Source organism: Neomonachus schauinslandi, chromosome 8, assembly GCF_002201575.2.
Source record: "Neomonachus schauinslandi chromosome 8, ASM220157v2, whole genome shotgun sequence".
NCBI classification, from domain to species: Eukaryota; Metazoa; Chordata; class Mammalia; order Carnivora; family Phocidae; genus Neomonachus; species Neomonachus schauinslandi.
In genome coordinates, this window is record NC_058410.1 from 7589572 (window position 1) to 7733750 (window position 144179).

The 144179-nt window shown below is 41.2% G+C and overlaps 1 protein-coding gene across 1 annotated transcript; it reads right to left on the reverse strand.

Moving 5' to 3' along the window:
* Positions 1-3794: 3794 nt before the first annotated feature.
* MAP3K4 (mitogen-activated protein kinase kinase kinase 4) lies at positions 3795-118592 on the reverse strand. The gene is made up of 26 exons (XM_044917517.1): positions 118447-118592; positions 77862-78052; positions 63347-64710; positions 46692-46934; positions 44263-44409; positions 38515-38672; positions 35223-35339; positions 33671-33770; positions 33487-33570; positions 32051-32317; positions 30513-30662; positions 28379-28540; positions 27657-27790; positions 26946-27024; positions 26109-26175; positions 22346-22442; positions 18040-18140; positions 17310-17390; positions 14453-14644; positions 13329-13399; positions 11412-11528; positions 10367-10526; positions 8377-8499; positions 7371-7477; positions 5786-5965; positions 3795-4326 (listed from the first exon to the last, which is right to left on the reverse strand). The coding sequence occupies exons 1-26, from the start codon at positions 118590-118592 to the stop codon at positions 4306-4308; spliced, it is 4659 nt and encodes a 1552-aa protein (XP_044773452.1). The 3' UTR covers positions 3795-4305.
* Between the last annotated feature and the right edge of the window lie 25587 nt (positions 118593-144179).

Genomic DNA, 144179 nt, shown 5'->3' on the forward strand with positions numbered 1-144179 from the left:
AAAGTCTCCTGTTGGAATGAGACACGGGGACTGCCTCGGCTGGGAAAGGACTTCCAGGTTTGGGGGCGAAAGCTGGCTCCCCCTGGGGGCTCAGCGCCGTGCCACAAGGGTGTCCTTCCTCTCGGCCCCCTAGGAGACAGGCTGTAGCTGCTGCGTTTGTGAAATGGGAAGGCTCTTAAGACAAATGACTTCGGGTCGACACATTGGCCTGTGCAGCAGCCACACACACCCCCCCCCCCCCACCCAGGGTCAAGACTCAAGGTCGTCTGCTGCCTTTGCCAAGCAATCACTCAGGGCTGCCAGGCCGGCCGCCGAAGCCCCTCCTGTTGGGTTCTTCCCCACCCACAGAAAGACACGGCAGCTGTGCACGTACACGACTGGCTGCATTTCCTAAAAGCATCTTCAGAGATTTAATCAAAAAACATTTTAAAACAATTTTTTTTTTTAATTTCTTTTTGCCAGGATGAATGAGGCTCAACTTACTTCCTTGATCAACATGCTAGACAAGAGGGCAAGTCCCTTTTCAGGGCCAGCCCCTCCGCCCTCCGAAAGGAGCCCAGGGGAAGGCTCGGTCAGCACCGAGCGCCCCAAGCAGCACAGCGCCTGACCCATCAACCAGGAATGAACGAGCATCCCAATCCCTAACGCACTCCTGCCACCCTGCCTTGGGGTTTGAGTATTTCCAGAGTTTCCACAAATGTGAACGAAAACCAACCACTTCAGATGTTTCAAGGCTGTCTGTCCTAACACAACGGTCCTGCAGACTTGAGGGGACAGTAGAGGACCAAGCACATATTCCTGCTTCTCTTGACCCATGACATTCTATCCCCCTCGCAGCCTTTGTCACGGACAGGTAATGTGTCCGAAACAGAGTATGAGAAGCTTCTAAATAGTTAGCGTAGGTCTCCTTCTCAGAGCGGCACCTCGGAGGGGCAGGGCTGGGCTCCGGGCCCCTCCGGGTACCGAGTCCCCAGGCGCTCAGGGGAGGCCGACGAAGTAAACGGAGCACCGACTTAGGCGCTTCAGTAACTAAAATGGCCCTGTCTTCTCTTGATGCCCTTTCCTAAAGTAAAAATAAGAACCTTTCTTAAGTGCAATTAGGCCAAAATAAAATCCAGAATGTTCTACACAGTCAGTATGTTGAAGTTTCAGAGTTAGCAATAAAAAAAGCAAAGCTTTTCTCCAGGAAAGGATAAGTAGTTCCAAACGAGTCAGTCCTCAGCCCCTGCAGCCTTGTCCTGTTTTAATATTAAGGTTCTGAATTGTCTGAAAAGCAGTTATTAAGCACCTTTAGATCTTTTCAGTATCTAGAAAAGTTTCCTAGGGCTGTGTGAGTAAAGCGTTCCACTGAGTAAGACTCATATGATTTTTACCTTTACCACTTTTTTTTTCAAACAAAAGCACAGTCTTGATTTACATGTTCAAGGAACTAGATATTTTTGAAATTTCTGGCATTTCTGTTCTGTTGAATTTTAAGGGAAGCAGTATAAATACAAAGTTAGGATTGCTAAATAATCATCCCCTTGAATTTGAAAAATGAATTAAATGACACAAATTGCACTCTTTCTTAAAGTTTGTAGTCTTTAGCCAGATGGTTCCCAGAGGTTTCAGGGAATTAGCAGAAGTCACCGATGGAGTTTCAGGATGCCATTCCATCTGTATGTTTGCAAATGAGGAGGAAGGAAAGCAGTGGAGAATATTGACAAAGTTGACGAACTAGTACAGGATGGCTCGGACTTTTAAAGTTTATACAAAATAAGATCACAAAACTACAGAACCCCACACCCTGCCAGGATAGGCCAGGTCTAAAATGAGCTAGCTAAGCACATCTGAGGCAAAAGGCCAAGGCTCCCTGAGCTGCCTGCGGACAGCAGGGACAGTGAGGGATGGAGTAGAGACTCACACGCTTTTGTCCTGTCCACAGTTGGAGTTGGGGAATGAATTCCTTCAAGTGCACAGTGAACCCTATCGATCTCATACACAAAAATTAACTAAAAATAGATGAATAGATGAATCTAAATTTAAGAGCTGAAACTATAAAACTCTTCGAAGAAAACGTAAATGCGAATCCTCATGACCTTGGGTCAGGTAATGTTTTCTTAGATACGATCTAAAGAGCATATGCAATAAAGAACAAGTTAATAAGCAAGACTTCAAAATTAAAAACTTTTGTACTTCAAAAGACACTCTTAAGAAAGTGAAAAAAGACAAGACACAGACTGAGAGAAAAAAACTAGATCATATCCCTGGTAAAGGACTTGTATCCAAAACGTATAAAAATCTCTTATAATTCAGTAAGAAGACAAACAACCCAATTAAAAGATGGGCAACAGACTTGAACAGACATCTCACCAAAGAAATAAATAAATGGCCAACACACACAAGAAACAATGCTCACCATCATGAGCGAAATGCAGATCAAAACCACAGTGAGCTACCATCTCACGTAGAGTGGCCATCATCAAAAAGACAGGGACAAGTCCCAGGGGAGACTGTAGACAGGCGAGAACCCTCACATGGCGCTGCTGGGAATGCAGGACAGTGCAGCCACTGGAAACCATTTGGCAGGTTCTTAAAATATTGAACATGGATTTGCCACATGACCCAGAAGTCCCACTCCCAAGAGAGACGAAAACACCTGGCCACACAAAGACTTGCTTATGAATGTTCAGAGCAGCATGATGCATCATAAACAAAAAATGGAACCAGGAGATGAAGAAATAAAATGTGTGGCATCTCTGCACACTGGAGCGTTCAGCAATACAAAGGAATAAAGTACGTAGCAAGGAACACATATGTACAAAGGAATAAAGTCCCAATGTGTGCTACAACGTGGACAGACCTCAGAAATACCATGCCAAGTGAAAGATGCCAGATAGCGAAGACCACATACAGTGAAATTCTACTTAAATGAAATGTGCAGAATAGGCGAATCTAGAGAGACAGAGGTGGTCAGGGGTCGCCCAAGGCCAGGGGCAGGGGTGGGGACTGACTGCAGATGGACACGGGGCTTCCTTCCAGCAGGATGTTCTCAGGCGGACCGGGAAGGACAGCCGCACAACTACTGTGACGATCACTGAACGGACACGTCCGAGACTGTGTGAATCGCACCCCGAAAAGCTGTTTGAAAGGACTGAGAGCTTAACAAAATTCTCAGTGTCTACACATCCCTTAACTTCTTGGAGAGGATCTAGTGCCCTGGAGGGAAGGTGAGTGCGTCGTGCCTGAGAGATTCCTCACCTGGAGGCAGCTGCTAGGGGTCAGGAGGGAGTCTGTAAGCTTCTCAAAAGAGTTCAGGAAGCTCTAAGGTCAATCTTTTAAAAATTTAATAGCGAAAAGAAGCTAAAGAACACCATCAATGACATATACCTTGGGCTATTTTAGAAAACTGCTGAAACGCTGACATGCTGAAAAAGATGCTTCCTTGTCAAGACGTCATTCAGCCGCACTTAACACTGACCTCGCACTGGCGCGTCCTGGTTTAAAGGTCAACGGCCTCCAGCACGTAGTAACAAGGCTTCTCTACTGTCCCCCGGCCTCCTCTGCCAGCGGACCATAGGAGACTCTAAAGGGGCCTCCAGCATCTGCGGTGGCCCTTCCGTTAGCCCCTCGGGCTTCTCAGCAAGGAGATCCTCCATCCTGCAGGGCCCCCAACCCAGGGCTCACCTCTAGCGCATGTGGTTGCGCCCCCTTCTGTACAGGAACCCGTGAATGGAGTGGCGGACCTCGGTCTCAGATAATGTGTTGGCTCTGAAGCTGATAGCCAGTAGAAGACAATATAACTGGGCTTTCCTAAAATAAACCATTTATTGAAAAAAGAACCTTTTTCTTAAATTTCATTAATCAGCCTTTGCATAACAAACCTGTGGCTTGCCAACGACAACAAAAAGGTAAGGTTTCACAGTCAGTGCACTCGACAAACAAGAGTTTCACAACAAGGCCCAGGACACCTGATAACACTACAACTGCTTTTGAACCCAGGAAGGTCAAAACACTACGCTGACGTCACGGTTCTCAGTCCCACGAGAAGCAGGTGACAGAGCGACGGTCCGTGGACAGTAGTAATGGCACTTAACATGCAGCGTCTTTACCTCGTGGACCCGTCACTCGGAAGGGCCCCGGGCCACGTCAAACAAACAGGAGCAGCAGGAGAAGTGACGCCTGTCACCTGTGCAGCCTTCAGTCTTGGAAGGTTAAAAAGGCTTATACTGCTTCTCAGCACAGTCTTTATGTAAATATTACATACAGTAGTGATTACGAGAACTCTCCGAGCACACACACTACCAGGCCGCAGACCGACGAGCTTCATTCTTCATCCGTGCAGACCTGCGAGAGAGGCAGGAGAGAGCTGAAGCTGGTTTAAAGGTCAACGGCCTTAAACCATCCTGGCACACGACTTACAGGTTAAGTCACCGCCGCCTCGAGGACCCTGGCTCGGAGCCGGCCCGACGGCAGGCTCAGCTCGTGCAGCCGGTGACATTGGCCAACTGGCCACTGAGGGCACCTTGCAGTACGCATCTGTACAGTATCGAGTTGACACAAACTGTCTCAACAAAGAAACGACTGTGTTTTTAATTACAAATCCCTGGTATCTACATAGCAAATCCAGCTACTGGTTCCTTAATTCCGCTCAGCCCGCTCTCCTCACCTTCCCTCTCCCCGTCAGGGGCTCCCCTGCAGGGCCCTTTCAGCGAAGCTTTCCCAGGGTTCCCTTCTCACCACATTTCTCCTCGGAGTACTCTCCCAACAATGTGCTGTCTTCTGGATCTGCATCTGTGCCCTGTTCAATCCCAGGTGTGAGCCCTCGTTACCTACATGCCCGTCTGAAATCCCGAAGCAGACGTTCCAAGCACGCCTCAACCATAATATACCGAAGAGGAAGCCACGGCCTCCCTGCCCCGACCATCAGCCAGCTGCCTCTGCACCCCTCCTGGCCGACGGGGTCTCTAACCTGGGGACCCAAGCTGGGGCCTGGAAGCAGTGCTAAACCCCTCCCCTTATTCGCCTTTCTCATCCCATCAGCTATTCAGTCGTGGCCATTTTAACCCCCTAAATATCACTTATAACTCACCCCTAACCTCCCATGCCCAGCCCACTAGCTGTAGCAGCAACTTCCTAACCACTATGCCTCCAGAAGGATCATTCTAAAACATCATTTAATCATGTCATGCTTATCATAAAACTGAAACTCCTTCATGGGGCTCCTGTTCACTTTTGCAGCCTTACCTTTGACCATTTTCCACATCCTGTGATCCATCTACACACAGTTCCTCAACCGTCTCACCCTCGTTAGCCTGCCGTACCCACACCTCCCTGCCCGGCCTACCCACACCCTCCCAAACAGCTCAGGCATCTCATTCCAGAGAAAGCAACAACGGCTGAGATCGCCTGGCTGGATGAAATCGCTCTTCGCAGTGACCCGACAGCATGGCGCACATGCCCTCATCCCAGCTCGGAACACAATGCTTCGTCACTACTGAGCCCTACATCTCAGGAGTAGAAACTATGTCTTCCACCCAGTCCCATTTGAAATTCCATGTAACAGTCCCAAGTGTACCATAAGCACACCAGGATGGATCAAGCAGAGAACCTCAATGAACATTTACTGGGAAAAAAAAAAAAAAAAAAGATACAAAATTCCCTGGCATAATACATTTAGCTCCTTTCCATTTCAGATATAGATACAGATATTTTATATCTAAGTTTCCAAATTTCCTTCAGTGCCAGATACAAACAGAACTCAAACATTCAAACATGAAAAAGACTACACAGCTATCTGCCCAACCTTGACGAAGGAATGGTCGAGGAGCTGGCTGGCCGTCCACCTCATCCTGGGCTCACTTTCAAGGCAGTGAGAAAGGAAGTCCTTTCCTTCCGGGCTTAATCTTTCAGGGATCGGTGGCTTGTGCCCCATTCCCACTTTATACATAATCTGAAAGTTGTGTTCATATTCATGCCAAGGTCTCTAAAAAAAAAAGGGGGGGGGGGAAGCAGGTTTAATGGCCATAAAAAAATGAAACTGCCCAATCTTTTCAGGCATCTCAATGTTAATAAATACCCAGAGACCAGCAAGCTTTTACTCCCAGGGCCAATTAGTATTTTAGGCTTGCGGGCCACATAATCTCTGCCACAGCACCTCAATTCCCCTCCTGTGGGCCTGACTGCAGCCACAGAAGATACATAAATGGATGGGTGTGACTGAATGCCAGTAAAACCTTATTTACAAAACCAGCTGGTCAGCACAGTCTGCCTATCCCATCTGGATATTCTATTAGTCCAGCATTATCTAGAAGCCACCACATCATGCAAATAAAAAATGTAATATATAAAATGATACTAAAATGTCAACAAAACATATAAAACTCAACAGTTCTCTCAGAGGGACATCACTACGCCACCTTGTTGAATAATGAACATCAACTCCTAAAAGCGCAAAGCTCTGGTTATATTACACATCATAAAACATAAGAATAAAATGCTATTTCGTTCAGCAGTCACAAGGTATAATACATTTTATACCTTACACAAGGTATAATACATATATTACTAATAACACTTGAGAGGTTTCTTACATTTTCTGCTTTATAAGTGATACCACTATACACACATACAACAGTCCCTTTATACATCTGTATAGCTGTTCATTAGCAGTATTTTCATCAAAAGATACACTTTTGGAATCTGCAGATAGGCAATCATACAGAACATTCTTGTGCTCTATCTAGCCATCCTTCCCTCCCTCTCCTGGAGCCGCTGCCAACAGCTGACCCTCCTCCTGCCTCCTTTTGCCTCGCCCGGAACGCCATGTGGTTGGAATCACACTGCATTCATGTGGCACTTCCAGATTAGCTTCTTTCCCGTCGGCAGTATGCTATTACAGTTCCTCCACGTCGTCCTCTGGGCTGGATGGCTCATTTCTTGTCACTGCTGCAGAATACCCCGTTGTCTGGATTAGCAGTTTGCTCATCCGTTCACCTACGGAAGGACACCTTGTTGCCTCCAAGGCTGGCAATCATGAGTCACGTTGCAGTCGCGTGCTAGTGTTTGAGTGGACAGAAGTTTCTAGTTTCCCGTCTCTTTCTGTAGCGTCTTGCTTCTCCATGTTTTCACTTGAGCTTCCTACATTTTTTATTCACTCGCCTAAGAGTTCTCTAAGTCATAAATCTTACAAGTATTTGGTTCCTAGTTTGTCACTTGTCTTCACATTACTGTATCTTTTGATAGGTCGCATCTTTTATATTTAGTCACGTTTTCTAGTTAGCAGGAAATGTGTCCAGGGTATTTATAATAGCTAATAAAACCATAATTACAGCTCTGTTCCTGTGAAGTGCCCTCCGGGAGTTTCTCCTCCAGGTGTGGGCTCTGCTTACCTTGCCTGTCACCATCTCTATGACGACACACCCCAGACTCCAGATGTCCGCGGCACGCCCATGGCCTTCTCCTTTTGCGCGAGTGATGACCTCAGGAGCCATGTATGCTTTAAAAGTCACAGATATGGTGATAGAAATGGGTTATAAACACAGCACCCCACAGTAATAGAGCCAAGCAAGAAATTAATATTGTGTAGTACTCCACATAAATGAAACAACTAATTTGTTGGGGCGGGGGGGGCAGAGGACGTTCTCCAAGTTACATAATAGGAAACATTGAAACTAACAGACATTTCAAATAAATTTTCTGAATGGACATTTTAGGGGCTGAATTATTACCTAAAGGACAATTTTTGAATGGCAAATCTTCAGATAAACTGTATTCACAGTAAAATATGAAATTTAATGTGCAAAAAAAGATGTAAAATTCCATGACACTGAACAATCAAAACAAATAATCAACACGTAGACAAGTCCCTTTTTAAAGGCACAATAAAGCAGACTGGTGGGGAGCCTGCCAGGCGTGGGCTTGGCTGTGCGGGCAGCACATTCCCGTGTGGTAAGATATTCATTGACTTCTGGGTGTGCCTACCCACTCCTTTTCCTTTAAAAGGGCCAATAATGCTCCAAACTTCCTGCCTCCTTTAGAGAGGCATGAATTGTCACAGGTGTTGGACAATAAAAGCGTTATATTCTTAAAAAAAAAACAACCCATACTGCTGTATTTAACATACTGCTGTGTTTTTACCAGAATAGTTTTAATAAGCCCCACGTGAACAACAAAGTTAGGTTTTCTGGGAAGAAAGAGAGGCCTTTCCTCCCTCGTCCACTTCAGGGGCAGAGGCGAATTTGTGCGTCTGAGATGTGCTGGCAGGTGGAAGCATGTACTCGAAAGCCCTCCTCCCTCCTCCCTGGTCCGTGCTGACAACAGAGGAGCCAGGAAGCCCAGTCAGCAAGCGCGCTGCAGTGAGTCACCTCGGCAAAGACAAATCAAGCCAGTCCCCACCTGCTGTCCCCAGCGTGCTATTCACTTCGCCCGGCATGGTCTGCGCGTTGTTCTTAAGCTTTACTGAGCATCCGAAATCGCCCAGCTTGATGAGTCCGGAGGAGGTGAGGAAGATGTTGGCACCTAACAACAAACAAGCGCTCGTCGGGCTCAGGAACACGCGGACAGCATTTTCAGCTACACGGCAGCCCCAATTCCCAGGAGTGTGAGTCACAAACCAAATAATGTCAAGGTTGATAAAACCTGACTTACGAAGCACAATCATAGAAAGATTTTCAGCCTTGTTCACAAATGTGAATACAAGGCAAAGACATTTTCGTATCAGTACAGACAGCTTTGAACAGAAATACCAGCACAGATTCTAATGTGGAAGACACAGGGAGAGCCTTCCACAGGAGTTACTCGTAAGCTACAACGGCTTGTGGTGGCCTCGTCTGAAGACCAGAGTCACGAACAGGGACAGGAAGCAACGTGGAGTGAGAACGCGTGCACACACTGCTGTTCTCTGCAGGCCTGGCTGAGGCTGCCCTGGGCTGACTTCGCGCTGAGATGGCAGAGATGCTTCCGGAGCCTCCTTACGTCTCTCAAAGCAACACACACGCTTCCCTCGGACTCTAGCTGGAATCTGGGGTCACTGCTCACGGCTCCAGGCAGCTCTAGGCTACAAGATATTGTTGCCCCAATGGGGCCACACATCGCCGGCAATGTGCGTCCAACGGCACCTTTCTCAGAAAGCATTACAGAGCCACTCAAGTTAGACAGCCAACCACACAGTGAGCTGACGTCTAGCAGATAGTCCTCAGCGCCTGAGTGCTCCCAGTACAGACGGTCCCCACAGTGGACTCTACGGTGTGAACTTCACGACTCTGGAGCTAGTCCACATCTGCACACTTGCCATACTGAATCGTAAAAAATATCACAAGCACACAAGTGAACAGACTTGATTCAAGGACCCTGAGGAATTCTCTTCATGGCCATGGCTGATGACACAGGAAGGTCCCATTTCGTGACAGGGGTCAGAGACTGAGTACAGGTGTCTGCGGCAGAACACCTGGAAACAGGCCATGCCAGGGCCTGACAAAGAGCCAATTAAACAAATGCTCAGAACGATCCCAGGCAGCAGAGCAATGTGGAAGATGGACAGGTGGGGAGGCAACAAGGCTGGTGGGTGCTGGGGACTCAGGGGGAGCCACTGGAGGGAGAATGGACGATCCTTACACTCAGACCAAAGCAGGTTCTGGAGTGATCCAGCCCCGCCCTGGGTCAAGCGCCTGGTTGGGAGCCAGCCAATTCTAGAGTGAACGTGTCTAGGCCGGCCTCGGACTATGTGACAGAGTGGAATCCTTCAGTCTGGGGCCCATCAGAGACAAATAATTTGTCACTTTCATTATCCCCAGTTTCCCCAAATACAAAGGTCATGCGCAAATGCCAGAGGGATAGTTGTGAGACGAGCATGACTATTCCCCTCAAGCCAGAAGAGAAAAGCACTTCGAATCAATCAACATGACCAAGTTGGTTGTTAGCAGAATCCTACACAGGAGGACGTTGGTGTCAATAAACCTTGTCTCCCAAAACAGAGCTTACACTAGCATTTCAGATTCACTGTCGCTTTACATATTCACGACATTCATATGGAAACACCTCAGAGTCTCGACACGGAGGAAAGGATGCTCTGACCGTGAATGTCTAGTAAATCTACAAGCCTGGCTAAATCAGCCTACAAAAAACAAATTTCATTCTTGGGGGAAACAGATCTCAATGAAAACAGCGTTATGCAGAGAGACAGAGCAGACATCTCTGTTCATGGATGGGGACGTGTGTTCCACACAGTCTCTCGATCCTGGGTTCTTTCTGGAAGTGTATCGACAGCAAAGGCACTTCCTTCTAGAGAAACGATGTGTGGGAGTGGGACTGAGTGTCTTGGTGGCACCTACTATGCGGAGGGCACGTAGTCTGGTCTCCACGGCAGCCAGGAGGGGGTGAGGATTACCTTTGATGTCACGGTGAACTATGCCGTGCTCATGGAGGACATTGATTGCGATCGTGATCTGCTTTGAATACAGCCTGATGACGTGCTCCTGAAGCCCCAGCCTCGACACCTCTTCTAATGTCCCCTCATCACAGTACTCCATGAAGATGTACATTTCTTCCTGTGGGAGGAAGAAGATGCAGCTGTGTTTACATGTACACCAAGGGAAGAATCTGGACAACGTCACAGGTTGTGCCCCAAAGGAATCTTCTTTCTAATGGTAAGCTACACTCATCATCCTCAACACTGAACTTGTCTGAGAACAGTCATTCCTTACTCCTACACAGAGGTGTCTGCCTGCCTCCTGTCTGGAATTATACAGCTAGTCGGGGTAAGAGTGTCTTCTCCAAATCACAGGTGATAAATTATCTATATTCCTCCGAAATTAAAGTCTGCTATATAATCTCAGACAGGGACCAACAGGGCTGTCCCTATCAATGTATTATTAAGTACTGAAACACATCCTTTTCAGATATGAATTTATTTGTGAAAACATTAAAAATCACCACTATTCAACTTCCCCTGGAAGTTCAGACTCCACCAAGATGCTCCAAGTTATCCTCTTTCCCTCCAAGGGTTTACTTCTAAACACAAGGGGGGAAACGAATTTGAAGTTTTAACTTTCTCATTTCGCTACGGTTCCTTAAATACACGTAAAAGAAAAATCAGCATTACTGGACAGTGCACTCAACAGTGGTTCAGTCAAAAATGGGGTGAAAAAAGTAATGCGCTGTGTAAGGGGCATTTTAGAAGAATCTTCTGATCGGCAGGATGGGTTTCAGTGCTTTATAATGTCGGGTTAACGACTACAGTCTACAACTTACATTTTAGGAAGAACTCCTCTAGTTTCAGAGAGAAGGCAGAAATGATGTAACTCATGGAGATTTCCTGATAATTAGGCAAAGTTACTGTGCTCTGAAATGAGAAGACCTGCGATGTAGAACAGGACTCCGACTGTGCCCTTACTGATTCCTCACACAAAACCGCGTGATCAAAGTTGGCTTACTCTATGAAGCTCCACACCAAAATACCGAACCAGATTGGGGTGTTTGATGCCCTCAAAGATTTTCAATTCGTCTGCAGTTTCCTTGATAGTTTTATGGTCATTAGGCTGAAATCGAATCTGTAAAGAGAAAACCGTTGATCAGCGCTGGTCCCGTCACAAACCAGAAACAAGACACCTTTACCCACGAGGGCCTCCTGACATCTGCATCATCCAGACGCACGGGACTGTGGTCAGTGTGTCTATGACTTGACTTGGAGTCTTTCTTTGCTTTGTCATTCCAAGTGAATTAAACATGCCTGCTTTGGAATATTTGGTGAGAGAACAGCTAATAGGATCATTTTCATAACTGCAAACTGAATTCACAAAAACATTAAACATTCTGAGATCACAAGTGTATAGGTTCTGGGAAGATAAAAAGATGTGAGATGATTGTGCCCTTAACAAGTTTACAAAGGGCCACATGCACCCCAGTGTTGACAGCAGCAATGTCCACAAGAGCCAAGCTATGGAAAGAGCCCAGGTGTCCATCGACAGATAAATGGATAAAGAAGACGTGGTCCATATATACAATGGAATATTACTCAGCCATCAGCAAAATGAAAGCTTGCCATTTGCAACGATGTGGATGGAAACAGAAGGTATTATGCTAAGCGAAATAAGTCAGTCAGAGAAACAATGATCATATGCTCTCACTCATATGTGGAATTTAAGAAACAAAACAGAGAATCACAGGGGAAAAGAGGAAAAAATAAAACAAGACGAAATCAGAGAGGGAGACAAACGATAAGAGACTCTTAATCATAGGAAACAAACTGAAGGTTGCTAGAGGGGAGGGGGTAGGGGGATGGGGTAACTGGGTGATGGGCATTAAGGAGGGCATGTGATGGAATGAGCACTGGGTGTTCTATGCAACTGATGAATCACTGACCTCTGAAACTAATAATACATTATATGTTAACTAACTGAATTTAAGTTTCAAAAAAAAAGTTTACGACTGGGGCGCCTGGGTGGCTCAGTCAGTTAAGCGGCTGCATTCGGCTCAGGTCATGATCCCAGGGTCGTGGGACAGAGGCCTGCATCGGGCTCCCTACTCAGCAGACTCAGAAGTCTGCTTCTCCCTTTCTCTCTCCTCACTCGTGCTCTCCCTCTCAAATAAATAAATAAAACACAGGAGCGGGGGCAGAGGTGGGGAGGAAAGGCAGAGGGAAAGGGAAAAGCAGGCTCCCCGCTGAGCAGGGAGCCTTCGATCTCCGCACCCCGACATCATGACCTGAGCTGAAAGCAGACGCTTAACTGACTGTGCCACCCAGACGTCCTAAATAAAATCTTTTTTAAAAAAAAAAAAAGAAGTTCGTGACCCAGCGGGAACAAGGTGGTAGAGGCGGTGCAGGTGAGTGTCTTCCCAGGCAGGAGCTGCGAGAGGGAGGGCCACGGCAGCTCCGGCCTCTTCCCCCATAGGCTCCTCTGCCCCTCGAGTCCCAAAGGGTCTCCTCCTGAGCGATTACAGTGTTTGCTTCCCTGATGGGCCTCCTCAGGTTTTCCCTGCTCTCCCCCATCGTACCTCCAGCTATTGAAATGCTGCTCATTTCTGAAACTGACCACAAATGGTAACTTTTCCGCCAGCTCCCTAAGACTGTTACCACCGCCCTCTCAGCCTTCAGCTAACTTTCTGGCCTCCCTCTGTATGGCACTAAGCACACCTGGGTGGAGGCAGAATTATCTGTGCACCGGGTTTGGGCGTCCTCACTGGAATCGGACACTCCGTCATCCCAGGGCATCTGCCTAGATGACTCAACATGGAGGCAGCCAAGCTAGCTCTAGGTGCTAAGAACAGCCTCGAAAATGAGCTTCTTCACCAAACCTCTATCACACAGAGGCTTCAAACCAAAAGGCCCCCCACAAGGCCACACCACTCACCTCCTTCATAGCCATCAACTCGCCTGTGTCAACACTGATACAGGTGTAGACCTTCCCATACTGCCCCTCCCCTGTGAACAGAACAAACACACTGCTCTCAGTCACCAAAGCGAGGCCATTTTAAGTCACTCAGATGTATAATAATCTTCCCCAAGTCTGGTTCTATATTTATATAATCTACAATTATCTACTATTGCAAGACCCAAAATGTTTCTGAACGTTCCCCAATGACTGAAGGCAATCTCTTGGCTGTGCCTTCCCTGTAAAAATCTACAGTAGAAGTGACTTTGGCAAACCCGAGGAGGGGCATGAAGGTGCACACTTCTGAGCCCTTACGGCCCTCAGGGAGGTCAGGGCCGGGGGTCAGGAGTAAGCCCGGCCACCGGCTAACTACGCCTCATTGCTGCACGGCCCGGGCTGTGTGGGAGTGGATATTCGACCAACACATCTTTGGGGACATTAAGCGAAGGGGATATATGACTAAGCCTGATAACAAGAATTGATAAAATTTATAAAGCACTTGATTTTTTCAGTGTTTTCTGCCCTAACTGATAGCTCTACGGAACGCTGAGGGTTTCCTGGGGGCTCACAGAGTCCTATTACTACAACTGTATTGGCCTCTTCAGACCTAAACACTCCCTGGAGAGATGCATTTAAAAGACGGAAGGGTCTGAAACATGGTCAGGCTCCTTCTGTCACACGAGCCACCAGCAGTTATTTTACAAGAGGCGCTTCACCTGGAAATTAATTAAGAGGCAATGTTTTAGGGAAGACTGTCTCTATCTGTACCCGGTCTCTCTTCAGTAATGTGCTGGAAGGAATAAGGTCATAAGAACATCAACTGGAACTAATGGGTAAAGTTTATGTAGTTCGTCCACTGGCAACTTCTGGAGTTATCAAGCAAAACGATTCAATTTAATGAACCATTTTAAAAAATCTTTCTAAAATCTTCTCTTGTGCTGCTCTTAGAACACATTTTACAGACACATTATTTATACAAAGTAAAAAACAGAACCCTCTGCAAAAGATATGCCATGTTATAAGAGAAAAGGACCAATTACATGATTTGGCCTAAAGACATGTAACTCTTGCCATTTCCAACAGAGGTTCCTCAATTTCCTTACCAATTTTGTTTCCTCTTTGCCACTTGAAGGTCACCTTCCTCAAGCCTACGTGCATAACGTTATCGTAAGATTTAGGGGTATCACACACTTGACCAATGATATTCTTTCTCCTCATTTCTCGATACCTCTTTTCTTCAAACAAGCGGACTGACTTCTGGATAGCTTCTATGGGTCCTTGTTTGGAAGCACTGTCTGCAGGGAGAATCACAAAGTCAGCAGTCCCAGTCACCACAGCGAGTCAATGTCCAGCAAACAGTAATAGAAACAGAGCAATACACATGAGCACTCCAGCACAGCACGGCTTATTGTCCTCTAGTCAGATACCCAGCAGGTGCATTCAAGTCCATTGCAATCCAACAGCTCCAGAGGACACCACCCACTGCACAGACACACACAAAATACGGGCCAGTGAGGCAGAGCCGATGACTTCCTCCCTGCAGACTGCTGCTCAGACAAACATTGCAGTGACTTCCCATTTGCCTCCAGTCTCTCTGGTCTCCGAGCCACTCTTGTTGGCCAGAACTGTCTTACTAACAGGTAAAACCTGATCATGTCCCTTTCCTACTTAAATTTATTTCATGGTTCTCAACCTGTTTACCAAAAATCCAAGCCCTTCCTATGGCATTCACGACCCTGCAGAATTTGGACCTGGTTTATCTTTCCCAGTTCACTTTTGTCAGTATTCTCCTTTTCTTCTCCTACCACAGGCCCCAGACGAACCAAACTGAACAGACTCATATAGAACACTCCAAGCCGTTTCTCACTTCAAGCTTATGTCACACTCTCCTGCCTGTCCAAAATGCTGTCTTCCCACCACCGTGCCTGGGGAGTAGATCTCACGCATCACAGCTCCGCTGAAATACCACACCTTTTCTCGGGAGCCATCTCTGCAGAGAAGCGAATTAAGTTGTCCCTTCTCTGGAAAGACTCCAGAGCAAAGGCTCTGGAACCAGAATGCCCGGGTAAAATCCTGGCCTCGCCATTTTCCAGGTGTTTGAAAATGGGCAAGTTACCTGACTTCTTCACATATCAAATTCCTAATCTGTGCAATGAGGGTAATAATACCTCACGGACAAGCACTACTGTGAGTATTTAGTGAAATCATATGCGTAAAGCGCTAAGCCCTGTGCCCGGGACACGGCAACACTCAGTAAGATTTAGCTACTGTTACTACTGTTCCTTACCTTCTCCTCAGGCTCCACATCTCTAGTTTTTCCACTTATTTTATCATGACCTACAGTGGAAAATAACTTCTACACATACAGAGATCTAAACAACAGTTTCATAAAACAACATTACTCTTACCACATGTGATTCAGACTCCATCCTATTTTTTTTTTTTAATGTGGACTGTACAACCCATCGATGGGTCACACCCGTCATGTGAAAAGCACTGCCTCAGACGTGTCCCCTTACATACTCCTCATTCTGTATCCTCGCTATCTAAGAGCCTGAATTTTCTGGCCAACGAAGAGATCAAGGAGGACAAGGATGGCTGTGAGGTTAATTTGAGAAGAGAAATTCCCCAAGGTTTATAATGTTCTAATTATAGATTCTTACTACAACCATTTCTTAAAAACATGAATCGCTGTTTTACCTCAATATATGACACATCAGGTCTCCTGGGCACAACAAGATTTCACAGCTATGAGCCCATGGACTCCACTGTCAAATATTTCTGGGAAAGGCTTTTTTTTTTTTTTTTTTAAACAGTAAAAATTTCTCAAGATTTCTCCATCTTTGTTAATGCAAACTGTAACTGTCCCGAGAGTTCCCAAGTCCTCTTGACCACAAAGCATTTGTTTTGAAAATTATCACAAAGACCTGGCATGCGTGCGAAACTACTCGTGACGTGGGAGCCACTGGAGAGACTCTCTACCCCGTCACCCAGGCTCCAGCCCATGGATCTCCCTGCCCTAAACCCGCCGCACACATCTCGCCTGCCCCAGGCCTGGCAGTCATTTCTCGACTTCATTCCTTTTTTGAAAATCCCACCTTAGTCTGGTATCTGACACTGCATGACTGTAATGATATGCTAACCCATCTCCCCATTTCTTCCCCACTCCGGGCTAGCAGCTTCCTCCACCCCGGGGTCTTCCTAGCTCCTCCTCCCCACTCCCCGAACACACCAGGTGCCCAAGAGGCTGCAGGGCTGCCTGCCATCTCTGGGAAAGGCCTTAATCACTTAGCTGTCACTGAAAGACTGGCCATGGTCTGACTTCCCGCAGTCCCTTCAAGTTCACCTCCATTTACTGCTACACAATCACTGGGCCTCCCTCCAAATGTGTTTTTATCCTGTACTTTTCCTCCAGGCTTGATGCAGACCAGTTTTTCCTTCAAGAGTCAGCTCAAGCCTCACCCCTCCATGACATCCCCCGACTATTCCCGGCTTTGGTGGACAACATACTTCCAAGGGGCGATTGTCGGGTAAGAGCACCGGACTTGGAGACAGAAGCAGTGTGCGCTGATCCCAGCTCTGTCAGTTATCACCTTGGCCGAAATATTTGGCTTCTCAAAAACATTATCATACAGCATAAGACGTGAATAGTTCTTCATTTCACAAAGATTATTATATTCCTATGCCCACCCAAGGTGACTTACATAATCAACCACCGTGACTGCTTGAAGAATACAAAGATGAATAAAACATGTTCCAGATCCAAAGGAACTTATAATTTATTATAAGAAATAGGAAACGCATACAAACACAGTATACATAGGAAGTAATGGCACAGGTATAAAAGAGATCACAAAATATTAATGTAGATGGACTAATAATTCAAAAGCTAAAGCATATTTTAGCTGAAACTTTTCACTTTATGCTTAAACATCTTAAGTTCAACATTCTCTCTCTTACCCTTCGTCTGGCTGATAAGTGTCCGAAGTTCCCAGCTTCTTCGAGCTGACCCACCTGAATCACCTTTTGGATATGCTGGTTCTGGAAGAAGTATGTTTTTCACACAAATTAAGATTTATGGAACAAATATGCTTATGTAATCGAAAGCAAGACTGAAATGGTGCGTGGCAATGATTAGTTACCATCAACCTGTCCTTTCTGGTCATTAATTTCTATTTGACGTGAGTGTGAGAAGCTATCTTGACAATCAATTCTAGAAAACTATACCAAACTAAGAAGTTGTCATGATTACATGTTACATGATTACATTATGTTACATGATTTTAGCTATATAAACCTTCCACAAATAACAAGACATCAGACTACTGAGCGGAAATTAGATTCTCTGGGGACCCCCCTCAAGAGGCCTGGCATTATAATAAAGCCTCAGTGTATCATTAACAAACCTACTGCAGGTTTGTATTTTTAAAGAAAATAAGAGTGCTTGGCAATTAAAGTATCAGGAATAATTTTCTTTGAAAAGCAACAAAAGTAGACCTAGAAAATGCAAGTACAGCTAAAAAGGCATCTATAGTAAAAAGCCAACATGTTAAATATCAAATGTTCTCCGGGAGCTCTGTCACCTCTTTCTCACTCTTCATTTCTTTCTGAGGCATAACCCATGGAAACTGGTAAACTGAGGCAGAAGATTCAGCCGGTTGAGACCAGAGTCTGCGCCTCACACACTCACCGTCGCGCTCCTCTGTGGGGCTTGAGTGGCGGCTCAGGGACCGAAACTGTAACTCGGCGGCTATGGAAGCCAACCGGTCGTTCTCAGGGACGCTGGAACCCCTGTTTCAAGATTTTTTAAAAAAATTGAGCTGTCAATTCAATGGAACTCAAAATGAAAGATCTGGGAGATTCTTCTAGAGCGGTAATTCTCAACTAGGGGTAATTTTGCCCGCTGGGGAAACCTGGTATCAAGTGAGCACAGGATAATGCGAAGGACAGCCCCCAGATACAGAATTAGGCACCCAAAGTGAACAGTGCTGCTACTGGGAAACCCTTCTCTGGAGCTGGGAAGGACAGTCGGATTTTTATCCTCCGCTGCTGGCACATGAGAACCTGACTGCGTAACGCTCTGTTTTAAGTTAAAAACAACAAAAGTACAAACAAAACAGGATTTATTCAAGGGTTACTGACATGTGTGGAAAGCTCCACCATTTAAGCCCAGGATGGATAAAAATTATTAGCCAAACAGAGCTAATATTTAAAATTCTGATCATAGTATGTATTTATGTACTTAATTCTATTTAAAGTGTTAAAATTATTACATGATTCAAAAGATTTCAAATCTCTTACTAAGAAAATGCAAGGGCACACTTAATGATTTTTCAAGCAGTCGCCAAGCAAAGGGGCAGAAGAGCAGGAAGCTTAGCATGTAAAGAACAAAGTTAATTTGCTGCTTTTCCAGAATAAAGTTAAGTGTGTTTAGAAATCCAGAATGAATCCATACAGAGTAAAACCCAGAATTAAATAAGGGAAGTCTTAAAATTATAATTCGAATAATCCAAGATAAGTATGGCCTGAGTTTATTAACAAGTTTCGTGTGTATGAGCGATACCACGCTCCTTTCCATCAGATGCTGAATAGATTTAAGGCGACAGGGTTCTACTGAACAGATGTTCACAAATTATGAAGTATGCACTGCTTTTTTATTTCCCTAAACTCTCAAATCTAGCATAATTGTTAAGTCTGAAGAGAGGGGGACATCCTCTATCACCATGGGATTCATCAAAAAGTCTTGACGCCATTTCATGGAAAAATCACGGATACTGAAGTGAAGAGACCCACGACTCCTAAAGCCACACCCAAGACTGTGCTGCCAAGCAGAGGTCACACGACCCTCTATTTTCCTGATCTCCCAGAGATAAAATTAGCCAATTCCACATCCTCAGAGATTTTTGCTGGGCAAAAAATATACTTAAAAGAAATAGTGTGCTGGTGAATGTTTAACTACTAGCTGTGGAGTTCTACAATTTCAGTGGTGTAACAACTGGCTTGCAAAATTCCTGAAAAATTAACAATCAAGCTCACAAAGCAGTAAGAGCCCAGCCCCAACAAACAGAACACTGTAAAAAAGTTTTATAAACATGGTAAGATCACTAAAGCCCAGACTATTTCCTAAGTCAAACCAAATCAAATCAAAACATTCAAAGGCTGCTGTGGGCCACAGTAAGACTTCACTCACAAGGCTGATGGGTCTCTAGGACAGGAAGGGCCGCACACCGTGAGGTGGGGGCCTTCCTGCTGACGCTGGAAGTCCTGGCCATCATTCGGCTTCCCCCCCGCAGCACGTTCACAAGCGCTGGGCTATACCAGGACGTCGGCGGGGCACGTGCCTCCACCTCGGGGTCTGCTGCACAGGCCCACCACAAAGGGGCTGTTAAGGCCCAAAGTTAAACTGAACAGGAGCCGGGCTCAAACGCAGGAGTGCGGCAAACCACCAGCGGCTAAGCGCATCTCCACCTGGCCTTGCTGTCCTCTGCCCACCGTCACCTACACACCACCAGAGTCCAGAGATCGTGATTCCTTTGTAAAAAATGGCCTTCGAGATGGCACACTGTGATGGTGGTAAAATTTCTATGTGTCAAGAATCATCCAAAAGATGAAGAATACTTATGAAAACAACCTCCACAAAGCCGAAGACTAAATGCACATGAAGGCCGACCACACGTACTTCACTTTTACACTAAAATACACTTAACGTACCACACCTCCAGCTCACAAATGCCTTAAGCCACAGTTCAGGAACCTCTACAAAAGTGGGGGGCGTTCCTCCCTTTTCTAGTTTTGCAGGAATGGTGTGCAAACGTGGATGCAGCAGGTCATGGTGAAGTGCTCTCCGCCCCCGTGTCTGCACCTGAGGGCAAGTGGCTTCCCTTCACCCTGAGTTACACTTACAAAAAAGTAGTTTCAGTGCCTCCTTCAGGGACAGGAGGGCATATGTGGAAACATTTGCCATGAAATGCTCTCAACATAAAAATGAAGAAGGTAAATGGGAATCTATTTAATGGTAAACTGTTAATTGTCTTGGTTGACAGCTTAAGCTGTAAAATACGTTGACTTTTCTTAGATTATAGATGTTTATCACTACAAATTACGAGCAGTTATTATTTTAATGAATGAGAAGAATGGAAATGTTTGTAGAAATTTTAGACTGTTACAAAGTAAGTCTAAAGACATTTTAGTGTTTCTTCAATTCTAAAGCTATACGTCATCTTTCTGCCAACAACATACTAATATTTTTTCTTTGGAGCAAGATACAGGGCACTGAGTTCCTTCACAGTTTCATCCTTTTTGCTCAGATTACCCTCAACCCATAGAGTTTTATTTGACTCTATCACCATCTTTATCGGAAGATGAGAAGAGTACCAGTGTACCCCCTCTGCCAGACGTAAGGGGAGAGTTAAGAGTGACCGAATGTCCTTTCTCCATTAAGTCTATGAGACCTTGATGAAATCTTCTGTCAAAACTAACAACTAGAATGGGAAGAAGCGCAACACACTCCTTACCTATATGGAAGACTCAAGCAAGAGGCTTTCTGGAGCTTGCCAAGTGTCTGATAGCTCTCTCTAGTAATGATACGCTCTCCATATAAGATACAAACCCCGTGAACACATTTTTCCAACTTTCATAAACTATTTCTAATCAATAATTCTATAAATTAGAAAACTTGCTAGAAAAGTGATCCTCCGAAAAAACAAATCCCCACCTAATGGTGTTAACTAGAGCCATCTCTGAGCTACATTGGGACCGACCCCTCAAGAAAGGCACTACTTGCCAAAATTCTCACGTCCCCTTCGGTGGGGACCAGGCTCTTCGGTCTGATACTCTCCCCGAAGAGCTGTTATTGGCAGGGAGTCTGGTCATTGTGGTTAACATTAGCTCCGAGGAAATATTAATCAGGCAAATTATGTACTTGTGCTTCTGGGTGCTAGAGCCTTGGGGGGGGTGACACGTCCCCGGGCCACGTCCCAAAGCTGAGGCCGCTGCAGAAGTGCCCAGGAGGGGGCCGAGGAGGCATGCCACTGGTGGAGGGTGACTACCTGGTATCATGGGCACTGCTGACAGGTTTGGCTGGCACAGAGTCGCTGCCCGAGGGGCCGGGGCGACCGGCGGCGGCCGCAGCAGTGACAGAAGCAGCAGCGGGGCTGCCGTGGCTCCGCGCGTCCGAAGGCACGCTCCGAGTGCTGAGACGAGAAGAAAAGCTTCAGGAACACAGCTGAGAAAAGGGACTGGACTCTCCAGTGGTTTTCAATTAAGAATAAAATAGGGTGAGGAAGTGAAAAATATTTAAAAATATAAAATGCAAATTTTTCTTTGAGATTCAGGTCTAGGCGTATAAAAGAAAAAAAAACTAATTATTTTGAAAAATAATTGTGGTCTTTTCCTAGCAAATACTGTCAAATAAAATTAACTTTTAAAAAGTGATTCTACAGGGGAGAGAAAATGCTCACTCCCTCAAGATGCAGAAATGCCACCACATTCAAGAGAAATACTTTGTACTAGAGTTTCAGAACTCACTCTAGTATTTAAGTTGCTTCAAGATTACAGACACACATGAAAGTCAAGACTGGAAAGATCATTCCAATTTTTCTTCACCTCTACACTGACGTGTAGGATTGTTTTTCAAATGTTTACTATGCTATGCACACTCAAATTTGTTTTTGTAAGGTCATTTTCAAAGAAAGAGAAAGAAAGAATTATTCCAAAGCCAGCAAGCATTTAGTAGCTTGAGGTTATAAATAAGCTGAGAAACTAAGTTATCTGGAAAGGTACAAGTCCGTTTTAAAGTTGCACGTTTTCTTCTCTTGCAACTAAGGCACACTGTGGTGTATCTTCGAGATAATGCAACTAAGAGCTTTTAAAACAGTGTGCACGAGAACACAGAAAAAACACTCAGTGATCAGAGCAAGCTCCAGCAGCCGTCGGAGCAGAAGCATGAAGCTCAGAGAAGAACCCAGACAGCAAACGGCTACATAAGCTCCAAATACCTGAATCCCTCTGGAGTCGGGATGATTAGATGTGGGTTAGGAGGGTCACTGTGGCATCGCGGCACCTTCACAGGACGGGGGCTGTTCCGATGAATAGCTGCCAGTGACAATGGTGATAAATGCAACTTGTTAAAGGAGTCAACAGAAAAAGCCAAAGCAGGTCCCTACACAGAAACGGGATGGGACCTGACTTTGCTGGTGGCCAAAATAAACCCATTATGTAAGTAAGAAAATTGTATCACATAGACCAACGTTGCTGAAAACGCACTTTTTAAAAATTATAAAAGGTATATTATACATTAAAACTTTGAGCCATCAAAAACATTTCTGAAATCCTGGAGAGAAAGTACACAATGGACAGGAAACAAACAATGTGACCCAGCTAGAGACGGAGATAACAAAGAGTTCTTGATGCTGGCTACATTTTTAGAAAGATTCTGGCCTGTGCTGACACTTCAACAGGTTCTGAGTCAGGGATGGTCACTGTCATTTTCCTGATAATACGGAGTTTTATTTAATTCCTTTAAACCAAACGAGGAGGATCAGACACAGTTTAAGTGGGTTATTTGTCTTTTCAGAACATGTTTTCTTCTCTTCTTTGTTTAAATATTCTGGTAAAAACTAGATAAAATTTAAAATAAAAATTTAAAGGGCCCTTGCCTAGTGATTACAGAAACGCTGATAATTCTCCTTTCCCCAAACCAGACACCACTGGGGTACCACACGTGTTACATTTTGTCTATTTCGCCCTGACTGACACATGTCCTCTTACTTTTCACTTGGTTTTAACCCTCCTTAGTTTTTTAAATGTTGTCTTTTCTCTTCAGGTGAATAATTTCACGCCATATGTTTTATTTCATCTACATATGCTTTATCCTAAATGGAATAAAGAACCTTCTTCACGGTTCTGATTTGTCTGTTGTCAATAACATTACACAAGAAACACCGAAATCCCCAAAATGGAGAGATCTGAAGGGAAAACTTGCAAAGCAAAAATCAAGCAATTACTAAGAAAAAATTCAGGCAATTTGTGTCTCTGGCTCATTATCTCAACCATTACGATAGTAAATGAAAGAACTCCAACAGTAACAAAGGTAAAAGAGAAAAAAAAAAAGGCAATAAAAATGCTTCGGGAAGGAAGGTGATGTCTTTAATTCAGCAAACATACTGGGAACTTTGGAGCCAAGTATCACTACAAAATTTCATCTTCAAAGTATAAAAGAAAGATGCTGCTAAAACACACGCATAGGAGTTCCACATTCTTCATATATGAGAGAGAACATTTAAGAGTATATATAAGTAAGGGGCGCCTGGGTGGCTCAGTTGGTTGGGCGACTGCCTTCGGCTCAGGTCATGATCCTGGGGTCCCTGGATCGAGTCCCACATCGGGCTCCCTGCTCGGCAGGGAGTCTGCTTCTCCCTCTGACCCTAACCCCTCTCATGTGCTTTCTCATTCTCTCTCTCTCAAATAAATAAATAAAATCATAAAAAAAAAAAGTTACAACTTTCTAAGGCATAAAAATTTAAAAAAAGAGTATATATAAGTAACTGCTGCAAAACTGTGATTATTTCATTGAAAAGAAAATCCAAACAGTCAATAAACATAAAATAGACGCTCTAATTTCACTAGTGATATTTACTATAGAGATGCTTCTCAGGGCAAAAACTAACAAAACATGGGGCGCCTGGGCGGCTCAGCCGGTGAAGCGTCTGCCTTCGGCTCAGGTCATGATCCCGGGGTCCTGGGATCGAGCCCCGCGTCATGCTCCCTGCTCAGCAGAGAGCCTGCTTTTCCCTCTGCCTACTTGTGGCTCTCTCTGTCAAATAAATAAAATTAAAAAACCAATGTCCACAAGGAAAGGGTGCAAAGAACTGTATTACACCCACTAACGGACACAATGCAGCCACTAAGGAGAACGACTTGGATCTCTACCCGTTGACAGGGAGGAATTTCTACAGCTGTCGGGTCAGAAGAGCAAGAGATGAGTATCCAATGTGGCCCAACCTTTACGCCGTAGAACAAGCAGCCTGCCTGTGCTTGTGTGGTGCCAGGAGCATAAAGGAGGCAGAATGCATCTGTACAATTACGTGAGCGTGCAGAACCGAGGGAAGGCTATCCACCAGGCTGCTGTTGGTGGTTCCGAGTGCGGAGCAGCAGGGAGGAAGACAGGCAGCGGGAACGACAGCTGGTGTGCTCTCCCTTTCCCTAACTGCCCTTGTAAGGACAGAGCACAAAGCCAGATGCAGACTGCTGCCGTGCTCAGAGCACTACAGCTTACAAAATGTAAATGCAGAGCCCTCATGAGCATCCGATGTTGAGCCTGTGCAGAGGAGGCTCAGTGATGTTACCCGGGCAGCCCCGGGTCACCGGGCTGTCTGGCAATCTGACTCTCAGCCAGTGCTACTTCCACCAAGCCACGTGGCCCCAAAGACAAAGAGCACCTCCCGCCTACAGACAGCACTGCTAACCAACCACCCACCGGCAGCTGGGGGAGAGGCACATGGATAATTAGGGACCCCACGGCAGCAGTGATTACCCATCAACCGTGGGAGTACAACTGTTTTCTTTCTTTCCTCTGTAGCGTTTTTCTACCTTGACATTTTTTTCTACGTGTATATTTTCTACATTTCTCTCCATACTCTATGTTATAATTTTGCTACCATGAAAATGATTCCGTATGTAGTTAAGTTATTTTAAAGAAGTGATTTTTACTGAATTATTGATCATGTATTCTTAGTGAAATATTTTAGGAGATCAGAAAATCCAAGTTTTTAGGATAATATGATTAATCAAAAGTTCCATAAGAATATAGAATGCTATAAAATTGTAACATTATATACAATGTTCAAAGAGTTTTGCAAATGATAACTTCCATTTCATAACAGCCTTGGGAGAAAAAAAGGTATAAAATGAGTAACTGAGTGAATTTTAAAGATAGAGAAACCAAGCATTAAGACCTGGTCTACTAAATTTTCTGTGGCTAGCAAGCACCCTTTAAGATACAGTTCCTGCTAAATAAGTTTACCATTTATGAATTATTTTATTTTGTGTAATTTAAACTGCTTCAAAATTTCTAAGTTTTCATTTTTTGGATGTTTATTAAATATAAATACAGTTTTGCTTTTATTTACTATCTCAAGAATGGGGGGAAGGCACAGTCTTTTTCTGATATATTTTGTTTTAAAGTTTCAAGTTTAAACTGTCATTGAAAACTATAATGAAAGAATATCATAGCATAACTTGTGGTTTTTGGGGTTTTTTTTTTGTTTTTTTAAGTAAAATCAATTAAGAATTTACTCCGTTAGTGGTGAGATTCTTAGCTGTGGAGAAGAAAACAAACTCATTCTCCTAGGAAAGGTGAGGAAGGGGGCAGAACAATTATACTCACCCACCTCTAGCAGGAAAGGCCCTTGCTCCCTAACAGACAGCTATCTCTACAAGTCTTTCCTTCCCAGAAGAGATTTTAAGGGAAGAACAGATTTATTGTTGGTATGCAAAATATACATTAATTAATTAAAATGTGTAGTTAACACTGTTGGCAGGCAGTGCATATCCTGTGCTGGCATTTTAATCTTCCTGTTGGACTTAGGACTGTGGAGTTCCCCATATACACACCTCATTCCTATCACTGCCGTCTTCTTCAATATTGTTAAAGAACTTCTCTACCCAGCATGAAGGGCTGCAACCGTAAGATGACGCACTTGCCCAAACCAGGAGGCGCTAGGGGAAATGTTCTAACTGCCGTCTTACCAAGGTACAAACCTGTAACAGGACTGTGTGGCTTTCCTATCACATGGCCAATGCACTCATTCATCAAGGCTTGAAGACTCTAGGCAAATGGGAAAGGACAAGAAAAGAATGTACATCCTCTCAATGATATAAGTAGCACAAATTAAGCTTTCAGTGTATTTAAAAGAAATATGCTATGCTATCCTTAGTAAATACTTTCAAAGTTCATTTAAAAGACAATAGATACAAACAAATTAAACACAAACTGCACATAATTTAAAATAATAAGAATATATGCCATTCAATTTTTATAAATAAAAGCAAATTAGCATTCAACTCCCCATAAGGCAATGATGTGCACAAGCAAGGAGCTTCTCCTACAATCATCTCTACTATTCAGAGGCTAACATGATTGAATTCACATGTTGAACATCATCTTTTTGAGCTGATGGAATGTACTAGAATAACAGTGGTAATATTTAACACTTGGTTGGCATGCTCTCAAATGACGCATGCTGAAGTGAAACAGCTAATCCTTGTTCTTCATTAAACTGCTAAAAAGCAGTAACTATTAAGTCAGCACTTTATAAAATTTGAAACTGACAAATATTTTAGAAGTACCAGGCTTCATAGATATCCACTGACTTAGTCGGTTGAACAATATTGTTATAAAAACAAAAGAACATGGAATATCTTATATCAATGTAAGTTAACAACTTACGTTGTTATGAGTGCTTTAACTTTCAGCGTTATCATTACAATTATGAAAAAAATATTTAAGAACAACTATAAAAAAACACACAATCAGGAACAGTGATCAACTTATTTCTTTAATTAAAAAACAAAACAAAACTCTAGACTATTCCATACCAAGAAGTCATCTTCTGGCAAAGCTGAAATGAAGGCAGGTTCAATGGCTTGTAGAAAGTCAAAACCTTGGGTTGCCCACCTGTTACATGAGGAAGTTCAATAATCACAAAACCAAGAAAACACTGTAGCAGTTTTAGCCTATACAATACTGAAAAGTAATCTGACTGGAAAATTATCATCTAAGAAAAAACCACAATTTTCGTCTTTATGTAAATGCCTGGGGTTGAGTAAATTTATAGCATGTTTTGAGAAAAAAGGACAAACAGCTTCTTAGTAAAGGAACTGGTTACCAAATTGTTTCCATTTACATTCATAAAAGGCTTAAATTGCATGAGGGAGGGAAAAAAATTAGCAATCAGGAAGACGTGTCCAGGGAGAATGTGAGCTCCCCTAAAGTTAACTCATTATGGAACTTTTTAAGTTTTCCAAAAATTATGGGGTTTTCTGCGTTAACAGTTTCATTTAAAAACACAACAAAGCAAAATCCTATCATCAAAGACTTCAAGATGCCCCTTTTTGTGTCATCTGCTCAGCAATCTCACATAAAATATACACATGAAATACTACCATTCCCACATCCCTCTCTTATTCCTGCATTTTCCAGCTTCACAGGCTGCTCCAACATTCACTCTCTCTCTCTCTCTCTCTCTCTCTCTGTAGCAGGAGTACTGAGTTACTTGCAGTTCTAGGATACATCTACTTGGTCCTTACCTGGGTCTTGTACCTCGACCACTCTCACATTTAGTTAGGACATAGTTCATCCATTTCCGGGCAAAGCTTATATATTTGTCTCCTATCTTCTGTCTAAACTCTCCAGACATCAAACGAACAACTTCTTTATGATACTGTAAGAAGATTTTGTGTATATCAAAATTAAGAGGAAAGTAATGATTATACAAATATCTAAACACTACCAATGCCACATCTGTTTCATAAAATACCATTTTTCTATAAACAAAAAGCAAAATCCAATTAAAACAGATATTTTCAAGAATATGAAGAGTTCAACGATTCATTAGTTGCATATAACACCCAGTGCTCATCGTTGAACATTACAACAAAAACTAATGATGTACTCTATGTTGGCTAATTGAACATAATAAAAAAGAAAAAATGTGAAGAGTTAAAGATAATGCAATGTCTTAAAATGCAGTTTCACCAATGTTTTACTCATAAGTTTAAATTACAAATGTACTCTTATGATACTAAACATCTCTTAAAGAAGGTTTTAAAATGGAAGTAGAAAGCTGTTAGCACAAAATAAAAACTGGACAACTATCTGACAATTTAAAAGGAAACCAACATTTCTGATACTCTGCAGTGGGTAAGATGACATTCTTGATTTGCTGTACAAGATTCCTCATACTTTTGGTAGGTAAGTTAGAGAGCAACTGTGAGGTTACACTGTGCTTTTCCTCTTCTTTTGTACCTACCTCGAACCCAAAGTTGTAGCCCTGAATCATTGCTTCTCGGTAGTACTGCTGTAACGTGACAGACTCAGATTCATCAACTTCAGCATCAAATTCTGAAGTGAACATGTGGTCCACTCGGTCAATGGCATCACTTATTCTGTTGCAAAGCTCTAGTGCATCATTCTAAAGAGTCCCAAACCATAATTAATCCAAACAAAGCAAATCACCTAATACTTAACTGTATTTTAGAGGAAGATTTCTTTCATCATCACAGATACTAATCATTGCAATACATTTTGGCCATATTTATTTTGGTCATTCAAAAATAAAGGAAATGTGTTATTTATTTATTTATTTAGTTTGTTTTTATCTGTATTAGGTATTCTTTAACATCTTATGAAATACAAGAGGGAAAAAATCCATTTAAAATGATAATGCCTAATTCCTATAAGATGCTTTCATCTTTAATATTTTGCATATCAACCACCAGCTGCTTTTTCCCCCTTGGCAGTTGCTAAAGTATGACTTCAGTCGAATAGGATTTCAATCCAACAGGAAGTCTGTATCGTCCTTCGTTATCTCCCTGACACTCCCTAGTTCAGGGGTTCTCAGTTGGGGTGTCAGTCAGGGTCGATTTTACCCAAGGGGGCATTTTACCCAAGGGGACATTACCCAAGGGCAATGCCTCTTTTGGTTGTCAAAACTTGTGGAGATAGGGTGTGAAATCTATTGGCATCTAGTGTGTAGAGATCAGAGATGCTGCTAAACATCCTACAAAACAGGACAACTCCCCAAAACAAAGAATTATTGACCCAACACGTCAATATTGCAGAGGTTGGAAAACCTTGTCCTAGTTCATGCTCTGTTGTTTCCCTAAGCAGGACTACAATCACTCCAAATCGGACCCCTTCCTCTCACCCTTCAACACACACGTATGTACATATGGTCTCCATTGGGCTATCCCCCTACAGACTTTTCCAAAATATTCTTCCTAAATATTCAACTACTACTCTGAGACTTAGAAAAGATAAAATCCAAAACCTCTCAATAGCCTGATTTTTGCCCACCTGATTTTACCAGCCTTATCTCCCACAACTTTCCACTGTACACACCAAGATCTAGCCAAATCAGACTATTTGATATTCAGCGAGCATTCCCAGTACCCTGACCCAGGGACACTGATGCCCAAATGTTCCTTCCCAGTTTGTATCTTCTGAAATCCTCCAAGCTGAAATGCCTCCATTGTGGCAACTCCAGATGCGACCAGGAGGATCCAATGTCTCCCTGCTCAGGAGGAGAGACGCTCAAGAATTCCTTACACTCAAGAATAATCAATATCTTATATAATTTTGCACTCTCCAGAGTTCATTGGCTCAAACTAAAAGAAAAGAAAAAGTGCCCTGCACTGGCATTCGAGTGGGATGGCAATCGATGAGAGAACGTGTTTCTAGGTGAATGAGACAAGTCAGACTGACAGAAGAAACAAATGCTTATCAAACTACTTATAGTTTCAAGAAGTGCTTCTTCTTCAAGAAGTCAAGCCTTAATGTGACAAAGAAGGCATAACTGATGGCCCATGGAAAAGCATGGATCAGACCAAGACTGATGAATGGAAGACAAGGTAGAGGTGGTGAAAACAGGAAATAATGAGAAAAGAAGGTGAGGCTCTGGCTTGACCTGAACTCTGAAGGCCTAATGCCTGTCTACAACCGGCTTTCTCTACTGCATTTAATTTGGCTGAATTATCAGTTAAATAAAAGAAGAAATAAATCTTCTTTTAGGTTACACATTACTGATTTGGAGTACCTCTAGCAAATACTCGTAATTGCTAAAGAAGAAAGAAACCTGGATTAGGAGTGAAGAGACCTAAATTCCAGTATCAACTTGGCTACTAACCAACCATGTGGCCATTCAGAAGTCACATAACTGGTCAAATTTCTATCCCTTCCAATTCCAACATTCTATGGTTCCAAGAAAGATCTGGGAGGTTTTAGTGAAGACATGGGACAATGGGAACCGGGAAGAGGGAGAACAGTAAGGACCACGTAAGACTTCAGGTCCCTCGGCTGGGATGACACTGTCGCACACAGATGCCTCCAGAGTGTCACCTCCACACACAAATCAAGGGGCTCAGGCGGAGGTGGCGGTGACGTACCTTTAGCTGCTGCAAAGCTCTGGCGATGACCGGCTGACTGGACGTCTGCTCCTGGCGGAGAGTCATGAGTCCCTCGATGGACTGCTGGAAAGCTTTTCTCTGGCTGGTGAGATGCGCAGACTGCATGACCACTAGTAAAAGATGATCCACCTGGGAGGAGAATCAAGCACAGGGCTTAAAAACAGACCCACTCACCGTTTCCCATTCTAGGTCAACCCCTAGTCCGAAAACAATGGCAAACTCGTCAGGGCCACCAGGCCAGTAAGCCCCAGATCAGAAAGCAGTTTTCAAGCAGAGCTACTCCCTGCCACGGGAGCCACACACCGCAGTGGGCGCTACTGTCTGAGGTCTTCCACACAACGCTGAAGAATCCCATGGAACTGTGCAGGCATGGGGTCTCTGAAACATCCTAGAACTGCAAGTAACTCAGACTCCTATAGCAGTGTGCGTGTGAGTGTGTGTGTGTGTGTATGCATGTGTGTGTATGTGAGCAGTCTGTGAGGCTGGAAAATGCAGGAATAAAACAAGGTGAGAGGAGTGGCCTTCCATGAAACAGACAAAATTGAGAATTTAGTATCTTTTTAAGTGACAGAGTCACTGCAGTATTTTGCATAGAAGTGTGTGTGATATGACCAGAGTTACTATTATAATGATCATTCTCAAAGCACCCAAACAAACACACACACAGACCTGGAGGAGGGAAGGTGAGGCTGGAAGCAGGGAAACTAAAATTGAGACAATGCACTAGGCCAGGAGCCAGATGACAAAGTCTGACCACGGCAGGGGCTCTGGGCTGCAGACAAAGTGTCATTGACTAGAAATGCTCCGGGTGTGTTAGGGCTGCGGACGAACTGGAACGGTAAAAGGATTAGTTTATATTAACTGTCACATTCTGGTTTCAACAACTGAGTGGCCAGAGCACCACTCGCTGAGACAGGGAACATGAGCGGAAGAGCAGATCGTGTGGACTCAAGAGCACAGTAAGCCAGTGCGTTCAATGCTGGCCAGGCTGAGTCTGAGGTGCATGCGAGCATTCACCACCACTGTCTCGATGTCAACAAAGAGAACGTGAAGAGGCTTCTTACGGGTTTTAATTGAGTTACACAAATCATCACGGGATCCCTGCTGGGTGAGTAGGTAATAGCCTCTACTACAAAAATGTTAACTAACAGCAAGTAAACCAGAGTACCTGAAGAAGTAGAATTTCTGAATTACAAATTAAATGAGGGAGATAATTCCTTTTAGATCATGAGCATACAGATCACGACTGAACTAAGATATAAATATTTCAAATATTCCAGGATAATTTAACATACTTACAGAATTTGAAGGAATATTTTGGTACAACTTGTGATACAAAATTTTTAAAAGAGCGAGGCATATTTTGGGGAAGTCCACAGTTGAGACGACTATGGCGGTTAAAGCAATCATTCAGAAGCTGCTAATAATTTATTTTTCCTAAAAATATTTTAAGTAAATAATACTACTTCAAGGTAGGGGTGGAAGTAGTGGCCATGGGACCTGGAAGTGACACACACCTGCATGCTTCTCAGGGTATCAACAGTCTCGGCCTGAGGCACAATTTTGACGGGCTGTGCCTCCCACGTGGCCCAGCTATCTTCCGAGTCCCGAGCACGATCGCTGTGCTTGGTTAGCAGGAGATAGGCGTCGATCAGGACATCATCTGACTCTTTGGAGCAGTCCTTTCCCGCGGCTGCATTGAGTAGCTGCAAAATAATGCTCTTCTCCGCAGCAAGAGTGTCTGGAACAAACACTTGCAAGTTTTCTAAGCCAGGAATCTGTACCTGCAGAAGAAACGATCCAAAGTCTGAGATTAGGGAATGTCACATGTTACAAAAATTTATTTAAAATACATAAAACTAGAAAAAGACAAGTAGGTGTGGGGAAGGCCAGCACTGAGGGCATTGCAAGGGGCCCAGTCCCATGTGACTGGAGGAGGATGCGGAGGGGCACGGGAGTGCTGTGCTGGAGGCCTGGGAAGGCTTCTCCACTCACTGGGCATCCTCCAGCTGCTTTATTTTCAAGAAGCAAGAAAACACCCTTTAGGGGAGGAACTGCAGCCTGAAACAACCTCAACTGATGCTACTTTGTGATGCTTACAGAAAGTCACCTGACTCGGTAAAAAGGCAAAAAATGTTAATACAGATTCACTAATCATTCTTGGTGGGGGCATCATAAGAAGCCTTTTAAAGATCATTTTAATAAGGAACACATATGTGATACTGTTGTGCAAATCACAAACAACTGCAGGTGGGATAAAACTGTGGGCCTGGGATAAAATTTCCAGTAACAATATCATACACAGAATCTATAATCTATAATCTCAAACAACTTAAATGGTAGTAAAGATGAGGACTCCAAAAGGGGCTCCAGTGACGAGTTGGGCACTGATGGCCAAAGTTCCTGTAAAAAATCTGAACTGTTTCAGAAAATGTGAGGGTAAAAACAAAACGATGACTTAAAAATCAATTATTAGGGGCGCCTGGAGGGCTCAGTGGTTAAGCGTCTGCCTTCAGCCCAGGTCATGATCCCGGGCTCCTGGGATGGAGCCCCGCAGCGGCTCCCTGCTTCTCCTTCTCCCTCTACCCCTCCCCCACCCAGGTGCACATGTGCACGCTCTCCCTCCCTCTCAAATGAATAAAATCTTCAAAAAAATCAATTATTATTTTATTATTTTACATTACTATTTTAGATACATTATTTTAAATACATGTGTAACTAATTTTAATAAATAGTATGAATAAATATTTGGTTATTTTATCTGCATTCTAAAAGCAAGTTAGTATGAAAAACTTTGTTTTTCTGCTTATTTCATTGAGAAATTATGAGAAAGTCTTATTACTGGGATCAATATATAGCCAGCAAAGCCTAAAATATTTACTATCTGGACCACGAAGAGAAGAGAAAAACAGGAAAGGCAAAATATTCCAATTACACCATCTTTAATATTTACCTTAACATACTGTTTTGATTTCAGAACATCCAGAAGGTCTCTAACTGGGGCTGAAAGTATGAACTCTGCTGCTATTTCCAGGTCCTAGGATCACAGTTACAAAGAAACTTCTTTAGGGTTAGCTTTTAAAAAAAATAAGGTAAAATAAAAACTTTAAAAAAATCAGTTGGGATTGTTAACTCACCTTTCTCAACATTTTAGCAAATCCAAGTGCCTTGGAGGCTCTTTCTCTAGCTTCATGAAAGAGTTCCTTCAGTGCTCGACTAATCTCTATAACAGATCTCCTGCCAAGATGATTGAAATCCAGTTAGAGTACATTAGAGTACATCAAGAAATAAACAGCAATAAAGATGAAGCAAATTGGATAAATGGGAACAAGCAATTATGGAGAATGTACTTGAAATACTCAGAAGCTTGCTCTCTGGTGGTTTTCCAGAAAGTGCTTGTATTCTTCAAATAAATAAGGCACATACAATAACCTTCAAATAACAGTAAGCTTGATTTTCTAAAGATTTCCCCATAATAACTTCTTGGAGTTTGAGATAAAGTTCTTACATTGACTCCCAGCTCAGGATCTTACTAAAAAGGAATATATCCGTGCAGTGGTGGGCTGTTGACTGTTTACCAACTGGCTCCCCTCAAAGAACTGCCTTATGTGGTGTTTGGAGATTTCTGTGGTGTAAATACTCGCATCATCGCTGCCCGCAGGCCCCCAGTGTGACAGCACTGAGCGCTGACTAGAGAAGAGATGTGTGCGGTTGCCCCTCGGCTCACTGGGGCCAGGAGGAGCCAGCCCCATCACACTGCCCACGAGCCCACCGCTTAGACCCACCGCTAGCAAACAACCAGAGCATCATCAGGGCCATTCTCCAGTTCCCCATCTTAGATCTCCAATTCTCCCTGCTTATCCGGAATTCACCGCGTTGGCTCTCAGAACTGCAGGACCTTCTACAAACCGACTCTCAGCTATTCAGCACTGTCCCAGGTAAGAATCTGTGTGGATACATCTTGCTTTAACCCTGGCATGATGATATCTCAGGTGCTCTGAAACCCAAAATGTGTTTCTCATCAAATTTTGGATGGTGAGAGAAAACATTTCAGCTCTAGAGAAGTCAGCTCCCCCTGAGCATTTCCTAAGGTTGAATCATATGATATTGCTCGTAATTGGCCACAAAATAGCTGTATGGCTGATATTGCCACAAAAACAGCAATTTAACCTGGTCCAACCTGAATACTATCTCACGGAAGTAGAGGAAATGCAATAGATGCGTAAGCCATTGTTTCCCGTACTCAAGCTTAAAGTTGAACAGAAGGAATAAGCCATACATAAAAACGATAACAATGTGCCAAGTGTCAATTAAATGTATTAATGGACTGCTACGGAGGTGGGGGGAAGACAGAAACATAATTATTTAATTAGACACATTCTAGGACACAGGGATGAATTCTCTCTACTCATTTTTAGTCAACTTACACTCTCTCTCCCTTTCTCTAAAGACACTATTTTCATTAGGCTAACTAAATTCTAAGTTCACCTTCCAAGAAAATTTCACAGAAAATCCTAAGCAAGCACACGAAAAGATAAGACAGTAATAAATAGAAGTCTTTAGGTCTACTATGGTAGACCTCTACTAAGGTCCAACGTGGGTGGGTTTGAACAGGGCCCATTCTAGACTCATCGCCACAAGCAGAACTCTGTGAAGTAAGGAATGGGAAGGAAAGGAGTGGGGCCGCACCTGATTTCATCTGAGGCATTGCTGTCGTCAGCACTGGTCCAGAACTCTGCACAGCTCTCCTGCAAGCCGAACTCTAAAAAACTTCCAGTCGACTTCAGTAGCATCCCCGCGATGTCACTAGGGAACAAGAACATGAAAGTAAACCAGGGAAGAAAAACGGTCCTCACTCATTCTAATTCTTGAATAAGACACTGAAAGGGTCATCTACTGTTTTAATAGTTTGAAAATCAACAATAGTGAGAATTTTTCTTTACTATAAAATCATGAATGTGAAAAAGAGGAACTCTCCCATATACAGGCAAGTATCTATCTTTGTTCTATTTCCATGGTTTTATCATAGACCTTAAAACCTTAAATTATATTCAGAGCAGCTATGTAATTATCATATAAGTGTAATTTTCATCTTAAATGTCCAAAATGGTATAAAATGGCCCCAAATATATATCTAAGACAAGCTGTTTTTAAAAGCTTAATAAACTAAATGATGGAAGAAGAAAACAAAGTGAATTTCTTAAATGCAACTATTTTTACAAATTTCCCTCACAATTAGCTTTTCATCATCCACCCACATGAAACGTTCCCTACGGCCGATGCTTCTCGTTGAGTACACAATCTAAATGCTAGGGTTAAAATGTAAACCCGAGTGTACAAAACAAATCTAAATGAGTGTAGTAAAGATTCGGCAGCAGCTTACTGACCTCTTCACTGAAGGAAAGGAGCTTCTAGCTAGTCAAAGAGAGCAGGTAAGCACAACAACGGTGTTGGAGGACTCGTCAGAGGAGAGAGACCAAACCCAGCCAAAGGGCTGGCTGCACTGGGCCTGCAGGCAATGCAGAAAGGAACCCAGAGATCAGCAATGGGAAGAGAGGCTCTGGCAGGAAGGGAATGGAGGAGGGGAAGGAAAGTCCAGGAAGAACAATGGATATGATCAAAAGGCATGAAGATGTGTTAAGCAAGAGGCCTGGTTGTGAAAAGAAATTGCACAATGTGAAAGGAGCAGAGAGGTGGTGGAATAAGACCGAGAAAGTACGCTGGGGCCACGCGGTGGAAGGCCTTGCGTGTCATGCTAACTGCCTGACCTCCGTCCGGTGGGCGAAGAGGCCAGGCTTTAAAAGCAACTGAGTGGGAAAGTGACCTGATTACAAACCCATTTTCAAGAACAATAGTGTACAAGGATATCCATGAAGGGTTTACTCCACAAATACTGAGTACTGGTTATGTACTAAGCAGCAGGGAGCAGAACAGATAAAAATCCCTCCAGTGAATAGAGGAAAAAACAAGAAATAAAAAAGGAAAAGATATAGTTCAGATATTGTTAAGTGCTATGGAGAGAAATAAAACAGGAAAGGGAACTCAGAAGTGCTCGTGAGTAGGAATTTCCATGTTAAATATGGGGAAGATGACATTAAGACAAAGACCTAAAGGGAGTGCAAAATGGGTCATGAAAGTATTTGGGGAAGAGCAGTCTAACAGAGGGACCACCAAGTGCAAAGGACCCGAGGCAGGAGCATGCCCCGCCTGGGGACACAATCAAGGGCCACTGCAGCTGTGCAGCATGTCCAGGAGAGCCAGGGAGGGGAAGAGCACAGAGGTTTAGTGACAAGTCAGACTGTGCCCGGCCTGAGGGGCCATGTTCAGGAGCTCTGGCTTTCACTGAGGAAGCAGGGAAGCTGTGGAGTATTTGGAACAGAGGAAAAAATGGCCTGAGGTGCATCTGAACGAGGTCACTGGCTGTGGTGTTGAGAACAGACCAAAGGGACGAAGAGCTGAGCAGAGACTCCTGGAGAGCGCCTGCAGTCATGTGAGAAGTAACAGCCTGGGAAGAGCGGCAACGGGAAGTGGTGCATAGGGGTCAAATTCTGGATCTTTCCCGAAGGATCAGAGGTAGTGTGTGAGACAAAGAAAGCAATTAGGGATCACTGGGAGACTGATGGAGCCTGGGTGGAACAGCATGTGAAGGAGACGGGTGCTGTGCTCGGCTCAGCCGAGCGAGAGCCGCACCAGGGGCCAGTCCCTCAGCGGGGCGTGGAAAGCTCGGGAGCTGCTCAGAGCAAGGCTGGTGCAGGCCAAGGCCAGAGCCCCCACCGCTCGACCTGAAGGACGAGCAACAGACAGAAACAAGGAGACTGACAGGAGGAAAAGGGGACGCGGTGAAATCCCATCACTTGAATTTGTAGCGCAAATGAACAGTGACCTTTAAAACAATCTCTTCTGCAGGCGGGCCAGCCTGGAGACACAAAGTGCTAACAAAATAAACGGCAGGCCAAGCCGAATGACAGGAGATTGAGAGAAGGCGAGATGCTGAAATGGGCAGGGAAGGCACTTCTTCAGAAGGCTGACTCCGGGAAGCAACCTGAACAGGAAAGGCAGATGCATGGGGAGTCAGGGCCTGAAGGGCTGGAGAGGTCTGGGAAAGAGCAAGCTCACAGCTCACTGGAAACACAGGCGGAGAGGATGCGACGAGGACGTGAAGAAGATGGGTGGTTAGGGCAGAAGGGGGAGCCTAGGTCCTGAGCAGGGGACAGAGATGGCGGAGTCGACGACAATGCGCCTCTGCAGCTGGAAAAGAGCCAGGTGAGCAGAGGCCCTGGAGAATACACACGAGGGAGGGAAAGCTGCTCCAGGCCAGGTGCGAGGGACGCACAGAAAGGAGACAGAACTACACTGGCGGATGAGGCAGCAACCACCGACGACAGCCGAGGGGTCAGGCGGCGGGGAGGGGCACCCCACCATCAGCGTTCAGCTCCCCAGTAAGAGACAGCCATTTCCAAACACACACCAGTGACCACACTCCCCTCCCTCAGGGTTTTCCTCTGTTTACGTTTCTAACCTGTGCCTCATAAGGAGATTCCGTGATTAGCAGAACACACTAAAACAATCTCGGGAAATGCACACCTTGGGTTCTCCATGTCCCCACACCGAGACTACAGGCCTGTTCTACTCTTCGGAGGCCTAAGAGGGTTGACACTAAGGCAGGGTTTCTCAACTTCCAAACTGACATTTTGGGTGGATAATGTTTGGTTTGGGGGGCTGTCCTGTGCATTGCATGATGTTTAGCTGTGTCCTTGTCCTCTAATCAGTCGGACCTCCCAGTCATCACAATCAAAACTGTTTCCAGACATTGCCAAATGTCCCCACAGGGCAACCCGCCCCCCTACTGAGCACCCTCACTCAAAGGACCCCAAAACCTGGGGGAGAGGCGCACACACACACACAGGACTGGTTGTCATGTGCACATAACTGAACAGGCAAACGGGCCAGCAGGCGCACTCAGGAGCACAAGAGTTCCTACCAGAAAAGTTTCCCAGCCTGTGCTTCTCCTCCCCGGATGTAATGGGTTATTTCTTTGGTGAAATTCCATTCTTCTTCTAACAGGTTTTTTAGACTATGGGATGCTTGAGGTAACTGCTGCAGCATTTGGATCCAGCTTCTCATGTAATCAAAATACACCTTAAAATACAAAAACATAAAGGGAGATATTTGAGAATGGAACTCAGCAGCTCTCAGCTTTCACCTCTGTTAACCTGGAAGCTACAAATTAGAAGGGCCAGGTGGAGGGGGGCCCTGAGTACACAGCACAGAGAGAAGCAAGATCTTCATCACAGGACTGCTGTCCAAATGGAGATGTCTCTTAAACTGCACAACTCAACTCCCCGGCAACTTAACACATTATTTACAATCTCTTTAAATTACCAACAAAATAAAATGTTCACCATGTACACAGAAGTAAAAAAAGAATCAAAATAATAGCACCCAGAAATGTTCATTATTAATATATCGTGAACATTATTCCTTTAAGAAGTTGGGATTCTTACTTGTCTAACTGCTTATTTTAACTTCAGACAATATCTTCCGTGTTGAGAGGGAATGAACACACTTTTCCCCACCATCCATTCCTGACACCCAGATTTCTATGACACAGTTTTTTTCAAGATTTATGACATATAAATTATGATTTCTAATCAAAATACCCAGTTTTTCTGAAGTGGGGTTTATGTCCACCACAAGTCCTACAACAACAGCCTTCCCATTCCTAACTCCTTATTTTGATGTATCTGCTGCTTACTAGAGGGTTTCACTATCCATCAGCTTTTCTCAAGATAGGGTCCCAACTGCTAGATTACAAACCCTCACTGCCTATGGATTCTTTTTTTTTTAAAGATTTTATTTATTTATTTGAGAGCGAGAGCGAGAGAGAGAGAATGAGAGAGAGAACACGAGAGGGGGTAGGGTCAGAGGGAGAAGGAGGCTCCCCGCTGAGCAGGGAGCCTGATGCGGGACTCGATCCCGGGACTCCAGGATCATGACCTGAGCCGAAGGCAGTCGCTTAACCAACTGAGCCAGCCAGGCGCCCCCTGCCTATGGATTCTTTTACCAAAAGGACAACTCGAATGAGTATGAAATACCTGAGTAACACATTCTCTGCCCCGCGACGTTGAAGGCATTACTCCTCCACCACTTTCGAACGCTGCATGTTGTTCAAACGAAGAGCCCTGACGCTGGCCCCATCTCCCGCTGTCCCCACTCCCCTCACACCTGGAGCTGCCTTGCTTTTTTCTCTGCTCGGAGGTTCACAGGATTCTGTATTTAGTCTCAGATCTCAGTTACCTCCCCAGGCTACGTCTCAGGGTTTGCTGGAATGAATACTTTCTGAAATCCAGTACTAATTTTCAGTAGGCAAACTGCAGGTCTGTATTTCAAGAAAACTGTCTTCCTTTGTGTCTTTGGATGCTTCTGGGCCTCCAGCAGCCAGGCTGTGTGGTGGGAATCTGCAGTCCGGGTCCCTTATGAACACCAGTGTCCGAGTAAATGGAACCTACAGTTTTGCCATCTTTACCAAATGAAATAAATCTCTTAAATATGAGACCAGGACCGTCCTCTGGCTTCTCGGAGTGCTGCTTCCTCTCCCTTAAATCTGGCTGTCTCCTGAGGGTGGCCCTTCTCTCGTACAGCCCTGCCACGGGGCGCCTGTATGACCCTGGACTTCACGGGCTGCAAACAGTTTGCATCGTCCTGTGCATCACTGAGCCTTTCAAACCACTGCTCTTACGGTCTTATTTAAAACCAAAACAAAAAAGAAACACCTGCCCCTTTAAGATTTGAGTCATCAGATACACCATCGAACCCTTTCTTCATAGTGTCACCTACTGATTTCCAACTGCCCGTCATCCTTCGTCACACACTCCGACATCTGACATCGTCTTCCCTCCGCCCCAGGCTCAGCCACCACACTGTGCTTCACCCCAGATCTTATCATTACGGAATCATCTCTAGGCCTCAAATCATCAATCCAAATAGACTGATTCTAAAACCTTCTCCCCTCCATCCAGTTTTCTGTTCAACTACCACCACCCCTGTGACTGTTCTCTTATTTAATCCTTACCTGAACTCCAGTGCACCGTTTTCTCTTCTCTCTCCAGCTCACTCCCCCTTGTTCCGCCCCCTTTCCCCCTTATTCAGCTTAGAGCCAACACGGTCACGCTCCCCACGCCACTGCGGCCACCACCCCACACCCTGCCACCTCTCCCTTCCTCTTCAGCTCACCTGCCTGCGAAACCCCAAAGCACGATGAGCCTGACGAGCCCGTGCCCCATGCCCGCACTCAGGAAGCTGAGGGCCACGAGTGTCATGGGACCAGGAGGAGCCACTGCTCTGTATGTCGTCCCAACCACATGGTGTACGGTCTGGTAATATTCGTATCTCCACCCAAGCCATTCTCCTTCTCCCTACAAGCACAGTCTGAAACTCTGCCATTTTTGTCAAATGGCCAATGCCCACCCTCACACATCTCATCCCTCCTAGCGAAGAAAAAAAGGCATTAGATATAAAATCCCTCATCTTCTCAATACCAAAAATGCACACCCACATGTGACATGCCGTCCTCCCCTTCCTAGCGGTGGCCAAGTGAAGCTTACACTTGTATTTGGAGACCCACCTCCTCATGGCATCTGAGGAACCTCGCAATATCAATTTCCCTCTTCTCTGATATGCATATAATTCTGTCCATCTCTTTCCCTTAACAAAATCAGTCCCAAAGGCTTTCAAATGGTCTCTAGTAACTTCAATTTAAAAACTCTCCCTGGACCCACAGCCTTCACTATGAACCCCACTGCAAGAACCAGGCCTCAGCGGGAACCCCAGCTGTGCATGTCTCGGCCCTCCCTCTTGCTTCCCTCCCTCCTGCTTCTCGGCCCCTCCCTCTTCCACAACTGCCACATCTTGTTCATCAGTTTCATATTTTCATCCCTCTTAAATTCTTTTTATGTGGTTTCCTTAAATCGATCACATTTTCCTACATCTCTATCTAGTTTACTGTTTTGGTTATTTCTAAGGCCAGGGCCAGAGAAATGAGCTAAGACAGCTGATAGCTTCAAAGTGATTTGTTGCCTCAAGCAAACGCTCACCAAGTCACGTCCCTGCACCTGCACACGTACGTGCTTAGGTTTCCCTAAGTCAGGATGATGATGTAACACAGAGTAAAGCCCCCAAGTCACAGAGATTCTGCATCAGGACCTGCTGACCACGGCTCCCCCTCACCCCGCGAAGCTCGCATTCGGCGGCCCTCCTCAGCCGGCAGGACACACTCGGACAGCAGAGTTGTCTCCACTTCTGCTCCCCTGTCTTGCAGATCTGCCGCTGACAAGTCCTCTACAGGGACTCCTCCTGCTTCTCTCCTGACCGTTCACACCCCAGATATCCCAGCTCTAATGAAGCACTGGCTGGGTAGGAGATACTTAGAGCTTGTGCCCACCCTCATTTTAGCCCAAATTTCAAGGTAAGTGATTGTAACAGTTTTCTGGAAGCAAGGAGAGGAGAGCAGTGTAGTCAATTTCCTCCTTTACTGAACATGGAATTTCGTTCTTTACTCTTCCTTCTTTTCGCTGATTTTTGGTGAGGTTCCTGAGAAGGGTGTTGTGGTACACATAATGTGACTGACCATTCAAAGGCCAATCTCTCCCTCCTTCCTAACAAAAACACCGATTTTGTTTGGGTTCCCCCAGTTTTCAAAACATGCCTCTGCCATTAGCCATTGAGCATACTTTGAGGCACAATTTTAAAAATCACTGGTAATTTCTAGCTCTTCATCTGCGAAATTACAGAGATGAAACTAAGGGAGATCTGGCCCCACATGGATCACTCGTAGCAAAACCAAGACTAAATCCTAAGTACTTGTAGCTCTAAGGAGTAACTTACTTGCCCTCCACTTCAGATGGCCCACAGGAACACCACGGACACTGAAGCTGACTGACCTGGAGGACACGGTTCACCTGCCTCATTCTCTTCCTTCCTGCCCCAGTGCCTGTGCGCTAAAGGGTGCTGTGCGTGCCTTTGTAAAACCACCAAAGACAGTTTGGAAAGCAAAGCACTTTTTGGCTTTTTAAGCTCCTGCTTTAACCATCCAGAGAGAGAGAGAGAGAAAATAATTTGCTTTTGCTTTTTAACCATGACTTTTCAATGGTAACAACTTTTCTGACCTAAGAAATATATAGTATTTCAGAATGTAGCCACATTTTACACACTCTGGTCTTTTATGCATGCTCCCGAAATAATTAGGAAATAATTTCAAACTCAAAACTATTTCTTGCGATATGCCAGATATTATAAGTCCCCTTCGTACCGTTCTTCTTTCTATCCTTCTACGATAGAGGCTGGAAAGCTAAATACTTGCAGCCCCAGCCTCCACGACAGTCAAGAGGCAGGCAACAGGTTTGGCCATATGACACAGTGAAAATCTGTCGGCTGTGGCTTCCAGGAGAGCTTCGCTGCTCTGGACTGAGCTGGCAAGGATACTTTTTCCCTTTTTTCCCTTTTCCTTTCTTCTAGCCTAGAAAGTGGGGGTGGTATCTGGAGGTGCTGCAGCCACCCCGAGGCAAGATGCAGTGAGATGTCCCACAAAACGTGTCTTGAAAACATTACAGAACAATATACCCATAAGCATGGTCATTTTTACATTGTTTCACTGACTTGCCACATGACAGAATCATCTGTGCATCTACTCTAATGAATCCAACCTGCATCCGTTACACACTAATACCCCACCAGAAAGTATGGAAGACCAGACCACTTCAAGCCATAGCCCCCGGCTTACGAAGCTTTCGGGCTAGTCGGGGAACGCCGAGAGCAGAGCAGCAGATCACTGAGTCCGCAAGGGCACGGCGCCGATCGTAACTGCTGAGACGGTGCAGAGGAGGTACAGGTAAATACACGTTAAAGGTTGAAGTTGTCAGACAGGGCTTTCTAGAGAAAGGTAAAACTTGCAAGTAAGTCCCAAATGAGTGGACAAGGAAAAGGGACACGTCTACCAGGAGGGAATAACAGGAGCAAAAGACAGAGGTTAGAAAGCACCAGTAAGCACACCAGCTGTGGTGTGAGGAGCCTGGGCAGCTCCTCTTGGGAAGAAATCAAAGTCAGTCTGCGCCTGCCAAATCACAGGACTTACAATTCCTTGGAAGTGCGTGGTTCCTCAGCTAAGTCTTGACTCAGGGTAAGAGCGCCCACGTGTCCCCAGGCTAGTTGAGAGGACCTGTCCCCAAGTCGTCCCTGCACCTCAGCAGAATTCCGCCCTGGCACCCAGCACTCAGGGGGCAAGCACCCCCAATGCCCAGGTCCCAGGAGAAGAGGAGCCTCTTACTGTCCACTCCTGCCTTCCCAGCCCGAGCGCGGGCACGCGATACGGAAATGGCTGATGCCACACGGCTGGATAAAACAGGACTGGACTATGGTTCCATTTCTGAACCATTCTGCTATAAGATGAAGAGTCTTAGAGTTAAACAATGAACTAGGGTAAGCTTTGTCAAAAATTCTAACGCAAAACCATTGCGGATTTGTTAAAATGTGGATTAACTATCCACAAATAGTTAAAATCTATTTGTGGATAGAAATGAGAAACAAATTCAATCCAATACTAGATGAAAAAGTCAGGCTGAAGACTGCCGTCCCCCTTCCCGCGCTTGCTCGCTCCCTCGCTCGCTCGCTCGCTCTCTCACACACACAGATGGGCACGCACGCTCCAGCACCCTCCCCTGCCCCCGGGCCTCACCATCAGCATTTTGTGCAGGTCCTCCTCGAAGGCGTCGATGTTGCAGTCGGTCTTGTCCAGGCGGTCCAGCACCTCGTGCAGCATGAATTGGTAGTACTGCTTCATCAGCAGGCCGCCCTTGAGCACCTCTTTGCACTCCCTCACCAGCTGCAGGGGCACAAGCTCTGTCACTCCACACACCCTCACCGCACCCCCTCCTCCTCCTCAAAACCTCTCAAAGTCCTAAAATATTTTCCAACTCCTTACCAGTTCACTTTATATAACCATTTTAGTAGTCTTGATCAAAAATTAAAGAGTGAAAATAAAAGTGATTAGGATTATCGTATGAATACACAGAGAAATTATCATAGAGGCAAACATTGATTTGTGAAACTATATTCCCCTACAAAAACATTTATGTAGAAAATAAACCCCACAGAAAAAGATCTATTTTTCTACTAGGGATAGGAGAGAAAAATCCCCTAATGAAACTGATGATTTTTATCCAAAAACATAATAGAGATTCAAATATACTCAAATGCCACAGAGCACGACAATCTTTGTAATAATTTAGCATAGCAACTACTGTGATTTGTGGCCTTTACTATCAAAAGCCTCTAATCATCACAAAAATCAAACCTAAGCTCAATTTGATGAAATGAGACGGAAGTCAAGGGAAAACAAATCTAAACAAAAAGCTGAGTGCCACCGCCATGGGCAGGCCCAGCAGGTAATGCTAGAAAGGTGGGGGAGGCTGACATGGGATGACTGACCTTAAAGTCTTTTCATCATAATAATTATCATGTATTACCATAATATTATTTAAAATGATGGGGATTAAATAAATTATGATGTACCTACACAGCAGAGCACTCCTGCAGCCATTTAAAATCTAGTTTTTGAAAAATATTTAAGGGTAAAAACTCGTATTTTTTTCTTTTACTTGTATGTGTAGGAAAAACAGATGGATAAAAACATACCAAAGTAGTTACAGTGGTTATCTCTGACTGGCAGCATGATAGGATAATTTTCATTTCTGTCTGTATCATTTTCTGTACCTTTCAAATATTCTACAATAAATATGGATTGCTTTTATAAACATGATTTTCCCCTTTAAAGTGGTCTAAAAATAATTACCCACGGTAAGAGAGCCATGGCTAGAGTTAAATCTATCAAAAGCTATTCTGTTCAGATGTAAATTTCTCTGTTAAAGATGTCACTTAGGTGCTTATAACCAAATCTTTGAATAATTTTAGCCAAAATTTGTTTTATTTTGATTCTAGTAATGCTACATTCATCTAAGTATTGTTTTTATTTTTTTAAATATTTTAACATAAATTCCTGTTTCATCCTCACAATAGCTCCCCTGGCAAAAAGTAAACTCTGCCTTGTCTTACCAGGTTATATTCCTGAAGTATTCATTTTGTGAGAAAGGGAAATCAGTATTTTACCCAAACTTCCTAAATTACCACTGCAATCAGGTGGACAAGTGAGAAGCAAGGCCACAGTGGATGACAGGACAATAACCAGAAGCAAGGTGGTGAGCAGCAGGGCGCATGAGGAAGCAGCGCTCTCTGGTCAGTGCTGGACAGAAACTGAAGCGAGGACAATGAGGTCCACGAGTCACCCCCTCTCCCAGCTAAACTAACAAATTCAAGTCCTATTCTGTGCCTATCGTATGGCTTGTGTTTGTCCCCAGGTGCCATTGGTCATCCTGAGCCAATGAGCTCCTAGCCCTTCCATCCTAAGGGGATGGACATGCACAGTTGACAAAAACACACCTTTTTCTTTCTTTCTTTCTTTTTTTTTTCAAAACCTGACATGTTTATTTTGCATAGTGGATGTGGTAATATCATAAAGTACAAATACAAACATTCGGCAGCATTCACTGTGCTAGATACAACTGCTTCCACCCATTCCTGTTACCTCTGGAGTATCAGACTCGCCTAGAGAATCCCATCCAAAATGAACGAAAACCAAGAAAACAGCAGCTGTCATTACTATTTAATCCATGCAACTGACTAAGCAAGCAAAAAGTCCAAACATCTCTCCACTGCATACTCTAAAGACATTTATCTGTTCCCATGTAGCTTAAACAGAACAAAAATAAATAAATTTAAGGAACTTAAACTACTTCTAATGAGTGAATTTTAAGTTTCCAGCCTCCAAAGACCGATGTTAACAGACTATGTCATTTCATCACTGTACTTTTATATCTTTTCGGAATGAGGAAGTGATGGCAGAAAGGTTGAACCACAATCTTATCTTTGAGACTACATGCAAAGAACATTTTAAATTACCCTAAAAAGAGCAGCTTAAAAACACTAACATACACTCATTTTTCACTACTCGCAACAATTGAAAAAAAAAAATCCTCAATCCAAAATAAAAACAAGCCTATAGAATAGCACAGTAACTGCTAAATATTTTTAACAGTCGTTGAAACAGACCTGCTTAATACTCAAGAGAGATGGTTCCCCAGCAGGCCTCTGTTCCAGTCTTAACTTCAGACACTCATGTATCACGTTCAGAAGGACTCGACAGAGCACCAGGAAGGCAGGCTCGAAGGAGGGTAAGTCCATGGACTTCAGCTCGTCCCACGACACAGTGCTGCACTTCTGCTCTGAGGAAGGTGGCGTCCTGGATAACTGCACATAATCGGAACCCCACATGGGGTCTGGAAATTCGGAAAACTATAACAAAAATTCAACAAAGGTTAAAAGAGCATACAAAAGAATGTCCTAAGGTCGTGGTTATAAACTATTATTCTCTATAGTTTGCTGATGAGCTACAAAATCACAATTTTTCAGGTAAAATAATCTTTAGAATAATGCAACATTTTCAACATAGACCCAAGAAGTTCTAAAAGTAATAGAAAATCATAACAAGGACACCAAATTATAATATTTTTATCAAAAAAGCATAGTAGAAAAAGAATCAAGTTCATCATTCGCATCAAACATTTTATCATCATACTTAAAATGATTAGAACACTTTATTTTTAAGGTTCTGTAGAGCATTATCCACAACTATCTCCAGACTGAGAAAACCAGAAATTACTGAAATTTGAGAAAAGATTACAAAACCAGGAAGCCATTTATGTAAACATAAAAACTAGTTGGTTCAACCAATTCTTCTGTCCGTTGCTCTCTTGAGCTACACCAAATGATGCTGATAGAAAACAATTCATAAAATTGAACTGGCTGGTCCCACTCAAATATCTGCTATTCAGCATTCCTAGGAATCTCAGTGTTGCTCACCCTTTCTTATAGTCACCCTCTTCAGATGCCTTATGCTTTCCCTCATAAAATAGGGGATTCGGAGCTTTCCCCACTGTCCTTAGACCCCTGGCAACATCATCCTGACCAATCATATCCAAAGACCTTCCCTTCTCCTTTTATTGAGAAAACAGAGGCCAACAAAATTCGAAAACCTCAACTTCTCACCAATTTATTTTTTTTAAAGATTTTATTTATCCATTCCAGAGAGAGAGAGAGAGAGAGAGTAGGGGGAGGGACAAGCAGACTGCGCTGAGCGCGGAGCCTGACATAGGGCTCGATCTCAGGACCTTGACATCATGACCTGAGCCAAAACCAAGAGTCGGCCGCTTAACCAACCGAGCCATCATCCAGGCGCCCTTCAATTTCTCTTCAATTTAAAACATCACCAATTATAGGTATTCTGCCTCCATGTCATCCGTATCTATGCTCCCTGCCATTTAGTGAATTCTTAACTGGTCTCCTCTGCTCCTTTTATGCTCAATATATACTTCTGCATTTAAATTAATACATACTTCAGTTTCCCGTAACAGCCAAGAATTTTAAAAATGGTACATCATCTTTAAAATGTGATCAATGTGGTCAGGTCAGGGTTAAGACATGTCTGTTTAAAAGCTTTAGGCAGTAATAAATGCTTCTTTTCCTCTGGTGTAGAGAATGAGCTCAGGTCAAAGGTTTATTCAAAGCTCTACAAAATTCAGCGAACTTTCTCTGATAAAATTCTAAAGAATTCTTTTGGCATTGTCTAGAGCTCCAGCCCGCTCACCCATGCGCTACAGGCTCACTGGGAAACAGAACAATCCCTACTTGTCCACAGTGAAGACAACACCGCCTAGGAGACCCCACAGGCAGACCCACGCTGCTGCGGAGGAAACGGGGTCCCACTGGTGGTGCATGCTGGTGACTCAATCCCTGTCCAAAGAGGAACAAATGTTAAAAAACTACTGAGCATGGAAGAGGAAACAGCAATTTTAACTAAGGAAACCAAGCTGAAGCATCAGAACAGCTGGCACTCATTTAATGTGGGAAACAGGAGAGAACCGTAAAATACTCTACTACACGACTGCACTGAAGTCCTCTGGAAAAAAAAATTTTTTTTTTTTTAAAGATTTTATTTATTTGAGAGCGAGAATGAGATGGAAAAAATTTAACAAACCAAGATTTCTAAAACAAGTTCAATAAAGACAGTGAAAATAGAATGGATGTGGTAAAAACTAAGAACTCAGACATTAACTATAGAAATTATCACTACAACAAAGAGCAAAAGAAAAAGGAAGGGAAGTTTTGAGTGAAAAATAGAGACATGGAAGTCGGATCTAGGAGCTTCACGTGAGAATAACAAGAGTGTGGAAAAAACAGAAGGAAGAGATGGAGGGGAGCTTTTTGCACAGTCAAGATATCACTAATATGTGAAGAAGAAAGAGGAAACCTCCTTGGATACAGAAGAACTCAAAGTACAGTTCATTTACCTTCACTAAAAAACTCCCTGAGGAAGTACAGTAGGGTCTAGTCAAACGAAAATTAAATCAGAATAAAGATCCAAAGACAAAAATACCCAAGGAAGTGAGAAGCCACAAAGCTAGCAGCAGTTACACAGGCAGATACAACTCCATAATGGTAACTTGGTGAGAGACTATAAACAACTCCCAGAAAGGAGTACTTGAATTTTTTTTAAAAAAAGGATACTATAAGAAAAAAACCTGGATCTTGAATTCCCAATTATTTCAATAAAACACAAGAAGAGAGGAAGGGGGCAATAAAGTGCAAGATCAAGTGCAATTTCATCCGTTTATTATCACTTCCAGTGAGAAATACAGGATTAAATATGGTATAAAATCTGTGATCAACTCAGGAAAACTGAGCCGACTCAATAGTAGAGACATCAATAAAAATGCAATGTAATTACAATCATAACCCCACTGGCATTTTGTGGAGGTTAATAAAGTCATTCAATAAAATTCACATGGAAGAAAGTAATGTGCAGAAGTAAAAACAGCCCAGAACTTTTTTAAAAGAATAAACGGGAAGAACTGCCCTACATGATGGCAAACCTTACTAATAAACCTACTTTATTTAAAATAGAAAAGTACTGTAAACAGATCAGCAGAGAAACATATCGAGTTATCTACAATAAATACACACACAAAAAAGTAGGCAATAGTTGAAGTTGGAAAATGGATAACCCAATGTTAAAGAAAACTGAAAAATAATTACATCCGTACCTACCCCTGTAACTATAGTCATAATTTTTTAATTATGAGGCTATTTTAGAAATTCTTGCCTGATACGAGAAACTATAGGATGTATTAACATAAATACAAAAGTATGTTTTGAACATATACATAAAGACTCCAAATGTTAATACAGGCTTAATAACCTAAACACAGAGCTATACATTAGGTTAAGCCATATAAAATTGCCATTTTAGTCAGTCAAAAATGACCAAATATTGGCAATTTAGTACAACATAGTAACAGGAATTCTGGAACGACAGTGGCGGCAGCCGGATTTCCATTTCCCTTAGTCCCCCCATAAGAACAGACAGAACAAGGACAACCAAGTCAAAACTCCTTGAGACACATGTCCACTAAAACTACGTGACAAGGTAGCTCCGTGAACTCCAAAGTAGAAGAGATGGGGGGAAGTGAACCGGGCCAGACCCTGTGGCTATCAGCACTTGTGCAAGGGAAACACAGGGGATTAATAGGGTGTCTGATGGGCCCAAAGGGGCAAATTCCACAATCACTAATGACTATGCAATAGAAAGCTCACTGCTTCTCTGAGGACTTGAGTGAAACAGAAAGCGATCTGGGTACAAAGTCATGAGTGAGGTCAAGGGGTTGCAACAGGTTTGAAGGGGCTGAAGTGGCTTAGGCCTCCCAAACTCTTAAAACTATCAGCTAAAATCCCCTTTCCAGGACAAACCTGCTAGACTGAAATCCAACTGACCAGGAAAGTAGAGTAGAGGTAAAGAACAACAAGGTCCAGAAGTGGGAGGGGAACACACCAGAAGATCTCAAAAAAAGAGAACATGTGCTTTGGCAGTTCAGAAGAAGGAGCTCAAAGCTACAAACCCTAACACTTCTGAACTCTCTCTTTCCTTAAAGTTCATGAAAATAAATACGTTTAAAAATGAGCAAAAGGACTGTGCTAGAATCCAATACAGGGTTATTAAGCGGAGAAATAAGCAGAATAACCCTAGAGACAATGAAAGCCTGCCAGAAAGACATGCCCACTAAACAGAGAGGACTGCAGCCCAATTTTCAAAAAAAAAACTAAAAGAAATTAAGAAAATCACAGAAAATATAAAAGAACAACATAAATTAGAATTAGAAAAACTCACAAATAAAGTGGTAGTACCCGAAAGGTAATTTTCTTAATTGAAAATCATTTTAGGGGCACCTGGGTGGTTTAGTCAGCTAAGCATCTGACTCTTGGTTTTGGCTCAAGTCATGATCTCAGGTTCATGAGACGGAGCCCCACATCGGGTTCCCCACTCAGCAGGGAGTCTGCTTCTCTCCCTCTCCCCCTGCTCCCGTGCTCTCTCTCTCTCTCTCTCTAAAATAAATAAATAAATCTTTAAAAAATCATTTTAAGAACAAAAAGCAAACTAGCAGGAACATGAGCACAAATAGAACAGATAATGGCTTCACATAAATAGGAGGTAAAAATGAAGACAATTTTATAAATCAAAAAGAAAAAAGAATGAATGAATGAATCTGAAAGTGACAGAGAGGCAAAGTAGATCCAAAACACATACAGTAGTGGTTCCCAGAGAAGAAAACCAAACTAATGAAACAGAAGAGTTAAAACATTAAGAAATTCACTTGAAATTAAAAAAAAAAAAAAAAAGAAAGCAAACAAAACCTGAAATCATATACTAAAAGGACACCACGTATTCAAAAATACCAATGTGGAGAAACCAACACCAGGTAAACTAGTGGAGTTTAAAGAAAAAAGAAAAAAAAAAAAACAATCCTTTGGACATCCAGGTTATAAGTAAATAAATAACCAAGTTTCTACTTATAAGTAGAAACAAAAAAATCATATTGCCATGAGACTTTGCAACCGCAATGCTGCATGCCAAAAGACAATGAGTAATATATATTAAACTTACGCAAGGAAAGAAAATACAAGCCAAATTTTATGGCCAAATATACTTGCAAGAGTCAATTCTGCAAACTGTTAGGAAAATCCAAGAACTCAGAAAACACTGGTCTTATGAGCCCTTACCAAGGAATCTACTATGAACAAAATGACTCAGGAGGCTCTCAGAACAAGAGCCTGTCTAAATCTACATCTCTTATCTATCTACGTCTCTATGTCCACCTGTGGAAACACACACACACACTCCCGTATGGCTAAAAGGAGGTGAGAACGTAAGGAAGAAAGTGAGGTCCATAATGGCCGTACTGCAGATACACCACAACTATCCAACCCCGGGAGAAAGCCGAGGGCATATGCAATATCGTAGCATTTCACTGGAAGTAAAAGAAAATCACTTCAAATGAAAACCCAGGTAAAAGAAAAGGACAATTCCAATATCCTCATGGTTGAGAATCAACAAGTAACAACCAAAAAATGTTGGGGCAGGGGAGAGCAATAAGGGTATGAATATTAATATAAGTATAACCTTAAGGGGTAAAAATAAAGTGGTCATATATTAAAAGTAAGTAAAGAAAATTGCATACACAGCTAATATTAAAAAATGGAAGAATAAAACAGCTTCTTTTAAAGCTCATGTTTATCAGGGAAACCAGATTCCCTTGAAAATATATTATTCCATAGATTTTCTCTTAAAACCAAGTATTTTACATAATTCTTGCAAAGTTAAGTTTAAAAAGCAGTACCTAAAAATAAAAAAATAAAAGATCTATGAATGGAGAAATAAGATGTGGCCTATCTGCACAGTGGAATATCATGCAGCCATCAAGAGGAATGAAGTACTGATATACACTACAAAGTAGATGAGCCTTGAAGACATGATGCCAACTGAAAGCAGCCAGTCACAAAAGACCACATATATGATTCCATTTATATGAAATGTCCAGAACAGGCAAATATAAAGAAACAGAAAGCAGTAAGTGGTTGTTCAGGGCTGAGAGGATGAGCGGAAGGACTGTGGAGGTGGCAGCTGAAGGGGACAGGGCTTCTCTTGGGAATGCTGAATATGTTCTAAAAATAGCCAGTGGTGGTGGTTATACAACTCTGAATATAGTAAAAACCACTGAAGTGAACACTTCAAAATGGTGAATTTCATGGTATGTGAATTCTGTCTCAATAAAGCTGTTATTTTAAATACACAACCAAAAAAAGAAGAGATTCTAATTATATGTCTAGTTAGTGGCATAATCATGAGAAGAATTATTCAGGTGTCTTGAAAAAACACAGTAATTTGGTGGTATATCCCAAAGGGTCTATCCCTAAGGATGGGGGGGGGGGGAAACTTACACTTTTTCAGTAATCATATTGCTGACGGTACTATTCTGAGATTATTGTGTATGTATTCTGGAATATAGTCAGCATATTCTAATAATCTACTACTCTGATATTCTCATGCCATCATTCTGTTATCACCGCAAATTTTTTCAGTGTAGAAGAAAAATCAAAAGAGATTTTAAAATCCTGATTTTGAATTGTCAGTACGAAATTGGGATGTATTTTTGTGTATTTCTGTGTGTTCTGTCTACTGAAGGGAACTAAAACAACTATCGACCATTTCCGTTACAATGAGCAATGCGAGTACTGTAGTCCTAGAACACTATTTCCCAACAAAAGGAACAAGGATTCCCTGAAGATAAATCAAGATTCCCAATCTCAAGCAGATGTACAATACAAGCTTAAAATAGCTTCTTATATCAGCTATCGAAGTTATGAAACACTACTCACTAGGGCTGTGATAAAAGGACTTCAGCCAACTTGAATATGTTCCCATTGTCCAAAATGGGACAATGGGAACATCAGTTATTATAATTACTTCAATGGATTACAATAATGATTTCGATGGGTTGAAAAATATCAAACAGGTTTAAATTCATGAGTTCAAAATCATATTAATAAAAAAACACTAATTGGTCACCAATAAACCAACTCATTTTTTAAAAAAAGGGTAAAGAAGAGGGAACGACTCACGCATATTCACCCTGTCACTTCTGTTCAATTATTCCACTGGGTGACCAAATAATGATTGAGGAAAGTTTCTCTTTGTAGCAATATCTACTTAATGCAGCTGATAATTAAGCTAATAAGAAGAAAAGAGAATTAGAAATATCACTTTTCAATCCTTACTGAAGTAAGCGATCTATGATCATTAACTGCTAATGTCTCAAAGAGACAGTCATACATTATATGTGTCCCCATGAAGCAGTATTAACACCATCAATCAACCAATCAAGAAATCCTGAATCTAATCAAGCCACTAGTTTTTACAGTCAGTTTACACAGAACACAGAGAAAAAGGAAACAAGCAAAAAGGACAACTGTAGGCACAATCACAATTCAGACTGTAGGAGAATCTCTATAGGATAAAAGGTCCAGGTTCTTCAATAAATACATGGCAAAAAAAAAAAAAAGGGAGGGGAGCTACAGATTAAAAACGACTTAAGAAATATAATGAACTGGGGACACCTGTGGGGCTCAGTCACTTAAGCCTTAACTCATGGTTTCGGCTCAGGTCATGATCTCAGGCTGTGGGATCAAGCCCCGTATCAGGCTCCGCGCTCAATGCGGAGTCTGCTTGAGATCCCCTCTCCCTCTCTCTCTGCCCCTCCCCACCGCTCAAGAACTCTCTCTCTGTCTCTCAAATAAATAAATAAATAAAATCTGTGGGGGGAAAAATATAATGAACTCTTACCTTGTATGATTATTTGAAAACTGACTTAAATTGCACAATATTTTTTAAAGAAAATCAAGATAACTGTGACACAATCAAAATATGAACACTAATTTGATCTTTGATGATCAAGGGAGTTAATGCTATGTTTTAGGTGTGATAATGGTACTGTGGTACATTTCCAGAACAAGCCCAAATCCTTCAGAGAAACATCCTGAACTATTTAAGGATAAAATATGATGACACCTGAGGTTTTCTTCAAAGTGATGGAAGAAGGTGTCGAGTGGCTAGAGGTACTGGCCATGAGTTGATAATCAGTGTGCTGGGATACAGATTCAAAGGGATTCATAATATTAGTCTGTCTACTTTTGCATGGGTTTAATAATTTTCCATAACAAAAATTTCTGAAGTATGTAAAAATAAGGGAAAAAATATAGAATGTTTTATAATCTCTGACTACACACAAAATAAGGTGATCAAGACTAAAATAAAAATTTTAAATTTCTATCTAGTGAAAAACATAAACAAGTTAAAGACAATTTACAGCCATAATAAAAAATGAATAATATCTATAAAATAAAAATAGCTCCAACAGGTCCAGATTATAATAAAAAACCCAATAGAAAATGAACAAAATGAATAAAAGAAAACACAAAGAAGACATGCATGTGGCCTATAAACTTGACAACAGCTGAATGTCACTAAAAATGAAAAGAATTAAGATTAAAATGAAATTATAGTTTTTACTGATCATGGTTGCAAAAATGAGGACAAATGGGATTTCTCCTACGCCACTGGGTAAAGTATACATTAGTACAGCCATTCTGAAGGCCAACTTCGCAATATCGATCAAAGATTTAAATATGTATACCCAATGACCCCATATTTCCACTTCAATTAACCATTCTTACAAAACAATGAAGTTCATAAAGGGGAATGTGTACAGTATTTGTGGCTACACCACTTATAAAGGAAAAAAATTAAGTGCCCATTAAGAGTGAAATGGTTATAATCATTAGGGAAATGCAAATCAAAACCACAATGAGGGGGGCGCCTGGGTGGCAGTTGAGCATCCGACTCTTGGTTTCAGCTCAGGTCATGATGTCAGGGTTGTGAGATCGGACCCCAAGCACACAGTCTGCTTGAGAATCTCTCCCTCTCCCTCTGCCCCTTTAGCTCATGCGTGCACTATTCTCTCTCTCAAAATAAATAAATAAATAAATAAATCTCAACACACACACACACACACACACACACACACACAAAATAAGATATCACCTCACCCTCAGTGAATGGCTATTATCAAAAAGAAGTCACAAGTGTTGGTAAAGATGTGGAGAAAAGGAAATGTTTGTGCACTGTTGGTGGGAATGTGAACTGATGCAGCCACTATGGAAAACAGTACAGAAGTTCCTCAAAAATTAAAAATAGACCTACCGTATGATCTAGCAATTCCACTTCAGTGTATTTATCCAAAGAAAAGGAAAACACTAACGCAAAAAGAAATGTGCACCCACTGTGTTCACTGCAGCATTATGTACAGTAGGCAAGATATGGAAAAACCTAAGTGTCTATCGATGGTGTGAGATTTTACATGTACATAAAAAGGAATCTTACTCAGTCACCAAAAAAAGAAGAAAATCCTGCCATTTGTGACAAGGATGGATCTTGAGGACATTTTGCTAAGTGAAATAAGTCAGACAGAGAAAGACAAATACCATATGATACTACCTGTAGGTGAAATCTAAAAACAAAATAAAACAAAACTGAACTCAGAGATACAGAGAGCAGACTGACAGTTGCCAGAGGCAGACGGTGGGATTTAAAGAAAAGAGTAAAATGATTCATTCCTATGATGGCATCCCATGTAGTAGTTAACTGGAACTGAAGTAGAGCTACATATACCAATATGGGGACTAATCCAAAGAAAAGAGTGGGGGGCGGGGTGGGGAACAACCCTATCAGTCATAGAATAAATACAGCATTATCACTTTTAAAAAAGAGAGCACTAGTCATGATGAGCACTGGGTGTGGAAGTGCTGAATCACTATATGGTACACCTGACACTAACATTACACTGTATGTTAACTAACGGGAATTTAAATGAAAACTTTTTTAAAAATGACCTGTATTACGTAACAAAGATATGTATTTATATAAGCACAAAAAAGTCTAAAAGATGCAAACCAAAGAATTACTACTCTGAGCCAGACTACAAGATAAGCAGCAACTTTGTTTCTTTACATACACATTGAATAAATAAGTAAAAAAAAAAAAAAAAGAAAGTGTATTGTTTTATAAAATAAAGGAACAGATCAAAATACAGTTGACCCTTGAACAGCACGGGTTTGAACTATGTGGGTCCACTAAGACGTAGATTTTTTTTTATAAAATACAGTACAGTACTGTGAATGTGTCTTCTGATTTTCTCAATAACATTTTTTTCTCTCGCTTACTTTATTATAAGAATATACAGTACATGTAACATATAAAATATATGCTAATTGACTGTTAAGGTTATCAACAAGGCTTCCCAGTCAACAGGAGGCTATTAGTAGTTAAGTTTTGGGGAAGTCAAACATCACACACATATTTTCAACAGTGTAAGGATCAGCACATCTAACCCCCGTGTTGTTCAAGGATCAACTTTTTGTTACCCTTCAAAAGTTTCTATGATTCTACACCAGGGGTCGTATCACAAACTGAAATGCCTACAGGGCCAGGTGGGTGATGTCAATGGGGGGCTAGGGAAGGGTGACAGTAAGAGAGAAAGAAACAACGGGCACTGTGGTCAATCGGAGCCTGCCAGATGCTATCATGTGGGAATGTGGGCCCAGGGTTGACAGACTTCCTCTTAGTATTTTAAGGAAAGCAAAAAAATCCAGATTTTCACGTGAAATCTTATTTTCAAATGCTAGCCACTACGTCAAAAAATACTCCAAGCACTAGGTGGGACAAAATACGACTTCAAGGGGCAGCATACTGTAATGGTGAAGAGCACAGCTTTATAGGCAGTTCTGCATTCACACCCTGGCTCTGCCCCACGGGATACACCCAACCTTGACCACATCACTTGACCGACCCGCCTCCACACAGCAAGTACTCAGTTAATGCTAGCTACTAGTCTTGCTGCTGGTGTGGTGTCTTCATGGGATGCAGTTCTCCGCTGCGAGCTGCGAGCTCTATCCTCTGATCGTCTCCGTCTTACATCAGGTTTGACTCCGTTGGCTCACTGCAGTCAAAAATAACACAGAACAACTTCCTATTTCCCCTCAAGTAAGTGTGCTTTTAGAAAACAGAAAACCTAAAGGCAAATGAGCAAGAATGTGCTTATCAGCTTGCCACTTACTCAATGACAAAGTCCATGTAACTTTACTAATGAAATCAGATAGGTGATGACTGAAGCAAATAAAACAATTAACTATAATAACTGTATTAATGAACACTAATCTGGAAGGCGGGGGTGGGCGAGTACTGTAGCCTACTTAGTGTTTCCAATGGGCTTACCCAGAATTGCACTGGTGCTGGTCCAGCTACATAGGAAGCACGTTGGAGGTCTGTTAAGAATGGCAGCACTCACGTCCTACCCCAAGAGACTCTGATTTGCCCTATATCCAAAGAGGGCATTAGGTACATGAATTTTCAAAAGCTCCCTGGATAATGCTGGTGTGCAGCCAGGTTTGGACACCATTAGCACAGTTTAAAGTCTGGTATCCCAGAATCCTGGATTTGAATTCCTCCAACAATCTACAGCTCCTGTGATTTGGGGCAAGTTACCTACTCTCCTTATTTGTAAGATAGAGAATTAACACCACCACTTCATTTGGTGGTTGTACCTAGCATGCGGAAGACTTGATAAATGGTGACTGTTGTTAATTTTATATCCTGGTTTCTATAGGCGTTGTCCACTCTGAATACAGAAGGCAACCTCTTCAGGGTTTGTTGTGCTTACAGGAAAAAATCAGCATAATTATTCTTGGATCATAAAACAAACAATATTTTATTGGTCATTAAACTTAGAATAATCACATCATCATTTCTAATTCAAAGGAAAGTAATTTATAAAATAACCAAAACTTTTCCTTAGGATCTGAGGTAATATGCATGATAACATGCAATCAGTCAGGCAACTATACTTTTTTATATACTACATTAAGTAAAAATTTTATCTGTCTCTTCTTCTGAAAATGTATAAATTTCATATGGTAAAGCTAAAAGGAAGGAGCATAAAATAACCATACCACAACCTATGGCTCAAATATTTTATGGGTATTTAACATTTTAAATGCACAAAACCCAAAGGACTGTACAACACAAAAAGTAAACTTTATGGCAAACTTAAAAAAATCAACTAGAACACTGGGGAATCCCAGGACGGAATGCAGACTGAGATTAAGTGAACCACTATATTACAAATGAATGATATGACCTCACTGAAGAGGGTGAAGGAAAAAGGTGCTGACCTAGCTAACTCTGGAAAATTCTGTGGTGACTCTCTAAGACTAAAGATAAAAAGAACTGTACTGAAATGCTATACTCTAGTTGGCAAATTTATTCCTCATGGGGTCCCGGTTAGCAATTCTGAAACTACTTTACGTGTATACTCTGGCTGCACAAATATGTAAATAACTGTAGTAATGGGAGCCAGGTTTCTCACCACAAGAGGAAAAATTACAAATAAGCAGGAGAGGAAGACTAGGATGAAATTGGTGATGCTGGCTTAGGCCTGAGACATCAGTGTGAACTCATGTTTATTTCTCACAGATAGACAGACAGATGGGTAAGCAAGGAGAAGTAACTATCGAGCTGTGCATACACAATGGGTGGAAGACATTCCTGTATTTTCTAACTCTACCACTGAATGGTCCTGGAAGCAATAACACCCCAACAGTAACATCCAGTGCCCAGATCTTCATTTCTAAATAACATCCTCCAATAAAACGAACCAGAGCTCCTCGGGGAAATGGCTGATTTCAGGAGTGCAACAGGAAAAATAAAGGATGATGCCATAGAGTAAGAAACTGCTCAAAAAGCAAAACAATACAAAAAAAGATGCAGGCATGTCAAAAGGACACAGAAGCCAACTGGAAGAGTTACAGTGGCTAAAGAAGGAACAATTTGAGCAACAAAAGAAAGAACAATACCACTGGATTATAACCCAAAGAAAAAATAAATATTTATGACTTCCCACTGAGATAAATAAATGGGAGGGAAGAGGTAAATCTTTCATACAGAAGAATTCCAAATACTACATGTAGATACTCCCTACTTCTAGAGGTGGGCTCCTACAGCCCTCCCCATGAATGTGGGCTGCATCTAGTAACTCACATCCAAGAGTACAGCAGGGAAAGGGAAAACTGCTAACTTGTGGAGGAACCCCGCAGACAACACCTTCACCGAGGAACCCAGGTTAACATCACCAGGGACAATACAATGCCATGGGGAGCGCTTCAACTCTGTGGCATTTCTGCCCAGCCCAAGCCCCCAGTCTCATCTTGATAAAACACCGGACAAACTCAAATTCAGAGACTGTTCTACAAGCCGTCCAGAACGCAAACCAAGGGAAGACTGAGCAACTACACAGATCAGAAGAGACTGAGAAGACACGACTAAGAGCAAGGTGGTGTCCTTGACTGGGTCCTGGAACAGAAAGGGGACAGTAGCACAAAAACAGAAATCCAAATAATGTCCACAGTTTAGTTAACAGTATCTTACACCAATGTTAATATACTAATTTTGACAAATATAGCAAAGTAAAGTAAGATGCCAGTATTAGAGGAAGCTGCATAAGGAACATATGAAAACTCTGTACTATCTTTGCAAGTTTTCCATAAATCTAGAATCATCCCAAGATTACAAGTTTTTAAATTTAAAGATTTTAAAATATAATAAAATTTTAGAGAAAAACTGCTTTATAAAAGCATGTTTATAAGCCAAGGGGAATTAAATATAAGATCATATGTTATTTATAAACACTAATCACAAGTAATTTAATCATAAAGCATAAAAATATAAAGATATAGACAAGAAATCCTTCAACTATATTCATTAGTGTTACCACATAAGCCAAAAAAACAGTGCAACATAGAAGATATGTATTGGGTACATTCTGTGGTGCCCACTGGTCAAGACGCTTCTATCAAGAATGAAAATAAAACTGTCTTTAAACCTAAAGCCTATACACTGCTTAAAACGTATGTCCTTCAAATGCAGGAGTATTTGGCAGAAATTAAAAGGTTAAATATATTTTAAAGATAAACATATAGAATAGTCTGGCCCATACTGACTTACAGTTAGCTTCGAAAGAAAAAAAAATTAACAAAGCTTCTAAAAATTAATAGTTTATATTTGGCTTCTATAGTATTTTACCATTTATACAAATACCTTCTTAAAGCCTCACAACAACCCTGTGAGGTAGGTAGGAAAGTATTATAGCCATTTTACAGATGCGATGATTTAGGATCAGAAAGATTAAGTCATTTACAAAGCCATGTGGTGAGAAAGACCCACACCAAGGAATGGAATCCAGTTACTTGATTTCAAAAACTGTGGCTCTTTCTCCAACATACTTAGTCAAAGACTAAAACAAACCCAGAAGGAAGTCTACATACATTCATATACATACACACACATACACCTCCCCTTCCAGAAATTATGTTCCTGAAATGGAAATGAAAATAAGTCTTACTTTCCCACTGAGTTCATTATAATGTTGAAACCTCATCTTTCATTAGTTTGGACTGAAATTCTACTTCAGCTCTTGGTTACTCTTTTGTTATCTGACAAACACAACATTTTATAAAACAAAACTTAAAACAGGGGCTTCTGTACTTCATTTTTGTTTTGAAAAGCAAACAATCTGCAAGTAATTCTAACAGTCTTTAATTTACACACTTTATGAGCTTTGGATTTGTATGACTCTTCTTTTCTATAAGGATAACCGTTGCAGTTAAATCTCAACTGGTCAAACCGAAGGAATACAACATTGACAGGAATTCAAAACTATGGGCTACCATAGTTCATCATCTGTTTTCAACTTGAGTTCTAATAGAAAATGTAGTGCACTCATTCCCAATCTTTTTCTTGTTCCAACACATCTAAGGGACGCAAAGCTCTACCATTAGTAGGGACAGTTCATTGTCACAAATGGTTCTCAGGGAACAGGAAAAGAATTTGGGGTTGGGAGTTTAAAGCAGTTTTAAGAAGCCCCCACATGCCTCCCAGGGCCTTTACCATGAGTCCCTCTCTCTCATGAGATCTACTGAATCAGAGATGAGGTAATACCGCCAGAGCTGTTTCATTCATATTACTTCAAAAATAGTGTTTCACAATAAAAATCAATCATCGACCCTGTCTTGCCCACATGTGTGCTCACTAGAACTGAACCACTCCAGCCAAAAACCTAGATCAAAGTAAGTCATTCACCATCTGAAGTATATGGCAGATCCTTATTCCGTATCTAGTTTTGTTCTACTGATTTTGAAACCTGCACCTCAAAAAAAATCGTATAGTTATTTTGGACTAAACAGGGGAAAACAGTCATTTGCTTTAATAAAGAGATGTACATAAAAAATCATTCAGAGTCAAAATACTGTTCAAAGAAGATCTCATTGATCCCAGGGTCCTGGGAACAAATCCTGAATCGGGCACCCTGATCAGCAGGGAGTCTGCTTCTCTCTCTGCCTCTGCCCCTCCCCCCTGCTCATGTGCTCTCTTTCTCTCTCTCAAGTAAATAAAAAAAATCTTAAGGAAAAAAACAGGATCTCATATATAAATTCACTTTTAAGACTTGTAATTAAAATAATACTCAAAGTAAACTAACTTCTTATAGCTACAAAGTCCAGATTCCTTTTGCAAACATCTTTCTATATGATGTGAATGTCTGACCCGTTCTCCTAGGGTTCATGGTCTAGTTCATGAAAAATAAAAATCTTATAAACTGAGGTTCTCTTCCAATGTTTCCCATTATAAAGAAAATGCCTTTGATTGTATCACCTCTCACTCCCAAGCCAGCCAGACTGTGCAGTAAACTGAAATTTAAAAAATAAAAATAAAAGGTACACACGTATGTATGTAAATAGCTACTAAAATTGAAAATGACAACCAGAGACAGGTATAAAGGAACTCAAAGATCTGGGTGCTTTTGCTTTTAGCCAGATGAACATGCAAACTCACCACAAGAGAAAAATTGCTCTTCTTCCTCTCAAAAACGCTATCCAACAGTGTGCCCCTTTCTAGTTTGACCACCCTTAACAGTAAAGAATTTCTGAGACATGAAGCTATCAAAACAAAATTTGCACTGTTTTCAAACTGCTTTTTCTAGGAGGCATACTCCTCTCACAGAAATCTTCACATATCAAAATGTGGATTTGATAACTAAGACTTTCCTTAAACTTCTATCATCTATGCTAATCGTTAACTTTGCCAAATAAGATCATTTGATCATTCTTACATTCTTACATTTCTCTACAACTCACAGCTCTTTTGGCTAAAATCATGTGTAGTATCTGTTTTTATTGGTTTAAAATACAGTGGCCAAAAACTGGACATGCTACTCAAAAAGGGAACAAGCTATTGCAAAGAATAGAGAAAGAACCGTATCCATGACCTCGGATGCCATATTCATTTAAAAATATTTTAGCATCATGTTGGCTTTTTTACTGACTCATATTCAGCCTGTGGTCACCCATGATTGTGGCTTTCTTCCCTCTTTATTTATACCTAGCCTGTCCTTCTCCATCCTATATTTATATGGCTGGATTTTTTTCCTCCACATACCACCTTCCACTTAATTCACTAAACTTCATACAGTTTTCGTAGATCCATTTCCGCATTTATCACAGTGCTTTACAGAAATGTTTAAATCTGCAAGTTACAGTAACTACCAGTTACACCTTAAAAATATCAAAACTACGAAAGGACGTAATAACCACCACAGCACACTGTAAGAATGGAACCGAGAACAAGACCATACTAACGCCTACCAGAAACCTACCTCCACTGGACGGTCACTCTTTACCAGGGCTACGCGTGCCCTCTGCAAGGAACCGTCCATCAGCTTGTGAAGTCTTAAAATTAACTTTCTTAACCCCATTTGCTTCAGTGCTTTGTCTACAAATGGTCTATAAATAGAAGTCAGACAATGTCTACTAAAGCCTGCTTCTGTACTGCAGTCTGGTGCTCCCCAGCCAACAGGGTCGTCCTCAGACTCAAGCCTCTCAAGCTTCTTAGGCACGCAATCCTGCGAATGGATGTTGAAACTGCTGTCAGTGGGCTCTGTGGGTTCCAGTGCCCTTGGACCTGAGAGCTGTTCTTCTTCACTCTCATCCGCGCTACTTTCCAGCTCTTTCAAGTCCCCTTCTGTGTCATCACCCTCATCTTCTGGCTCATTGCCTTTGGATGATCGAGGAGAAGGGATTTCAAACACTGGCCAGCCAATGTCTGATAAATTCTTGATGCCCAAAACAGTGCCCATAATCCTTAACTTCTGATTTAAGTCCTTTGTGATGTTTAACCACAAACAGAGTGCCTGCACCCTGTCCTGGAAGTCTTTTGCAGCATATTTTTCATAGTCCTTCTGAAGAGCCTGCAACGATGGATAAAGTGCTTCTATGTACTCCAGCAACTCCATTATCCGCTTTACCTGCTCAAACGACACCCTCTGGCGTTGGAGATGCTCATGATATGCTGAATAACCCACCATATTTGTTCCATGAGGGGCTCTGCACTGCCCTTCTACTGAAGTACCATTAAAACTAGCTCCATTTCTAACAAAGGCAAAGCTCCCATAATTAACTTTGAAAGTAAGGATTTCGTTGATAATATCTGGGATGGCTTGACGGGCTGTATATAAAAAGAGGTCCTGGTCATTAATGGTCCGTCCTGCATGCCAGGCTTGTAGCTCTAACCAGATCAGTTCATTAGATCGGTTAAACCAGAAAGCAGATGTATTTTCCTGTCCTCTTTGCTCCCTGTCCTTCTTCTTGGAGACTGAGGTAAGCTTTAGCAGAAGTCGTAAAGTCTCAAAAAACTTTAAGCGATCTGCTGGACAGTCAGTCCTAGAAGTCTGGCGTGCAGTTCTGGCTATAGGCATGGGCACGGACACCGGAAGCTTAGCGTTGCTGCAGCCAAGACTGAGGTAAGGCTTATTAAGATCCACATCTGGAATTGATTTTTTGGGCAAAGACCCACCCACTGAGTCCAACATGAACGAGCACTGCACATTTTTCTTATGATCACGCTCTGTTGTCCTAAGAGCTGCTCGGATCTTCTTCTCCTGCTTATAGCTGTATTCTTCCACATTCTCCACAGTTTTCCCAGTGTCTTTGTGGGGAGGCTGGTTTGGTGCATTCATTTTTTCTATTAAAAAGAAATAAACAGATCATTGTGTTAACTCTAAAACATGAAGCTACTCTCAATATCTTCAATAAAACTGATATTCACATATACTTATTTTTCAGGCTGTTACTGGAGAAAAAAATCATAACCATATGCTGAAAATTAAAAGATTCAAAATATATACATTTCTCTCTAAATTTCCAAAAAGATTTTATCCATTTTCCCTGCTTTATTATATTTGCTATGCTCTCTAATATTCTCCACTACAAATCTAAAACAAGCCACTTCTCTACACTAAAAGTGCAGTTACCCGAAATCACCACAAGTTAATCACCTTTGACTTAAGAAGGGAAAAGCAGCACAGCAGACCTGACAGAAACATGATTTAGAAAACACATCCAGGCACCTGAGTGGTTCAGTCGGTTAAGTGCCTGCCTTCAGCTCAGGTCATGATCCCAGGGTCCTGGGATCAAGCCCCACATCGGGCTCCCTGCTCAGCGGGAGGCCTGCTTCTCCCTCTCCCACTCCCCCTGCTCATGTTCCCTCTCTCACTGTCTCTGTCAAATAAATAAATAAATAAATAAATAAATAAATAAATATCTTAAAAACAAAAACAAAAACACAACACATCCCATCCCTGCCTCCGCCGTGAACTGAACTTACTAACTTGGAGCAGACCGCATAAGTTTCCTGGGTCACTTTTTTTTTTTTTTAAGAGTTTATTTATTTGACAGAAAGAGCACAAGTAGGCAGAGCAGAAGGCAGAGGGAGAGGGAGAAGCAGGCTCTTCGCTCAGCAGGGAGCCCGACATGGGGCTCGTCCCAGGACCCTGGGATTACGACCTGAGCCGAAAGCAGACGCTTAACCAACTGAGCCACCCAGACACCCCTCCTGGGTCACTTCTCTCATTAGTAAAATGAAATAGACTGAGCAAAGAATCTTTAAGCACTTTCAGATTATTCTCATAAAAAAATGAAAGACAGATAATAGGTAAAAATGTTAATTTACTCTACTCCTTGGTTTCTTCTTTCCCACAAATGAACAATAACATTTTAAATTTAGCATTAACAAAACTGAAGACATACAGAATAATTCAGTATCATTTGCCTCAACTGGCATATAAAATCATTCAAAATTAAAGCAAAGAAAGTAAATATCACACTTTCTCGTCAAACAATTATAGAAAGTGCTATTAATTTTCCTCCCAAGCTTTGAAATGAACACACACCCTCCCTTCCTTCCTGTTTGGCATTTCTGCCACTATTAACCACCTCTGCCTTACCGAAATCCCTTCATCCTGTTGTTTTCTAGATAAAACAGTCTCTGGGTTCTTTTCTACTTCCCAAGTCACTCCTTTTCAAATTTCCTCCTTGGAACCTGGCTCACTCCAGAAAACGGTGTTTCTCAGAGTTCCACTCTTCGATCTCCTCTGCCTTACTTTCCCCCTCCCTGCGTAATCTTCGCTTCCACTTCATATACTGATAATGGCCAAACCTAAAACCCCATTCCAGTCTCCCCTCCACACCCAAGATATACTTCGTGTCACTGAATCCAGGTCACACATTCTGTATTTTAACAACTCTGAAATTAAAATATGTTTTATAACTGATGATATGATTAAGTTTTAGAAACATATTCACTAATACGTTTTACTTTTGCTTTTATATATATAAAATATATATATTATAACACACACACACACAAGTAACAAATAGTTTTTTAAATCCTGTATCTAAATATCAAGAAGTATAAAAAAGGGCTCTTTCAGTAAATAAAAAATAAAAATTCTAAGTATAAAAACACACTGTGTCGGGGCACATGAGTGGCTCAGTCGGTTAAGCGTCCGCCTTCGGCTCAGGTCATGATCCCAGGATCCTGGGATCGAGCCCCGCATCGGGCTTCCTGCTCAGTGGGGAGCCTGCTTCTCCCTCTCCCACTCTCCCTGCTTGTGCTCTCTCTCTTGCTCTCTCTCTCAAATAAAAAAAAAAATATATTTTTTTTAAAAATCACACTGTGTCATCAATTGTAACAAGCATTTTTTTTCTTAAAATATAGTACGCCCTAGATGTGGTGAAATAGGGTATATTTATATGGGTTACAAACTAATATATGCAAAATCAATTCACTAAAGAAATCCTGTTTAAAACCAATTTACCGGGGCGCCTTGGTGGCACAGTCTTTAAGCGTCGGCCTTCGACTCAGGTCATGATCCCAGAGGCCTGGGATCGAGCCCCGCATTGGGCACCCTGCTCCGCGGGAAGGCTGCTTCTCCCTCTCCCACTCCCCCTGCTTGTGTTCCCTCTCTCGCTGTGTCTCTCTCTGTCAAATAAATAAATAAAAATCTTTAAAAAAATAAAAAAATAAAAGTAAATAAATAAAACCAATTTACCTTCTAATCAATTTAAATTAAAATAGTTTTAAAAGAAGAACTTTAGGGGCACCTGGGTAGCTCAGTTAAGCATCTGACTCTTGATTTCTGCTCAGGTCATGATCTAAGGGTCATGAGACTGAGCCCCACATTGGGTTCCCACTCTGGGCATACAGCCTGCTTAGGATTCTGTTTCTCCCTCTCCCCCTGCCCCTTCCCCTCCCCTACAGGCATGCATGCGCACTAATTTCCTTTATGGTCCATCAAAAAGGATTTTATCTGCCTATAGGGATTTTTGCTACATTTTAATATAAAAACGGTTATTATTACTTTTTAATTACCAATATTTTTAAATGATCGAATTTTTATCTGTAGTTTTAATCTATCTTACTTCTTTTTAAAAAAAAAGATTTTATTTACTTATTTGACAGAGAGAGACACAGCTAGAGAGGGAACACAAGCAGGGGGAGCGGGAGAGGAAGAAACAGGCTTCCCACCGAGCAGGGAGCCTGATGCGGGGCTCGATCCCAGGATCCTGGGATCATGACCTGAGCCGAAGGCAGATACTTAACGACTGAGCCACCCAGGCGCCCCATAATCTATCTTACTTCTAAAGGTCTTAAAACTTTTTATGCAATCCATTCAAAAAAATTTCTTCATAATTTTGTTTCTAGCTACAAATGCCTATCAATATTCATTCATAAAAAATTTGCCCAAGCCCGGCCTTTGTCTCCTCTTCGATGTTTTCTCTGTGTTCTTCATACCTTTATTGACATAGCACATACATACCATTCATCTCTACTTGGTAAAACAATGGTTATTTGAAAGCAAAGCTAACAAGTGCTTCCAAATTTAACTCCACCATATTTTATTTTTCAAGATAGGAATTGATACTGTACTTTGTCACTATGAAACACAAAATGACATACATGGTATCACTGTTTAAGGCTAGAGGTAAAGATAATGAGTTTAGTTTTTAATACACTAAATTTGAGGGGTCTATGGGACAGCTATGTTGGTGATATCTGTAGGTAAGTAATGTGGGTCTTGAGCTCAGGAGAGAAATCCAAAGATACAGATTTGGAAGTCATCAGTATATACACATGTTATTTAATACCAGGAGAATAGAATACATAAGAACAACCAAGAAACGTGTACAGAAGAGAAGCAATGCAGACCTAGAAGAGAATGCTGTATTGGTACATACATCCAAATAAATGGTTTTGAATCAAAGAAATCAAGTATTTATGCAATAAAAAACAATTTTTTTAGCTTAGGATTTAGGATCCTAACAAAACTTTATAAAATGATATAGAGTAACATTATTGATAATGGCCAGAGAATGTTTGCATACCACTTATAATTTGAAAGTAATAGTGAACAGTGAAAACGTATTACTTGGCTTATATAACTCATAAATGTTCTTCTAATCCATGATTTAAAGATTCTAAGGAAAACAAAGGGTTAACTGAGAGTAGCTAGGATAGTTTTTCTTAACTCCAGAAGACTGGGCTATAAACATTATGCCCAAAACCATGCTATATTTTCTAGGAAGCTAATATTCAAAGCATGAAAATATTAAAAGATAAAACTTCTCAGCCTTGATCTTTATTTCAATAATTAAAAGGACTCAACAGGGAAAAAAAATGCCATAGTCCCATTTTTCAGTATAAGAAGAATCAAATTTTAGTAGCCTAAGAAACTAATTTTTGCAGATTACATACAAATCTTGTTAAGCTTACCTCACAGCATACAAAATGGTATATTATACAATTTTTAAAAATTTTGTGTTTACATAAAGCAATGGCTTATTTGGATTTACAATGTGTGTAAAGAAAACCAAATAGGGAAAGGCACAAGATGGAACATAAGAGTTTTTTTGTTTTTTTTTTCCAAAACAAAAAATCAAGTTGGTTTTGAAAAAAAATACACAAATGGAAACTGATACATCATCGTGTTTTAAAATGATGTAATTTAAACTTAAAATAGACTAAATCCCTAGTCTAGCTACCATGAAAAAAAATCAATCTATTTATTTCAGTAGCTGTACTTTTCAAATAATATATTTGTGATGGACAAAGGAAACACAAGAGTATTTCCTAGCAATCAGTGACCAGGTAGTCCTCTATGAAACCATAAGGGACCTGTCAGTTAAGGGAGATTGCGAAGTACTACAGTGTTGGGAGTGAAAAGAAATCTATAAGCTGAGACACAGTTTTTATTCCCAAGCACTTTATATTCTGTCTGTACCCAATCTGACATGAGTGTAAAACTTTTAATAGTAACTTGAAAGCCCATTAATAATGGACAAGTTTGTTTCTACATCTAGTTTTCTTTTAATACTAAATCCCTTTGCAATTAATAAAAAGTCAAATACAAACAGCTTCTGAAAAGGAGAATAAATCAAAAGTAGACAGAATGTATTACATGACAAGTTCTCATTATAGTATTATAAAACTAGTTCATAATAACTTCAGTAAAACTAATGGGACATCTGATCTCCTGAGTGGCTGTAAATTAAATGGTGTGATTTGGTTAGCGCAGTTACAGCGATCTTCCGAAGTAGTTACTTTTTCCTTTGGCCAATCACCAATAATTCCTGCCTCATCAGAAGCGCATGAAAGGAAAAGAAAAAAAATTTTATAATGAAACCAAAAGCAACCAACGACAAGCAATACGGTTCACTAGTTTAAACAGATACGACAGATTCAACTGAATTTTCCCACCATCCATATCTAGAACTGGCTCCTTAGAATATGTATAAAATGTATTTTTTATCAAGTCCTTGAATACTTCTGCTCTCCCATATGAGTACTATCCATATTCAACACACGGGCCTTCCTCAAGCTCTCAAGTGAGTAAGCATAAACAGATGGCTGCTCTTTACCTTTAAGTGTGAGATGGTCATTAGAGCAATGATGTCCTGTCCACGCAATGTCAGCAATCTGCAGGGGCTTAGAGATCGAATTCATGGTTCTCAAGTATCAGTCAACATTAAGAATCACTTAGGTTCTTGCTAAAACGCAGACTCCTGAGCCCACTCCCAGTGTCTCTGATTCAACCTGGCTAGAATGGCACATTTTTGGGAAACACTGCTTTAGTCAACCCCCTTATTTTCAAGTAGGAGCTGTACAGAGACCGTCATCATCTTCACAACAACAATGTGATGAAGACTACCATGGAACATCAGCAGATGGTAAATATTAGGACAGGGATCTAACCCATGTTCGTGTCATCACACCACTGTTAACACCTGTCACAGGTGCTCACAGACCAGTACTAACTGCCCAAGGAAAGGTTAGACACTGAGTGTCATAAACAGCAGATTATAGCGGGTAACTAATCTGTAAAGACTTTAAATAACACCACTACAAAGCCCCCTTGACTGGGGGCTTTGAAGAATGGACAGAGCTCAAACAAGGGTAGCAAGAAGTCAAGAGTATCTTTTAAGCCAGAGAAGAAGAGCATGAAGAGACACAAAGGTAAGAAGAAGAGAGTATGGATGCAACAGTGAGACTGTATATGGAGAGTCTGAAACAGAACTTTGACTATCAGGCTGAGTTTAGACTGAAGAGCTGAAATACAGATTTAGGTCCACTCTAGTTAACAATGAACAATCATGTGACTGACTACATAGTTGACCCACTGAACAACAAGGGTTTGAACTGCACAGGTCCACTTATACACAGATTTTTTTTGATATATACTGTAAATGTATTTTCTCTTAGATTTTCTTAAAAAACATTTCCTTTTCAGGGTGCCTGGGAGGCTCAGTCAGTGAAGCATCTGACTCTTGATTTAGGTGCAGCTCATGATCTCAGGGTTGTGAGATCAAGCCCTGCAATGGGCTCCACACTAGGCATGGAGCCTGCTTCAAATTCTCCGTCCCTCTGCCCCTCCCTGGTCCTCTCTAAATAATAATAATAAAATAAATAAAAATTTATTTTCTCTAGTTTACTACATTGTAAGAATACAGTACATAATACATATATAAAATATGTGTTATTCAACTAATTATGTCATGGTAAGGCTTCTGGTCAACAGTAAGCTATTAGAAGTTAAGTCGTTGGGGAGTCAAAAGTTATACACCAATTTTTGACTCTGCAGGGAGTTGGCCATCAAACCCTCACCCCGGCATTGTTCAAGGGTGAACTCTACAGACTGAATCTGACTTGTAACCATTTTATCAGCTCAATTTTACAGCAGTATTATACTCTCAAAAACACATTGCTAATCTTACTACTGTTAGCAAAAACACAGACTTATACACACACATACACATACACTTTGAGATATTTATGATAGGGAAATCAGTATGTGTATATATGTGTATGCACATAAGTTCAAATTCTGATATAAATATCTTAAGATATTCGTTCTATCTCTATAATTTGGCTATTGCAGTATATTATAATATTGCTAGCAAAATGGAACTGATACTGATTACAAGGCAGATTCATTCTGAAAAGGACGTGGCTTGAGTATTTTAATTCTTATTTAACCTATTTAAACTGTGAGATGAACTAGATTTACTTCCTTCTGCTATATTAAAAGGCACAAAAATTTAAGGATGAGATAGTTTGACTATCTCTCCCTTAAGCCAATCTTAAGAAGAACAGCTATATATGACTAATTATTGACCAAAAATTATTAAAATCTTAATTGCTATAATTTGGCAGTTATTTACCATTATCCAAAAGTACAATAATTAATTCCTGCTACTCATCAAAGTATGAAATCAGGCCTGGTCAGTGAGCTAATTCAAGAGCTTAACTGGTAGGTTACATCAGTCAGGACGTCACATAGCTGCCTTTTTTTAGGTAATAAGGAACTAACTGTTCACACTTAGACATCATAACATTGCTATCATATTTATCAGAGCTTCTAAAAGCAGAAGTTCAGGGGCGCCTGGGTGGCTCAGGCATTAAGCGTCTGCCTTCGGCTCAGGTCATGATCCCAGGGTCCTGGGATCCAGCCCCGCATCGGGCTCCCTGCTCAGCAGGAAGCCTGCTTCTCCCTCTCCCACCCCTCTGCTTGTGTTCCTGCTCTCGCTCTCTCTCTCTCTGTCAAATAAATAAATAAATAAAATCTTTAAAAAAAATAAAATAAAATAATAAAATAAAAAAATAAAAGCAGAAGTTCATGTTTTAAAAAAAAAATGTCTTTAACATTCCCAGGGAAATGCAAAAAATTAGATAAAATATCTTTTTGAAAACTTCTAAACTGGCAATCATTTGAGAGTCCACCAACATAAAGCAAGAAATAAAACGCTGCAACAATGACAACCTCACCTTCATTCTTCACACCCACATCCCATCTCGACAATGGCGACCTCGCCTTTGCCCTTCACCCCCCTACCCCGCCATCCTGCCCCAACAATGGCAACCTCAGCTCTTTCATCCTTCACACCCCACCCCCACCGCCATCCCATCCCAACAAAGGCGACCTCACTATGTCCTTCACCTCCCTGCAGGTCTCCTCTCTCCTAAGTCCCCTGGCAGCTCAGACAACCACTATGACAGACACTTGTTTTGAATTACCCTGCTTGGTGGTTATACAACTGTATATTATGCCTGGAAATCACAAACAATGAATGACACAATGAATCTTTTTGCAGGATTTGTTGTGCCCATTTGCAGGAACTTCTCTAAAAGTCTACTCCCAGTAGCGGATTTGCAGGGTCAAGGACATAACCAACCACAACTTGACTGTATTAACAAATTACCCTCCCCCAAGGATTGAGACAATTTACACTCCCATTAGCCTTGTATCAAAGCTGCCATCTCCTCATACCTTTGCTAGCAGTTGCTCACTGAGGTATAATAAGAAATATATTTGGGTTTTGTCCAGGTTCCTGGCACAGAACTGCTAAAAGCTCTTGGAATTTCCTAAGTGATAGGAGCATCTTTTATTATTCATAAGGAGCCCCTTTCAATCACATCTATTTTTATACTAATGAGGTGACTTAAAGGGTGCTCCTGGATAGCTTCAGAATGGGGCTGGTCACAGAAGGAGCAAATAATTAGTGGGCTGGAACTTTCAGCACCCCCCCCCACCACCCTAACCTCCCAGAAAGGTGTTGGGAGGGGGGCAGTCTGAAGATTAAACTCTCTAAAAACTCTTTAACAAGGAAATGTGATGAGTTTCCAGGCTGGTGAACACATCCAGGCAGTGGGAGGCTAATGCCAGCAGGACCCGGAGGGTCCATGTCACGCCCCACACCTTGCCCCATGCATCTCTTCCATTTGGCTATTCCTGAGTCCTTTATAATAAATCATAAACACAAGTAAAGTGTGTTTCTGAGTTCTGAACAGTTCTAGCAAATTATGGAAACTGAAGAGGGTCTCATGGGAACTCTCGATTTATAGCCAGTTGGTTAGAAAGTGGCCTGGGACTGAATTTCCAATTATAAAAAATAAATCTAGGGGCGCCTGGGTGGCTCAGTCGGTTGAGCGACTGCCTTCGGCTCAGGTCGTGATCCTGGAGTCCCAGCATCGAGTCCCGCATCGGGCTACCTGCTCAGCGGGGAGCCTGCTTCTCCCTCTCCCGCTCCCTCCTCTTGTGCTCTTTCTCTCTCTCACTCTCTCTCTCAAATAAAATAAAATCTTTAAAAATAAATAAATAAATCTATAGTAGTTAGTTACTACTGTAGATTAGTAGTAGTTACTCTGAGCCTATAATAATAAAAGTATTTAAAGACTCATATCCATATAATCAGTTCATGACAATGGCCACCATTACTTAAAAAAAAAAAAAAATAATGGTTACTCTCACCTCCTTGCAACATAGTGCCCTCAGTTACCTTTCTGTGTCCTTCTAGTCCTTCAGGAATGCTTATGATGTTGTCTGCATTTACAAAAGGAGAGGGGCTGGAGGCATAAAGATAGTATGAATGACCGGACACTAATTCCCCAAAGCTTTATATCAGATGCAGGTAGGAGCTAGTCCCTTACAGCCCACAACCACACCTCCTGCTGCTGAAATGCCCTGGGTGGTCCCCTCCCACACTGACTTTTGGTGGCCCTGTGTGGCCAAAGCATGCAGCAGAAGTGATGTTATGTGACTTCCTAAGCTAAGAACCCTTACAACTTTCACCTTGCTCTCTCATGACACTTGCTCCAGGGGAAGCTAACTGCCACATAAGAGTTCTAATTACCCAGGAACAAGTATGCTGTGAAGAATCCCAGGATAGCCATGTGGAAGGTCATGTGGGGAAAACAAAAACAATGCCAGCCAGCTCTCAGCCCAGATGCCAGACATGTGAGTAAAGGAGCCATCTTGGACCACAAAGACTCAGCAGACACCACGTGGAGAAGAACTGAAAGCTCACACTTAGGGCCCTATTCAGGCCATGACAACATCTCCAGCCAACTGAGCCATTCCAGCTAAAGCTCCAGACACGATGGGTCTGAGACAAGCTGCGACCTGCCTAAATATGTGGCCCACAGAATCATGAGCACAATAAAATGGTTGTTCTTTCATGCCACTAAGTTTTGGGGTGGTTTGTTACACAGCAATAGATAACCAGAAAAATGCAAATATTATTGGTGACATTTATTAAAAAGATGAGTCCAACTTGGACTGCAGTTCTAAAGTGAATGGTATGATTCAGAGAGCCTTTGCTTGCGGCAGTGAGAAAGAGAGAATGCACCAGTTCATATTTCCTTGGAAAGCTTTTAAAATAAATCTGACCAACCTAACTAATTCTAAAAGCTCTTGAAAATACTAAGGGACCAATATATTATCATGAATCACACACTAGTTTGAAATATGGGTCTCCCGGCCTCAGCCTTCAGGTCATAGCACAAATGTCACTTGTTCCACAAGTCTTCGAGCCCCACGGCTTCCCACCCCCTGCTGTGGCCACCCACAGCAGCCTCTCCTCACCAGCCTTCATCCCAGCTCCACCGCGTGAGCCTGCACGGCCTGTTTACCTGCATGCTTCCCACACGAGATGGGGCTTTCACCACAGAGGGTAACAGTTAATACTTCTCTATATTGAGTTTACAGGTATTTTTCTTTCTTTTTGTCTGTAGTTTCTAAGTTTCCTATAACACGTAATCTTTTACAATAAGAAAAAGAATACATTTTTAAGGATTTTGGTTTCCTAGGTCTGCTGTTAGGCAGGTACAAGTCAAAAGATGTATGGCCATCCATTTCTTTACCTGAAAAACGGCAGGAACTGGAATAAATGGTCTCTAAGACCCCTTCCAGATCTAAGATTCTGTAATTTTATGAAATAAACAGTTGAAAGAAATTGAAGGAAAAGAGACAAACTTCCATCTTCTATTTCCCACACACCCCGGAAGGACAGTAGGCACTCAACAAAGAGCCAGTGACTGAGGGCACCTGGGTGACGCGGTCGGTTAAGTGTTCGACTCTTGGTCTCAGCTCAGGTGGTGATCTCAGGGTCCTGAGATGGAGCCATGCGTCAGGCTCTGCACTCAGCACGGGGTCTGCTTACGTTTCTCTCTCCCTCTGCCCCTCCCCGCCCCCATGAACACAAGCGCCCACTCTTTCTCTCCCTCTCTCAAATGAATAAATCTTTTTAAAAAAAAATCTAGTGACTGGTTTTCTGACTGATCAGTGAGGCAGTAGAGTTAACTCAAGTACTGCATGCAGGTAAGCTTAACATCTACTGCTTATACTAGGAAAAAGTCCAAATCGAGTACCAGGAGGACTACTTCTAAAAATAGTCCTGTCCCTATCTCAAGCCTTCTGGCCTCAAGTTGCTTTACAAACGCTAGACCTCACTTTCTCAATCTATCAAATGTGAGAATTATGCCCTCAACTCCTATCCCAAAATAGTATGGATCAATAAGTGACGAAAAAGCAGATGTGCTATCGGCATCTTCTCAGTTTTACCAGCTCGAAGCGAAACTGTATTAACTAACATTGATTCAGTAGATGCTACTTCAGCAACACCTGTTTTGGATGAGGAACTTCTACAGACATCTCTGAGAAAATGAATAAAGACTGATTTTAAAGATGATAAACTGCACTGGAAAGCTATTAAGTTTCTGAGGGGGTAGTAAGTACAGGTCACAGGTGAACATCCTAGTGTAAATAAAGCAAAAAATCGGGGGCGTGGCTGGCTCAGTCAGTAGAACATGTGACTCTTGATCTTGGGATTGTAAATTCGAGCCCTACTGGGTAGAGATTACATAAAAATAAAAAAATCCTGGGGCGCCTGGGTGGCTTGGTTGGTTAAGCATCTGACTCCTGATTTTGGCTCAGATCATGACCTCAGGATAGTGGGATCAGGCCCCACATTGGCTCCACACTCAGCATGGAGTCTGCTTGTCCCTCTCCATCTGCTCCTCCTGCCACCCGTGTGCACACACTCTCTCTCCCTCTAAAATAAATAAAATCTTTAAAATATTTTTGTAAATACTTATTTTAAAAATAATTAATTTGAAAATTTTAAAACTCCTTAAAATAAAAAAAGAAAGCAAAAAATCACCTTCCCAGTGGAAAAGAAAGACTATTACTGCTTAGGAATTCTTCCTGGGGCAAGATTTCATCCAAGCAAATAAATACAACAAAATCCGTTTCTCTTGCCTGCCTTCTTTCTTGAGGAAGGGCTCCAACAGGGACACAGAGTGAACTTGCCACCTTACAACCACAAGAGGTCAACGTGTGGAAGATACGTGTGGGAAGGGGAATCTGGCCAAACAGAAAGGAAGAACACGGGCCAAAGAAAGGGAGAAATGGGCATGAACTTGATGTCAGTAAGGGACAGCATGTGATAGGGGAAATTTCTCCGATAAAATAAAGAATAAAATCTATACTTTGTGCAGCAAGAGACGAATGAATTCCAAAAAGCTATGAGATCAGTTTTAGGACAAGTGGCTTGCTGAAATTAATAGCAGAATTCTAAAACCATAAGGCTTCAGTGACCTGAGGATCTAAGCCAGAAAGTAGGGAACAAGGAGGCAGCAGGTCAGCACGATTTGATTTATCTACCTCAGGAAAGAACAGCTGTGACATGCTGGAGGAAGTATGAAACGAAAACAGAAAACACTCCCAGCTTCTAGGAACAGAACATTATCTGGGCTCTGAGATTCCAAACAAAGAGAAAAGTAGAACAGAAGTTCTGTCTGTCGTGACTGGGTGTGGGGTACCATCCACGCGCTGTGCTTTAGCAAGGAGGCGGGCTGTACGCACTTAGGGCAGCACCAGGGTCACTGACAGAGAGCACAGGGCACAGACTGGTTAGGGAAGCCTGGCTCTGCTGCTCCCAAACTGCCCACTACATCATGTCTGGAAGCAAAAGCTAGGGATTCAAAGAATAAAAAAAGCCACCTCGCTCATATACCAGCAGCCATCTTAGATGAGTGCACGGATTCATGCACACTTGGCCTCTTCTACTCACCAAAAGAAATACAAATGCTTCACACCATCGGCTTTAACAATTACTCAGGACAAACCTTTCTATCTCTGGAGAATTATTTTCTCCTTTATTAACAATACTGCTGGGACGCCTGGGTGGCTCAGTCGGTTAAGCGTCTGCCTTCGGCTCAGGTCATGATCCCAGGGTCCTGGGATCGAGTCCCGCGTCGGGCTCCCCGCTCCGTGGGGAGCCTGCTTCTCCCTCTGCCTCTGCCTCTCTCTCTCTCTATCTCTCATGAATAAATAAAATCTTTATAAAAAAAAACAAAAAACAATACTGCTGATGGTAATTCAAAAATTAAGAAATGAAATTCAAAAGCAGCATTAAAATCAAATATAAGATAAAAGGAAAAACATTATCGTAGAAAGGATTACCCACATCGTGCATCAAAAGTGCCAGTACCAGACTCACCTTTCAAGCCAGATCGACTGGCAGGCCTCCCTACACTATTCCTCTGGAGCTTGGCAGACATGCGTTTCATCTGCCGAGGTGTGCTGGGGGGAGAGGTGCCATAAAGGTTCTCCGTATTGGTTTCATCTGAAAAGTCCTCTGGATCAGACTCCGAATTCTTGCAAGCTGAATCTCCCAACGTGCGCTCTTGCCTATAAAAGACCGAAAGCAAAGAAAATACTCAGGAACGTATGAAGTGACCTCAAATTTAAACTACTGGAAGCTTCTTTTAAGAACTCTTTGTAAAACTTTTCTATGACTACGTCCCCTCCTCAGCAATGCAGTCTTTCTCCTCTATTTGCACTAGTGGAACTCACAAGGGAGTAACGTGTGTGACGGCTTCTGCTCGGAGCCCGGACAACACGAATACCACACGGGCAGAGCAGGGGTGCAGCTTCTGCTGTTTATGGGATTCGGACAAAAATGAGTTTAAACCTAAAGACTTACAGACTGAGGAGAAGGAGAGCAAAGGGCTAGAAGATACAACTGAGCGAGAACGGAGTATGCAGCTGCGTGCCAGGCACTGGAGGCTCGAGGACCAGTGGGCAAGTACAGCCCTGCCCCGGACCTCAGGGGGCGCTTCCTCCTTTCGAAGCACACACGGCAGGAAGCACACGCACACTCTACTGTGATCGGAGCAGCAACGCAGGGGTCCGGTACTGACAACTTAGTGTAGGCCAGTGTTTCTATGTCTTCTGCAAACCACCACAGTGCAGAGCTCAGGGGGAGCAGTGGGGGAGAAGGACACGGTGGAAGAAGAAAAAGGAATTAGCTTCTCTTTATCCTCAAAATGCAACTCCTCATCAACTTGTTCTCTGGTAATGCTTCCTGCCAATCCTCTATCCCCAGCCAATTTCTCAAATAATATCACTATTTTGATGAAGTTCTATTTTTGCAAAGCTAACAACAACAACAACAAACTTATTGATACAAACAGAACAAATACAATCCCCAAACAGCAAACTAGAAGGAATCAATCATGAAGTTCCTTTCAGATATACACCACAGTCTATCCCATTCTGAATATTCTTTCTAAAATACACCTCATAGGGCGCCTGGGTGGCTCAGTTGGTTAAGCAACTGCCTTCGGCTCAGGTCATGATCCTGGAGTCCCAGGATCGAGTCCCACATCGGGCTCCCTGCTCAGCAGGGAGTCTGCTTCTCCCTCTGACCCTCCCCCTCTCATGCGCTCACTCTCTATCATTCTCTCTCTCTCTCTCAATAAAAAAAAAAAAAAAAATTTAAAATACACCTCATAGTTTACAAACATAACTCCAAATTATATCCAAGCTATAACCAGTGTTCTTCCTGGCAATTTATATCCTGATATAAAATCAAAGGTATTACAAAATCAAGATGGAAAAAGAAAAACCACTCTAAAATAGATGATACCATTATTATTGAGTTATACTGACAAATAAAACTTCAGAAAACGAACTTTCAAAAAATAAAAATGCTGCAGAATTATATAAATTTACAGCACTGAAATCCATAAAGAATCCCTCAGGTCAAAACTGATTTAACCGACAAGATTACTCTAGGCACTGTGAGTACTGTGCCCCCACACATATTTAAGACATACAAATGAAATACCCTGAAAGCTAACTACAACAAATAAAACCGTGAGCAAAGTTAAAAATAAGTTTTAAATATACGTATTCCCTTAGGCTAACCACATCTATAACTGAAGCATCAGAGTCATACAACAAATAATACAACTTCCAGATGAACTTGAAATTCCCTATATCCACTTCTTCTACACTCACTGTAAAATAGTTGACTCAGCTGATGAGAAGACATGGCTATCCATGACAAGGTTGTTAATCTCATCTCCCTGGGTTGTAGTGCTTACTTTACTAGCACAGTTTTGGAATGATTAACACTGCAGATTTTGTGGTCTGAGGGACTTCGGTTCAAATCCTGACTGTGCTGGCTATTAGCTGTGCAAGCCTAAGCCAAATTATTTAAAATCTCCACACTGCACATTTACAAAATAAGGATAATACTTAGACTCCAATGAGGATTAAATCCAATAATGCACGCTTTTTTTTTTTTTTTAAAGATTTTACTTATTTATTTGACAGAGAAAGAGACAGCGAGAGAGGGAACACAAGCAGGGCGAGTGGGAGAGGGAGAAGCAGGCTTCCTGCGGAGCAGGGAGCCCAGTGCCAGCTCGATGACCTGAGCCCAAGGCAGGCATTTAACAACTGAGCCACCCAGGCGCCCCTAATAATGCATGCTTAACAAAAGAGTAAAAATAGACTGGGGGTTCACTCAATGATTGCTACTATTCCTATTATAAGCCTCGGAAGTCACCGGACCCATTCACCACCCACTGAAAGAACATGAGTTCCTTACTCATCTGCATAACATTAAGAGTAGGGGCACCAGGCTAGCTCAGTCGTGGTTGGGAGTTCGAGCCCCACGCTTAAGTAAGCAGAGCTTATTTAAAAATAAAAATCTTGGGGGTGTCTGGGTGGTTCAGTTGGTTAAGTGTCTGCCTTCAGCTAAGGTCCCGATCCCAGCGTCCTGGGATGGAGCCCCCCCCATCAGGCACTCTGCTCAGCGGGGTGTCTGCTTCTCTCTCTCCCTCTGCCACTTCCCCTGCTTGTTCTCTCTCTCTCAAGGAGACCTGCATCGGGCTCCCTGCTCTGAGCCCCGTGAGAAGCCTGCTTCTCCCTCTCCCACTCCCCCTGCTTGTGTTCCCTCTCTCGCTGTGCCTCTCTCTGTCAAATAAATAAAAAAATCTTTAAAAACAAAACGAAACAAAAATAAACAAAATCTTTAAATAAAATAAAATAAAAATCTTTAAAAAAAAAAAAGAAGAGAGAGAAAGAAGTCTGCCTTTGAGTTCAGCATGGTATAGGACTGGAGATCATTTTAACATTTGTAGCATCTTCTAAATTCTTTCAAATTCAATACTATAACTTTTTTCTTCCCCCAAAAGATAAAGTCAATGGTAAGGAAGGACAATGTATTTCATTACTTCTGTATCTCCAAGTTTCTAGAATAGTGTTGAAAACCATTCAGTGTTTTTTAGCACAATAATATATTTCATATATTAGAACGGTAATCACTACAAAACTACGGTGCAAACATTTAGCCAGTTCAATATATCGAGGCCAGACAGCAAGGAATACCAGGCTAAAGAGAAAAATGGAGTCAGATAAAGGAACATCCAAGACCTCATTTAGACCATGCTCTCTGCAGTGAGGAGAGACTGAACTCAGGAGTCAGAAGACCTGAGGCTAAGTCACAGCTCTATTAGTAGATAGATGACTGCATACCTGACATAAACTTTCTTTCTAAAACTAAAAAAAAAAAACCTAATATATAATTTGTAAAGTCAACATTCCAAAATACTTCAGGAAATTCAGTTGTGAATATTCAAAATAATCAGAACAAAATACTGGAAATAAATGGCTATGTGGAAAACATTAAAATATAAAACAAGCATATAAAATGGTATGTTTTACTAGTACCCAGCAGTATTGTGTAGATGAATAAGTTAATAAAATGCAAGTGACAGTGGAAGAGGATTTTCTGAAGAGGGAATAAAAACGTCCAAACTTCAGTAAGCCAAGTCTCCAAGGGCAGACCCCCATGGCTAAGGACACAGTCATGATCTCAAGAGGAAGAGAGTTTATTTTTCAAATAAGTACCCCTGTCTAATCTACATATGATGGAAATAAGTCTGGTGCTTTAGCAGATAAAAAGAGTCAAAAACAGCACATATAATAAAAACGTTAAGTTTTACGAAAAATTTAATTTGGGGAAACAGAAAAAATATTTGTGTTGTGCTGTCATCCAACTATGGACAAGTTATTCTCTACACATGAAAAATTTCATTTGGCTGCACTCTCCAAATAAAAGTAGAAGACTAAGTCCCCGTAATACTTGTACAGAAGCTCAAGATCTCTGGTTTTTAAACCTGCACCTATCATAAAACAAAGTCTTTATACCCTCACACAGATACAATAAACACAACTGATTTCAAAGTATTTCCAAATTATTTAATTATTCTAACAGCAAACAAAGAATCACATGGAAGCAAAGAGGAATACTGTCATAAACAATGCATTAAAGTAAGATAAAACAGTATATTTCACACTCTTTAATCATTATGCCACACAGAAAAAGAGGTAGAAAAAAATGCCATATGGTGCTGCCAGCCACTATATAACTCATAATTAAAATAAATTTTAGAACAGACATTATATAAAGACGAAGTTATGCATTATTAATACTTTCTTAGGATTTACTTAACTCCATCAAGATGGTATTCACACTTACTGGAAATGTTAATACATTCTACCCAAGTCACTTAGTAACTTAACACATCTCAGTACAAAGTCCAAAAATATTTAAAGGAAAGTCTAGCATTCAATAAATAAAACTTATAATGTCTGCCAACCTATCAAAAGTTACAAGGAAAAGGAAACTATGACCCTAATGAGGAAAAAAAAAAAATCAATAATCAGACCAGAAAAACTCAAGCAGAACTTGCAAAGATGAAAAATGTATCTGAAATGAAAAATACAATGGATGGGATTTAAAAGCAAATGAGACACGGGAGAAGAAAAGATCCAAGAACTTGAAGACAAAGCAACAGAAACTATCCAATATGAATTAGGAAAAGATTAAGGGAAAAAAAAAAAAAAAAAAAAGAACAGAGCATCAGTTATCTGTGGGACAATATCAAGCAGTATAACACATGTGCTATTAGAATCCAAAATGAAAAAAGGGAGGCACAGAAAAAATCTTTTAAGAATTAAGGGCTGAAAATTTTCCAAATTTGAAGAAAACTGCAAGTTCACAGATCCAAGTAGCTCCACAAACTCCTAACAGAACTTTAAGAAAACTATCAATTTTGATTATGCTTATCATAATCAAATTGCTGAACACCAACAATGAAGAGAAAAATTGTAAAAGGAGCCAGAGAAAAACAACTTAGTTTGGGGAGTCTTAACCTAGAAGCAATATGTAATAGGGAGTGGGAAGGGAAATCAAGCAAAACTTTCTCTTTTTTTCTGTTAAAAAATTTTTATACACAAAATCTAGGAATATAAACACTAGTGGTGTGTTCAAAAGTACTTGCATCATTTCAATTAACTAAAACCATCCAAAACCTCATTTTGTATTAGCTCATGTGAGATGAGCTAATGTGGTAGGTTGACTGGTTCAGAATGTTTCCATGGATACCAATTATTTTGGATAAGGAAAGTAGTACAAGGTCTACATCAATTGCCCTGAAACACTGGCTTTATTTGTGTTGAAAAACACATTAATGTGAAATTTCTTTCTGGTGCTAAACTTCTGACAGTCACATAAAACAATGTCTCACTCTTTTAACATAAAACTTTACTCAAGTACTATTCACTTGACATAGACTCTGGTCTAACTAAAAGTATGTCTTGAACTCAACCTGAGAGGGCTTGGTGTCATTTTTCAATGGAAAATGTGTGGAAGACAAGACAAAAATTCAAGTAACTTGGGGTTACATAGTTCTGCTGTGACACAGTAGGTAAACCCCATGGTGCCTGAAATAGCTCATCTATAAAATAATGAAGTTGGATTAGATGAGCTCAAAAATATCTGTGGTTTTGCAAAAGCCCTAAAAAAAAATACTTCATTATAAGTTTTTTTTTTTTTTTAAAGATTTTATTTATTTGCGAGAGAGAGAATGAGAGACAGAGAGCATGAGAGGGAGGAGGGTCAGAGGGAGAAGCAGACTCCCTGCTGAGCAGGGAGCCCGATGTGGGACTCGATCCCGGGACTCCAGGATCATGACCTGAGCCGAAGGCAGTCGCCTAACCAACTGAGCCACCCAGGCGCCCATCATTATAAGTTCTTTAGAAAAGTTCTTAGAAATAAGATATTTTAGTCACTTACAAAGTACAGTACTCACCTGTGTAAGGTCCTCTTTGCCACCTCCATGTCCTCATTAACCTATTCTCTATTAAATAATGATTAAAGGGAGACTTCTGCTGCTAAGGAAAAAGGAGGGAGAGAGAGGGAGGCAGAGACGGTAGATTTTCTAGGTTTCCTTTTTTAAGAACTTGTATAGTTTGCTTGGCCGGTGGCATACATCAAAAGGAGCTAAGCTAAATTTGAGGTTGCATGGTTGGTTCGTATTGTAAGAGCCAATTAATGAATAAGTTAGTCGATCTATACTGCCAGCCTATCGTTGAACGTTTATCAGCTAACCTCCAAGTAAGCTGTTGTCAAACCTCAAACTCATCCAACATCTGCTAGTTCGCTTCTTCATTGATTCAGAGTACAAGATTTTGACAAACCTACTTAGTTTTCAAGACAGACTTTTTTTAACTAAAATTTATCTTTTCAACAGAAGTAGATTTAAAAAAAAAAGATGTCCCATGGAAACAAACAAGAACTATCCCCCCCCAACTAGACTCAAAGCTCTTTGACGGTGGGGACCCCACCTATCATTTTACCACTGTTTCTCCACTGTCTAGAACAGTGCCTGGTGCAGATTATGTGCCCATAACTATCTGCTGAATAAGTGAATTTGTGAGGCAAATAATGTTATCTTTGATACTTTAGACTTAATCATTATCTCAACTCTATTAAAATGCAATCACAATTATTTGAAGAACGTAATTTTTTAAAGGCTGCAAGAATTAAACGATGGTTGATTTCTGCCAATAATGTTATTGTGGGATACTTATAACCCTAGGTGCCAAGATAACTATCTACTATCCAAAACAACTGCAATGGGGTATAGTGTAAGGAGTAATGGTTTTGGAATCAGATTCACATGGGCTGAAATTCTTATGTCCCCACTCTTATTAGTGAGAATACAAGTTTTAATCAAATTACTATAAATAAATTTGTTGCAAACACTTTCATTTATTAGAAGCCCTCTTATCAAATGTCACTGGGACCTGTGGTTAGCCAGTTAATTTTAAAAAATACATATCAAAAGCATTAAAAATGAAACATGCACACTGAAAAAACTGAAACATCTCTGGTGGCCGTTACTTTGATGGCCTCCCAGTACTCACACCTTTCTATAATCACCTCCTCTTGATCTGGGGTGACCCTGTGCCTGTGTTAACTAATGAGATGTAATCAAAGCGACACTGGGCCAGTTACAGTTGCGCACTTCAGGGGAAGCTAGCCACCAGGTAAGAAGTCCAACTACCCTGAGACTGCCACAGTCTTGAAGCCCTGCCTAGCCAGGTAGAGAGGCTGCAGGAAGCAGAACCTAGCGAGGTCAAAGTCTTGTTGAGCTTCCAGCTGACAGCCAGCACCAACTTGCTACCTTGTGAGTGAGGCTATTTTGGACCTTCCAGCTGTCCCTGAACCCAAGCCAACACCATGAGAAGCAGAAGAACTACTCAGTACCGTAACAGATAATAAATGCTTTTTATTTTAAGCCATTAAGCTTTGGTATGGCTTGTTAAATTATAATAGATAACTACCACACATTTGAAACTTAAACATTTACTTTCACTTTAAGCCCATGAATGAGATTAAATCCATCACCACTTTGATGAGGGCACAGCCTTGCCCTGTAGTGTGGTTCCCTGAGAGAATGCATGGGTCACACACACCACAACCAAGTGCAGTATCTGCAATCTACACTCTCGATTTTTTTAAAATAGAACAAGAATCTAAAGACTTTCATGGAACAATTTTTCTGGATTTCCATGATTTTTCTTCCTAAATGTTAACAGCTCTCCCCTATACCTATTTGACAGCAATTTTCTCTCTGTGACCTATCTTGAGACTTTCCAAAGCACTGCAATCCCGTTTATATAGAAACCACAATTCTCTTTTGCATTCACATTTCATATATTTGTGTAAGAGTTTACTAAAGCATGCAATAACAATTAAAACATACAACAGACCTAAACAGATTTAGGAACAAACAAGGAACTCTTGAGAAGCATATATTTCAATTGGTGGAATCAGAAAGTCACAGGTATTCTAGGGAGCAGCCTATCAGCCATAAGCACTCATGATGCTGGGAGCATCAGTAGATATGTTTTATAGAAGAAATGGACAGGGTCAGGTCTTGGAAAGGGTTAGGTAGTCGCATGGATAAAGTCTGCCTGACTTAGATCCTCTAGCAAAAGTCTTTCATGTCACTCGCAGATTTACAAGGTATATTTTATCAGTCCTAAACTAAGTAGGACAAAAAAGAACACGTAAAGATTAAAAAGTTACTCCACACGGATAAATTCTGCTCATGATTAAGAAATAAAAATAATTACACACTGTTTAAAAAATAGTTTCATATGAAAGCTTTCAGAAAATTAAGTCTTATAAAACCACATAAACAGATGTAACGAAATGCTTTAGGGACTTCGTATTATCATCTTTCACTTCTGGTTAAACAGAAGACTACTCGAAAAACACTAGAACCAAAAGAAGAGACAGAAACAGAAAGAGAGAGAGAAAGAAAAAGAGAAAGAGACTGAAGCTCTAGGTATTTAAATACATAGGAGTCATGTTACAGATGAAAAGACGAATGTGATTATGCCAGTTATTTTTGCAATTTTGCTACAAAGAGTTGAAGACTTAAAAACAAGAGGGCAAAGAATAAGACATTTTCAGGTATACTTTCTTATTTTTACCAGTTCTGGTGGCTCCTAAAATATGTTGGGTACATCTATACCTACATCTTTTTCTAAAATTCTGCAAATCAACACTAGATCATATTTATACAGATCAGCAAGGAAACAATCAAAATGGAACAAAAACCCTCTGAGATGCACCTCTTTGGGGCCTTCCAGCAGTACAACAGGTTGAACCAGGGGAATGATGCAGGGAGCACAGGTGTATGTCCTTTCACTACAAGAAGTGAAAATAAGCACACGTCAGTCTTGCTGTGAATACATTTGACGATGAAATGCCAACGAAAAACGAATAAAAAAATAAATTAAACATAAAAATTAAAACATAAAATAAAAGTGCTAATTCATTCAAAAGGTTGTTTTAGGCTTAGCCAAAGAGAACTGTGGGGCTTAAACAGGAAAAGTTGGAAGATGACAAACTGGATCGAAGCTGGGAGGAAAAGCAAACAAAGGGTCTTCTACTATGCCAAGTGCACACAAAACATTACAGAGTTTAAAGAGAAACAAGAAAAATGTTTAAAACTTCAAGGGTAGCAAAAAGAATTATGATGTCCCTCTACCTACTCTTACAAATGAGAACATTTTTTAAATTCCCTTATTCTAATTTGAATTAATTAGTGGAAAAAAATAAAACATTTCCTGTCATGAATTACTACTCCCTGTCATTCTTAGAAATCAAGTAACTGAAGAGCTACTTACTGTAGGAAGCACATGAGCTGTCTGAATACCCTCAGCTCAAGTTATCATTCTTTCTAATTTGGATTTTTTAAGTAGTTAACTATAAATATGCCCTGTGACACATACACACATTCAAAAGATGAACCCCACCTCTTGGGAGGACAGATCTAGGAAATATAAGCATGTGAGATCTATTCTCCCAGGGTTTTCAGTGAAGTAAAAATGCAAAGAAAAGTGAGGAATGCAATTAGGACAACTGGGACATAAAATCTCTTACCTCGGCTTTGACATCAGCACAGAAAAAACTCATTTATCTGAGACCAGATCTTGGTTTCCAATACCAGCTCCAACAGAAGAACCAGGACTCCCTGGAGAAATGGCTGAGTCCAGGACTGGGGCAAGGGGAAGATGTAATATGAGCCTGGAGCATCTTGTAGTGCCAGCAAGTGAGGAAGTGCTCAAAAAACAAAAAACAAACCAATGGGAATACTTTAGAAGGACACAGAAGCAGAGCTCCCATTGGCCAAAGCTGGAAAGATCCAAGTCATAAATAAAGATACAGAATTATATCCAATTAATAACCATGAATCCATGAGTCCATACTGATATAATTTCTAAAAAAAATAAATGGGAGAAGAGACAAATCTCCTATACAGAAAAAAATCTGAATAATTTATGTAATACTCCCCTCTCAAAGAGGTGGAGTTTAACTCCCCACCACTTAAGTGTGGGCTTCACTTTCAGTGACTTACTTCCAAGGAGTAGAGCACGGAAAAGTAGAGGAAAAATGTAACTGTACAGTAGAGAAAGCTGACAAACACTACCAGCCATAAGCCAGGTGATCAAGGTGAATAGCATCAGTAAAAAGTCATGTTGAGAACATGTGCCCTGATATGATGAGAAAAGTACTTCATCTGTGTGGTCATCCTCCCAAAACCCAGAACTCTAGTCAAACCATAATAAAAACACCAGACAAACCCAAACAGAGGACTAGTGTACAAAACACCTAATTGGTACTCCTTAAAACTATTAAAGTCATCAAAAACAAACAAAGTGAGAAACTGTAAACACCAAGAGGCAGCTAAAGAGACATGACTACATGTGATGGGATATCCTGAATGGGGTCCAGAACCGGGAAAAGAACATTAGGGAAAAATGAACGAAATCTGAATAAAGCACAGAATTTAGTAAAGAATCATGCGTCGATACCAGTTCACTAATTGTGACAAATGTACACAGTAAGATTTAACAACAGAAGAAATGGGGCACAGGAAATACTGAAATTCTCTACACGATCTCTGCAATTATCTCTAAATCTAATAAAAATTATTTTAGAATTAATTAATTACCTTGATAACATTGTAGGGGACAGTTTCATGACAATGCTGAATAAATTTGGGGATACTGTACAGGTACAAAAGACTAAGAGCCAGGACTAAAGGAAAAATGTAATATTATAAAATTAAGCAATTCTTTATCAATATAACTGATGATAGTGGTTGTAAAAAATTTCAAATGATAGGTGAAAAAATGCCACTTAAAATAGTAACCTCCAAAATGGGGATATGCCTCAGATTTCCATGTTTTTAATCAGCTATATAATTTGTTACACAGCAATGAACAATTTCCATTCTAACATATAATAATTGCTACCACTGGGTACTGAATTCCGACCATTTGCCAGGCACTATGCTAACCATCATACATAATTTCACTTAATCCTTGCCAGAGCCTCATGGATCCATTTTAGAAAGGATTATTTGCCCAGAAGGCCAATTCTCATTGATTATAAGAGGTACTCATCATCAAATACCTAATATATACTAGGTAGTCAATTAGGCACTTTACAAATGTTTGCTCATTTAATCTTCCTGATGACCCCTGCAGGTACTATGGCAATCCCTAATGTTACAGAACAGGAAAAACAGTTGCAAAGGTAACTTGTATGCTCAGCTGGAAAGGGTAGGGGCCAGAACTGGAGTCCCGGTCTATCCCCATGCCCAGACCCCTCGCAATCCCAGCCTGGTCCCTGGAATGTCTGCCCTCTCCCAGTAGCAGACACAGAGGGTTACCCCCCTGTGGAAGGAGGTCCCTAATGGCTGGAGAAAGCATGGGGCAGCTCGGAGATCTAGTTCTCTGCTCCGCTGCAGGACTCACATCTTTGCTGAAGTCTTTTAACCATTCCACATCTAAATTCCCTTGCCTATAAATAAAGGCATTAGTCTGGCTAAAATACTGAGTCTCAATTCGGCTGGGGACCCACAGTGTGACTACAGTTTAAATGAACAAAGAAAAAGTGAGGGTTTTGCTTGCCCTACTTACTTCCATATATAAAATAAAAGGTATAATTCAAATCCTCTCTCCTTCAGGTAGCTACTTGCCTTCCCTACCACATCCAAGAATTATGCCCTATCTTCCATGAAACACTGGGCCTCATCCTTAGAGGACACTGATCCTCTGAGACAGCATTCTTCAATCAGGCTAGTGTTTCCATTCGTTTTGTGTAAACCTGTGTATGTTTATGTCTAAAAAAGAGCATAAAACTACTCCCTAGAGGGACAGAAAAACAAGCCTTTTAAATTAGACAGCAATTTGAAATTAGCAACTTTTTCATTCAGAACAGAATTCTGTGTAAGAGAGGAGACAGAGGACAATATAAAAATTTAAACGTATATTATTTTATTTTATTCACTTTGGGTTTTTTTCTTTCTTGGGTCTTTCTTCTAGTGATTGGTGTATTTAGAGCTCAAAATACACACTGTTTCATACTTCACTGTGTGCCTAAGGGTGTCAGCAACATGATGAGCTCCTCCAGGACAATAACCATGTCACTCATTCAACAACGGCCCTACTGGACAAGTGCTGTGCTAAGAGTTGAGGAAAAATACGTCACTGAACAAGACATCACCATTCCTGCCTTCCCAGAGCTTTCAGTCTCTAGAAAGAACTAGACATTTAGCCCAGAAGTACACACACCCGTCTTTAAACTGTAGTCCTCGATAAGGCTATAGAAGATTATAAAGCACACTGGCAGACAGGATCGAGCCTCGAGACCTGAGAGGATGATAACAAAGGCCACCTCTCTAAAGAAGGAACATTGAAGCGGAGACTCGAAAGCTCTGAAGGCCAGGACTGAAACAAGGAGAGGAGAAGCAGCTGAGACAGAAGAGTGCAGGGCTCACTGGAGAAACTGCAAGGCCACGGGGACCCGGAGCAGAGGGGGCAGAGTGAACAGGAGCACCCACAGGAGCAGGTAACCGGCAGTTAGGCTGTGCCCTTCGCCCTGACAGAAACGTGTGGCCACAATGGGCATTAAGTAGGGGACAGACATGAGCAAACCTACCTTTCTCTTTCAAGTAGCTACCATATCACTGGACACTACTAGACAGGTGTACAGACAGGCACAATTTTCTAGCACTACGTAGTCTTTTTCAACCACAGGCTTCTCAACTATTCAGTCTTAAAGTCAACCTAAACAGCTGTTCTGTCTATACTATTTCAACAAGCAAGACTAATTCACTGGTTGGGAGCCAAAAGAGGAAAAGGAATTGCTCACCTGACAGGAACAATGCCTTTAGGGATTATGAAATCCTTAGAAATGGCACATTAACAACGAAGAAGTAAAACACTACCCAACACCAAAGATGTAATTAAAGATGTACACACACATAAAGGTGTCTCATGAAAAGTATAACTTTCTTCTAATTAAAAACAATGTAAACTAGGAAAAAATTTAAATGGGTCTAAAACAATTTTAGAAGAAAAAAATAAAAGCTCCTATTTTAATTATATAGCTTTCGTCACTCAAGAGAACATAATTGCTAACTGTGGTTGAATACATAAGGCCAACATGAAATTTACTGGAAATGTGGGGCCTAAAAGTCCTGTGTATGCTAAAAATAAACACCACCTACAGTTTCAGAAAGAAATGTCTCACAGTATACAATTAAATGCAACATGTACAAAAAATATAGGAAATGCAAAAAAAAACTGTTAATGTATCAAAACTATATTACTTTATATCTCAATCACCAGACCATGAATCCCCTGAAACTGAATGTAAATTTTTATTACATGCATTTTTCAGAGGAGTCAAAAGTCCACAGTTTTCACTGGATTCTCAAATGCAATCTATGACGCAAAAAAGGTAAAGAAGCAATGACTTAGACAATATATACCACACATCTAGCAGGGTTCTCTTTTCAAAATATCTCATCCTGCCATGTATTAGACACTCAAAGGATAAAGGTTTCAGATGCATAACTAATTCAAAATCAGTATTTAAGCCACAAGGTCAGTTCCACGGTAGCCAAGAAGAGAGACAAATCCCCTCCCAACCACAAATACTGGCTTCACACAAAACTGACTTAAACATCATATAAATGTCATAAAGTGAACCAAATAAGAAAATAATTTTCAATCTTTGTGACACACTGTTGTTTTAGGTTTAGGATAACACAATCCTCCATACTCCCTGCAAAAGTGGTTAATGAAAATAAATTAACATTTATTTAGTAACACAGTTAATTTAGGAATAAATAAATCCTTAAATGGTTCATAATCAAAGCTATAAATACAATAAAGGCAAAGCCTTCTGGAAAAAAAAAAGATTGTAAGTTAACATGGAATACTAAGACTCGGTAAATGAGAGAAAAGGAGAATGTTTCATGTAATACAATACTAGATATGTGAGAGCAGAAGAAACACTACAAGAATAACGCTATTTATAAGACCAACAAGGGTAGAGACTATAGAAGAACAAGAGATTTAAGCAGTGATTTTTTCCAGTGATGGTTGCCTTTGTGTTTATCCTTCTTGGGACTCATAAGATTTTTTTTAATCGATGAGTTTATAGTGCTCATCAAATTTGAAACATTTACAATCATTATTTCTTAATTTTTTTTCCCAGTTTTCCCTCTTTCTTTCCTCTTTCAGGAATTCCAATTACACACATATGCCGACTGCTTGATATGTTCTCACACGTCACTATTGTTCTGTACATCTTTTCTGGTTGTTATTCTCTTTGTACATCTTGCATAGTTTCTATTGCTAGGTCCACAAGTTCAGTAATTTTTTTCTACAGTGTCTAGTCTGTTGAAAATCCCATCTGGTGTGTTTGTCATTTCAGAAATTGTATTCTTCATCTTCAGAAGTTCCATTTGGTCTTTTTTATATCTTTTATTTTTTCTCCAATGTTCATGTTCTCCTTTAAATTCCTGAATATAATTGTAACTATGTTAACAACACTTTCTTCCACTTCTATCATTTTTGAAATTTCTGGGATTGTTTCTATTGGCTGACTTGCTTCTCCTGGTTATGGGTCATCTTTAAGGGCTTATTGGCATGTCTAGTAATTTTTGGACATTATACTTAGACATTATAATTCTATGTGGTTGAGTATCTGGATTTTGCTGTCTTTCAAGAGTATTGGACTTTTTTTTTTTTACAAGCTATTATTTCCAATTCCACTTTATCCTTTCAAGATTTGTTTTCAAGCTTGCTTAGGGTAATTCCCAGACATGCCTTCACCTGAGGAACAGCCACTCCATTACTAAGATTTGAATCTTCCAAATCTTTATTGCACATCCTAAGTGATCAACACAACAAGAACTCCACTTTGACCAGTGGGAATTCAAGTGCCTCCAAGTCGCATGTGAGCTCTGGGAACCTTTCAGCTCACAGTTTCCCAATGGAAAAACTCTGCTTAACCCTGCAGAGTTTCTACCCTACGCAAGTGCATCTAGTATTCAAAGACTCAAAGGGGCCTGAGGTAGATTTCTGGAGCTCTTTTCAATATCACCCCTTCTTCTCCAGAACTCTGCCCTCAACTTCCAACTGCCTCAGTCTCCCTGAACTCCAACCTGCTCCCTCAATTCAAGAAGACCACTCTGCTTTGCCTGCAATTTCCCTGCCTGCACCACAATCTGGAACAACTTCTAGGTGGGAAATCAAGTTAATTACAGGGCTCACTTCATTTGTTTCCCTTGTCTCAGGGATGACAATTGGGTACAGTCTTATTGTCCAATGTCTGAAAACACCTGTTCCATATTTAAGTTTATTCAAAATACAATAGAAATAGTTTATTGTATACCACTAAAAGGCAATATACTTATAAATTTTTAATTTAAACATTGCTCTGTGTATTTTTTTAGTGTTATAATGAAATGATACACTACCTACTCCATAATATATATAAGGAAAAGCAATACTTGACTTTCAAAGCGATTAACTCCACAATGTACCTAAGGATTTTATAATAGACTCATATAGCAGTTACTTTAGGAAACAAAGAAGAGGGAAAATTTTGTTTATAAACAAAAATAAATTAATATAAAAAGGCAAATATCTCATTTTAGAGCTTAAAACACTTACAAATAATTAAATCCAACCCATTTATTTTATAGCAATTAAAATGCTTTGTAGATCAGAAAGATTCTTTGTAGACTTAATTTTTGAAAAGGAATATAAAAGATCTAAAACTTAAGATTTAACAGACAAAACTGGTATCACTTAAATATACAAATCTATCAAAAATGATACACTTCTCAACTATGGACGGTACCAGAACACCAAACAAATATACAGCATTTTTGGCAGTTCCTCATGTATGCTCATCAGAAAAACTATAAGTAGTTCTATTACTCTAAGTTCTCCTGGTGAGGGGAAAAAAATCATTAATAGAAACAAAATGTCACTAAATTTGTGTAACTTACCTAGAATCATCCAAACAAAATTTCTAATATATTAATTAAGACAAGAAGCCACTCAATTCCTGAAAGCTTATATTTAAGTATACAAATATATTCCTCTTCTGCAAGAATAATTTTAACTATATTGAGTCTCAATACTTCTTTACAGCTTTATACTGTGTTGGTCAATCACTAAAACCTTTGTTGATGTTTTTTTCCTCATCTGTGATTCTCTTGTCAGTGCACACAGGAACTTTAATAAAACTACATATTCCCATGATATATTTCATTCCTAGAAACTTATCTTAACAGAGATAGAAATAATAAGGAATTGAGGTATTTTATAAAATACACTGAAAAAGTGCTAGCTACAGTTGGAAGATTATTTTTAGAGATATCAATTTACCATTTAAACTGAGGGGCGCCTGGGTGGCTCAGTCGTTAAGCATCTGCCTTCAGCTCAGGTCATGATCCCAGAGTCTGGGATCGAGCCCCGCACTGGGTTCCCTGCTCAGCAGGAAGCCTGCTTCTCCCTCTCCCACTCTCCCTGCTTGTGTTCCCTCTCTCACTGTGTCTCTCTCTGTCAAATAAATAAAATCTTTAAAAAATAAATAAATAAACAAACTGAAGCTGAATTAGTTACTTCAAACCATCCCTGCAATAAATACTTACTAAAAGTTACTATATCCCAAACACTATTCTAGGCACAGGGATACAAGGGGTTAAAAAGATAAAGACGACCAAAACAATCCTAGAAAAGACTAAAGTTGAAGGACTCACCTTCCTGATTTCCTGTTGCAATTACTACAAAAGTTAACAATAATCAAGACAGTGTGGTTGTGGCATACAACAGATACATAGATCAATGGAAGAGAACTGAGATATAAAGCTACACCTATGGTCAACAGATTTTTTTTTTTTAAAGATTTTATTTATTTATTTGAGAGAGAGAGAGAGAATGAGAGAGAGCATGGGGGGGGGAGGGTCAGAGGGAGAAGCAGACTCCCCGCCGAGCAGGGAGCCCGATGTGGGACTCGATCCCGGGACTCCAGGATCATGACCTGAGCCGAAGGCAGTCGCTTAACCAACTGAGCCACCCAGGCGCCCTGGTCAACAGATTTTTGACAAGGTGCCTAGACTATTCAATAAGGAAAGAGAGTCTTTTCAGCAAATGATGCTGGCATAACCAGGTGGCCACACACAAAAGAATGAAGTTGGACCCTTAACTCACACTATATACAAAAATCAATTCAAAATGGATCAAAGATCTAAATGTAAGAACTAAAATTATAAAACTCTTAAGCAAAAACAGGGGTAAATCTGTAGGACCTCAGATTTGGCAGAGGATTCTTAGATGTTACTCAAAAGCATGAGCAACAAAGGACAAAATAAGATAAGTTAGACTTCATCAAAATTTAAAATGTTTGTGCATCCTACCGGGTATTTACCCCAAAGATACAAATGTAGGGATCCGAAGGGGTATGTGCACTGTGATGTTTATAGCAGCAATGTCCACAATAGCCAAACTGTGGAAAGAGCAAAGATGTCCATCGACAGATGAATGGATAAAGAAGATGTGGTGTATACACACACACACACACACACACACACACACAGGAATATTATGCAGCCATCAAAAGGAATGAGATCTTGCCATTTGCAACACGTGGATAGAACCGGAGAGTGTTATGCTGAGCGAAATAAGTCAATCAGAGAAAGACATGTATCATATGACCTCACTGATATGAGGAATTCTCAATCTCAGGAACAAACTGAGGGTTGCTGGAGTGGTGGGGGGTGGGAGGGATGGGGTGGCTGGGGGATAGACACTGGGGAGGGTATGTGCTATGGTGAGCGCTGTGAATTGTGCAAGACTGTTGAATCACAGATCTGTACCTCTGAAACAAATAATACATTATATGTTAAAAAAAAGAAGAAGAAGTACATAGCAGGAGGGGAAGAATGAAGGGGGGGAAATCGGAGGTGGGGATGAACCATGAGAGACTATGGACTCTGAAAAACAAACTGAGGGTTCTAGAGGGGAGGGGGGTGGGGGGATGGGTTAGCCTGGTGATGGGCATTAAAGAGGGCACGTTCTGCATGGAGCACTGCGTGTTATATGCAAATAATGAATCATGGAACACTACATCAAAAACTAATGATGTAATGTATGGTGATTAACATAACATAAAAAAAATACTAACTTAAAAAAAAATGTTTGTGCATCAAAGGACACTATCAAGAAAGTTAAAAAGACAATCCACAGAATGTAAGAAAATATTTGCAAATCATATATCTGATAAGGGTCATATCAAGAATATACAAAGAACTCTTATAACCCAATAATAAAAAGACAGATAACCCGGGGCGCCTGAGTGGCTCAGATCATTAAGCGTCTGCCTCCTGCTCAGGTCATGATCTCTGGGTCCTAGGATTCAACCCTGTGTCGGGCCCTGGGCTCAGCGGGGAGTCTGCTTCTCCCTCTCCCCCTGCCTCTCTCCCCTGCTCATGCATGCATTTGTTCTCTTTCTCTCTCTGTCTCAAATGAATAAATTTTTTTAAAAATCTTAAAAAAAAAAAAAAAGACAGCTAACCCAATTTAAAAATGGATGGACCCTTCTCAAAAGAAGATATGTAAGTGGCTAACAAGCATCTGAAAAGATGCTCACCTACCATTTGAAAATGCAAATCAAAACCATAAGATAACACTCAACACCCATTAGGATAGTTATAATCAACAAGTTAGAAAATTACAAGTGTGGGCAAGGATGTGAAGAAATCAGAACTCTCATACACTGCTGGTGGGAATGTCAAATGGTGCAGTCACACTGGAAAGCATACGATGGAGAATATCCAATCCTAGGTATATATCCAAGAAAAACGAAAACCTGTGTCCACAAAACACTTGTACATGAATGTTTATGGCATCATTATTCTTAATGGCCAAAAGGTAGAAACAACTCAATGTCTATCAAATGATAAATGGATAAACAAAATGTAGTACATCCATTAAAGGGAATATGATTCAGCCATACGAAGGAATTAAGACTGATACATGGTACAACACAGATGAAACTTGAAAACATCATACTATATGAAAGAAGTCAGTCACAAAAGACCGCATGTTATATCATTCCATTTATATAAAATGTTCGGAATACACAAATATACAGAGACAGAAAGCAGATTAATGGTTACTTAGGATTGGGAGGCATAGGGATTTGAAGGTGGCGATAGCTAAAGGGTATAGTGTTTCTTTCTGAGGTGATTCAAATGCTCTAAAATTCACTGTGGTAGTTGTTACATATACATTCACAGATTTATTAAACTGTGAATGTATTTAAACCAATTGATCAGGACACTTCAAAAAGTGAATTATATGGTATATGAATTATATCTCAATAAAGCTACTTTATCTCTTCTGCTGCTGCTTTTTTTGTTCTTGCTGGGCTGGGGGAGGCAATGACACATGAATGTGAACCAGAGACTTCCTGATTGGCAGAAAGCTATTAAAAAAAAAAACAGTAAAAGTAATATCCCTACTCCTATAGTTCTCTTATGCTCCATGTAAATTTCAATTCTGGTTAGAGTACTTTCTGATAACTTAGAGACGCAATGCTTTTGATAGTCCAGGATTCAAATATATGCTTTAAGGTTAGTTAGTACAACCTTTCAGCACCTTAATACAAAGAAAGGCTATCTCACCTGTTCATTTTTTTTTTAAGGTGGTTGTATTAAAGCACGGGGACAGCACCTCTTCATTTCTTGAAGAAATTGTGAATAGCAATAAATTTGGAAAACTGCACAGTACAGATCTCCAGGTAACCAAATTAACTCATTTTAATCACCTATTACTCAAATTCTGAAAAAAAGAAATGAAAAAGCACTAGCAAGATCTGAAAGGAAGGCAATCCTATTTCTCCCTAAAACAAGGGGAGATTGGGACCTTAGGACAGGTTCAACGTTAACTGGCACTCAAATACCACTTTCAGGAACAAATGTCCTAGCAGGTGTGTAAGACGTAGCACCAGTGAGGCAAAAAGCAGCAGCAATCTTACTGAAGAAGCCTCGAAGGAAGGGCGCGCCTTTGTCTTTTATTAGTTCACTAATGCTCAGAAAGTAAGAGCATTCAGAGAATCCAGGGGGAAAGGTGCCAAGAATCAGTGAAATTATTAAAGTCATGTCAGTGGTAATTCATTGAATTAACTCTTATTCATTCCACCAAGAGATAATTACTCAGGACCTACTATGTACACAAGCTACTGGAATAAGATTTATAATGATGCAACAATACATAAAGTTCACATTATAAGCTCCTTTACAGCTTATAGTATATGCAAGCTGTGGTATTTTTCCATAAAATATTACAGAAAATTATATTTTATGGTATTTTTCCAGAAAATGGGTCTGAAATTATTTTCCCTTAATTGCATATGTTGGACTTCCTAGCTTAAAGAAATGGAAGAAAATTTAAAAGAAAAGATTTAACTGTGTGAACATCTAAAACTTCAATATATTAAAAAAAAAACTAAGCCATATTAAATGCTAAAACGGAGAGGGGCACCTGGGCGGCTCAGTCCTTGAGCGCCTGCCTTTGGCTCAGGTCATGAGCCCAGGGTCCTGGGATGGAGGCCCGCATTGCATCGGGCTCCCTGTTCCGCGGGAAGGCTGCTTCTCCCTCTCCCACTCCCCCTGCTTGTGTTCCCTCTCTCACTGTATCTCTCTCTGTCAAATACATAAAAATTTTTTTTAAAAAAAGCTAAAATGAAGAAAAAACCATACTGTCCTTAATTTATAAATGGCTCATTAAATCTAGCATGAAAAACACTAAGACACCAACAGGAAAATAGCAAAGAATGTAAAAAGATAATTCACAAAATAAATTTAAATAGCAATACAACCTGAAAACAGTTCCACCTACACTAGTAACCAGACACTCAAATTAAAACAAGATAACCTTTCTGGCCTATTAAATTAGCAGTCTTTTTGTAATACTCAAAGCTACAAAGACTACAGAACGGTAAGCACTACTTGTGGCCTATTGTACACTCTACATTTATACAATCTTTCTGCAAGCAAATGTTTAACAACAGATATTAAAACTCTTAAAAGTGTTCAAACTCCTTTTGAATTCTACATTCAGAAAATAATTTTATAAGAGCAGAGTTGTGTACTAAGAGATTCTTTGCAGTGTTATCTAAAACAGTAAGAAACTGGTAATAAATAGTTTATGGTGTGGTAATAACTTAAATAGTGTTATCTAAAACAGTAAGAAACTGGTAATAACTTAAATAGTTTAAATACCATATGGTATGGTATGGTATGATGGAGCCATTTAAAAATGATATTTTAATATTTTAATATTTTTACTGATAAGGGCAAATGTTCACAATACATTCAGATAACATAACATGCCCACCTCAGCCTAGAGACCTCTTCCTACTCCTGCATAGTTTACTTAGCAATTAATCATTCTTCTGATATCTCTTATTGCTATTACAAACTATTATTGAGATCCTTCACCACGTCCTCTCACACTTTGCCTACAGAGGTAGTACATAAAATAGAGAACCACAGACTCTGAAGTATAACAGATGGGGATGAGTCCTGGCTCCAGGTATTCTGAACTAATGTCTCTTAAAGCCTCATTTTCCTCATCTGAAAAACGCACATCTATTTTACAAGCTTGTTGTACTCATTATATAAAACAACATGTTACACCACTTGAATGATGGCATACAAGTAGATGGCAGATGTAAATTTATTACCATTTCTGCACCAGACTATGAATTATCAAATGTCCATTACCTTATCCGTTTTTCTTAACTAGATTATAAATTCCTTGAAGGCAAGGCATGTTTTACACTATGCTTATGTGTAATAAAAGTATTACCTGCCTGGGGGAATACGGGTATATTCACAAGATGAGTGCTTTTGAAATGACTCTGATAGAAAAGGGAGAAACGAGCAGTTGACACACAGGAACCAATCTAGGCAAAGACAAGAAGCTGAGGAAGAACACAGCACATTTAGGAACTGGGAAGATGGTCAGTGTGAATGGAGATTCTAAATTCTAAGAGGCAAGGGGTTCAGGAGGTCTATTTGGCCTGGACCTCCAGCTTAAGCCTAAAATTTGGCTACTGATGAATGGCAAATTTGTGTGGGGATGCAGTGTAAGGTCTCTTCACAAATGTGATTTAACTGAAACTTCTGGCCTCCCTAATTCTAGCTCAATCTGTAGGTGGGGAGACCTCCAACAACACAGAAAGCTTTCTGGGCCTAATGAAGGCCCTAGAGGGCCTGGTCACTAAACCAAGTCATGTCTTAATTTTATCCATTATCGCAGCCCCACAGCCTGGCCTACCCCTGCCTGACACCTGCTAGGTACTTCAGTTATGAGCTAGTCTCAAGGGAAATGACTATATGGTACAAGACGGGATGGTTAAGATGGGATGAAGCCACACACTACTACTGACTACTATTCACTACAGTTAAGGTGGAACTTTCAAATTTCATTCACAGACTCAAGCTAATGAGTCTCCCTTTTTATTAATCATTGCTCAGTACATACATACTCCTTTTGGTTTTCTGTTAAATAATACCTGGATATTCCAAGAGCCAAGTGCTTCTTTTACAAAGTAAAAAGTCAGCTCTGAAGTCGAATTTTATGGCAAATGTTTCCAATGCTTCCAGAAGTATTTCCCCAATTTACTTCTGACATCCTACTTCATCAGATACGTGAGTGTAATCAAACAATTTCTAAATTATTTTAGTTCAAGATGTGATTTCCAAAATTAAGTGTGTGATTGGGAGTGGCGGGGTGGGGGCAAGAGGGGGTGTTGAAAGGCAACAAATAGGGGCTGCCACCACTTCGCTTTGCCAAGGAAAGATATGGAAAATACATAATATCTACTGCCACCATCATCTCCAAAACATACAATTTAGCCCTGGAAAATAAGCTTAATTTTATAGAAAAAAATCACTACCCTGTCGTTTTATCAATTCACTGCAGGCTGATAACTTGAGCACCTGTCTGGGAACCTCTCATTAAAGGAGTTTATTTGAAATATGCTGCCAAAGAAACTTTCCTTAAAAGCATTTTACTTTATAATTCTTCGTAAGACTTCCCTCCTATAAGTCTATCAGGACAAGGACTGCTACTATGACTCAGAGAGCATGTTTCTACGCACCTCGTCTCCCTTCTTTGCATCTCTACTTCTCGCTGCCGAAGCTACCATCCTTCTCCTTGGGGTTCTCCTCATTTACCCGCTCTCCTGCAACCACTCCTAGAATTACATACCTATGAAGTGTCTAAGAAAAGCACCAGAGTGTTAGAGTTCTCACTTTGGTGGCTGCCTTAGGATCCTCTGTCGATCATCTGCTCCAAGCACACAAGGAATAAGAGACACAAAAAGCATAATCAAAGCCACACTAAAGAACAACCTCACAGCCTTCAATGCCTGTAACTCAAAAGTTCCAGAGCAGAGAATTCACAGTTGCATAAAATGCTTCCTATCAGACACCTATATGTGGCAAGATACATTCTTTTTTATACTTTCCAAATAATTAAACTGTTAGTGGTTGAGTACTTAACAAGAGTTAATGTCAGCAAATAGAGCAAAGTGATTAGTGATCTAACCCTAAACCTAGGCTCAATAGTACTGTCAGGCTTATCTACTCTACTTAAAAGAAAATAAAGGGGTAGGCAATTACACAATTAACTTAGACTATGCACTAAGTAGGAAAAAGAAATTTAATGGATCAAAATGACTTTTATTTAAAGTGAACTTTGTAGGGGCACCTCGGTGGCTCAGTTAAGCAGTCCAACTCTTGACTTCAGCTCAGGTCATGATCTCAGGGTCGTGAGATCGAGCCCCACCTCGGGCTCCGTGCTAGGCATGGAGCTTGCTTGAGATTCTCTCTCCCTTCCCGAACTCTGCCCCTCTCTCTTTCTCTTTAAAAAAAAAAAAAATTAAAGTGAACTTTTTGAAGCTGCCTATTTGAGAAAAAAATACATATTCGTTTAACCTAATAAATGTAAAAAAAAAAAAGCCTAAAATAAAGATAATTTCTAATCAAATGTTACTTGAGTCTAGTTATTAAATACTACTTGAGACTATTTACTATGTAACTACTTTAAGAAATGTTTTTATAGGGCGCCTGGGTGGCTCAGTTGGTTAAGCGACTGCCTTCGGCTCAGGTCATGATCCTGGAGTCCCGGGATCAAGTCCCGCGTCGGGCTCCCTGCTCGGCAGGGAGTCTGCCTCTCTCTCTGACCCTCCCCCCTCTCATTCTCTCTCTCAAATAAATAAATAAATAAAATCTTAAAAAAAAAAAAAAAGAAATGTTTTTATAACAGGTCATAACAAACCAAAAAGTACTATAAGGATATAGTCTTATGAGGTCCCAATACATCCACATACAAATGTATTCATTCATCTACCAAACACATCCTGGGCATCTCATGCAGCAGACATAGTACTATTCACTTCAGGAATAAAAAGAAGGTCTAAGATGATAGCTACTACACTCAATTCACAGTCAAGAAGAAAGATATATGAACAATTGTATATAATTATAATTAAGAAATGTAAGTAGGGCGCCTGGGTGGCTCAGATGGTTAAGTGTCTGCCTTCGGCTCAGGTCATGATCTCAGGGTCCTGGGATCGAGTCCCACATCGGGCTCTCTGCTCCTTGGGAGCCTGCTTCTCCCTCTGCCTCTCTCTCTCGCTGTCTCTCATGAATAAATAAATAAAAATCTTTAAAAAAAAAAAAAAAGAAATGTAAGTAACCAACTGACATAAGACAATTCAGGGGTGCCTGGGTGGCTCGGTTAAGCATCCCATTCTCGGTTTCTGCTCAGGTCATGATCTCAGGGATGTGGGATCGAGCCCCACGTCAGGCTGTGCACTCAGAGAAGAGTCTGTTTGTCCTTCTCCCTCCCCCTCTGCCCCTCCCCCCACTCATGTGCACTCGTGCTCGTTCTCTAAAATAAATAAAATCTTAAAAAAAAAAAAAGACAGTGTTCAACCTCACAAGTAATCAAAGCACTGGCAAAGACTTAAAAATTATCATTGCAATGGCAAGAAAAAACTCACATGGTTCCTGGTGAAAATTAACACAAATTTCCTGAAGAGCATTTGGCAACATAAACCAAAGAGCTCTAAAATTATACAAACTTCGGGCGCCTGGGTGGCTCACAGTTGGTTAAGCGACTGCCTTCGGCTCAGGTCATGATCCCAGGGTCCTGGGATCGAGTCCCACATCGGGCTCCCGGCTCAGCGGGAGGCCTGCTTCTCCCTCTCCCACTCCCCCTGCTTGTGTTCCTGCTCTCGCTGTCTCTGTCTCTGTCAAATAAATAAATAAAATCTTTAAAAAAATAAAAAATAAAAATAAAATAAAATAAAATAAAATTATACAAACTTCAAAAGATGGAAGCAAACCAAGTGTTCATGGACAGATGAATGGATAAACAAAATGTGGTATACACATACAATGGAATATTACTGGGCCTTAAAAAGGAAATTCTGCCATGCCACAGCATGGATGAAGCTCGAGGACATTCTGCTAAGTGAAAGAAGCCAGTCACAAAAAGACAAATACCATATGATTCCACTTACATGAGGTGCCTAGAATAGGCAAGTAGACGAGAGAGTAGCATGGGGGTCACCAGGGGCTGGAGGGAGGGGGGTGGGGACTTGTTACTTCATGAGTACACAATCTCACTTTTACTAGATGAAGAGTTCTAGAGACTCAATGTACCACAGTGGGAATGAATTTACTTAAGACACTACTGAACTGTACACTTAAAAAATGGTTACTATGGTTAAAAAAAAAAACACTGAATGAATACACTGTGATACATCCACACCGAACATTTTACAACAAGAATAAAAGAACCACTACTGTCCAAAACAAACAACACAGATGAATCTCACCAACAGCACACTGCATGAAAGCTGTAAAATCTGAGTAGGGGTCCGGGTAATGAGAAGAGGCAGAAAAGTGGCTGAGTGGGGCAAGAGAGGATTTCCAGGATACTGCTCCTGGTCTGCTTCCCCACACAAGTGATCTCTAACAGGGCATGTTCACTTCTGGACAACTGATCAGGCGATATGCTGCATATACACACAAATATTTGTGTGACATTGTACAACGAGAAATAGTATACAAAAATGTAAAATAAAACAATCTGAGGAACTTACCCGGTCCTGCCTAATGGGTCGACTCCTCTCTTTCATCTTTGTATTATCAAATTCTGCCAACAGCCTGTACAGTTGCTTCTACCATAATAAACTCACTATGTAAAATTCTGTTCCTAAGGAATAGCAGACAATAACTAAAAATATATACATGCATACTCTTTTACAGCAATTACATTTTCAGAATTTTATCCTAATAAAACATCTGGATATACATAAAGATTGAGCTAAAAAGAATGCTCAGAACATTGTTGTTTATAATAGCAAAAGAAATGGAAACACCCTAAAAGTCCAACAAAGGACTGGTTAAATTAATTAAGATCACAAATGGCTTCCTGGAATAGAAACATCAGAAAACACTCAATGGGAGTGAGCACAGAGCTTGCTACACAAAAAAGGTTCCTACTGGTAGACTGAGATTGTGCCAAATTTTATGTAATAAAAATCACTACAGGGGCGCCTGGGTGGCTCAGTCATTAAGCGTCTGCCTTCGGCTCAGGTCATGATCCCAGGGTCCTGGGATTGAGTCCCACATCAGGCTCCCTGCTCGGCGGGAAGCCTGCTTCTCGCTCTCCCACTCCCCCTGCTTGTGTTCCCTCTCTCGCTGTGTCTCTCTCTGTCAAATAAATAAATAAAATCTTTAAAAAAAAAAAAATCACTACATCCCACTTTCTTTCTACCCCATCCCAATTTTTTTTTTTTTTATTCTTCGTGAGTTTATCAGGATCCTGTAGAAGCCAGCAGCTTCTTCTGTATATATACCACCATATACATCACATTAAGTTTAAAAAAAGCAAGAGCTGGGCGCCTGGGTGGCTCAGTTGGTGAAGTGTCCAACTCTTGATTTCGATGATCTCCAGGTCGTGGGATCAAGCCCCACGTCAGGCTCGGCGCTCAGTGTAGAGTCCGCCTGAGGTTCTCTCCTTCTGCCCCCCACCACCACTTGAGCTCTCTCTCTCTCTCAAATAAATAAAATCTTTTTTAAAAAATAGCAAGATTAAGACCTCCGCATAGTTCACTGAATTTAAAACATACATTTTTCCACATTTTAACATCTGATATTACACTGCTTCTTATAACTGATATAAAATGCACTGTGTCATAGTTCAGTTGCAGTATTTTTTCCTCCATGATATATAAAATTATAGTGCATCTTACAATCAAGGGCATCCTATATTAGATGAAATACTACTCTTTAAAAGCTCATTTCAAGAAGTTAAATAAACAAACATTAGGCGCTAAAAATGAAGTCAAGAACAAAACCACCAAAATAAATATGAACCAAAGCAATTTCTTAAAAAGAGAAAAAACTTTCTTTAGCATTTTTTAGAGCCTATAAAAATTATGCCCAGAAATTCACAATTTAGTAAATTACTTCAAACTATTCAGTGCAAATGAAGATACTCAATGTTATAAATAAAACACAACAGTGAGCTGGGCACTTACACCCATCACTTGTGACAACTGTTCAATCTCATCTGAGCCCTGTGCTCCTGGATGAGAGCAAAGAGTAAGAAACCCCCACCCTTTTGTGCTCCAAGAAGTGACTAACCTGAAGGGCCACCATGTCCTTGCCTATGAGGAAATAAGACCCACCTCTATCTTCCTCCTTGATCTCCATGTTTCACAAAGCAAGTTTTCTCCCTCCTCTTTGAGACATTCTCCATTAATGAACCTTCCCACACTGCCTGAATTGCCTGAATACTACGTCCTTCATTATTTAAGAAAGCAAAAGTTTCTCCTGTAGGAAAGGTCCTTTACAATCCTGCTACCCCTTATGTTTACTTTTAAAATCTTTATTGTCACTTTGGTCAAATATATATTTCAAGCATCACTTCTTGGTAATCCATAATCCTATCTTAACTAAAGTGTTCAAAACTCCTGACAACTTTTGATATTTTGCCTTCCCAAAATTAAACCCTACATGGTATTTTTTTACACCTAAAACTGTCTTTGAGATTTCCCACACGGTCCTTGGAAAATCACAAAAGATTTGTTTTTTCATCTTGTAAAAGGAGAGGTGCTAGAAATAGTTTGACTTACTTGATGTGTTACTATTGATGAGTTACTAAATCAGAGCAGATGCTTAGGTTAAATTTGTCTGGGTTAAGATGTCCTAAATATTCCAAAAATGGTTTGCTGTATGAGAAGTTCCTACAGAACTGTCAATGCTGCACTGTCCATGACAACACTTCTGTTTATCAGGCTGCTGGAGCCTGATAAATTAGACAACAGCCATATTAGACAACAGCCGTATCCTCAGGCCTAATTCAGTTAGTTTTCTCTATTGTTCACTTAGTCACAACTGCTTTAATTTGAATCCAGGAGTTTTATACATACACAGATGTTTAAGACCTATTCCAGATTTACAAAATCTTTTTACTTGATATTCTTCATATATTCTTGGTATATTCCAACTATATGTTTAGTATATTGTTGGCATATTATTTCAAGACTATTATATGTTATATCTGAAGATCTTTTTTCTCTATATTATGTGTTTTCCATTTTCATAAATTAGACATAATATCCACTCTTTCTTGAGAGTAGAGTTAATCATTATGTTTATAAATATTTTGTCTAAAGATTTTTGGACTGACTTTTATCTTGTTTTGCATGTCACAGAAACACCCAAATCTTATCAAATGCCTTAATCTTATCATGAATCCTTACTGGATCTTACACTTTTGAAAATTAGCAGTAGTAAGTTAACCAGAGTCACTTTACGTTTTCCATCACCTACAGATAGGTTTTTGTTTTACTCTGCTGTTTTCCTGAAAGCACACTTGAGATCATCTCTAGGCCAGAGTGCCCATCGTCAACAAAGACAGGCTGTCCCAAAGCCTGGGGAAAAGGACTATGCCAGGTACTTTGGGGTACAGGCTTCAGAGAGCATGTTTAAACAGCTCTGAGACCACACCAGTGGGCTGAGTCAGGATTTCTCAAACTCTAGCCAAGAAGGAGGATTCATAAAGCTGCTAACTGAACATCAAACAGAACCAGAACTGCCTAGGACCAAATGCACTGATGAAGGATGACTGTGGGTTTTGTTTGGAATACTGTTGCTGTACTCATGTTTTATTTTCTGAATATATAAGGAACCTCTTTCTCTCTTCTCTTAAGCTATCTGTAACTCATAACAATTTAGTAGACTATGCTTTTGTAACTGAGATTATCCAGTGCATTTTTGTCTTTCACATTAGTATGAGTAAAACAACTTAGTACTAAAACTTCTAAAAGGACATGTCGCAACATATCAAGAGTCTAAAAACTCAAAATATCTTATGACCTAGTAATCTATCTTAAAGAAATAATCTAAAATACTGAAAAGTTTATATAAAGATTTTTATCAAGTCATTAATAAGAAGTGGAAATGTGTAGTATAAAATAATTCAAGAACAATTAGTTTAATTATGGTATATACATTAAGAGGAATACTGTTCGTCAGTAAATATGTTCACACCATAGGAAGGTGCTTATGATATGGTAGCTTTTGAAGATAAACTATATGGAGAAAAAAATGTATATATATGAGTGTGTGTGTATATATACATATGTGTATGTATATATATAAACATACATATATCGCAGACATAGATAAACCCAGGATATAAATATGCCAAAATGTTAATGATAACTATATTTAAGTGGTAAGATTATGGTTATTTTCTTCTTTATACTTTTCAGATTTTTCCACAATAGACATGTATTGCTTTTATAATCTGAGAGATTTCTAGCATATTAAGTTAGTTTTATTAATTAAATTTTATTTGCTTTTCTGAGGCAGCAGCTAGATCAATCTGAAAAATACTACTCTTAATTATAGCATGCAACATTTTAAAAAATGAACAGTACTGACCTAAGTTATAAAGACGTCAAGTTAAATAAACAACTAAAAAGAAATCAAAAAAAAAAAAAAAAGACTGGGCTGTGCTGACCAACCTAAACAAGTCACTCCATTGGTAGTGTGACGCTTCTAATTCTAGGAGCATGGTTTATGACCCACCAAGTCAGAATTCCAAACACCTTTAGGGATAATATGCAAAATAAATCAAGTAACTGAAGCAAAAGAAAGAATTTGGAAAACTCGGGTCCCTGAATCCTTTTTCTTTCTTCTATGACTTCTGCAGGCACAGAAAAAACAAATGTTTCTGGAATAATGCAGATGATTGCAGCTATTTTTAAAAGTAACTAGTTTCTAAGCATATGTGATGGCTTTTTAAGAAAATTAATTACAACAGACTTCCCTTTTTTCATTTTAAGCCAAAAAGGAAGGAAGAAAAGAGAACTATAACCATGATAACCAATATGGACGGAGTACTTTATATAAAAGACCATTATTTCACTGAACCTTAACAACCCAGAAAGTAGCTGCTACTATTACTACTGTTTCTCAAATGAGGAACTGAGTCTGAGAGAGGCTTTATAACGTCCCAAAAGCATACAGCTAACAACCAAAGGTAAGATTTGAAGCCATCTGTGTAATACCAAATCCACGATCTAACCAATATAGTCACCACCTCTGACATCCAACAGGTATCAGTTGAGAGCCTTACTAACGATCAGACGCAGTACCAAGAACTGGGATATAAAAATAAGCAAAACAATGTCCCTGTCTGCATGGAGCTGAATGTCTACTGAAGGAATGGCACAATAAATAAACATTCACACAAATATAGCATTACAAATGGTGACACACTCAGGAGTGGCGAAGCACAAGGGCCATGCAGACTTACAACAAAAGGACCTCCTTTAATCCCAGGGAGAGGAGAAGGAGGTCAAAGAAAGGTTGACTGAAGTAAGTAATGCTTAAGAGAATACCTAGCACAGGAGAAATAATTACTTAACAGGGTAAAGAAGGAAGGGCAAAAGACAACTCTCCAGGTCATCTTCTCTTAAAAATAGACTTCACTGCACTGAAAACTGCTGTGTACACATGCATGTGCGTGCACGCACACACACATACACAGCAGGGGAAAATGGGGTCCTCTCCCCTTAGGGTCCACTCTATTTGAAAAAATTTAAATACAAATCAGTGTTTTAGAAAAAAATAAATTGTCTAAGAAATTCATATATTCCAACCCCAACTTTACTCCAAAATTAATCCTAAACTCTAAACTCACCTTTACTTTTTTTTTTTAAGATTTTATTTATTTATTTGTGAGAGAGAGAGCATGCGCACAAGCAGGGGGGGAGTGGCAGGCAGAGGGAGAAGCAGGCTCCCTGCTGAGCAAGGAGGCCGATGTGGGACTCTGATCCCAGGACCCTGGGGTTCGGACCCGAGCTGAAGGCAGACGCTTAACCAACTGAGCCACACAGGCATCCCTACAGTTCCTGTGTTTTAAGGATAAGCAACGAAGAGAACAGCCCTGAGCGGCAAGGGTAAGATGCACTTTTATTCTTGACTTCAGGAAATAATGCTGTTTTCGAGGAAGAAATATTTAGATCCTAACCTTGCCCGGCTTCTTCAAAATGATCACTTGGTGGATAAATACTGTGCCATTCTCCTGACTTAATCTCAAGGGACAAGGAATAAAGTTCAATAGCACCTGTTTTTATTTTTGGTAGAGTCATGTTTTTCAAAGTGAGGGTCACAACCTGTTGGTGGGTAATAAAATCAATTTAATGGATCATGGTGAACAATTTTTTTAATAGGACAGAACAGAATTATCAGAGTGTATCATACATTACAAAGTCAAACATTATTGGACAAATTTTTACTTCGCTTATATAGCATACACATACTGTTGTAACATTTATTTCTTAATGTAGGTCACAGTCACAGCCAGATCAATATCACTACCCCAGAAGAGAATTTACAATCTTACTGTCTACTTAATCTAAAGACTGAGTACAGAAAGAACAGCAAGATAAACAAAAAGGTTTCAGCATTAGTTCCTCTTTATTCTGTGAACTTAAAGTTTCATGGGTTAAAAAAAAGAAAAAAAAAAGGTATGTATCTTTTTTGAGTTTAGGGGAATTTTCCGGGGGGGAGGGTTGCATTTTTTTTTTTTTCTGAAAATGAATCTTTCATCACTGCTATATCCTGGAAAGTCTAATTAATCCAGAAAATAGAGTATTCCACAGTTGCCGAGTAACTAGTCATGTGGGTGTGAGCTGCTGCTGGGCTAGGCAATCAGGAGACTGAAGAGCCCCTTTAGCTTTGGACCCTAACCAGGGGAGCACAGTGTGACATGAAAGAAAGGGAAGTAAGAGCCTGGAGACCTGGATTCTAAGCTGTGACCTTGGGGAAGCAGCAGTCTCTCTAGGTTGCTTTACTCATCTCTAAAATACAGAGCAGGGCTCCAAATTCCCTTCCAGCTCTAATTCCTGTAATTCTATAAGCAATGGCTGAGAGGTTGGACTAAACAAATATTAACAATCCTACCACCCATAAGACTTGCACTGTAAATACTTAATTCCTTATTTGAATAAACTAAAGAAACCCATGTTACACCTACATTTTTATGTTCCTACACAAAAAAGACTTTAGGATTTTTTTTTTTAAAGATTTTTTTATTTATTCATTTGAGACACAGAGATACAGAGAGAGAGAGAGAGAGAGAGCATGAGCAGGGAGAGAGGCAGAGGGAGAGGGAGAAGCAGGCTCCCCGCTGAGCAGGAAGCCCGATGCGGGGCTCGATCCCAGGACGCTGGGATCATGACCTGAGCCGAAGGCAGACGCTTAACCATCTGAGCCACCCAAGTGCCCCAAGACTTTAGGATTTTTAATGATACAATAAAAATAATGCATGTATTAAATTTTCTTCCAAAATATTCCCACTGACAGAGTAAAAAGGTTGACAATTTCTATTAATTTTACATCTCTAAACTAGCTATCCTCTAATAAGCCCTATTCAGAACACTCTACAGTTCAGCAGTATCCTCAAATAGCCTGCTCATATGCACAAAAGGCTTTCACTGGAAACATCAAATCTGATCAGCTTTAAAGCTTAGTATCCATTTTTCTCCACAGAAGGTTTATTTCTTTTGAAATTATGTTGAAATGAAATCCACTTATGAAATGCTTTTGATAGAATGCCTAATATATTCTTAATAGCTTTCCCTGGTACTTTATAAACATTTGGCATCCAAATGATCCGTGAGACTAATACTTCTACCAATGTCTGCAAAATATGACAAATGAATGTTCTTATAGGTAAAAAACAAATTCTCATTTTGCCTATGCTGTTAGTGAATAAATATCTAAAGGCAAATTGCACTCCATTACACGAGTCTGAGGTCTGTGGGAAATAGAAGAATGTACCTACCACACCTACTTTCCAAAGGAATAATGTTCCTTTTAAAATACAGTGGTTTTGCATTTGCCTCTTAAAAAGAGGAAAGCATTTTAACATAACATACATGATGAAGATACAGTCATAGATTCTAAATAGTAGTACTACAAATATGAAAGACTATCATAAAACAAGTCCTCTGTTTTGTCACTGCTGATGCTATTTCTAATCTACAAATTCTGTTACCCGGGATGAACTAAATAATTAAAGCAAACCATCTCAATATAGTCAGCTCAGTTAGTTCATAGATACTAAAAACACATTTGAAAAAAGAAAACTTCTGCCTTCGGCTCAGGTCATGATCCCAGGCCCACATCGGGCTCCCCACTCGGCAGGAAGCCTGCTTCTCCCTCTCACACTCCCCCTGCTTGTGTTCCCTCTCTTGCTGTCTCTCTCTCTCTGTCAAATAAATAAATAAAATCTTTTAAAAAAAAAAAGAAAAAAGAAAACTTAAGTAATTAAGATAATTTAAAATTTGGTAACCATACTCTCTTTATATAAAACATAGAATCTCATCAGTTTCAATTTTAGTAACAATTCAAAGGACATTTAAAATTATAAATGTCCCCTAGTTAAGAATTTGGGCTCTATAGCAGCAACTTCTTCCTAGAAACATCACCAAAGGCAAGGGAAGCAAGGGCAAAAATGAACTATTGGGACCTCATCAAGATAAAAAGCTTTTGCACAGCAAAGGAACAGTCAACAAAACCAAAAGACAACCGACAGAATGGGAGAAGATATTTGCAAATGACATATCAGAAAAAGGGCTAGTATCCAAAATCTATAAAGAACTTATCAAACTCAACACCCAGAGAACAAATGATCCAATCAAGAAATGGGCAGAAGACATGAACAGACACTTTTCCAAAGAAGACATCAAAATGGCCAACAGACACATGAAAAAGTGCTCAACATTGCTAGGCATCAGGGAAATCCAAACCAAAACCTCAATGAGATATCACCTCACACCAGTCAGAATGGCTAAAATCAACAAGTCAGGAAACGACAGATGTTGGCGAGGATGCGGAGAAAGGGGAACCCTCCTACACTGCTGGTGAGAATGCAAGCTGGTGCAGCCACTGTGGAAAACAGTATGGAGGTTCCTCAAAAAGTTGAAAATAGAGCTACCGTACGACCCAGCAATTGCACTACTGGGTATTTACCCCAAAGATACAAATGTAGTGATCCGAAGGGGCACATGCACCCCAATGTTTATAGCAGCAATGTCCACAATAGCCAAACTGTGGAAAGAGCCAAGATGTCCATCAACTGATGAATGGATAAAGAAGATGTGGTATATATATATATACAATGGAATATTGTGCAGCCATCAAAAACAAAAACAAAAACAAAATCTTGCCATTTGCAATGACATGGATGGAACTAGAGGGTATTATGCTAAGTGAAATAAGTCAATCAGAGAAAGACATGTATCATATGATCTCACTGATATGAGGAATTCTTAATCTCAGGAAACAAACTGAAGGTTGCTGGAGTGGTGGGGGGTGGGAGGGATGGGGTGGCTGGGTGATGGACACTGGGGAGGGTATGTGCTATGGTGAGCGCTGTGAATTGTGTTAAGACGGATGAATCACAGACCTGTACCTCTGAAACAAATAATACATTATATGTTAAAAAAAGAAGAAGAAGAAGAAGATAGTAGGAAGGGAAAAATGAAGAGGGGGAAATCAATGGGGGAGATGAACCATGAGAGACTATGGACTCTGAGAAACAAACTGAGGGTTCTAGGGGGCAGGGGGGTGGGAGGATGGGTTAGCCTGGTGATGGGTATTAAGGAGGGCACGTACTGAATGGAGCACTGGGTGTTATACGCAAACAATGAATCATGGAACACTACATCAAAAACTAATGATGTAATGTACGGTGATTAACATAAAATAAAATAAAATTTTAAAAAAGAATTTGGCTCTATAATTAGCTTTTGATTATAAAATAACATGTAACATGTTAAATATAAAAAATTTTTAGGAAACAATTAGTATGAATCCTTCCAATCTTTTTTTCTATGCACATATACACTTTTTTAAAATGGGATCATACTGAGCATTAGCTGGGATTAAGAAGCCCAATGCAAATTATTCAGAGTTTAAGCAAAAATAGAGAATCTATTAACTCACATATCAAATCAAGAAAAAAATGGAGGTATCTAGCATAAAAAGAAATTGGTCAAAGAGCTCTTCTGGCCTCTCTGCCTTTTCTCTGGGGGTTAATGCTACTGTCTGAGACCAAACTACTTCTCCAGGAGCCTGACTACAACTTCAGGGAGCTAGCTAGCTCCAGGCTCAGAACTCCACATTATATATATTTTGGTTATTAAAAAGAGCATTGCTCTCCTCCAGCTCCAATTCTAAAAATCCCAGGAAAGAATCCTAATGGCCTGGCTTGGGTCAAGTGTCCACCCCTACACAGACAGGAACACATAAGAAAAGGGCATGTCCAACCTGAACCAGGGAGCTACAGCCAACAGAGAAAGAGATGACCATGAGGGAGAGCAAGGACAAAGGAAGGACAGACATAACTGGTGGAGAATATATATACCACCTGAGCAGCCACCTCAAGTTTTGGCTACCACGTTCTGTAAATACTGTCTTATAATCTGTTCTCATTGAACACAGTGGTGAGTATGTGGACATCAGAACTACTTGACAATCTTTTAAAAACTGGATACTCAGGTCCCACTTACCTATAAAGACTTTTCTAGAAGGACCTCTGTCACGAGCATTTTTCCATGTCACTGAATATTCCTTAAAAACATGGTTTTTAATAGCTGCACAGAATTCTAACGTGGTTCTAAATTTTTTTCAATTTAATGATTTAAATCCAGAAAAACCACATACCATCATGATCTTTTTTTGAACATAATACTCACAAGAGTCAAAAAGCATTTTATGAAAGCACCAACCACTGACATCTCTGCCACACCTTTCTCAGAAGCTATGCCACAGGATTCTTTGTGGGGGGTGGTGGCAGGAGGGTGGATTATGGGGTGGGCGGAGACAGTTAGGTGACCTTCTGGGACTTACCACTAGTAAAAATCTAGCACTGAGGGTTTAACAAATGTCTGTAAGGGACAAGGATACAATAATACCTCAAAGTATGGCCAGAAGAGCAAGGTCTGTCATAACCTAATTAAAGTAAGACTGAAGATTATAAACAAACACACTATAACCCAACTAACAGAGGGAAGTTAGTGACAAGAGGGGGGGAAAAAAAAAGCAGCCTCAGAAGTCTAAGGAAATGAAAGCCTAAGAGTTTATCACATGCTCTCATATTAGAAGAAAGGGGTACATCTGATAGGGATGCAAGCCAACCTTCCTGGTCTGTTAGCATTAGTCGCTAAAATCATTCAACTAATTTCCCTTGCTGATGTCATGTTCACCAATCAATTTCTTAATTATACTCTGGCTTTCTATAGGCAAAAGAATACACTGGCCCACCAGGTGTAGACAAAGCTGAGAAGGAGGTGAAGAACAGGACCTGGACCTTGCTTATCTTATCCTGCCAAGGCAATGCCAGCTCAAAAAGACCCACAGCAGACACTGATTGCCCAAACTCCTTTCCTGACATTTCTTCTATTTTCCCCTTAAAGAAACTATTTCCAATCACCTACTGATTGGCAACATGTAAGTGACTTTAAAAAAAATACATACCACCCAGTCAAATAAGAAGGCTGGGACAATAGAATACTAGGAGTAAAAAGATTATCATTGAGAAATGAGGAATTATTAAGTAACAGGAAGTTATTAAAGCAAATGTATCCAGTAAGCAGTCAAGACCTTATATCCCCATATTTCAGGTAGAGCTCAGAACAAGATTTACAAGACACCAAAAGACATGTGGAGGAAGTGGAAGCAACTTCTAATAATATGACAATTAAAGGGAAGCACGAAGTTCTTCTTGAGAGACAAGTTGTCCCCATTTCAGAACATGAGAAAGCTTCTGCCATCACTGGAGCCCTTTGTTACTGCTGCTACATGGTTTCAGCTTCTCTGCCCTAAGCTGCCCCCACCAATGGGATCTCATGGTATAATGGTCTCAAGCCACGCCCATCCCTGATGCTGCCCAGGCAGTCTGCAGCTGCACCAGAAGGTGGATTTTGCTAGGGAGAATAGGTGACATCCAATGTCAAGACTGAAACATGTAGGCTCAAAGGGGACATTCAAGTTGAGAGAGAGATCAAATAGCCTAGGAGTGACAGAATATTCAAGTACTCTTTTACTAGTGAAACCCATTTTTTTCAAAGGAACTTACAAGAACCATATTATATAAATAGTAAATAAAAGTACCTTGGTTTAAAAAAAAAAGGTATTTTTAAGTTCATGTAACATGTACTTTTCAAGGTCAGTAAATGAGATCAAATGAGGCTATTTTAACATAAATATTTTAAATGAAAAGTTACAGATTGGAGCAGTCTTTTAACAGCCTTAATATCCAAGTTCTGTTTTTTTAAGTGCAGATTCAAGAAATCACAGAAGTAAATTGTTCCAAATTAGTTTTAATAGCTCTCCTTGTAATCTCAGGATCCTCCTACAAACAACCCAGAAGTTTGAAAAAGAAATTATAAGAAATGTTTACTTCTAAGTTAAATCACTAACAACTGCTACCCTTAGGATTCTTTATCAAAAATAAGAACAAGAAGTATCCACGACTGACAATAAGCAGTAAAACTATAACAGAGTACTATCTCCTCTCAACCTGTTTTGTGTTCCTTGGTGATTGCATAACTCTCACGTCAGCACGCACCAAGCAGATGTGCTGGGCTGGCACCTGCCACAGGGGTGCACTGGCCAACATGTGTAGACCTGCATCCTACAAAAGACCTATGCATTACAGCAGCCTTCCTAATCAATGACACGTTAACATAAAGTACACGAACAAAGACGGCAGAAAGAGTTTATTTTGTCTGTCCCAAAACCAGTTAACCTGGGAGCATAAATCACCACCTTATTGGTCTCCAGTGTCAAAACGTGGCGTCTGTCATTTTGAACGTGCATACTGAGCTTCTTTTAAAAAGTTAAACACAAATAAAAGAAATTCAAATAAACAGTGGCAGAACCCCTAAAGCACCTTTTACTAATGATCTACAGTGTGTCAGAGGTCAGCTCTGCGTATTGAAGAGGTGGTGGTGACAATGAGGGTGTGTACAAAAGAGAAAATCACAGCTTTGTCAAGTAATCTGTTTTACAGATTTGCTATTATAAAATTAACTGTAATGTTGCTAAGAAAAATATTTCTAAGATCTTCTTGTTCCGCACACTGCTGTTCCCTTAGAGTTGGATGAAGCCCATTTATCCTGACCTATTTTTATTATAACAAAGACAGACAAAAACCTGACTGAAAAAAAAAAAAAAATCAAGGTTTCTTTTTACCATTGGAGAAAGTGATTTTTCGGCACATTACCACTTCTCTCTGCCCTTTTTACTTTGACCTAAGAAGGTTCACATCTGTTTTTTCCCAGTAAGTACCATTATGCAGATTTATAACCTCTGATCTGCCCATTTGGGTAATAAAATCAAGCCTCTTCTTCAAGGTGTATAGGGTGTGCAACGTGCAGCCAGACTTGAGCTCGCCTAGCTGTGAAAACTTAGACAAAACACCTAACCTTTGTGCCTGTTTACTCAATTGTAAAAAAGAGATAACAGGACCTACTTCATAGGGTGGTTGTACAAATTAAGGAAACAAAGAAAATGGCACATTTTCAGCAGTTAGTAAGTGTTCACTATTATTATTCTTACAGAAAAACTTAAATCAAAAAGCCCAAAAATAATTTACTAACGAATTTACATAATAAGCTACTTGACAAAAGTTCTAAAAATGTTAGATGTATTCAAAAGGAACAAAATGAATTCTCATTATACCATGTAATATTATTTAGAGAAGTTGTTCCTTAAAAGTTCATAGAAGTATCTCAGAATTTAGGAAAATGAAGAATGACCTTTTTCACAGCTTATAAAAATAAAACAAATCTGAACTGAGTGGGTCGACAAGCCAGAATATGGTTCCTGTGTTCAGTTCTAACTACAGCTACAGAATTTGTTTTAAAATTTTTTAAGCAGTAAAAATAAAGAGGACACTTATTTGCCTTATTCCTGGAAGTACAGAGCAAGACAGTAAGATGCAAGAGGAACTCTGCAATATTTTCATTATAAGGGACAGGGGGCAGCAGTTTGCAAGTTTACTCTGGGATGCAAAGGACGGGGTAAGAGGACATTTGAACATACAAACATAGGCACGTAAGAAGAGGTAAATTCTTAGTTACGGTGAGTCTGATTTCCCGATCAGAAAAAAAAAATGATATAAAACTAATTAATAGAGTCTCTAAGGAACAGAACGCAACAAATGCTCTGGGTACCAAAGTTGCATCTTAGAGCTTCAGGCGGTGGCAAAAGTTTGAGAGAAATCAATCCTTTATGCGCACGTGTGAGCAACAATCTGCACAACGCTACTACTAAAGGCGGTAAAGGGCCCGCAGAAAGAGAAACCAACCTGCCTGTTTGCAGAGTCTAAGTGCAGTTTCTCACAGGGGAGAAGGCAGGCAAAGGAAAGGGGGTGCAAAAGGAGGCAGGAGGAGAACGCAGGGAAACCGCCACAGCGTGTCTGCTTCACGAGCGTCTACTTCTTTACTCACTATTGAGTAATTGGGGCAGAGGAGAGGTAGCATTTTCGTTCAGCAACGATGCAAGCAATTTCAGCGCGGCCCCTGGTGTGAAGCTCGCGGCGGGGAGGAGGTCACAGTTCCCGCAGGACCAGGGGTGCCCCACTACGCTCCCGGCCCCGCCGCGTTCCGAGCGGGCAGCGAAGCTGCAGGGAGGGCCGGCAGGCTGGGCGCTCCGGCAGACTCGCAGTGCCCGAGCAGGGGTCCCTCGGCGCACTCGGCCGCGGTGCCCTCGGTCCCAGAGTTGCACCCCGCCCCTCTGGCCCGGCCCGGGAGCCTGGATGCAGCCCTCACCACCTGGCGGGAAGCGCAGGCCCCCACGCCCCCTCGGCCTCCGACCGAGCTCGGGCCAGGACGGGACCTGCTTTTTGCGCCGGGCCGCTGCGGCAGCCCCACTCACCTCGCCCCCCGGCAGCGCTCGGGCTCGGGCTCGGGCTCGGGCTCAGGCTCGGGTCCCGGCGGCGGCGGCTCCTCCATGGCGGCGGCGGGGGTGACGGCGAAGGCGGGCGGGGGGACCAGCTCGGCGGCGGCGGCGGCTTCTCTCATCCGTGCACGGGGCCTCGCATGGCCGCGGCGGACAGTAAGCTGCAGCCCGGCGCGGGGCACCGGAGCCCCGAAGTGCGGGAGTGACTCGGCTCCGCCTCCGCCTCCGCCTCTAGCCCGCCGCAGGAACCGCTCGCGCCGCGGCCATCTTGGAAACGGCGACCGGCCAGCGCCGGGCTACGGCGGGCGGCGAGGGACAAGCCTCCGAGGGCGGCGGCGGCTGCGGGCGCGGCAGCGGGCGGGCGGGGAGCCGGCGAAGGGAGGGGCGCGGGGAACGGCCCCGGGGGCCGGCGGCGTGGGCCACAGAGGCGGCGGCCCGGGAGGCACGTCGGGGCCACTTGCCCCGGGGCCGCGGTCCCGCCGCGGTCGCCTCGTTTCGCTCGCGGAGAGTGCGCGCTGGCCTGTGCACGCCCGTGCTCCCGGGCGGCCGGCGGTGGGCGTGCGCGGAGGACCCCGGGAGGGGCCGCGCGGCCTGGGTTAGGCGGCGATCGGAGACTTTGGAGTGGGCCCTGAGCTTTAGCAAATGGATCACCGCCAGAGGTGATGCCATCCTCAGAAATAGAGTTGGATGCAACGCAGACGCTCGCTGCCCTCACGCGGGCGTGGGGGCTCTGGGGACCCAGAGTCCGGGGCGTTGGGGTGCGCTGATGAAAATGCTGAAACTCGGATACGTGAAACTCGGATTTCTGAGACTAAACAAAGTCTCCGGAAACGCAGAACATCAACAGGGCAGGAAAGAACACTGATCTAACCTAACCTCAGTAATCACAAAGTGGTTTTGATCTTCCAGAAACTCTGGCGGGAGCTGCTACGGTAAAGGAGGAAAAAGTTTTTAAGATTGTTTCAGAGTTATAGCAATACTGTTGAAATTCCAGTGCATCCTGTGCCCTTAGAGAGGACTTGAGGCTTCACAGTTTTAAGTTGCACATGTTTACAGAATTTCCCACAGAGTCAAGGCCAGAGTTAATTCCAAAATAGCATCATTTAAAATTAAGTATATTTCTCATCATTCAAATGTGCTGGTTTTTAAGACTTACTTCAGTGGAGCCTGAATATGTAAAAGACACGTTTTGAATAAATGTTGGGAAGAAAACCCGTCAAGACAGAAAACTTTAAATATGGTTATATTTAAAGGCCAGTTGTGAAATTAGCTATATTGCCCTCAAAGTACCTTACAGAAACTTCTGCTTCAATTTATTTTATCATGATAGTCTGTATTGACATTCATTTTATTTATTCAACAACATTCATTCAACAAATCCTTATCAAATGCATATATGTGCCAGGAACTGTACTAGATGCTGAGGATAAAGCAGTGAACAAAACAGACTAAATCTTTTCCTGGTAGAGCTAACATCCTAGTTAATCAAGGGGAAGAGAAAGAAAACAAAAGAAAAACAAACAAGTAACATACAGCATAGCAGCCAGTGATAACTGCCATGCAGACCTCAGCTGGGAAAGGAGTTGGACAGGGATATAGTGTTTTACCCAGGTTGGTCAAGATGGTTAAATGATTTGGTTAAACAGCCATTCCTACTTACCGAATTTCAAATTTTCTTTTGAAATAGTTGTTTGACAAAATCAGTTAACTTTATCCTCATTAACTCATATCTAAGTATTTTAATACTTTGGGTAAGTCATGGTTCACAAATAATTCCTGAGGACTGTCTAAGCCTGTGGCCTATCATCAGGCCTCCAAGCTTGTAAATCTATATTTGAAATACAGACCAACATTTGAGAGATGTGGGGTTTGTTGTTTTAATTTCCACTTGAGGATACTGCCTATTTTAGTGTGAGCCAAATGAATTTTCATTTGACTAGTCACGGAAGGTGTCATGTGTAGAAACCCCACTTAACTAGTACTAAATATTCAATTTAAGTGCAGGGAAGTTTTTCTTCACTTAAGGTAATTTGGTGGTAGGCATCCACCTGTTTTTGTTACTGGTGTTCTTCTATTCCGTGCCACCTCATTTCAGCAATTCACTATTCCAGATTCCAAGATCTGAATTGATTTCCTTCTTACCTGCACCCACCTCAGACCTGCATGTGGCCTGTGTTCTCCTGCTCAGTCAGGGTTCTGAACAACGACTCCCTCAGCCCCCTGACTAGTGGGTCCCAAATCCTGTCAAATTCTACCTCCCTGGTGGAATCCACACACCGGTCTCTGTTCACCAGTTCAGACGACCATCCTGTCTCATGGAGATCAGTGCAAGCCTCCAGGCCTCCCCGCCCCACTCCTGGGCTCACCTCCCAACCCAATCTGTCCTCACCCGGCAGTCACACTAATCTTTCCAAATCTCAATCCAAACATGTCACCCTCTTACCTAATTCATTTTATTGACGTCTCCTTGCTGTCAGAATAAAGTCCATAAAGAACATTCCTGGGTCCTTCCAAGGCTCCATGGTTGGTCCCGTGACTAAGATTGTGTCCAGGCAGTTCCATACCACCCTTTCCACCTGCCCGGGGCTCTTCTGGGGCAGGAGCAAGAGCCCTGCACTCTGGCAGGCTAGGAATAGGCATCCATTCAAATGATAATTAAAAAACATTTGTTCAAGAGGGAGATATATAAATACATATATATATATGTATGTATATAGTCATTAATTCATTTCCATTGTGTGAACAAAGCTCAACAAAGTATTTCCCAGCTTTCCGAAATTCTGGTTCTCCTCTTAATTTTCCTTTATAATTTTCTGGGCCAGAACCCTTCTTGGAAGGCACATTAGAGGTTTTAAATTGTATATAATCAGATAAATCCCCCTCCTGTGCACAGCCCTATACCATATATTCTTCGATATTGGTATTCCAACCAAGTGTGACAACAGACTTTAATGGAGCTGCCATACACACACGTACAACCCGAGGCACAAAAGTGCTCCAGGGATATAAATCAGGGACTGACTTCCTGTTATTACCTTAATTTCCACTTAAGGGTACTCTCTATTTTAGCAGGAACCAAACAGATTTACACATAAGCAATGGTGTAAGGCATCTTGTACAGAAACCTCACATAACTGGTGCTAAATAGTCAATATAAGCGCAGGGACGGCTTGCCCCAACCCAGGCCCCCACAGCACCCTACCTCTCCAGCCCTCAGATTCCTTTTCTGCCTTCTCCACTAGAGTGTGTGCTCCTTCACAATAGGATCGTACTTCTGGCATCCACCATGGTGACTCCTAACCATGAATTTCAGGCCCAAGTTTGACACATGCTATTATGAAGTCGCAAACTAATATGTATATGTTACATATATTTATATATATAATTTTTATATATAATATAAAAACATAGTAAATAAATATTTAATATATAATTTATATTTATATATTATATATTAAATATATATTAAATATATATTTACTTAATATATAATTAATTATATACAATTAATTATATATTACATATCTCATATATTATAATTAATAAAATAGAAATATATTTTAATATATTATTAAATATATACATTTAGAGTTTTTGGTTTTGTTTTTTATAACAAAGATATGACAAAGACATGAAATGTAAAGGGCACCACTGTGGTACCTCAGTATCTCAAAGATCACCACTCTTAATACCTTAGCATCTTATCAAGGCTAGTATATTAGCAGAGAGCCAACTTCATGGGTTTTGTTGCAAGCTGATTCAAAAAGTTGTTGCAAGCTTAATTTGTATGCCAAGCCATGCTATAAATGGGGTCATGTCTTTGTTATAAAAAACAAAACCAGGAGATTTTGAGGCTATAGCTTTTTTAAATTATTAGGAGCATGGGGCTACACTTTACTTAGCATGAGTTCCTCCCTTCCCTGTGGTATTCATGAGCTCTCCACCCAGATTCCTGTGCGAAGCTCAGATAGACATCCCCAGCCAGTCCCTCTCCTCTCCAGTGGCTCCTTGGCAGTTCTGCCCAGCTCTGCAGAGGCAGAAAGACAAGAGTGCAGACATCCCAATCTGCTCATGACCAGTGGCAGTTGGCTCATTTCCACCCCAGCTCACAGCAAGAAAGTGTGTGAGAAAACTTCACTCCTCTAGAGGAAAACCTAAACTGAGCATTACACACATAGATATTTTTTTCTGTAATGACACAATGACATCTATTTCTACCTACCAGTAAAACACAAAAAATATTGGATATATACAAAAGATAATTAGTTACTGTACTTTTTAAATGGTCCTTGTAACTTTAAGCTTCACCCTTGTCTGGTAAGTAGTGAGAAGTTAGGTAAAATCTCCCCCAGTTTTTCTGACAGGTGATCTGCCAGTTTTTGTTATTTCTCCACCAGGACCCAAATCATACCTTATTTCAGACATTCTCCTCTATACAAACAAAGGGTCTAAAATGAGCCCCCAAGGCCTCTGAATCATTAAACAAAGGATAAAAAGTCACTCTCTTTTTCAGTGGTTACAAGGGTATGAATGAGACCACTAGGGGGAAAGGCAGTGTCCTCCAGTACGTGAAAAGTTAGGCCAGAGAAGGGGGCTTGTGCTCCAGAGATCCCCAGTATGAAGAGCACGCCAGTCCTTTTCCTTCTGGAAGTGCGGGCCGTAAAAGTCAGGAGAGCCTATACTTCTTCATCCCGCCTCTGACTTCTCAATTCACCTCTCCAGGGTCCTGCCAATGTGAGCTTTAAGCAATTAAATCCCTGAGGAAGCCCATTCTTCTTGCTAGCCAAAAATTTCTCCCATTTCCCCACTCACATGTCTACAGAACTTGCCTGATCCTCTCCCTTCCCTTCCTCTTTCAGACATCCAGGTGTGAGCTTTAGAGAACTATGAAACCACAAGCTACAGTTCCTGAATGATTTTCTGATTCCTCCAATCCGTAAGCGTGTACTTCGCACATGACATGGAACCAGGTACACAGAAAGGATGACTGAGCCAGCAAGGAGCTCCCCCCAAGGCTTCTGCTCTTCACTTTCTCATGCCAAGTCACTCCTTCCAAATGCAGTTCCAGGTTCTCCCAACCACTCTGTGAAGACGTTTCTGAGCTCCAACACCAGTCTGTCCTAACCTGACAATTGGCCCCCTAACACCTTGGGTGAACCCTTACTTTAGCACTGTCTACCTCCCTAACTGCATCCATATATTTGGTTGATTACATGTGTCTTTCCTTGCCTATGACCTTCTAGAGAGAGCAGGCATTATTCCTTGCTATCACTGTCTCTTCAGCACATAGTACATGTTCAGTAAGATGTTGGAAAAATGAACTGGATAGATAAATGAATATATGGACAGATAGATGGATAGATGAATGGATCTATTTGGGGAAATAAGCCTATGATAAAAATTACTGAGGTACACAAAGACCCTAAGAAGCATCATAAGGCAGATTTTTTAAAAGTGTAACAGAGGTCAGAGACAATCAAGGTAGACCCAAGTAAGGAAGAAAAGTTATATAATAAATAGACATTCAGCATGAGGGGTAAAAGCAATGTTAATTCATATTATGTGAAACTTTAAGTCACACAAAAAAATTAGGACAGAAATAACCGGGATTCTTATACTGACAATGAAGAATCTTAATGACCCCTTTGGTTGTCTGTGTATATACACTTACACAACAACAACAAAAAGGCTCTTACTTTATTCTGGTTGAAGTAAAAGAACAGTAGTCATTGATAAATATTAAAATGGAATTTAAAACACTAATTTTTACTGAGATATGACTCTGATGCACATTGAAAACATTTGGAGCCAATGGACTTCTAACCAAAGTCAGAAAGAAGTTCCAAAAAGTCAAAGACCAATCCTCCTGAGGTTTACATTTTTAGAATAGTTTTGCAACAACATGAAATCTTTGAATTAAAAACATTCTTCAGGGGTGTCTGGGTGGCTCAGTCGGTTAAGCATCCAACTCTTGATTTCAGCTCAGGTCATGATCTCATAGTCATGGGATCGAGCCCCACGTTGGGCTCCATGTTGGGCATAGAGCCTGCTTAAGATTCTCTCCCTCTTCCTCTGCTCCTCCCCCCTCTCCCTCTCTAAAAAAGAACAGAGAAAACATTCTTCAAAGCCACCTAATCTAACCATCTTCTCAGAGCAAGATTTTTCTCTTCATTAATCACAGAAGTGATTCCTGGTTTCATAAGACAGTCTATTCTGTATTTTGACAACTCTTATTCTTTGGAAATCAATGTTTGTAATAATTCCAAAACTGCCTCCTTAACACGTCCACCCAATGTTCTATCCAAGACAACACAAAATAAATGTTCGGCATTTGAGAACAGCTATTTTGTGGTTCTCCCCAAAAATGGCAACAACAAAAAAAATCTCTAAAAACTTTTTTCCAGATTAATCATCCTCTCCCCTCCACCTCAGACTTGGGTAATATAGGCTAGAGATGACTCCACTGGAAGATTTTTCTTACAATGGTTTACTTGACAATTCACGTTTGATTAGCATTGTTTTTTGTTTTGTTTTGTTTTGATTAAACTAATCACAGAATTTGAAATCATAACTTCAGAATATTTTTACTTCACGTACATTACAAAGTATAATCAAAGGATGTTTAAGAAAAGAATGTATAATGGTTAATTCTCCTATTTAAACAAAGGACATTTTGTGTTCACAGCAACCAGGATCATTACCAGTATAAGAGGAAGGTGAACAAAAAGGAAGATTTTTATTATTTAGACCACCACTTTTCAAAATTTGAAGTCAATAACCATCACCAATCAACAGGAGAGCTTGTTAAATTGCAGATTCCCAAATCAGTAGGTTTAGAGTGGGACCAGAGAGTTTGCATTTTTAACAAGTTCCCAAGTGCTGTGAATGCTGCCCAAAGGTGGGCCATACTTTGAATTGCAAGGATATAGAAGACTGGTTGGATAAATCACAGAACTATGCTTAAAAGAAATGACCAAAAAAAAGATGGAGGTGTTAATTTCAAGGAAAGATAACTAAGCCCTCGGTCAGGCGCAATCATCAAGTATATGATGATCGTGGTATTGTGGGTTGAATTGCGTCCCTCAGAAAGATATGTGGAAGCCCTAACCCCTGATATCTGTGAATGTGACCTTATTTGGATGCATTTAAGATGTAAATGAAGATGAAGTCATACCAGAATACAGTTGGCCCTTAATTCAATGCAAGTGGCATCCTTATAAGAGGAGTAGAATAGACGTAAAAATAGGCACCGAGGGAAGGAAACGTGAAGAGACAGAGGGCAGAGACACAAGGCAATGTGACAGTGGAGACAGAGATTGGAGTGATATATCTACAAGCCAACGATCGCTGGCAAATACCAGAAGCTAGGAAGCAGCAGGGAAGGATCCTCCCCTAGGGGCTTCAGAGGGCCCCTGGCCCTGCAGACACCTTGATTTTGGACTTCTGGCCTCCAGAACTATGACAGCATAAAAGTCTGTTACTTGAAGCCACTGGGTCTGTGGCATTTTGCTGGGCAGCCCTGGGATACTGATACACTGAGGTGGCACACAGTGACTGGGAGGACCCACAGCCCCTCCAGGAAATCACTGCAGGAGCATCCGGAATCTGTGTGGTGGCCTGCTGAGGGCAAGTGCCTAATATGAGTGGGAGGACACCAACATGACACCACATGACAATAGCCGTGAGACAAAATGCCACCTGCTTGGGATAATTCAGGGCAGAATGCATTTATATCTCAGCAGACAAGTAACGTATAAGTCACCTATGTGGGAAAAAAAATCTGTTTACATTAGGTTTTAGCAGGATTATTAAAAGAGGTTTGGAAAGTAAGGTATCTCCCCTTTGGCTGCACGGCAGAATTACCTGGGGAGCTGTGAAAAACACATTAATGCTTGGGTCCCACCCCTCTTCTACATCGATGTTTAATTGGTCTGGGATAGGGCCCCAGCATCCATGCGTGGAGGAAATTCCTTCAGTGGTTCTAATGTCTAGCCAGGGTCAAAACCGCTGCTATAGACCAAACCTTCAACTGCAGGATGGGCTTGGGAAACACGGTCTGAGAGTATTCCTCCTCAGTGAGGTACTTCGGGCCTAATCTGAACAACGCTGTGTAGCCTAGACCTGGGAATACGGGGGGCTGGATAACCAGCTGTTGGAAGGGACCCAGGCACTGCAAACACAGACCTTTCCAGCTGAGCCTCAACAGACCATGCTGGGTGTTCACACCGCATGTGTTTGCCTTCCCGCATGGATCACAGATCTGTGCTGCCCCTTGTCCGAGGTCTGCAAACAGCGGCTTGATATATTTTGATCCATTTTCTAGTTGTTTATAGTGGGTGGGTATATTAGTTTCTCAGGGCTGCCATCACAAAATACCACAGACAGGGTGGCTGAAGACAACAGAACTTTACTCTGTCCCAGTTCTGAAGGCCCAGGTGTCCAAACTCAAGAGGTCGGCCAAGTTGCTTCCTTCCTGGGGGCTCAGAAGAAGAATCTCGCCTCTCTCTTGGATTCTGGTGGTAGCTAGCAATCCCTGGCATTCCTTGGCCTGCCGTAGGCTGGGCTTTCCCTGCCTCTGCCGTCACGTGGCTGTCTTCTCTCTGTCCCTGTGGTCTCTTCTCTTATAAGGACCACTAGTCATACTGGATGAAGGACCCACTCTACTCCAGTTTGACCTCACCTTAACTCATTACATCTGCAACAACCCTACCACTAATAGGGTCACATTCTGAGGTTCTGGCAAGGACAAGAATTTGGGGTGATGCTGTTCAACCCAGTACAGGGTCAGTGCGGTCCCTGTCACTCCAAAATACTGCACAACAGAAGTCCTCACTTGGATTGCAAACTCCCTGCCAGACAATTGGTTCTTGTGTGCCTCTGTGCCTTTGACCACACTCTACACTATTGCACGCATACTTTGACATGAATTAGAGTCACATACTGAACACTAGCCAAGTATTCTGTAAGTGCAGACTTCCGGGCCCACCAGGCTCTGCTGGGACAGAGTCTCTGGGGATGCAGATGGGGAACATGCATTTTCCAGGGGTCCTGGGTTGTCCTGATGGGTCCAGGCCGTGCTCAGCACACTGGGGAGACTCTGGTCTGGGGTTTGACTGCAAAGAATTTGCAGTGAGAAGGAGCTGAGTTCAAATTCTCACAGGGTGTATTAGGGTTCTCCAGAGAAACAGAATCAATATGAAAAATGTGTGTGTGTATGTGTGTGTGTGTGTGTGTGTGTGTGTAGAGAGAGAGAGAGAGAGAGATTTTAAGAAATTGGCTCCCAAGATTAAGGAGGCTGATAAGTCCCAAATCCACATTATGGGCTGGCAGGCTAGAGACCCAGCAGATAGCAAATGTTGCAAGTAAAATTCAAAGGCCATCTTCTGGCAGAATTCTCTCATGCTCAGGGGAGGTCAGGCTTTTGATCTTTGCATGCTGACAACTGATTAGACGAGGCCCACCCACACTATGGAAGGCAAGCCGCTTTAATCAAAGTCCACCAATTTTAATATTAATCTCATCCTAAACACCTTCATGGAAACATCCAGAATAATGTCAACCACATATCTGGATACTGCAGCCCAGCAAAGTTGACACATAAAACTAGCCATCACGTAGGGATCTCATTTAGTCCAGCAGTGAGAGAGGGCTAAAAAAGAAGGGAACAGGGGAGGGGAGGTAGGGGCAGGTGGCACATCTTAGGTTTGTGTTTCTCTGAGCAGGATCCTTATACCCCCAGCACCGGAAGCTCCACATAGAAATGCAAATCACGGGGCCCCATTCAGGAATCACTGAATCAGAACCCGAGGGGTAGGACCCAGGCATCTACATTTTAAACAAACTCCCCCTCCCCCCGCCCTGGTGCCTCAAAGCGAGTTTAAGACCTCGTGTTGACCAACCGAGTGCAGACTGAGACTGGCCAAAGCGTCCATTCTACCAAACACGCCTGTCAAAAAGCACTATCTGTGGGCCTTTCTGGAAGGAAGCTACTGAGCAACAACTTGGGGCAGGAGGTGGCCCTGGAGTAGGACCTTGAGACCAGTGGGATGTCATGGGTGGCAAGGGTGGAGGGCACTGAGGGACAGGAAGGATAGGGAGCGAAGGTGCACACAGGGTTGGGGCCCAGACGCAGTCCAGACGAGGACGTGGTGGTAAAGGTGGGCTCCTGGCTGGGGAATAGAAAGCACAGGATTTCAAATGTCAGTCTGTATTTCGTGTGCAAACCACAGCGGCTCCTTGACAGCCCTGAAGTGATTCTCCTCAGTTTATAGCGTCTCAATTTTAGAATCTTGGGACAATACAAAGCATCACAATAAGAGGACAGATTAAAACGCTTTTGGAAGTGGCTGCCGTTCCCTGGCAGCAGCACAGAGTGACGAAGTCCGCCTGGGCCTACAGCCCGCGCCACGTCAGGAGTGGGTTTGCGCCCCCGTCCATGTCTGAAACTCGGAGAACTTCAGGCTGGAGACTGTAAATCTCCCTCTGAGTTGGCAGTCTTTGGTGTGATTCATTCATACCAGATCCCTAGTCAGAGCCTTCCCAGGTCCCGCTCCGCTGGGTGCTCGGGAACCGGGTGAACACAGAACCAGAGCATGAGGCTGGGACACATCGGAGGATTTCGGGCCAAACGTCCTCAGGTCCCCTCCTGCCTGCCGGGGACTGACGTTTCTGTTATTATTAGGTCATCGCCGTGGCATGTTTACAAACTGGCCAAACACCTCAGCCACACGAGGCCAGATGCGTGGGAGTGTTCTGGTTACTTTATCTGCGTGCTGGGTTTGCTCCGGTTTCCTCTTTGGAAAACACTGAAACCAACGTGCTTAGCAAGAGGAGATAAAATAGCTAGTTAGAGTGAAAACATAGGAATAATGCATGAGTGTGAAGATGACCCTTGTCCTCTGGATACAAGCTTCCGCAGATCCTTGGTCCCCATCTCCCCTCTGTTCCCTGAGTCCAGAGAGGTAGGTAGGACAGAGAGTCCCATCACTCGCCTACTCTCTGCTTGAATGGACACCACGCACACATCTCAACATGCTCTTGGGCCACTCCTTCTATCTGGTGTCCAGAGTCCACTCCCCACAGCTATCAGGTTTCCAAATTCAATGGTGTCATCTCCTAATTATTAAAATTTTGTTTTAAAAACTCTTCAGCCAGTTCATCTAGGACATGTCTTGCAAACCAGGCTCCCTAGAAGTGGCTCTTAGGCACTTGAGATTGGGATAAAGTTGTTTTCTTAAAAAAATACTCATGTTGAGTTTAAGAAAGAACATTGTCAACATCAGAGCATAAAACAAATAATAATTTAAGTTAAGCATTAGAAAGAAATCTCTGGCTTTATCATGATGATCGTCACCGAAATGTTTACAGGAGAATAACAGAAAATTCTATTAAAGATTTTTAAAGAGACGCCTCATTGGCGACATTAACCATTTCAGTCCTTGCAAGTTAAACTTCTCCCCTGGATTTTTGAGCACCTTCATGACAACCTCATTCCAGGCGAGATTATAACTCACCTACTGCATGCATATCTTTGTGCTGGTTATGGAGGGAAAGGTCACTCTCTCCAGGAGTGTGCAATCTGGTTGGGAGATCAAACAAGTGTGGGTAATATTTAAGAAACAATGTCAGGCAGTAAGCCCTGCTCTGCTCCCTGCCCATCCTTCTGGATCCAGCCCAAGCCCCACCTCCTCTATGACAAAGTCCTTGGCCTCTCCAGGTGGCCCATCTCTCCTTGCCTGGGCTCCTGGATTCAAGGCTCATTCTGTCACTTCCTGGTGCATAGCCTTTACTTTTGACTTGATTGTCTTGTATGTGGTGCATTTGTTCCCAAGCTGGATGGCAATCTTTTGGGGGACCAAGATTTAATTTCTTTTGCAACTAGCTTGAGATTCCGTAAGTCCTCAAGTAATAAAGCGTAGGGAGCAGGCTTCATGAGGCCCGCTCCTGGGCAACCGTTAGCTACTGGGCATCTCACAGAGAATGATCTAAAAGTCATCAGGGTCAACAGCTGTGATTAGTTATGAGCTGGGGTCTGCAAAGGCGAAAGTCAAAAGGTTATCTCTTTTCACACTAAAACCAGGCATACCCAGCCTTGTTTGTGTTCAGAGCTAATTTCCGACAAACAAACAAACAAACAAACAAAAAGCACCTCAGGGACTAACCCCAGGGCCTCCAGACCATCCAGCAGAGCAATGCAGGTAGAGACATGAGGGACCTTTGAAATCTTTAATATTTGTCTCAAAACATCTCAATGAATATAATTGCAATAAAGCCCAGATCTCTAATGCTTATCTCAAATTGTTATTTGTTCTACGCTCTGATGTTGACAATGTTCTTTCCTTAATTCAACATGTCTTTCTAAAAAAATCAATGTTTATCTCACTCTAAAGTGCCTACGAGCCACTTCTCCATCCAGGAATCAAAGTGAGTCATAGCTCCGGAGGTGGTAGCAGCAGCCCCTTAGGTCTGCTGGAAATGAATTTCTAAATTCTACCCAGCCTCCACATATACGGCTATTTAAAACCACCACAGTCTGAGTGGTAAATACGTCAATGCCTTGCAGTTTTCAATTCTGAGCAACAGCGGTTTTCCTGAGATTTTTGTAGTGGAATAAGATACTATAGTTTGTTGAAATGAAATCAAGCACAGTGGCTTTTAAGGTGCACAATCTTGCTGCTATGATCAGAAGGATTCACATTCTGAGTGGCGTTAGGGTGTGGACGGCCCTGGGTCCTCTCGGCTGTAGACCTCATGAGTCAACATAGAACATTCTTAGGCCTCCATCAACTGCTCCAAAGTGGCCTCATGGACATCTGAAACACTGCCTCGTTACCGGTACTTTATGCTAGTTAAGTGCAAGGAGTTTTGAATTTGGATATAAACACTGCAGTTTAGAGCGCTTGACACCCAAGATGTATTTCCGCAAATGGTCTCATGGTCTTAAGGAAAAGCCTTGGATCTGCTGTGAGGGGTTTTCTTCATGACCCTGAATCCACCTGTGCCACCAAGAGCCAGCCTCTGACCCTCTATATCTCCTTTGCTCAATGAGTATTTTGAGAATGAGCTATGGAGGAAGTGTTCCGATTCCAGAAAGCTGTTGTCTAACTATCTGGTGCAGATCACTCTACGGACGACAAGTATGTTGGCCTTGCTGCTCCACCATCTGGGAACCCAAAACACCCCTGAACTATCACAGGGAGCAGAGAGATCCACCTGCTGAAGGACTTCCAGAAAGATTCTTTCCCTTCCCCTGCTGCCTAGACCATTGGTTCACAGCTCAGACTGTGAAGAAATTCTTTTAGCTTTAAACGGAAATCGAGGCTTCAGACCGTGCCTTCTGCCCAGGATCCGTGCAGAGGGAATCCTACCATGTACTTGAGCCTGTGCAGTAATGTCCTCACACCCTCAAGCACTACTAACTTCCTCTTTTCTCCTCAGAAAACATAACCCCATTCTTTGCTCGTTAGACCTGTTCCCCAAACCTGTCATCATCTCCGTAACTCTCTTTTCGAATGATTTCTCAGTTTTCTCTTTCTCTGCAAGTTGAGAAACCTACAAGAGAGGCAGCATTGTCTTGGCGCTTCTTGCAATGGGTACGCCTTTATATTTTTGACTTGGAGTTAAATTTTAAAATTTATCTTCCTAAATTCCAGTTTCTTTCTCCTGGACTCAGTGGGCTACAGAGATCAGATTGGGGATAAGGGATCAGATTCATTTGCTCTTTACACTTCTACCTCTTGTAAAAAAAACCAAAAAACCATTTATTCTTTGGAATATTTGTTTCTTTAATGTACTCAGATTCAAAAAAAGCTATAATACATTTCTTCAAAATACGCAAGCATTTCCAAAAAATTAAGAGATGATTTTTACCCACAGGAAATGGCCAATTCTTTAGCTATTTTAATTCCATTTACCTTGACTCGCTCAGGCTTAGGTGAGCCGACAATTTTCAATTCTTGTACCAAATTCTTCCTGCAGACTTCACACCACAACACAATTTCAGGTGACAATTTATACCCATATTTCATATACTTTTGTACGTTCTGCTGTTACTGAGATTTAAGAGAACTCTGTGTCACGGATGAGCTGACTGACACAGGGAGAGGGGAGGCCTTATTCATTCGTTCATGCATTCATTCATTCACACACCTATTTATTGAGCAGTATTTGGTGCTCACCACCTGTCTGGAATGCTGTGAATGATACCCAAGAGGAATAAAAAAGAGAAGACAGAGATTTTAATATCTTATACCAGTTACTAAGGGTTTCTGGTTTAATTTAAGAACAATCATACCACTCAATGAACTTTTAAATGATTGAGATAGGTAAAGAAATCAGATCTCTGCCCAGACCATAAGCAAGCATTCAATAAATGATAGCTGTTACAATTATCACTATATCTCCCCATCAAGATACTTATAAAATTTTTAAATTAAAATTTAATTAAATTTTATTTAAAAATTTAATTAAAAATAAAAAATTTTAATTGAGGATTACCCATTTGATTATCAAAAGCTTCTATATATTAAAGTTTATATATATTAAATATAAATATATATTAAATTATATAAATAATATAATATAAATAAAATTAAATATAAATAATATACCCATTTGATTATCAAAACTTCTACATATTAAATCTTATTTGTATTAAATATAAATAATATAAAGTATATAATAATATGTTCCTATATAACATATTTTATATTTAGATTACTATTAACTATATTGCACATAATCACATATTTATGTTAATACTATATACTTGATATTTATTATCTATTTCATTATATTATATATCGATATATTGCTATTATATGTTACAATAATATAATGACATGTTATATAATTCTACATTTTATATTAGTATAAAGATATAAATTATATAAGTTCCACTTAAAATAGTGAGAGCAAAAAAAGTTGAGTATCCTCCAATAGCAATATAATGCAAGTCACAAATGTGAGCCATATATGAAATTTTTAATCACCCACATCAAAAAAAAATAAAAAGAAACAGGTGGAATTAATTTTAAAAATACCATTTTATTTAGTCCAAATAACCAAAATACCATAACCTCAACATGTAATCAATATAAAACTTTATTAATGAGATATATTACGTTTTCATACTAAGTCCTCAAAACCCCATGTATTTTACTTTTACAGCACATCTCAATTCAGATGTGCCCGTCTTCAGACTCAAGCATGTGGCTCCCGGTGACCATATTAAATAGCGCAGCACCGGTTGACTAATTATAACTGATAATAATAATTATATAAACTGTTCGTTTCTTTTTGTTGTGCTAGTTGCCAGGAAACCCAAAGCTAAATTTGGTGCTCGATTACAGAGATTTTCTCATCCTGAGTTCCTCTAAAATTTCTCTCCCTTCTAAATGGATTTGAATATTTGTGTTTTGTGTGTCTTTTTAGAGAAGTAATTTAATACTAATAACAGCCATCACGATAATTGCCTTTTATTGTTCATAATAATACCAATTTATCACTCACTCGCTGTGTGCTAGACAGAGCGCCATAGGACTTCCATGTGCCTCACAGCAAGACAACGGTCGAGCTGAGACTAGAGCTGCGATCTGATTCCAAAACCCTCCCTCTCAACTATTCCGCTCTTGTAATGCTTATTACGATGACCCATGAGTACCACTTTGTGCCAAGAACCTCACATATACTCCGTCCTTCAATCCTTAGAAGAAACTTGTGGGACAGTCACCTTGCTCCCATTGTTCAGGTTAGGATCGAGGCTCAGAGGTCAGCTCCCTAGTTGAGGAATGGTTCATAAACACGAGAGCCAGCAGATGAACTCAGATTCTTAGTCCATTCAATTTCTAAAAGCTCTTTGCTTCAATTACGTACAACTGGCTTTAAAGGATCACATCCCATTTGAATACCAACACATCACAAAGTTATTAAATCAATAGCTACATTTTGAGCTTCTTTTATGAGCCAGGCCCTGCACCTCCCTGACCTCCAACACTAAGACAGAACCTCTGACCGTATGGAGTTCATAATGGGAGAAATGCAGAGTGAAGTAGTGTGTTACTGATATTACCTGGAAATACTCAGCTGCATTTTGCAAAGCAGGTGCTAAGCACATATTTGCAAATGAACATATCTAGCGAAGACGAAATGAGTAAAATAAATGAGGAGAAAAAGCTCAAAGCACTTAGAACTCTGAGTGGACGCATGAATGTGTCAGTGTTGACTGTCACCCTTCTGCTTCTCCTAAAATGCCCCATAAGCTCTCTGTGTCTCTACGCGTGTCCCCATGAGCTGCCCAAAAGGCAAAATGCCCACAGAAGGAGACAGCCCACACCCTATCTCAGCATAACCTGATACTCAGCACCATCAGCTAAACTGCTTGGGTGGCTGATAGGGTTCACAGGATGAGAACTCGCAGCTGCTTTCTTTAATGTTTGGCAGGGCCCTTGTGAATGCATTTTATCAAGTTCGACACACGGGCTGTTGGCAAACACACGAGCAAGAGGCACTCTTGTTTTGTTTGGTGCTTCATTTTCCCATTCTCCCCCAACATCTGGGCCTGACACAGACTGATAACAAATTAATGTACGCGACTCATTGCCCCGTAAAATTATGATGCTTTCACTCAGCCGGCATCATGTAGCGCAGGTTCAGAACCTGTGACCACACAGGCAGGTGAGTACAGATGTGACTTACCGAAGCTCATTCATCAAGAACCGGTGGGCTGTCACCGACACTCCAACCCCCTCCCTAGTCTCTATTCTGACATTATATTTGATTCTAAAAATATCACAGTCTTAAGCCTAACCTTTAGATGACACCTCATTCTTCATGCTATAGTGTCCTTAATTACCCCTCAAAGCCAGTGATTTTGAAGGAATTCCTTCCCATGAGACCTGGAACAGATGAGTCATTTTCACTGGAACATCGCATGTTTTCTGTACGCCTAGCAGAGAGTTGCTATTCAGACTGCTTTGGCTGCAAGGAACAGAAGCATGCTTGAATCAGCTCAGGAAAAGCAGGGCTTATTATAAGGACACAAGGAAAATGGAAGTGGAACGGGACGTAGAAGGCAGGTCTAGGGACTGAAGCACAGCCCCACGCAGGCTTGACCGCTCCCCCCCTCTACCGCCACTCTGTCTCCTGGTCAGCTTCCTCTGCTAATCATAGCTTTTCTCACTTACAGTCTCAGACTGCACGGCCCTGACCCTCACCCATCCAGCTGCTACCCCAGCGTTCACCAATTCACATTCCCTACAGAGATCACTGTTTGGGCGCAACCCAACTTTTAAGAGCATATGTCACCGGCCAGTTCACGGATTTGTTTACCTTGAGTTGGATGCCCAACACTGGTCCGATCCGTAATGGCTTTGGGGGTGGGGCTGGATGGGAAGGATGTGGTACTAACAAGTGTGTCTAGCCAGCAAGGACCCATGAGTGGGCGGTATCCCTAAGAAGTGTTCTCCTGGATGACCTTGAAGGTTTGTCTTGCCCAGTGCAGACAAGTAAAATCACAAAATAGGCGAGTCAACTAAGAAGCATCTAGGAAGGGCGCCTGGGTGGCTCAGTTGGTTAAGCGACTGCCTTCGGCTCAGGTCACGATCCTGGAGTCCCCAGATCGAGTCCCGCATCGGGCTCCCTGCTCGGCAGCGAGCTTGCTTCTTCCTCTGACCCTCCCCCCTCTCATGTGCTCGCTCTCTCTCTCTCTCTCTCTCTCTCATTCTGTCTCAAATAAATAAATAAAATCTTTAAAAAAAAAAAAAAAGAAGCATCTAGGAATTAAATACCATGTCTGACGTGGAGAAAGAAGATGAATACAGAAGATAAATAAATTAAATCCAGCTGGATTAGCTGTCGAAATTAGTATTTGTTAGCTACTTCATACAAAGCACTGTGTAAGCATTTTATATGCATTATTTCATCTAAGCCTTCCAAATATCCTGGAAATAAGTGTCCTTAACCCACTTTTATTTGTAGGAACTGAGGCTTGGAGATATTACTTATGTCACCATGTGACTCAAGGTAAGGGAGCCAGGATTTGAACCCATGTAAACTTGACTCCAAAGTTCTTTCCACTATAAAACACATAGGGAAAGAGGTAAGTATTAGCATCATTCTAATCTACCTGCTAAAAAATTATAAAATACAGCTATTTCCTTGCAGACGGTACCCATATTAATATGAATAAACAATAACTCAGAGGTGACTTGACAGCATTGCAAAACTAACAAATTGCTGGGTTATAACAATGCAAACACTTATTACTAGGGAAAAGACCAAGCCCTTAAAATAATTCATTTTAATCGACCATATAAACGATCCTTGTCACTACCAACAAAATGCAATCTGGTAACTCACTGAGCCAGTCTGCTATCATAACTCCTCTCCCTTATGCCTTTCAAGCTGAGCTGAAGGAAAATGAAAGTACCGGCCCAATCATACCTTGTCCTAAAAGAGCTCTCACAGCTTATTTCTATATTTCTTTATAACGCAAATATCAGTTTATCAATCATACCAATAAGACACTGTGTTAAGTTCTTCAAGAAATAAAATACTGCATTTTTAAGAAAAGATTTTATTTATTTATGTGAGAGAGAAAAAGCAGGGGGAGGGGCAGACGGAGAAGCAGACTCCCCACTGAGCACAGAGCCCGACATGGGGCTCAATCCCAGAACCCTGAGATCATGACCTGAGCTGAAGTCAGGTGGTTAACCGACTGAGCTACCCAAGCGCCCTGAGAAATAAAATATCATTAAGATTCAGACCCAATCATTAAAGATTCACAACAAAGGGAATCTAAAATGTATACAACACACACTGTTGATCTGATGGACACTGTAACAGGAAGACATACTTTTCCTTGAGTAGAGACGGGAGAAGAGACACAGTTGTTCATAACTTTTCTTTAGCCTGTTAAAAACTGGCATTGTCAGAGCAAGGCAGAAATGTATCGCTTTTGGCCAAATAACTTTGTGGGATTAAAAAAGAAAAGCACGAGCAGATACAAAATGATCTTTGAAATCAATCTCAAAGTTTAAGCGTAAGAATATATAATACTTTAGACAAAACAAATGAGCAAAGGGGGAAAAAATAAGAGGGGGAGAGAGAGAGAGAGAGGGAGACAAAGCAAGACACAGACTCTTAACTCTAGAGAACAAACTGGTGGTTACCAGAGAGGAAAGGGGTGGTGGGATGGGGGAAATAGGTGATGGGGATGAGGAGGGCACTTGTCATGATGAGCACCGGGTGATGTATGGAACTTCTGAATCACTATTATCGCACACCTGACACTAATATTACGTTGCGTGTTAACTATACTGGAACTAAAATAAAACTTAAAATACAAAAAAGAATAGATAACACTTTAGAATTGTCATAAAAAGAATCCTCACATTTAACACCATCATCATATTCTCGCTTCACTGTTCAAAGCGTCTTTAGCTTTCAGCTTTGAAATGGCCAGAGCAACTGGAGACGTAATATCAGTAACATTTCTGGGTATCAGAGTTCTTAGTTAAAAACAATGGAAGTTAATTTTAACGGATGTAAGTAGAGAAGAAAGTTTATTTTTCTTTAAATATTGGCGTCAAAGCCAATAGTGTGTGTTCTTTTTCAATAAACAATTTTATATAATACCAGTGGCTTCAGTATTGCTAGAAAGGCTGGAAAACCAGCTTCATGGCTTCATAACTGGGAAGCAGTCATGCTGGCTGCAGAACTGGGTGGCCGGGGATGATGCTGCCATTACTCAACTACCCAACTACAGATGGTAGACTGGTCCACTAACCCTTCCTGTCCTCCCCACCCCCGCAGTGCTGCCCCTGCGAAGCTTCCTCACCACCCTGCCTCCTGACACCAATGCTGGTGTGGCTGTGTCTGATGAGTAGCGCTGGTGTCTAGAATTTTCAACTTCTGTAGTGAAAAACGAGGGGGAGGCGCGAAAGGCAGGAAAGACAAAAACTGGGCAGGTATCAAGAAGGCAAATGTCTTCCACGACATCTACGTGGGACTCTGTTCTGGGTAGACCCTGATTCAAATGACTCGAGGAAACTTCAGGCCTGGCACCAGATACATGGAACAACAGAAAAGATGTTTTAAGAGTTGCTTTGGGGGGCGCCTGGGTGGCTCAGTCGTTAAGCGTCTGCCTTCGGCTCAGGTCATGAGCCCAGGGTCCTGGGATCGAGCCCCACATCGGGCTCCCTGCTCCGCAGGAAGCCTGCTTCTCTCTCTCCCACTCCCCCTGCTTGTGTTCCCTCTCTCGCTGTGTCTCTCTCTGTCAAATAAATAAAATATTAAAAAAAAAAAGAGTTGCTTTGGTCCTTAGGAAGGTCCAGAGAAAGGTCACTAGGGAGGGGTCTGAGTCGGAAATCTGAAGCAGGGGTGGCTTGGAATCAGATTGCTGGATGGCACAACTGATTGTAAAGAAAGCCATATGGGCTCATTTGGATGGTCTGTTAATGGCCATTTTCAAAATAAATATTTATTTTAAAATAGTTTTAGACTTGACAGAAAAGCTGTGAAGATAGTACAGAGAGTTCCCATATCCCTCGTTTCCCCCTCTTTATGAACATCTTATCTTAGTATTGTATATTTGTCACAAATAGTGAACAAACACTGATGCATTATTATTACCTGAAGCCCATACTCTATTCAGATTTCTTAATGTCCTTTTTCTACCTCAGGATCCCATCCCCCGTACCATACTACCTTTGGTCCTCATGTGTCCTTAGGTACCTTATGCCTGGAAAATTGCTCAGACTTCTCCTTGTTTTTGATGACAGTTTTGATTAGTGCTCAGGTATTTTGCAGAAAAGCCACCAACTGGGTCTGTCTGACATTTTTCCTATACTTGGACTTCAGTTATGTGTTTGGGGGAGGAAGACCATGGAGGTGAAGTGCCTTATCACTGTTGACGTTGACCTTGACCACTTGACTAGTGCTCATCAGGTTTCCCCACGGTGAAGTTTCTCTTTTCCCCTTAGCATTCTCTGCTCTATGGACAGAAGTCACCATGTGCAGCCTGCATGGGGGAACCTACCTAAGTTATCTGGAATTCTTGAATAGGGGAAGTATATAATTTTTTATTGCCTTCTAGCATGTGGAAAGTTTTTTAACCAAATAACTAGCCAACCAGATACTGTATTTTGATTTTTTAAAATTAGTTATGTAGTTAGTATTTATCTTAAAAAATAACCCATGAATCCAAGGGTGCCTGGGTGGCTCAGTCAGTTGAGCATCTGCCTTTGGCTCAGGTCATGATCTGAGGGTCAGGAGATCGAGCCCCGTTTTGGACTCCGCCCTCAGTGAAGAGTCTGCTTAAGATTCTCTCTCGGGACACCTGGGTGGCTCAGTCGGTTAAGCATCTGCCTTCAGCTCAGGTCATGATCCCAAGGTCCTGGGATTGAGTCCCGCATTGGACTCCCTGCTCCGCGGGGAGCCTGCTTCTCCCTCTGCCTCTGCCTCTCTCTCTCTCTGTCTCTCATGAATAAATAAATAAAATCTTAAAAAAAAAAAAGATTCTCTATCTCCCTCTGCCCCTCCCCCTCCTCTCTCTCTCTAATAAATAAATAAATCTTTAAAAAAAATAACCCATGAATCCAGAGAAGACCAGAGGTGACTATTTCTTTAGTGCCTTGACTCCAGGTCTTGTAACATTAAAACCAGACATAACTATACAGTTATTTAGTAAATGTCATGGTAGGAAAAATAGGTATTTAGCAAATACTGAAGCAGTATTTATATTAACATTTTAGATATTTCATATGTTTTGATGGTTGGTTTTTATGGAAATTTCTTAGTTTATATATAGACTTAATTATGGCAAGATGGATACAATCTTTACCAGACTTAATGTTGGTACAGAGAAATGAATATAAGAGACTACTTTTTGGGATGGGTGATTGGATCACTTTTTAAAGATTTACAGGTTTGTAGCATGTGTACCATCCCAACCTCCACTCTGTTTGAAATCTCAGCCTATTGCTGTGCTACCAAAAAAAAAAAAGTATGCAGGGACCACTGTCATTACAAAATTCTATTTGCACTTTTATATACTGTGAAATTGCATACCAAAGTTTACTAACATCATTTCTGAATAAATTTCAGTTTTGTACTTAAAATTGTACTTCTTTTCCTTTTTTTAAAGCTTATATTTATTTATTTGTCAGAGAGAGGGAGAGAGAGCACAGGCAGGGGGAGTGTCAGGCAGAGGGAGAAGCAGGCTCCCCGCTGAGCAAGGAGCCCCTTGTGGGACTTGATCTCAGGACCCTGGGATCATGACCTGAGCCGAAGGCAGATGCTTAACCAACTGAGCCACCCAGGCATCCCTGTACTTATTTTCTTAAAGTATATTCAGATTGGTTTAGACCATATCATAAACATCTTGTATCTGAGTTTTCTTTGCAATGTTCTGAGTGATGAGAGCAGGCATTTTAAACTTGGGGAGCGCAGCCCTGAAGAGCCCTCCTCAGAGTTGGGGGGCAGATGAGGGACAGAGTCCTGTGGCATGAGGAGAGAAGGATCCAGAGATGGGAATGGAGAAGCAAAGCTACAGCTATTAGGATTCCAACCTATACATCTGAAGGCCAAGGTAATAGGAACTAAAATTTCAGTCAGGAGAATGGGCTGAAGGGGCGCCTGGGTGGCTCAGTCAGTTAAGTGTCTGACTCTTGGTTTTGGCTCTAGTCATGATCTCAGGGTTGTGAGATGGAGCCTGCTTAAAATTGTCTCTCCCTAGCAAGGGCAAAAATGAACTATTGGGACTTCATCAAGATAAAAAGCTTTTGCACAGCAAAGGAACAGTCAACAAAACCAAAAGACAACCGAAAGAATGGGAGAATATATTTGCAAATGACATATCAGATAAAGGGCTAGTATCCAAAATCTATAAAGAACTTCTTAAACTCAACACCCAAAGAACAAATGATCCAATCAAGAAATGGGCAGAAGACATGAACAGACATTTTTCCAAAGAAGACATCCGAACGGCCAACAGACACATGAAAAAGTGCTCAACATCGCTCAGCATCAGGGAAATCCAAACCAAAACCTCAATGAGATATCACCTCACACCAGTCAGAATGGCTAAAATTAACAAGTCAGGAAACGACAGATGTTGGTGGGGACGTGGAGAAAGGGGAACCCTCCTACACTGTTGGTGGGAATGCAAGCTGGTGCAGCCACTCTGGAAAAGAGTATGGAGGTTCTTCAAAAAGTTGAAAATAGAGCTACCATACGATCCAGCAATTGCACTACTGAGTATTAACCCCAAAGATACAAATGTAGGGATCCAAAGGGGTACGTGCACCCCGATGTTTATAGCAGCAATGTCCACAATAGCCAAACTGTGGAAAGAGCCAAGATGTCCATCAACAGATGAATGGATAAAGAAGATGTGGTCCATATATACAATGGAATATTATGCAGCCATCAAAAGGAATGAAATCTTGCCATTTGCAATGACATGGATGGAACTGGAAGGTGTTATGCTGAGCGAAATAAGTCAATCAGAGAAAGACACGTATCATATGACCTCACTGATATGAGGAATTCTTTTTTTTTTTTTTTAAAGATTTTACTTATTTATTTGACAGAGAGAGACAGTGAGAGAGGGAACACAAGCAGACAGAGTGGGAGAGGGAGAAGCAGGCTCCCCGCTGAGCAGGGCGCCTGATGCAGGGCTCGAATCCAGGACCCTGGGATCATGACCTGAGCTGAAGGCAGACGCTTAATGACTGAGCCACCCAGTCACCCCGATATGAGGAATTCTTAATCTCAGGAAACAAACTGAGGGTTGCTGGAGTGGTGGGGGGTGGGAGGGATGGGGTGGCTGGGTGATAGACATTGGGGAGGGTATGTGCTATGGTGAGCACTGTGAATTGTGCAAGACTGTTGAATCACAGATCTGTACCTCTGAAGCAAATAATACGTTATATGTTTAAAAAAATAAAAAGAAGAAGAGGAAGATAGCAGGAAGGGAAGAATGAAGGGGGGGGAAATCGGAGGTGGGGATGAACCATGAGAGACGATGGACTCTGAGAAACAAACTGAGGGTTCTAGAGGGGAGGGGGTGGGGGGATGGGTTAGCCTGGTGATGGGCATTAAAGAGGGCACGTTCTGCATGGAGCACTGGATGTTATACACAAACAATAAATCATGGAACACCACATCTAAAACTAATGATGTAATGTATGGTGATTAACATAACATAATAAAAAAAATTGTTTCTAAAAAAAAAAATTGTCTCTCCCTCTCCCTCTGGTCCCCCACCACCACTTGCATATGTGCTCTCTCTCAGAAAAAAAGAGAGAGAGAGAGAGAGAATGGGTTGAAAACCAAGCAATCAGGGGCTAAACTCCAAGCAGCAGATGTGTGCTGGCACTTCCTTCCTCTTTTCTGAGCCTCACACAAGCCCCTGGGTGATCCTGAACTTGACTGTGATGCCAGATGACACCGATGTCTTATCCTTGGGTTAAAACATTGACTTTGGCTCTTCCCATCCCTAACTCCTACCCATTGCAGCTAACCCTACTGATAGCAGCATGCCTCTCTCAGGCACAGCAGAATTAGCATGAGTTCTTGGAGTCTAATTGGCATCCTAGAAATAAGAGAATTCTTAGGAAACATTGAAAACAAGGTTAATCCAGGCTTTTGGCCATTTTCCAGTCCTGAAATTGTAAAATCAACACAGCTGAATTTTAAAACAAGAGCCCCCATTCTTTAACACCCTGCCGTCACTGGAGAGCAACCTTTGATATTTCAGACTTGGCTAGAAATTAGTTAATTGCAAGTCCTACTCACATTACTTGGAATAAAAACGTGTTTCGGAAAGAATGCTTGAAAATACCTTTAGGAGAGCGCATGGAGTTGTTGGCTTTTTAAGATTTGCTCATCGTGCGTTTACTGAGCGTAGTTTGACATGGGTCTGACTTTCCTGGTTTCGAGAGGCTTTGTGGCATTTTCACTCCGGAAAAATAAGAGTTTTATTACTCAGTCATGATGGTGAAGGGAGGCGGGAGATGGCGGTGGCTGAGTGTGTATTTGGAAACTACTAGGTACATTAAAGGACACATGAAGCTTAGGCTCTAATATCCCTGAGTGTCCCCATAGAAGTCTGAATCTGGACTGGCTGTCAGAACAAACCATGTCTCTGGGTCCAGACAAGGATTCAATATACAGGTATGAGTAGCCATCACATGTATGACTAGCCATCACATGATCACATGTGTGACTAGCTATCACACGTAGGACTAGCTACCACATGCATGACAAGCTATCTCATGTATGACAAGCAATCACATACATGATTAGCAAGCCATACAGGTTTTTAACACAGCACTTATGGGTTATAAGATATAGGTATTTCTGCGTAGCATTTTCAATAGGTTGTGAACACAAATAAGGCATAGATAATAGGTAATACAGAAGTCCACTGTATATTGTCCTGTAAACCTTCTCAAATGTCACCACAGTTAATCTTCTTATCAGAAGCACTGTAAAGAAGTCTTGCAGAGCCCTCTGGCCCACTGTCACCATCTGCCTCTGTGGGACAGTGAAACCCCTGGGTCTGGGGGAAGGGTGGCAAAAAGGAAAGCTTTTAGGTTCAAGAAGCACAAGACCCATAAAGGCAACTTAACCTATCTAAACATCATAGAAGGAGTTGGAGAATAGAGCCTTCAAAAGTCTATTCCTGTCCCCATTCTAAATCCACA

Excerpts from the sequence above, each read along its gene's own strand:
- MAP3K4 (XM_044917517.1), bottom strand. The coding sequence starts at position 118,592 with ATGAGAGAAGCCGCCGCCGCCGCCGAGCTGGTCCCCCCGCCCGCCTTC. Across the intron at positions 27,025-27,656 it reads GGTCGAGGTACAAGACCCAG|GTGGGCAACCCAAGGTTTTG; the intron begins GTAAGGACCAAG and ends CTCATGTAACAG. Across the intron at positions 10,527-11,411 it reads TTGGTGTGGAGCTTCATAGA|GAAGAAATGTACATCTTCAT; the intron begins GTAAGCCAACTT and ends TTCCTCCCACAG.